At 33.7% G+C, this 103683-nt stretch overlaps 3 protein-coding genes across 8 annotated transcripts; 2 read left to right on the plus strand and 1 right to left on the minus strand.

The window, feature by feature from the left end:
- Window positions 1–1910: 1910 nt before the first annotated feature.
- On the minus strand, window positions 1911–93777 carry LOC149488070 (uncharacterized). 5 transcript variants are annotated; one of them, XM_089696930.1, is made up of 5 exons: window positions 93576–93777; window positions 46094–46149; window positions 21159–21249; window positions 4723–5411; window positions 1911–4140 (listed from the first exon to the last, which is right to left on the minus strand). In XM_089696930.1, the coding sequence occupies exons 3-5, from the start codon at window positions 21214–21216 to the stop codon at window positions 4030–4032; spliced, it is 858 nt and encodes a 285-aa protein (XP_089553056.1). In that variant the 5' UTR covers window positions 21217–21249; window positions 46094–46149; window positions 93576–93777; the 3' UTR covers window positions 1911–4029. The 5 variants fall into 5 exon arrangements, with proteins under 5 accessions (XP_089553056.1, XP_089553055.1, XP_089553054.1 ...); XM_089696929.1 differs by having other exon boundaries at window positions 93572–93777; XM_089696928.1 differs by lacking the exon at window positions 93576–93777 and adding an exon at window positions 63533–63729.
- LOC149488071 (uncharacterized) lies at window positions 59758–61432 on the plus strand. The gene is made up of 2 exons (XM_089695796.1): window positions 59758–60142; window positions 60513–61432. Exons 1-2 carry the CDS (start codon window positions 59758–59760, stop codon window positions 61424–61426), a joined length of 1299 nt encoding a protein of 432 aa, XP_089551922.1. The 3' UTR covers window positions 61427–61432.
- Window positions 93778–94535: 758 nt separating the features above from the next.
- Window positions 94536–102472, plus strand: LOC149488072 (calaxin-like). 2 transcript variants are annotated; one of them, XM_089696825.1, is made up of 6 exons: window positions 94536–94611; window positions 97386–97591; window positions 98814–98916; window positions 100655–100917; window positions 101340–101462; window positions 101866–102472. In XM_089696825.1, the coding sequence occupies exons 2-6, from the start codon at window positions 97389–97391 to the stop codon at window positions 101969–101971; spliced, it is 798 nt and encodes a 265-aa protein (XP_089552951.1). In that variant the 5' UTR covers window positions 94536–94611; window positions 97386–97388; the 3' UTR covers window positions 101972–102472. The 2 variants fall into 2 exon arrangements, with proteins under 2 accessions (XP_089552951.1, XP_089552952.1); XM_089696826.1 differs by lacking the exons at window positions 94536–94611; window positions 97386–97591 and adding an exon at window positions 98157–98268.
- The last annotated feature ends 1211 nt before the right edge of the window (window positions 102473–103683 follow it).

The following is a 103683-nucleotide window of genomic DNA, read 5'->3' on the forward strand; positions in this document are numbered from 1 at the left end:
CCTACTAATAATTATAGCCTTATTTGAAGAAATTACAGAAATTTAAGTTCTTACATTGAATCTTAGTAATTATCAAGATAAAGTCAAGTTTACGGTTTAATTAATAAGGTAAGTAATCATGTACCATTGAAGATATCAATTATCACTAATCATATGAACTACTAGCTTCCGCCCACTTCTTCGCCCGTGTGGTGTTTTGATAAAAGGTAGCCTATGTTCTTTCTCAGGGTCTAAAGATTGTCTGTGCCAAATTTCATCAAAATCGGCTGAGAGGTTAAGGCGGGAAAGCGTAACAGACAGAGTTACTTTCGCATTTATAATATTAGTAGGGATAATGTAGTTTTATGGAATTCTTATAAATAGTTTCTTTTGATATGATTAGAATACAAACAGAAAACCTAAGTAGTTCTCTTTCTACAACCAAAAAGTACTACTCACAACCCGAATTTTCTTAAAGAATCTCATCAATGTTGCAAGTAAAATACCAACTAGGTACAAATAAAAATCATGTTCTTAAAAAAGCAAATTGAACACTTTAATGTTTTAGACATTATCGAATAATAGTGAGATATCTTTTTATTTCTACATTTTAGTAGATTATTACAAATTGTAGTTTAACAAAGACAATAGAACACTCGTCTATATTTTTTTATCTATGAATGTAATAAAGTTGCAAGAGTGTAGTGTTTTACAATAAAGCCAGTGTGCAATAAACATTAATTTTAAGTGCACTAAAAATGAGAACAAATTTCCACACAAAACAATTATAGTGAAGTAAACAATAAAATTCATATAAATATAAAATGAACAATATAAATGCAACAAAGAAAGTCGTGGACGGAAAGCAAAATCACAATAAACTCATAAAATACCAATTATAAATATTTTTAAACAATTTCTTATTTTGTTAATAGACTTTACGCAGTGCATTCAAAGTTAAGTTTAAATTTGTAAATATAAATTTTGAATCGTCATAAAATGAAGAATATTATAGTATATATGTGGCAGCCTGCTAGCTTAGTCAGACGTTCAATTTATAGCCTAGCCTCTTTATTAAACGGTGCCGTTCAAGTAACGACCGAGAAATTACACTGTCATATTCGACACGAAAATTCCTAGTATTTATACAATTAACTTAGATCATTAAGTAATGGATAACACTCGCAGGCGTTTCCCCTTTTGCTGAGGTATAAGATTATTCGAATCGAAAAATCTTATGCTTTCATAAAAACTACTTGCGTAATCGATTACAAACACTCTGCGTATTCGTAAAACATCGAAAGGACGTCTGCGAGTGCTCCGCTAAAAATGCCGTTTTGCACTGTCAAGTCTTGCAGAAGCAATTCAAACATGTCGAATATTAAAAAAGATGGAATAACCTTTAATTTGTGTATATTTTTTTATTTTTTAACGTACATTTCTAATTAAATGCAATTTCTAATAATCGTCGATGTATCGTTTAGCGATATGATCAAGACAAATAATCGAGTCATGTTTCGAGAGAGAAAGAGACGAGACTATCATGGAAAGAAAATATACAAATTTAATCTTTATCTACTAAGAGAGAAAGTTGAATTTAAAACGCGATAATGAACCGCATTCCTTACGAGACTATCTTTTAAAGAAATACAAATTTAATCTTTATGGTCTAAGTTATAAAGTTGAATTTAGAACGCGATATTGAACCACACTCCCCACGAGACAACTTGGAATGAAATACAAATTTAATCTTTATGAACTTAGGGATAGAGTTGAATTTAAAAACTCGTCGCTGAAAAAGGTCGTAAATTTTTACGACTTTCGTGACACAAATTATTTTTGTGAATGTGTGATTGTGTTTCAATAGTGTGAGTTGCCCTCCCCGCACCAAAATCAGCAGAAAGTTTAGTTAGAACATTTGCCAGCGTACTCCATCCATTACTTAATGATCTAAGACAATTAAACATGTAATATTAAAAATATAAGAAAATATCTGGATTGAAGTACAACATATAAAGTGCATTGGGGTATTTGCAAATATATTGTTATTTCGAAAATTGTGAATACCGAAATAACTTCAGAGGAACGTTTGATTGTATGTATTGTATTGGTACAGCATGAAAATATAGTTGTTTGATATGTTACAACAATCATAAACTATGTGTTAATTTTACAATATTAGAGTTACCCCAAAGCACCTTAAAATGAACAGAAATAAAATTATAGCGTTTTTTTTATTTTTCTTATGGAAATGGATTTTTTTCTATTGTAAGTACTATTGCAAAATAGTATAATTTAGTATATTGTTTCAGTGTGAGCCTTCTTTTTGCGCTTAAAAAGAACACACTATAACAAAAAATTGCCGAAGCAGGTTTCAAATTTTTGAGATGTAGTTACTATACAAAAAAATTGGTTGTTTGTAAAGTAGGTTTACGATCGAGATGTTTACGTGATAACGTCTTATTGGTGGCAGCGCTCGAGATGAGACGGGAGATCGGTCCGTCTCTCTCTCGTTATACCTGCGATCGCGCTCGTGAGGTTTTGGTGTGACACAAGTTTCTGAACATGTCACCCGACTAAAACGATTTTAAAAACGTTATCACGTTAAAAATAAATGGCAAGTGAAAAAATAAGGATATGTACATACATATTTTTGTAAATAAACTAATAAGTCATATACATACTCTTATAAAATCGCAAGAATTATCAAATATATTAATAAACAAATTAAAAGTTATATATTTTGGTAAGTTATACAAATTTAAGTAAGTTGAATTAAATTATAATATATTACAGCTAATAGTATTATGAAGCTAAAATATAATTTTACGAACAAAAACTAATTTGAATACTGAGATCATTAGCGTCTATTTCTACATTATGCAAATTAATACATACCGATATTTATTTGGCGTTTAGGAGCCTTTAGAATATAATATATATAGGTCTTACATTTATGTATTTTGTTTTTAAATCATGCATGACCTTGTGTATGACAATTTTAATTTTTTACAGGCGTTTTATCTTCTTTTTGGCGGGAATTGAAGTGTGATTTTTGTTTATGTTACCAGCTATCTACGATTAACAGTTGCAATGAAAAAGTATTTTGTTTAATAAAATAATGCTGTAGGTTTAACATTTATCACAAAATTAAGTACTAAATAATTACTAATTATTTACAATCGCCGTAAAATTAAATAAATAAACTGTTAAGTCAGATTAACAATAATTAAAATTATAGTTATTTCTTAAACCTCATACACCCATTGGCAAATAGGGCCATCGAATATTATATTAAAAAATTCCGACTTATTAGAAACCCACAATTTTTATTTTTTTTACATACAATTTATGTATTTATACCACACTGCTAAAATATATAAAAGCAAAGAAAGCAAAAATTTTAATAAGTTACCATTTTATCTATTCTGTGAAAGTCAACGAAAGAATTCATTTCAATGGATTTTGATGAATCGCCAATAAATTTATTTTAGTAATGAGAATATTATTTAAGCGACATTAAATGCTATTTAAGAATTTTGCTTAATTCCAGTATACCTTACCATCTTTATTCAATAAAGATCGATAAAGGTTACTTTTTAAATATTCACTTAATTGTTATATCAATTACGTTATTGAAAAATTTACCATCACACTATCTTTTTCTAATAAGTGCGTTGTACATAGGTCAGAAAGAGATAAATATAGATTCAAATAAAAATTAGCAGTTGGGGCTTATTCAGGTACTTTACTATGAACGATTTTGGCAATTTCCCATTAAAATTCACTTTGGATTACAGACGACATACATGCGCTTCTTTTACAACGCAATACGCCGCCATTGCAGAAAAAATGTAGGAAAAAGAGCGCGAACTTTCTAGTCCTAAATACAGTCACAATAAGACAACAATTGTAAAAGCTACAATAATTAATGTACTAAATTATTTACACAACACAAAATAACTGAATAACTTTGAAGATAAGTTTTATCTTAATCTTAAGGCTAAATTGTCACAAATGTCACATTACACATAGTGTCTGAGTTTGTTTCTATAACTTGGTGTGTTTCACTGTGTCAGTCCAATAGTTCTGTATGGTCATGGCTTCTAGAGAATTCAGGAACGAGTCGTTGTCCAGGCTGTACATTTCCTCTGAATTGTCCTGGAAAAAAAAATTTAAGTGGTAAATGTTCTGGTTATTAAAGCTTAAAGATATTTAAAAAAAAATAGGGGCATTTGGTATTTATTTAACATTAATAAAATTCCCAGATGAATGGGAATTAGCTAACAGTTTAAAATTGATATTGTTTTCATTTAAGTTAAAAGATTCAAATTAGATTTCTTTAAAAATGATTCTTCAAATATAGATATTAATAAACAAATATAGTGCTGCATAGTATATTATCTAAAGGACTATCTTCTTCTGCCTTCAAACTATTTATTGAGTACACAACTCAAGTGCAGTGCATTCAACCAATAAATCACCAATCCATCTATCACGCTATCAATATATTAATCCATACTAATATTATAAATGCGAAAGTAACTCTGTCTGTCTGTTACTCAATCACGCCTTAACTACTGAACCAATTTGCATGAAATTTGGTATAGAGATATTTTGATACCCGAGAAAGGACATAGGATAGGTTTTATCCTGGAAATCCTACGGGAACGGGTTTTTCCTTGAAAACGCGGGCGAAGCCGCGGGCGGAAAGCTAGTTGGTTTATAAACAAAGTTACTTACTCTTATAGTGCTATCATCTAGATATCCACTCGAGTCAGGGTTAGAACATTTATCGTTCAACGTCTGAGGTTTGTTCAGATACCGTCTCCTGTATAGAATGAACGCAGTGCTCCCAGCCAATGCCGCTAAGACCAGAGCGGCAAACGATATGCCAGCTATCACTCCCGTATCCATCCCACCTTCACCGGGATCTATAACCCTTCTAGAAGATTCTATATTCGGCGGTATCCTCGTCTGCAAGAACGCCGTTTCCAAGGACAACGGCTTTTCAGTCACTATCCGACTCTCCAACAATCCCTCTAAAGCAATACCATCTTTTATGTAGTCTGGTCTCGTCAAATTCCGCTTTTTGGAAGGAAATGTCGCGTTCTGCGCTTCTGTCACGTTCGTGAATGTTCCTGCAGTTGCGTTTACACTGGGATTGATTTCAAACGTTGTGTTGTCTGTGATGTTCACTGGAGTCCACTGTATTTGGACGGCGTCTGTTGTCGAAGACACATTTGGCGCGACAGAACTCTTCGGTATCTCCTTTTGAGTGACGTTCTCTGGCGGTTTTGTAGTAGTTACTAGTGGTGTTTTCGTGAAATACATAGCTCTAGGCTGTCTTTCAGCATAACGTTCAGTTTCGAGGCTCGATACTTGCTCTATTTCTTCTGACTGAGGCGCAGCAAGGGTTCTTCCGGTGCCCGCTGAAATGATAAGATAGACATAATTAGTCATTATAAGCATCAACCTCTTTAAAGTCCCAAGGTAAGATAACATAACTAGCAGTAGATGAGTTGTATTTACTGAACATTTTAACGACATTAATGATCAATTCCATTTATAACGTTAAATTTACCTACAAGAATGTAATTTAAGCTGAGTACCGCCCTTAAAGTGCCTTTGAAAACCCTTCCACACATTTTATAGGGTCAGGGATTACAGTATTTGAATATTCAGAACGTCATAACGACAATATATTAGAAATACAAGTCAAAATGACACGGTTAAAGTTGAAAAGGGTATCATATATTTTATGAAAATGTCCTTGCAAGCCTTTCGAGACAACGGTTCATTGAACAAGTTTTTGCAGTTTCTCTATAGCTGAATAGACTTTTTATACTATTAAGTCATTGAGTAAGCAAAAATATTACAAAGACGTGACGAGGTTTTTTTAACAACGTAGGTAACGTTGTAAAAAAACAAACAACTAAAAAACTGCGCATTCCAAATATCCATGTTTCCAATAGATATAATATGTACCCAGCGACATCATAAGTACGGCGTGCAAAACAAAACTAGCTTAAATTATTTGCATACCACGGTCAATGTACTTTGTATAGGAATTTCATATTCATACCAATATAACATTCAGCTGATGATTCAGCAATTACATTAGTTTCGCAGGAGGCTAGCGAATAAAAATTCACGAAGCGTGCCAAATTAGCGCTCATGCGGGTAGTTCAATGTTTATCGTGTATATCGTTTAATTGTATCTAATCCATACTAATATTATAAATGCGAAAGTAACTCTGTCTGTCTGTCTGTTACTTAATCACGCCTTAACTACTGAACCAATTTGCATGAAATTCGGTATACAGATATTTTGATACCCGAGAAAGGACATAGGATAGGTTTTATCCCGGAAATCCTACGGGAACGGGTTTTTCTTTGAAAACGCGGGCGAAGATCGGGCGGAAAGCTAATATGAAAATAAATTATTATGCGAAAATCGTATGCAGTTATATGAAAACTACAAACGAATACAAATAGACAAATAAATATACTTCATATTATATTATTAAGTAAATATTACATACAATGTACTTATAGAAACGTGTAGGAAGATAAATAAATGAAATCTGACTAAATGTCAGATTTTCCAAAAATTTCCAAAAAAATGGAAAATTGGTTTCACCAGTTCTTCATCGTGCCCGACCATTCGAAAATTATATCATTATGGTTAGGGAGCCAGGTGCAAATTTGGTTCATTATTTCCTCTCAAGAGATAATTCGTCAGACGCATGAGAGTATAGTATTATAAAGCCTCGTGAACGTCAGCTGGCGCTCGGTTGGGGGGGTGAGCGGTTGTAGCCTCCCACGCACATAGGAAAAAAAATACATTCATTCATTCATTTCCTCTCAGCTAAAAATTTGTCAAATTGTAGCTAACCCAATATCTCAACGAAAAAAAATAGTCAGCTGGTTACAACATGGTGTATTATACGTCAGCTGGTGTCTCGAACATGAAAGTTAAATTTAAAGAAAAATTTATTTTCCGTTATTTCCTCTCAAACAAAAATTTACCTGATGATAGCTTATATGTAGGGATGTAACGATACATGATTTTGCCGATACGATACCGATACCGATATTTGTAGTAATGTATCGGCGATACCGATACCGATACCGATATCGATGGCTTGGTAGAAAAATAAATAGTGAATTATGCATAAAAAGTTACCAACATTTAACAGAGACAACTGTTAATCGTATTCTTTTAAATAAAAATGCCAAATCAAAAAACAACAAAACCATTTATTTTAGTATTATTATTTTACGAAGTCAGTTAAACTTTAAGTAATACACATACAATCAGTACCTAATAAAAGTTTACTATTCTGCCGTCCTTTAACTAGAAAACCGTTAAGCCCACGAAGTGAGTTTCGAGTAAATGGCAAAAAACACGGAAATCGTTATTTCTTAAAAATTATGACACTTACAATAATTATTGTGAGATACATCGATCGACATTTAATTATATTATATATAAATATTAGTTTTTACCCAGAAACTGTTATAATTTATTTTTAAATTCACTTTTTCTCGTTTAGTTCAGCATATAATCTGAAAATTTTAACTATTTACTGGACAAGACGGCCGTTCACATACCATAGCGACTTTTTAGCTAAGTAATTTAGTATTTTTATTTTCATTTTGTGATTTTTTTTTATTTAGTAATAAAATGCTTACCTTAAACGTCGTTAAGCTACTATAACTACTTTTAAGCTATGACTTTCGTTTTAATTTAAATTTCAAAAACTTTATAATCAGCGTTTAAGGGCTTTTGGATGCTTTTGTACTATGATTCTATATAGTTGTACTAAATTTTAATCTTACTAATGTTAAAAATTTGCTGCTGTCTGAGGCTTTGCTCTCGGGAATTACATCCTCTAGGTCAACCAATGGAAAGGAAAAGGATCAAAAGCTTTTAGGTTTAAGTATTAAGGATTTAAACACTATCTAAATTAATGGTTTTAGCGTCTTATTGTGAGTAACAAGTATTTTAAACTCTTTTACTAAATGACTCTTTTAAGTTTTCGATAAAATTAACCTTTATTTCTCGTCATGTTCACGTTTATTTCATTACAGTGGCTCATTAAGGGGTTAAGATTGAGATAAATCTTCTCGCTTTTCTTTTTTGGAACCGTATATTCATTTAGTATTGCAATTTTAACGTTATTTTATAAATATTCTTCTGCGAAGCCATCATACGAGTCACGGATATGTGAGTACATATAGAACCACAAACAATGTAAACATAAATCGTTTCCTGAAAAAAAAATTAAGACTTGTGCACAAGGTTTTTGAAAAAATACACCCTGGTTTCAATAGGGCTTCAAGCTCTTACATGTGGGATGCTCTTAATAAATAATGTAGAACCGTTTATCAAATGATTAGAAGACTCTTTCATCCACATTCAGAAAATATAATATACCAGAATATGTGGAAAATAGCAGGAGGTAGAAAACTTTTTATTTGCTACAATGTAAAAAATACAAATCTTAATAATCTAATACATATAAAGATAAGAAAAAATAGCAATAGTTGCAAAATGGACTCCCCGTCAGCGTGTCAAAGGTAGTGTACTCCTAACAATTTTTGTATCACCATCTCTAGTACATTGCTTGACAGTCGATTACTAATTCCACCCAAGGGGTAAATTACATAATTAATAAATAGTTTTAAAAATTAAATAGTACAGACTGTCTTTCTTCTCTTTCTCGGTTACAGAGACAAATCAGAGTCTAAACAGAGAAGTACGATTGAAAGTTCGCAGTGTCGTAACCATTACCTACCAAATTTTCGTAACTTTGACTTGTTATATTTTCCGTAATTTAGCTCCTAGATTGTTTAAAACTTAGTAAACCTGATCAGAAACAATACGTCTTGTAAAAGAAAATCAAAAACAATCGGTACTCTGCTTGGGAGCGACATTATTTCATCATCACTCTCATCCCCAAAACTGATGCATCACCAGAATCGGATAACTGCCTTTTAGCTAAAAAATGAGGGTTAGCTGCTTTGTAGCTAAGCAAAAAAGTGTTATTAGAATTTTTCCTAAATAAAATTACTTAACTAAAAAAGCGTTAAGGGCGAGTAACTGCAAATAAGGTAAGGATTTCCATTGGAATCGTTATATGAAAGCATATCATAAAGCAGTTATAGTCCTTTTGCGTCCCTATAGTCAAGTATAATCTGATAACGTACTTTTAGTCAAGTAAAAAGCTAAAAAATAATTATTAAATCTGGCGGTTAAGGTACTTTAAAGGAAATTTAGCGAAGTAGTGTTAGACGCTTTCAAGTTATGGAATCGCTGAACTATTAATGCTAGAGAAATGATTCTTAGACAGAAAGATAGAGAATTCTGAACTCTATCACCCTACATTTAAAACTGAAAATTGACCATTTGAGGGTTAACGGCTTTTTAGTTAAAGGACGGCAGTATTGGTAGAGTTTTTTCAGAAAACAAAGTGCGCACGCGCGGGCGGCCTCCCGCATCGTTCATTGGGCTCATTCATTGGGTTCATTCATTGGGTTTGAATTATTTGATATCAAAAAAATTGGTTGTTTGTAAAGTAGGTTTACGATCGAGATGTTTACGTGATAACATAATGCAGTGGCAGCGCTCGAGATGAAACGGGAGATCGGTCCGTCTCTCTCTCGTTATACCTGCGATCGCGCTCGTGAAGTTTTGGTGTGACACAAGTTTATGATCATGTCACCCGACCCGAAAATTAAAAAAATTCAAAATTATTTATTTCTTTCCTTTACATAAACAAATTTGTGATTAGAACACTCCTAGTAAGCAAATAAAATGCTTGTGTCAGGAGGTTCCGCTCTTCCTTAACACTATTACAGAAACAGAAATAAAACAATATGAATGAATACAATGCAAAAACATAAAAGAAAAGAAAGAATTTAATAAAAAAATATCGGTATCGGTTGATTTATTATCGGCGATACCGATATATCGGCTTGCCGATATATCGGCCGATATATCGGTATCTGTATCGGTATCGTTACATCCCTACTTATATGTAACTGTGGATAAATATATATGTCAGCTGGCTGTATCTTGGTGGAAAAACCGTCAGCTGATACGGGAGGCTACAACCGCTCTTACCCCCAACCGAGCTCCAGCTGACGTACACGAGGCTTCATAATACTATACTTTGATGCATTTTATTAATTACCGCTTGAGAGGAACTTGGTCATAAAATCTGCTGCTGGCTCCCGGACCATTATACAACAAAAAACTTTGCTAGCGCGATTCAATTCTTCTCAATAGCGTGTAGTAGCGACATCTATTTTCACTGACCGAAGCTACTTGATACTCGACATAGCATTTTTCTCTGAGATGATTTTTATTTTTCTTTAAATAAAAGTGTTCTTAAATGTATATCCAGGTGCGCGTTCGCGAGTTGTACATCGCGATGCAGCGTTGCCCTTACATCCACGAGATGAAGGAGCGGCTGCTTGGCGCGCCAACAGACGGGGTTGAACGCGAACGCGACCAGAGAGAGCAGAGCGAGTCGCCGCCGCCGCCCATAGACCCGCAGGTCGGCACCATCGTCAAAGTGAAGATCATCCATCGTCATTCACTGTTTATTCTATTTTTTAATTTCAAAGTTCTGTGCTATCTGTGTCATGAATTTAATCACAGAATTTAATACATGGTTCAAAGCGAAAAGGAATAATTTAAAAATAAAATTTTATGCATTAATCAATCGATAATAAAAAAAAAAAAAAACAAAGTGATTTTATTTAAAAAAAATATTTTGGTAGGTGTATTGCTTAATTTTTGCCTGCTATAATTGTCCAACATCTATACTTCTATAATCTATACTAATATTATAAAGAGGAAAGGTTTGTAAGTATGTATGTATGTATGTATGTATGGTTTTCACGCATAAACTACTGGACCGATTTCAAAAATTCTTTCACCATTAGAAAGCTGCATCTTTACTGAGCAACATAGGCTATATTGCATTTTCAAAAAAATTAGAGATCCTTACCAAAAATGCAATAATGTAACCCAAGGTGTAAAAAATTCCTTAATAAAAATTCTGTCATCGCGTGCGCTGCGGAATCTATTGAAGATAGAACAAAAAAATGTTCTACGATATTATAGAAAGGATCAATATCTATAAGAAAGTCCGCGATACCATATGTCCATCTTCAGTAGTTATGTTACTACAACAACTTTTTTACGTTTTCAAAGTAAATAGAAGTGCCGACAGTAATCAAACCATGTTATCCAGATACACATATATTAATCCTTATCCCATTAAATGATGTTTTATTATAGACTGTTTCAATACCAGCAAAATACTTTTTAAATGAAAAAAATTGGATATTCCATTCAAAAGATATAACGAATTTTTAAAAGTGTCAATCTACAGAAAATAGTAGGTATACTGTTCAATACAATGAGCAGGCGTAGTGCGGGACGGGGTAAAGGTGATTTTCATGTGATTAGAAATTAAACCTATAGTCCGACCTATAGTAGACTTTTCACTGTCACGATATCGTTACCTATGCGGGTGAAACCGCAGGGTATTGCTAGTCTTATATATAAAAATGAATCGCAAAATGTGTTGGTAAGCGCATAACTCGAGAACGGCTGAACCGATTTCGATAATTCTTTTTTTATTATATTCCTTGAAGTACGAGGATGGTTCTTATGTTGAGAAAACGTAAATATGTACCACGGGCGAAGCCGGGGCGGACCGCTAGTTCATAATAACTATACCCGCGTGAGAAATATTTATATTTGGTCAAATGTTACGCATTAATGGCTATACAACTTCCTGTATTCGTCTAAAGTTGCTTCTTAGAATTACTTTTATCTTCGAATATAATAGAGTTAAATATAATAGATAGCTAGACTCAGTATTTTTTTGTTATCAACGTTTGCATGGCATAAACTTTTGGTACGCACGAAATGATGAATTATTGAAATTGACAGATTGGCACAGGGATCAGTGACCCCGTCTATTGTGTCGTAGGCACGAATTATTATCGGAAATATATTGTGATTTAATAAAGCCTTCCTGTATTTTGTTTATTTATGAAGAGTCGATGGATTATGAAATTTCTGGAAATGGTTTAGTAGTAATATAATTTAGGATAGTAAACTAGGTCCCACCGGATGGTATCAAGTATATATGTATCTAAATTTTATCACTTATTCTTCTAGTCCCAGCGGAAACGAATACAATCAAAAATCATTAAAAGCGGTTCATCCGTTCTTGAATGAATAATGTAACTAACACCACTTTCTCATATATTATGTAGATTGTAGAAGATAATATGGTTACCAACATTTACTTAGATTGTTATATCATAAAATACAATAGCTATTCGGTTACGTATTTCCTTCAAACACGTTGACATAGTAGTTAGTTCATTTTTTAGGCTTTCAACGAAGGATGATATTGAGACAACCTTGTTGACTTCCCGTACCACAATGCTGATACGAATTGTCAATGCGATGCGTTCACTTTAATGCTATTGTTTTTAAACTAGGTCTCTTATGTTTTCTTTAGGAATGCGGGAAAACGGGACAATACTCTATAGCCATTCAATCTGTTTGTTTGTTTTATAATAGCGCTAACAATGACATGAAAAATACCCTTGAAAGTTGTATAACCGATGTTGTGTTGGGTCGATTATACCTAATACCTAGCTGTGCCCCGCTGTTTTACCCGCATTGCTCCGCTCCTGTTGGTCTTAGCGTGATGATATACCTATAGCAGTATAGCCTTCCTCGATAAATGGGCTATCAAACACTGAAATAATTTTTCAAATCGGACCAGAAGTTCTTTAGATTAGCGCGTTCAAACAAACAAACAAACTCTTCAGCTTTATAATATTAGTATAGATTATATTATATTATAAGGATAGATATATGTATAGGTAAGTATATAAATTTGGAATGCATCTTAAAAATAATGTCTGCAGCCTCTATTTACATACTGAATGCTGAATATGTAAAATATATATTGAATACAAATGGTTGTGAACCCGTTATAATTACGTGACTTCGTCGCCTGCTTTTGGTTATTTTACTAAATTCTTGCTAATACAAACACTTTCCAAAAATTTAATTTTGTAGGAAATTTATGACGAATGAATTTATGATGTTATAGTTATGTTATTATGTTATGTTATAGATGTAGAATATTCTTAATACGCTGAAAAGATGAGGATTTAATGCAATTTCACTTACTACATTGAACTATACATATACAAATTGATGTTAAAAAAAGACATAAATTCAACAGAATTTTATATAAAATCTTGAAATATCAACTTTAAAATCATTTTGAGACTAATATCAGTAAATTTTTAATGTCTCAAAAGCTAAAATCTAGAAATCCCCTTTCATCATCAATCGAAGTTCGAACTTCATTACCGTAACCCCACAAAGACAGAAAATCCCTTGAGCATCACGAAAGATTCTTTGACCGAAAGTTCCCGAGCCAGCAATTTATGTGACGGATAATAGGTATTACGTACTATAATCTCTTTCCCTGGCTTCCTTTGATCACTGTCTATCAAATTGTATCGGGAGATATGAGCCCTCTTCACAATGGTGAGTGTTGGCCCAACAAATGATCTTCGATGTTTGCCATTACGGCGATTATGAATAAACATCTACAATGACAGCCGACCGAATAGACATTTTGGCCCTCTACACAGACACTATCGTAATTGCCTCTACTTGGCCAACACTGTCCATTGTGAAGAAGGTCCACTATAGGCAATCTATTTGACGGTACATTTACGATGCCTCATAACATTACAGAAGCTGTCATCAATATGATACATAAACCAACGGATAATCGAGTATGTTATTGATAATTTATATAATAATATTTATATATATATATAGATAATATTTAAGAATAATGGCCAGTATAAGCAAACAAAATGAATCCTTATCCATGAAAACATGCTTGGTTCCCAGTTGAATAGTTTGCCTCTGGTTACTACACAATCTATATAAAGAGCTAGTTCAAATAGCCATTATACCCATAACCTCGTTATACAAATTCCATGAAAGGCACAACATAATGAGATCAGTTTTGCCGCTCAAATAGCCCAGAGGTTATCGAGTGTACAACAATGGCCAATTTATGGTGCCCCTTCATTGTTCTATCCGCCAGAGGAACCATTATGTTGACGAGGGATATATTCAAGTATTCTGCCCAATATCTATAGCATTGTTGTTATTTAAGGACAATCTAAGACCTTGGTTGACAGGTATTGTGCTGAGTCATTGAAATCAAGTAGGTTTTTGTGGATAAGTGGCAAATGAATGAGTATGTATATTTGTGATGCTATTATTATTTTGTTAAAGCGATATAGTCAATTTTGCGAAAACCACAAGGTTATACATTATACAAGCATCAGATTTTATGGAGGCGAATCTTTATTTAACAAAATTGTTTCACATTTTGTCAAAACAAAAACCAATAAAAATCTAACCTTAACCTTAACTTAAGACTCATTAATATTTATTACAATATTTGCTACGCCGAGAAAAAAGACAAACATCTTGACTTTCAAAGGGTCCTCTTAGTATTTGCTTTAGTAAAGTCAAGCGAAGAATATCAGAGAACACTGGCATATTTGACATTCATGATCCACTTTCGTACTGTTTATTTAAGTCTGACCCCGAAGACACGACGAAATATAACTCACATACATCAGACAAACTTTGCTGTCAGCACATACCCTTAAAATCTCTTCCGAACACAGCCTTAAAGTCTTTGGAAATCGGCAGAAAATTATAAAACTGAACCACTTTCGAACTCTGTTAAACTTAAGTCTTCACCACGATATATTAAATTGCTCAAAACTGCACTTCTATCAATTTCAACTTGTTAACTTTAGTCTTCACTCTAGTTGTAACATTGTGGTATATAAAACGTCTTACAAGACACTGTACTTAAGCTGGTGAGAGTTCTCGACTGAAGCCAGTTACTGAGAAACCTTTGGACTTTCCAGTGAAGGTGACATCGAATTAGGGTTTATACAGTTCATACTGTGATTTATATAACTGACAGTCTGTAGTCCTATCACCTTGGCTATGTTATTTCGTAGCAAATTAGGAATATTTGCTGCTTATGGGCTTTAAATATTACGATGTAAATTATGAATTTAATTTGCAAGCTTCTGCGTTAACTCCACTATCCTAATCAACTGACGATATTTATTTGGGACAAGAGTTTTAGTCATAAAGCATTGTGTATTTCCTATATTTTCACAAATTTTTGGAAAGCGAGTCATAATATTTGGCAATTTTCCAGGTTTAACTTCAAACTCAAGTTTTTTTTATGTTTAATTTACAATGTTAGATGCCAAATTACTGCTTAAATTATTAATTTTAATATAACAAGAAAAAAGAATATAAATGCAGATAAAATTACAGGTCAGCGATCTCCAATTTAGGTACTTTTACACAGATAAACTGAACTTTAACAAAACCCCACGAAAATTATGTTTCGTATACAAAAGGCAGGCTCGTTAAGTCAAGGCTAAGATTGTTTGATGTAAAAATAGACGTTGACGGAAAATGTAGTTTATGACGTGTAATTAAGAAAATTGTGCAAACTTTATACGCTTATAAAATAAATATAATGAAAAGTAATATTCTACGCAGTAAGAAAATATAAACGCTTTCAAGTAAAATAATACGAAATAGAAAACAGAATTTTAATATTTCGCATAACAGAGGCGTATTTATGGAATTTTATTTAAAACGAGATTTAAAGTCTCGAATAAATTGAGCTTCTGTTTATTCATTAAGGCTTATGAAATGTAATAATAATAAATATGAATAAGTATTATATAAAATAGAAATGGGTGTAGGTAATGAAACGATCGCTGTACTATCACATAATATTATACCTAATATCAGTTTTCTAACTATGAACTTATGAGATTAAAGAGTAGTGACCTATTCCGTTAGACGGAGCATATTGTTTTTGTCTTGTGGTCATTCATTTCGTTTGTTTTCTAGAAGAAAGTGTCCTAATATTTTAGGGAAATGTGTGTGACGCTACAGACAAATTAACACTAACCAAAGTTATTTTTACAGTAAACTCTTCAGTCATAAAAACACACATCCTTGACTCATTTACTTCAGAAAAGTTAATACAAGAACGACGCGTTTCAACAAAGGCTTTATATTCTTGCGGTTTACGAAATCGTGTAGACTTCATGACATACGGTATGAGTCAAGCACGAAGTACACATCACGATGTTTAGTTTGCGTCATTAGATGATCTCTAAAGGTGAGGCAAAAGGTGACGCTGATCTTTTGGAAAAATAATGGTTTACTAGATTTCGGAATGTGTTGCTGTGTGGCTAAAATTGGTGATACTTTAGTTTTGTTAAATTAACCAAGGGACCGCCGCGCCGCTGCAGTCGTCTTAGATAATAATATTAGATCGCATGCAGATTGCAATAGTTAATTGAGTGGGTACTACATTATGTTCATATGATTCATTATAAGATATTGGAATATATTGTTTAAAAATCAATAATAATCGTGTCTTCGAGAAGTCATAAATCTTGAATAATAACATGTTAGATTAGATTTTTTTAATTGTGGCTGATGATAATAATTGCGGATACACGATTGTGAATATTTTTTATTAGTAGATTTCCTTGTGTTCCGTGCATTTTTCTATTTATAGACTGTTTTGTAATTAAGATGAATTTGAATACTCCGATAAATTTATTTCCTGCATTAAAATTATTTTTCTTTACCTCAGATAGCTCAAAAGAGATCGCTGAAAAGCAATAAGGTCGCCTTTTGTACCTTGTCTCTTTTATTATTTTATATGTTTAAAATAAAGATTTAAATACAATAAATAAATAATTAACAAATAAACCATTTCAACCCACAAATCAAGCCATTCCGTCATGCTATTTAAAATTGAAAAGGACCCTTAAACCTTTTTCCGCTCCCATTTACCGATAACGCACAGCGGGTTAAACCTACCGTGACTGAGTAAAAAGTTAAAACTTAAAACGGGAAATACTGCACTTCAAAATATAAAATGTTCACGATTTCATTTCAATTTTTTCAATCGAAAAGCAAAATTAGACCTTTTTATAATATTGTTAAGTAAGTACTGTTGCACTAACAAAACACTATTCAGAGTCTTTTCTTAGAAATTGTTTTCTTTTAAATCAATTCAAGGAAGATGTCTTTAATAATAAAACGTTGATACTACTATAACTAGGTACATTTTTATATTTGAATTGAAATTGAGGAAGTGGCTTGAAACGTAAAGGCTTTAATTTCTACGAGTTGAAGGTTTCTAATATCTATATCAAGAAGATAGACTATAAGATAGAAGCTAAGTGCTTTGCGAATGCTTGCATGGTATGGAAATTTGAGAAAGTAGACACAGTTTGATAAAATAGAATTATGATAAGTGGCTAAACAAAATGCAAAACATAAGCATATGGGAAAGTATTCAAATTTAATTAAAACAAATGAATATATATGCGGACATTTAACAGTGTCGAATTCTATATCATTTCACAAAGTAAACAAAATTAGATTTACACTTCACAACCAATAGGAAAAGGCCGGTACCACACCACTAAACCAACACTAGCGGAAATACATTGAAATATTTGAAAATAGACATCTTAGCTCCTTTTTTCTTAGAATTCTCTGATACTAAATTAACTTCACATCAACTATTCGTTAAAGAATACCGCCTTCTCAACCACGATATCCTAACATTACTCTTTTCTTTCACATATCACTGATACTGAATCCATACTTCCATACTAATATTATAAATACGAAAGTAACTCTGTCTGTCTGTCTGTTACTTAATCACGCCAAAACCACTGAACCAATTAGCATGAAATTTGGTATGGAGATATTTTGATACCCGAGAAAGGACATAGGCTACCTTTTATTGCGAAATATGTACCACGGGCGAAGCCGGGGCGGACCACTAGTCTCCAATAAAAACGCACTAATTACTGAAATACTACAATACTTCCGTGCGTACACTTGGAATGTAGGTACAATGCACATATTATACAAGGCAAGGAACTAGCATGCTCCAATTTTAACGCATATAAAATGCATTGCGGAATCAAGATATGAACATAATCAAGTTGTATAACCTATTTCTTGTTATCAATGCATAGGCTTGGACACACTTCAGGGTTTCAGCGCTATAGAAGTAAGTAAGTAAGCAAGCAAATAAGTAATGTATATGGATCAAGTATCAGAGTATTTCGTGGATGTGTATTTGCAAATGCTTTAGGGCTTCCCTCCGTGTGTAAGTAGATGTAATAATTATTGAGACCATTCATGACATAATACTATTAATGATATTCTTTTATACTTTGCTAGAGCTAATGTGCCGCAATTGTTTTGATACCGAACAAACATCACATAGGAACTGTATGTTTATGTCCATGCGAATCAATAAAATACTATTGAATTAAACTAATAAAAAAAAAGACGTGTGGCACTCGGGGACTGCCGCGGTAAAGCTATTGCATAGCATGCCTTCAAGCCACACCTCCGAGCCCGTCGGAGTGGGGAGCGTGAGGTTTTTTCGTTACGGAATTTCTCGATTCGGTCCCCGCGCTCAAGGCCCGCGATAGAAGCTATGCAATAGCTTACAATATCCCGCTAATATAATACTAGCTTATGCTTTAATCCATCAGTCCTCGGAATCACAGACACAATAGAAAATCTATTGTGTCGCGCCCCGATCGGGCCTTACGGTGGTCAATGGGTTAAAATGTCTTAAGGTACATATGAATCTAAATGTTTTAAAATTCATACAGTTCCAATTAGCTGATTAGCATAAAACATACGTTAATTTTCACAAACTTTCACGCTTATAATATTAGCGGAATTAAACATAATATTAATTTGCATAATAGATAATAACGGTAATAATATTCGACAACAATATTAAGTAATCCTAAAATCATAATATGCTAATTATTTAAATTCATGCAAATTAAAACATTAGACCAAATATTATATTATATCGAAGGAAACGAAGCGTGTAATATGAAATTATAACACCATTTGTTATTGTTATGGAAAGATTACGCTGATTACGTATTTTACGAAATAAGTGAAAATAAAATTTGAATAAAAAAAAGTTTCTATACATATTTCACCACAATTTAGTAAGTTTTAAGTGTCGTTCTGTATATTTTTTACTTTTATTAAGTAAATTAATAAATAACTTTCGTGTTATGCCAATTTCGCCCCTAGGAGTCATTAGGAACTGAAAGACTTGAGAACAAATCAGACGTTTACTTTTTGTCCTACATTCGTAATCTATTGCACGCCTCATAAGCGAAGCGTTGAGGTGGGTACTACTGTCACTTCGCGCAAAACATCTGATTTTTCAAACTTAAAATGTCTTTATGTATCATACATTGCACTTGTAAGATAATACATACACACACATATTAAGAAAAAACACTATTTTTAACGTTCATGATATTTTTGATGTCATTTTTGTTATTTAAACTAGTTAAAAACAGTTTAAAAAAGTTCTGTCTTGGACGTCCGTGTGTCTGTATGTGCGGATCCTTTGCTTGTTAACACGATAGCGACCGAAATACTTTACAAATCGAGTCTTTTTTTTTCTCTTACGCTTGAGTATGCTCAGGAATAGAACCCTTTCATTTTTCAGGGTCTGATTCGATGTGGTTTAATTGTTATTAAATAAACAAAAATAATAATTAATAAATATTTATTAAAAAAAAATTATGAGGCGGGCACTTTTGGATTTTCCAAATTATTTGTAATATATTTTGACCGCCTCCTTGGTACAGTGGTTGGCGCTTGAGCGTAGAACCGAGGGGTCCTGGGTTCGATTCCCGGTGGAGACGAAGAAAAAAAAAATGTCTCGGTCTGGCAGGACACAGAATGCTGATCACCTACTTGTCCCTAAAGAAAATCGATCAGTGAAACAGATGTATGAATAATGCATCTGCTCCTTACCCCACTACGGGGACACGGGACTTCACACACACGTTATTAAACTACACAATATTCATCGCCGCAGATACATCATTCTTACGCACCTTATAAAAAAGGGGGTTTCTCTGAAGGGTTCCCATTCTAATTTTGTAGTACATACTTCAAGGCTATAAACGAAGGGGGTTTTAGTCTAATATAACAGGATACAAAGACAATGAAGGTTGACCATTATTAGGGATGTCCTCAAGATTTACCTGTCACGAAGGTCATACATAACGACGTTACAAGGAAAACGTCGTGACACACGCAATTTATACACAAGAGTAAATTTAAACAATGTGCTATGCAAAGTACATGAATGAGCAATGATAAGTACCTTAAACATGCACTCGACCACGTAGACCAACCACCACGTTTACAAATTACTAGCTTTCCGCCCGCGGCTTCGCCCGCGTTGTATGTAAAACCGACATGTATGCAACCGACTCTTTTACACTCGATTTTGACCCACTTTAAATGGACAAATTTAATTATATATCACTCTATTTTTATTTTTTTTACTACAAAATTGATTATTTTATTATGATCAAGTTTCAAGTTTTAACATACTGTAAACTTTTAAAGGTCAACTTGCCATAACAACGTGCATCGTTAGCAAGCCCTCGTAAATATGAGACTCACGAAATGTTTCAGTTTGTTCTCAAACTGAATTCCACACAAATATCTTGTTAGCTAGTTGCATATTGGTTATATTGTATGTAATCTGGTGTAGTAAAATCATTATGAGTTTGACATTTTTATAAAAACTGTAATGTATAAATGCGGTTGATAAAATACATACGTTCTAATTCACACTTGATCCTAAAACCCCGTCCGGAATTCAGAATGCACGTCAGATAAATTTTGTCAGATCGATCTAAAATTAGTATCTGAAAATTTTTGACGTGTGGAACACTGAAATTGTATGCATTTATGTGCTTTCTGAATTCAGAGAGGCGATCCGAATGTTTGCTGCCGGCCTATAACTTTAAGTCTTTTTTGTACATCATGAAATGGTCGAACTTTCTCGTACCTGTCGGTATTATCTACCATACCGAGTTTATACTATTTAATTATTTATCACACCATTAACAGCACCCAAAACATGATTGCTTCAACAGATACCTACCAACAATGACCAGCAGCGTCGTCACCCAGAACCAGTGCATCCACCAGTGCAACGTCATGACGGTAGCGTGGTTGGCTCGGATTTTACCAACCTGAAACAAACATTTAAATACTTTAAACAATTGTATTTTAATGCTTTAAAACCAAATATGAACATAACCTGAAACATTTACTCTAAAAACGATAATAATAACCAGATATCAATTTCGTAGCTAATGTCTTAGCATTAACTAAACTAAATGTTGAGATTGACTTGACTTGTATCCTGTACCTAAAATCCATACTAATATTATAAATGCGAAAGTAACTCTGTCTGTCTGTCTGTTACTCAATCACGCCTTAACTACTGAACCAATTTGTATGCAATTTGGTAAGTATAGAGATATTTTGATACTCGAGAAAGGACATAGGATAGGTTTTATCCCGGAAATCCTACGGGAACGGGTTTTTCTTTGAAAACGCGGGCGAAGCCGCGGGCGGAAAGCTAGTTGAAAATAAAAGTATCATCTTTATTTGTTTGTTTTTGTAGAAATTTTAAGATTTAATTCTGATCGAATAGTAATCATTTTTATTTATTTTATTTATTTATTTTATTAAGGCTCATTAGCAGCAGTACATCGATTGTTTTACATAGTTTTTAGAACTATTACACATAGTATTATCTAACCTTTCTAACTCTATAATTGTATTATCTACAAACAAACGTTATTGCTAGTGATATAGTCTAAAACATTACTACGCATTACCTCAAAGACAACACAAAAACCCACCAACTAATTGCGTTAACAATACAAATGTGATTATATGAAATTATCATCAGTTCCCAGACAGCACAGATCAATGATAATTCGCTAATTACATTACGGAGTAATTAATGTAATGCATTTAGCCTTGTGTGGAAGAAAACTTAGCAATGACCTTTCATACGATTACTAATTATATTATTATTTTGCATGAGAATGTTGGAAAAACAAGCAAATTGAGGGAAAATCGTATGAGTAATGACATCTTGGGATAATGATAACAAATGTAATTTGTCTGGGAGAGATGGAATATATGTATTTCGCTTCAATCTATATCGAGAAATATCCTTGAAGGTCGATTTGATATAATTGGTTTTTATGGCATTAAAATCCATACTAATATTATAAATGCGAAAGTAACTCTGTCTGTCTGTCTGTCTGTTACTCAATCACGCCTTAACTACTGAACCAATTTGCATGAAATTTGGTATAGAGATATTTTGATACCCGAGAAAGGACATAGGATAGGTTTTATCCCGGAAATCCTACGGGAACGGGTTTTTCTTTGAAAACGCGGGCGAAGCCGCGGGCGGAAAGCTAGTTCTTTATAAAATATCCTTAAAGTTCGTTTAAAACACTAAGTTTTCACGTTTGTAAAAGATGGAATACTGGTATCGTATATAATATATGAAGGTATCCATCGAAAAATGTCCTTAAAATTAGATTTAAAACAATATATTTTACACACAAAACCCAAAAATTGAATAGTTTCAGAAACAAGAACACCTCTATTCATTTGGATACTACAATGCTTCTACATAAAAATTCGTAGCATTGTAACTGCAAACGTGGATTGAAAATAATCCTGTCTATGTGAGGAACAGGGATTAAAAGATAACACAGAAATCTCTGGAAATATTTCAACAGAACAATAATAGAATTTTCATAACCTTTTTATTGTGTGGCAGAATAGATTCTGTTCTACAGTTTTAGTGAAAAGTTTAGAAAATTGCGTCTATATAATAACACTAGCTTTCCGCCCGCGGCTTCGCCAGCGTTTTCAAAGAAAAACCCGTTCTCGTAGGATTTTCGGGATAAAACCTATCATATGTCCTTTCTCGGGTATCAAAATATCTCTATACCAAATTTCATGCAAATTGGTTCAGTAGTTAAGGCGTGATTGAGTAACAGACAGATAGACAGAGTTACTTTCGCATTTATAATATTAAGTACTAGCTGTTGCCCGCGACTTCGTCCGCGATTCGGTCGTTTTTCGTCATTCGTCGTTTAAAAAAAATACGTGACACTTTATTTTTGAATGTTCTTAATTGTCTCTTATAAAATTTAACTACATTAAAATTGAATACTCTGATAAGAAAATCTTAAAATCATCGAAAATCATAGACATCGAATATCTGAGGAAAACATGAATGAATGTGATTTAAATTCTACATTTCTTAGTAATTAAAATAATAATCTAAATTAAATGTAGATTAACAGTTTGAGCGCACCATTATAGAATATGTACCTAAGTAATAAATTACGTTAGTTTACATAGTAACTTTACTAAAAACACGATGACTTTCTTTCGCGCTCGGTACCACAAACTAAACATGTTTGTGGTACGTGGCCCGCGTCACTTTACCCCCCACGAGTTCCCCTCCGTTGCTATGCGAAAATACATTCGTCGCCCTACTGTAGGAAAAATTGTAATACTGCGGCCTGGGCGTTAGAACACGCTCAGGGAATTCCTGAGTGCTGATAGACTTCCGTCTATCGGCATTTATACCAATTTTATATTAATATCACCATCTTGAGGAAAAGCTTCTAATGTCGATTTAAAACGCATATATACGGATTAACCTGATGAATTAACATGTTCTAAAATTGTGAAATGAGTTCAGTTTTAAATTCGAGAAATATTGATTTCTTGTATTCGATTATTCGTCGTAGTCGAATACAAAATATATTTAAAGAAACTTAGGTTGGCCTTCAGGCAAAAGGGATCCTATCAAATGATAAACTTGACCTTGTATCTTAAAAGTAAGAATGAAAGGAGCATCTAATAATTGTTGAGCACCAAAGGATCATTTAAATCGCAATACTATAAGAGCTAATATTGTCTAAGAACTGTTTAGATTGCACATGTTCCTCTAAAACTTAAAAGTAGTGATTTCAAAGGTTCCGGCGTATCTTCAAACGAAAGCCGACTCCTTACTCCACTTTAAAGCATTACAAAAAGAACATACTACGTTAATATCGCCTATACAGAAGATGATCTGTAATCAATTGTGAGGTTATAAGCAAACCCACTTTTATATTATTTTGTCGGACCACACCACCGAATTTGTAGATTGATCTTCTATGTTTACCTCTAGTCATTAAGACTATGTCGAAATCTGTTTGCAATAAGACGGGCCTCTCGCTATTCGTCCGTTTAAAGAGACCAATAGTTTCAATTCTTAATCTTTCATTAAACAAACTTATTAATCGTTCTTGTCTCAAATAATGGTAATATTCGCGTCCCTACTCTAGTCATTGCTTATGCTCATGTTCATCTTCGAGAGATCGAATAATATTATGGTGCACCCTATTATTTGTCAAACGGTCTTCATGACGATCGTGATCAGCTGTGAGACGTAATTCCCTCTCAGTGAGGGTTTCGGTCTCACGGGATAGTACAATATGCCATTTGCGATCAGCTGTGAGACGTTATATATACCCTCAGTGAAGGTTTCGGTCTCACAGGATAGTACATGCCGTTCGCGGTCAGCTGTGAGCCGCAATTCTCGTTGTGAAGCGGTTTCAGGTTCGGCATAACACATGTTGTTTTCGGTCAATAGTAAGCCTCTTATCTCTAACGATCCTTGAGAACTCTTATTTCTCATTTTCTTAACTTTGCTCGAATTTCGATATATAAAGATTTTTTAGGTGGCACTGATGCGGGTGAATAAAAATTAAAACGGACTAAGAGTGTTATAATCTCAATCATCATCATCAATACATATAATAAAATTGTGGAAAAGTGATGTCTGTACAATTAAAATATGTAGAAAAAAATTAGCAGGTGTTATTATTATCGAGAAATCGAGAGAAACCATTTTTTTCTCTTAAAAGTGGGAGGGGTCCCACTTCCCGAACTCCGATTGACCGTAATTTATTTTTCCTTACATTTTTATCATATCCTTTTCTAATGGGTTTCATCCTACTGCGATTTTTTTTTGTTTCAAAAATTATCTACCCTGGTGTATAGGTAAATTTTCCACATAAAATGTCCTTTAAATTATGTCGTATTATATTTTTAACCCCCGACGCAAAAAGACTGGTGTTATGTGTTTGACCGCTATGTATTTCTGTGTGTGTGTGTGTGTCTGTCTATGGCACCGTAGCTGGCTAACAGGTAAACCGAATTAGATGCGGTTTTTTTTGTTAGGCAGAATATTTTCCGACGCTGGTTCTTAGATAAAGTGTATCAAAATTGGTTCATCCACTTATTATACCTACATAGGGGTAAAAGTGGGAATGAAAAAAATGAAAGTTATAATTTATTTTTAAAGATCGTCGGGAAGTTTATGAAATTATTTATTCCTTTTTCTATGCACTTTTCTTCGTCTAAACGGTTTAGTTACGTGCTCTCTCTCTCTTCAGCCTTTAGTTACGTGCGTGAGACAGGAAAGATCTAATTTGGATTTGTTTCTGGATTTGATAAAAACTGAGTATCGATTAAGCTGATCAGCGGCTACTGGCTACACCATAGATTATTAAAAACATCCGTTTAAGAAAGGAAGGAAATAGAATTTGCTCCTCTCCCCCCCCCCTGGTTCCTAAAAAATAATATGACATAATTTAAAAGAAATTTTACGTAGAATTAGTTAGGCATTTCTTTTTTGATTTTCGATATTATATACTAATCATAATTTTTAATTACGATATGTAGTAACTATTTGGTATAGGTTAGGCATTTCATTTCTTGATTTTCTTTAATAATTTGGTACGTAAGTTTTTTAGCTCAGTTTAGTAAGAAATTTTAATAACAATTCTTTTAATTATTTATGGTAGTACAACAGTACAGTATGGTTGTACGTATTTACTCAATAATTGTATGTTAAGTAGTAATTCAGCATGGGCATAGCCACGGTGGGGCTGGGTGGGGCGCTTACCCTGGCTTTGATCTGGTAGGTACTAATTGTGAAGGGGAGTGGGCGTGGGCGTGGGATTGGGACTGAACGTGGCATATGGCGTGGGAGTGCGAGTGGGCGCGGGAGTGGGAGCATGAAAATAAAAATGATTTTTTATTGTTGCCCCACCCTGAGCCCATGGTCATAGGTCCCATAGTCACTATTCCACGCGAACGAAGTCGCGGGGACAGCTAGTAGACAAATATAATCAGAAAGCTTTGAACTCCTAAGCTCAACCATAAAAGATAGACATTTATGATGTCGGGAGATATTTTTTATATAATATGGAGAACATTTCTTTCATACTTGATTTCTGTGTAGCTTTAACCATTAAGATACACGCATTAAGAACGCACACGCGACGAAAGCTTAAAAATGGAGTTGCTGCTCTGCTCACGAATATGAAAAAAAATTGTACCAAGTTTCGTTTAAATCCGTCGAGTAGTTTTTGTTTCTATAACGGTTATACAGACAGACAGACGGACAAACATTTTTGACGTCGATGTCGATCTCTAATCACCTCGTGATAGTTATTTAGGAAATATATTTCATGTGCAGAATTGACCTCTACAGATTTAATATAAGTAGGTATACATATATTTAGATTCCAATTTCCATGTAACGTTAAATTCGACTATATAATAACTAACAGACAACGCAGGTTACTCTCGTTTCCGTAAGTTGAGGCGGCTACATATTCGGTCCTAATAACATGACTTTTTGTGAACGAAACGACAGCGCGGTTTAATTCGATGGCAACACCATCAGAAAAAAGGAAATATTTTTAACTTTGAAAAAATATTATGATTTACACTATTAATACTATTTTAACATTAACACAAAATATAAGACTGTGAGTGTGTAAAAATAAATCCAGCTAGTTTCACATCACACTTATGTTTATAATTAGGTATACGACATGAAAATATATTAATTACCAAGCAATAATCATACAGATAAATACTGAACAAAAGTATTAACAGTCAAAGTATATTTTTACTAACAACATGTAAATGATGAAGGAATAATAATTATCAACGAACTAACCTTTTTGTATTAGAGTCCCGCCTCGTGATCGAATTATTAAAACACGAAGATTTTTAAAAATGTAACCAATGAACACAATCAATATTAGATTAACTGTAATGGTGTCTAGTTTGACTTAAAATAATAAACATCTACCCTCACTTTTAAAAATGTAGTATATTCACACGAATTATAAGCGCACCTTATAGGGAAGGGAAGATATGGGTTAAAGAGTTAAATAAATAAATAACATAATTTTATTTAAATTATTAATTTTTAACATTGTGTTCAGTAGTGTTAACATGTAAATTGATTTGATTTTTACGAAATCTCATAGATGGCGCTGAATCAAATTTGTCTTTATAGTACTAAGATTCATTAAACAGTTTCTCTGCCCAAATAACGTAAATGACGTAGTTTTTATAGTGTAAAGCTAGATAATAGCATGGCTTACTCAAAAACAACATTTAAACATGAGTCTTTAGATTGTACGCTGTCGTAGTTCACGGAATACGTAAGAAAAGTAAAGGTTCACAGCTCCTCCCCCGGAGGTGATAGCATGATAATATGTTTAAAAAAACCTCACACGACCTGTTAGTAATATTCATGCAAAATTTGAAGTCAATCTATGCAGTACTTTTCGAGATTAGCTCGGACAAACATACAGACAAACAGACAAACAGACAAACAGACAAAAATTCTAAAAACTATATTTTTGGCTTCTATATCGATTATAGATCATGGATTATGTATTCTTTTAAAAAAATATTCAATGTACAGTTTTGACTTTCCTACGATTTTATTATATGTATAGATTGATTTATCGTAATTATTATGATAATGAATTGTATCTTGCTAGTAATACCATGTTAAAACACATCTTTAAACCCACTTTTCCCCCAACTGAATGTGCCCTTTGAGCTTCTTTATGATCTTCAACGTATACGCGATCACAATAATTAAAGTCTAATATGTTTCCATACGTACCTCCACCGGGATCTTCATGAGATAATTATAGTACACTAGGTTTCCGCCCGCGGCTTCGCCCGCGCAGTCAAAGAAAAACCTGCATAGTTCCCGTTCCCGTGGGATTTCCGGGATTACGTCATTTTCCCGAGATGAAAAGTAGCCTATGTCCTTTCTCGGGTATCAAAATATCTCCATACCAAATTTCATACAAATTGGTTCAGTAGTTTAGGCGTGATTGAGTAACAGACAGACAGACAGAGTTACTTTCGCATTTATAATATTAGTATGGATTAATCCTGTATAAAGAGCAGGTTCGCAAATTAATTTGTCTCTAATAAACGCTCAGGTAACATTTCTGAGTTGAATTATATTGACTTACCCGAGTTCAGATAGTTTGTAAGTTAGTTACAGACATAATGAAGTCTGGAATTAGTATCAAATTGAGTTACTCTGAACTTTGTTTTACAATTGTAAGTTCCTTTTAAAATATAAATACCTAGAGGTGTTTTGTTCATTATCATGTTATTGAGATTAGATTTTAGTATGTTTTATAGATCTTCTAACTCTTCCTTGATGCTATGTTTGCAATAAAATTTTCGATGCATCACTGCGTAAATAAAAACTGACTCTGGAATACATGAAACGTATTTCAATATTCATGTTTGTCATATTTCAACATGAGTACGAAGACAAAGTGGAAATATTAGCTTTACATGTTTACACTATTGTATAGAGAATTCATAAAATGGATCTAAATAAATATGTTCATAAATTATTCTGATATCTGCTACTTATAGAAATAATGCTGAAAGCTACTTAACTATTGAGAAATATATTATGCCTTTGACAAACTGATTTTCCGTTTGTATATTGGAAAAGGGCTTTACCGTAGTTGGGTTAATCTTGTTATTTATGAGCTTCTATAAGGTTGAGAATTATATATAAAACTTTACAATATGTATACAATTACTCAAATGTGAATACATAGTTTTCATTTATGATTCTGAAACTGATGCGATTGGCGATTATTCCACAATAATTTATGTAACAGCTAAAACTAAACTAATACAATGTTGTGACGCTATTATTTATGTTCGATGTTCTGATAAATGCTATTATAATATTGATTCAATTAATGTGTTATTTACAAAGTTACTACTATTCGATGTAACAATTAATTCTATTAATGACTAGCTGTTGCCCGCGACTTCGTCCGCGATTCGGTCGTTTTTCGTCATTCGTCGTTTAAAAAAAATACGTGACACTTTATTTTTGAATGTTCTTAATTGTCTCTTATAAAATTTAACTACATTAAAATTGAATACTCTGATAAGAAAATCTTAAAATCATCGAAAATCATAGACATCGAATATCTGAGGAAAACATGAATGAATGTGATTTAAATTCTACATTTCTTAGTAATTAAAATAATAATCTAAATTAAATGTAGATTAACAGTTTGAGCGCACCATTATAGAATATGTACCTAAGTAATAAATTACGTTAGTTTACATAGTAACTTTACTAAAAACACGATGACTTTCTTTCGCGCTCGGTACCACAAACTAAACATGTTTGTGGTACGTGGCCCGCGTCACTTTACCCCCCACGAGTTCCCCTCCGTTGCTATGCGAAAATACATTCGTCGCCCTACTGTAGGAAAAATTGTAATACTGCGGCCTGGGCGTTAGAACACGCTCAGGGAATTCCTGAGTGCTGATAGACTTCCGTCTATCGGCATTTATACCAATTTTATATTAATATCACCATCTTGAGGAAAAGCTTCTAATGTCGATTTAAAACGCATATATACGGATTAACCTGATGAATTAACATGTTCTAAAATTGTGAAATGAGTTCAGTTTTAAATTCGAGAAATATTGATTTCTTGTATTCGATTATTCGTCGTAGTCGAATACAAAATATATTTAAAGAAACTTAGGTTGGCCTTCAGGCAAAAGGGATCCTATCAAATGATAAACTTGACCTTGTATCTTAAAAGTAAGAATGAAAGGAGCATCTAATAATTGTTGAGCACCAAAGGATCATTTAAATCGCAATACTATAAGAGCTAATATTGTCTAAGAACTGTTTAGATTGCACATGTTCCTCTAAAACTTAAAAGTAGTGATTTCAAAGGTTCCGGCGTATCTTCAAACGAAAGCCGACTCCTTACTCCACTTTAAAGCATTACAAAAAGAACATACTACGTTAATATCGCCTATACAGAAGATGATCTGTAATCAATTGTGAGGTTATAAGCAAACCCACTTTTATATTATTTTGTCGGACCACACCACCGAATTTGTAGATTGATCTTCTATGTTTACCTCTAGTCATTAAGACTATGTCGAAATCTGTTTGCAATAAGACGGGCCTCTCGCTATTCGTCCGTTTAAAGAGACCAATAGTTTCAATTCTTAATCTTTCATTAAACAAACTTATTAATCGTTCTTGTCTCAAATAATGGTAATATTCGCGTCCCTACTCTAGTCATTGCTTATGCTCATGTTCATCTTCGAGAGATCGAATAATATTATGGTGCACCCTATTATTTGTCAAACGGTCTTCATGACGATCGTGATCAGCTGTGAGACGTAATTCCCTCTCAGTGAGGGTTTCGGTCTCACGGGATAGTACAATATGCCATTTGCGATCAGCTGTGAGACGTTATATATACCCTCAGTGAAGGTTTCGGTCTCACAGGATAGTACATGCCGTTCGCGGTCAGCTGTGAGCCGCAATTCTCGTTGTGAAGCGGTTTCAGGTTCGGCATAACACATGTTGTTTTCGGTCAATAGTAAGCCTCTTATCTCTAACGATCCTTGAGAACTCTTATTTCTCATTTTCTTAACTTTGCTCGAATTTCGATATATAAAGATTTTTTAGGTGGCACTGATGCGGGTGAATAAAAATTAAAACGGACTAAGAGTGTTATAATCTCAATCATCATCATCAATACATATAATAAAATTGTGGAAAAGTGATGTCTGTACAATTAAAATATGTAGAAAAAAATTAGCAGGTGTTATTATTATCGAGAAATCGAGAGAAACCATTTTTTTCTCTTAAAAGTGGGAGGGGTCCCACTTCCCGAACTCCGATTGACCGTAATTTATTTTTCCTTACATTTTTATCATATCCTTTTCTAATGGGTTTCATCCTACTGCGATTTTTTTTTGTTTCAAAAATTATCTACCCTGGTGTATAGGTAAATTTTCCACATAAAATGTCCTTTAAATTATGTCGTATTATATTTTTAACCCCCGACGCAAAAAGACTGGTGTTATGTGTTTGACCGCTATGTATTTCTGTGTGTGTGTGTGTGTCTGTCTATGGCACCGTAGCTGGCTAACAGGTAAACCGAATTAGATGCGGTTTTTTTTGTTAGGCAGAATATTTTCCGACGCTGGTTCTTAGATAAAGTGTATCAAAATTGGTTCATCCACTTATTATACCTACATAGGGGTAAAAGTGGGAATGAAAAAAATGAAAGTTATAATTTATTTTTAAAGATCGTCGGGAAGTTTATGAAATTATTTATTCCTTTTTCTATGCACTTTTCTTCGTCTAAACGGTTTAGTTACGTGCTCTCTCTCTCTTCAGCCTTTAGTTACGTGCGTGAGACAGGAAAGATCTAATTTGGATTTGTTTCTGGATTTGATAAAAACTGAGTATCGATTAAGCTGATCAGCGGCTACTGGCTACACCATAGATTATTAAAAACATCCGTTTAAGAAAGGAAGGAAATAGAATTTGCTCCTCTCCCCCCCCCCTGGTTCCTAAAAAATAATATGACATAATTTAAAAGAAATTTTACGTAGAATTAGTTAGGCATTTCTTTTTTGATTTTCGATATTATATACTAATCATAATTTTTAATTACGATATGTAGTAACTATTTGGTATAGGTTAGGCATTTCATTTCTTGATTTTCTTTAATAATTTGGTACGTAAGTTTTTTAGCTCAGTTTAGTAAGAAATTTTAATAACAATTCTTTTAATTATTTATGGTAGTACAACAGTACAGTATGGTTGTACGTATTTACTCAATAATTGTATGTTAAGTAGTAATTCAGCATGGGCATAGCCACGGTGGGGCTGGGTGGGGCGCTTACCCTGGCTTTGATCTGGTAGGTACTAATTGTGAAGGGGAGTGGGCGTGGGCGTGGGATTGGGACTGAACGTGGCATATGGCGTGGGAGTGCGAGTGGGCGCGGGAGTGGGAGCATGAAAATAAAAATGATTTTTTATTGTTGCCCCACCCTGAGCCCATGGTCATAGGTCCCATAGTCACTATTCCACGCGAACGAAGTCGCGGGGACAGCTAGTAGACAAATATAATCAGAAAGCTTTGAACTCCTAAGCTCAACCATAAAAGATAGACATTTATGATGTCGGGAGATATTTTTTATATAATATGGAGAACATTTCTTTCATACTTGATTTCTGTGTAGCTTTAACCATTAAGATACACGCATTAAGAACGCACACGCGACGAAAGCTTAAAAATGGAGTTGCTGCTCTGCTCACGAATATGAAAAAAAATTGTACCAAGTTTCGTTTAAATCCGTCGAGTAGTTTTTGTTTCTATAACGGTTATACAGACAGACAGACGGACAAACATTTTTGACGTCGATGTCGATCTCTAATCACCTCGTGATAGTTATTTAGGAAATATATTTCATGTGCAGAATTGACCTCTACAGATTTAATATAAGTAGGTATACATATATTTAGATTCCAATTTCCATGTAACGTTAAATTCGACTATATAATAACTAACAGACAACGCAGGTTACTCTCGTTTCCGTAAGTTGAGGCGGCTACATATTCGGTCCTAATAACATGACTTTTTGTGAACGAAACGACAGCGCGGTTTAATTCGATGGCAACACCATCAGAAAAAAGGAAATATTTTTAACTTTGAAAAAATATTATGATTTACACTATTAATACTATTTTAACATTAACACAAAATATAAGACTGTGAGTGTGTAAAAATAAATCCAGCTAGTTTCACATCACACTTATGTTTATAATTAGGTATACGACATGAAAATATATTAATTACCAAGCAATAATCATACAGATAAATACTGAACAAAAGTATTAACAGTCAAAGTATATTTTTACTAACAACATGTAAATGATGAAGGAATAATAATTATCAACGAACTAACCTTTTTGTATTAGAGTCCCGCCTCGTGATCGAATTATTAAAACACGAAGATTTTTAAAAATGTAACCAATGAACACAATCAATATTAGATTAACTGTAATGGTGTCTAGTTTGACTTAAAATAATAAACATCTACCCTCACTTTTAAAAATGTAGTATATTCACACGAATTATAAGCGCACCTTATAGGGAAGGGAAGATATGGGTTAAAGAGTTAAATAAATAAATAACATAATTTTATTTAAATTATTAATTTTTAACATTGTGTTCAGTAGTGTTAACATGTAAATTGATTTGATTTTTACGAAATCTCATAGATGGCGCTGAATCAAATTTGTCTTTATAGTACTAAGATTCATTAAACAGTTTCTCTGCCCAAATAACGTAAATGACGTAGTTTTTATAGTGTAAAGCTAGATAATAGCATGGCTTACTCAAAAACAACATTTAAACATGAGTCTTTAGATTGTACGCTGTCGTAGTTCACGGAATACGTAAGAAAAGTAAAGGTTCACAGCTCCTCCCCCGGAGGTGATAGCATGATAATATGTTTAAAAAAACCTCACACGACCTGTTAGTAATATTCATGCAAAATTTGAAGTCAATCTATGCAGTACTTTTCGAGATTAGCTCGGACAAACATACAGACAAACAGACAAACAGACAAACAGACAAACAGACAAAAATTCTAAAAACTATATTTTTGGCTTCTATATCGATTATAGATCATGGATTATGTATTCTTTTAAAAAAATATTCAATGTACAGTTTTGACTTTCCTACGATTTTATTATATGTATAGATTGATTTATCGTAATTATTATGATAATGAATTGTATCTTGCTAGTAATACCATGTTAAAACACATCTTTAAACCCACTTTTCCCCCAACTGAATGTGCCCTTTGAGCTTCTTTATGATCTTCAACGTATACGCGATCACAATAATTAAAGTCTAATATGTTTCCATACGTACCTCCACCGGGATCTTCATGAGATAATTATAGTACACTAGGTTTCCGCCCGCGGCTTCGCCCGCGCAGTCAAAGAAAAACCTGCATAGTTCCCGTTCCCGTGGGATTTCCGGGATTACGTCATTTTCCCGAGATGAAAAGTAGCCTATGTCCTTTCTCGGGTATCAAAATATCTCCATACCAAATTTCATACAAATTGGTTCAGTAGTTTAGGCGTGATTGAGTAACAGACAGACAGACAGAGTTACTTTCGCATTTATAATATTAGTATGGATTAATCCTGTATAAAGAGCAGGTTCGCAAATTAATTTGTCTCTAATAAACGCTCAGGTAACATTTCTGAGTTGAATTATATTGACTTACCCGAGTTCAGATAGTTTGTAAGTTAGTTACAGACATAATGAAGTCTGGAATTAGTATCAAATTGAGTTACTCTGAACTTTGTTTTACAATTGTAAGTTCCTTTTAAAATATAAATACCTAGAGGTGTTTTGTTCATTATCATGTTATTGAGATTAGATTTTAGTATGTTTTATAGATCTTCTAACTCTTCCTTGATGCTATGTTTGCAATAAAATTTTCGATGCATCACTGCGTAAATAAAAACTGACTCTGGAATACATGAAACGTATTTCAATATTCATGTTTGTCATATTTCAACATGAGTACGAAGACAAAGTGGAAATATTAGCTTTACATGTTTACACTATTGTATAGAGAATTCATAAAATGGATCTAAATAAATATGTTCATAAATTATTCTGATATCTGCTACTTATAGAAATAATGCTGAAAGCTACTTAACTATTGAGAAATATATTATGCCTTTGACAAACTGATTTTCCGTTTGTATATTGGAAAAGGGCTTTACCGTAGTTGGGTTAATCTTGTTATTTATGAGCTTCTATAAGGTTGAGAATTATATATAAAACTTTACAATATGTATACAATTACTCAAATGTGAATACATAGTTTTCATTTATGATTCTGAAACTGATGCGATTGGCGATTATTCCACAATAATTTATGTAACAGCTAAAACTAAACTAATACAATGTTGTGACGCTATTATTTATGTTCGATGTTCTGATAAATGCTATTATAATATTGATTCAATTAATGTGTTATTTACAAAGTTACTACTATTCGATGTAACAATTAATTCTATTAATGACTAGCTGTTGCCCGCGACTTCGTCCGCGATTCGGTCGTTTTTCGTCATTCGTCGTTTAAAAAAAATACGTGACACTTTATTTTTGAATGTTCTTAATTGTCTCTTATAAAATTTAACTACATTAAAATTGAATACTCTGATAAGAAAATCTTAAAATCATCGAAAATCATAGACATCGAATATCTGAGGAAAACATGAATGAATGTGATTTAAATTCTACATTTCTTAGTAATTAAAATAATAATCTAAATTAAATGTAGATTAACAGTTTGAGCGCACCATTATAGAATATGTACCTAAGTAATAAATTACGTTAGTTTACATAGTAACTTTACTAAAAACACGATGACTTTCTTTCGCGCTCGGTACCACAAACTAAACATGTTTGTGGTACGTGGCCCGCGTCACTTTACCCCCCACGAGTTCCCCTCCGTTGCTATGCGAAAATACATTCGTCGCCCTACTGTAGGAAAAATTGTAATACTGCGGCCTGGGCGTTAGAACACGCTCAGGGAATTCCTGAGTGCTGATAGACTTCCGTCTATCGGCATTTATACCAATTTTATATTAATATCACCATCTTGAGGAAAAGCTTCTAATGTCGATTTAAAACGCATATATACGGATTAACCTGATGAATTAACATGTTCTAAAATTGTGAAATGAGTTCAGTTTTAAATTCGAGAAATATTGATTTCTTGTATTCGATTATTCGTCGTAGTCGAATACAAAATATATTTAAAGAAACTTAGGTTGGCCTTCAGGCAAAAGGGATCCTATCAAATGATAAACTTGACCTTGTATCTTAAAAGTAAGAATGAAAGGAGCATCTAATAATTGTTGAGCACCAAAGGATCATTTAAATCGCAATACTATAAGAGCTAATATTGTCTAAGAACTGTTTAGATTGCACATGTTCCTCTAAAACTTAAAAGTAGTGATTTCAAAGGTTCCGGCGTATCTTCAAACGAAAGCCGACTCCTTACTCCACTTTAAAGCATTACAAAAAGAACATACTACGTTAATATCGCCTATACAGAAGATGATCTGTAATCAATTGTGAGGTTATAAGCAAACCCACTTTTATATTATTTTGTCGGACCACACCACCGAATTTGTAGATTGATCTTCTATGTTTACCTCTAGTCATTAAGACTATGTCGAAATCTGTTTGCAATAAGACGGGCCTCTCGCTATTCGTCCGTTTAAAGAGACCAATAGTTTCAATTCTTAATCTTTCATTAAACAAACTTATTAATCGTTCTTGTCTCAAATAATGGTAATATTCGCGTCCCTACTCTAGTCATTGCTTATGCTCATGTTCATCTTCGAGAGATCGAATAATATTATGGTGCACCCTATTATTTGTCAAACGGTCTTCATGACGATCGTGATCAGCTGTGAGACGTAATTCCCTCTCAGTGAGGGTTTCGGTCTCACGGGATAGTACAATATGCCATTTGCGATCAGCTGTGAGACGTTATATATACCCTCAGTGAAGGTTTCGGTCTCACAGGATAGTACATGCCGTTCGCGGTCAGCTGTGAGCCGCAATTCTCGTTGTGAAGCGGTTTCAGGTTCGGCATAACACATGTTGTTTTCGGTCAATAGTAAGCCTCTTATCTCTAACGATCCTTGAGAACTCTTATTTCTCATTTTCTTAACTTTGCTCGAATTTCGATATATAAAGATTTTTTAGGTGGCACTGATGCGGGTGAATAAAAATTAAAACGGACTAAGAGTGTTATAATCTCAATCATCATCATCAATACATATAATAAAATTGTGGAAAAGTGATGTCTGTACAATTAAAATATGTAGAAAAAAATTAGCAGGTGTTATTATTATCGAGAAATCGAGAGAAACCATTTTTTTCTCTTAAAAGTGGGAGGGGTCCCACTTCCCGAACTCCGATTGACCGTAATTTATTTTTCCTTACATTTTTATCATATCCTTTTCTAATGGGTTTCATCCTACTGCGATTTTTTTTTGTTTCAAAAATTATCTACCCTGGTGTATAGGTAAATTTTCCACATAAAATGTCCTTTAAATTATGTCGTATTATATTTTTAACCCCCGACGCAAAAAGACTGGTGTTATGTGTTTGACCGCTATGTATTTCTGTGTGTGTGTGTGTGTCTGTCTATGGCACCGTAGCTGGCTAACAGGTAAACCGAATTAGATGCGGTTTTTTTTGTTAGGCAGAATATTTTCCGACGCTGGTTCTTAGATAAAGTGTATCAAAATTGGTTCATCCACTTATTATACCTACATAGGGGTAAAAGTGGGAATGAAAAAAATGAAAGTTATAATTTATTTTTAAAGATCGTCGGGAAGTTTATGAAATTATTTATTCCTTTTTCTATGCACTTTTCTTCGTCTAAACGGTTTAGTTACGTGCTCTCTCTCTCTTCAGCCTTTAGTTACGTGCGTGAGACAGGAAAGATCTAATTTGGATTTGTTTCTGGATTTGATAAAAACTGAGTATCGATTAAGCTGATCAGCGGCTACTGGCTACACCATAGATTATTAAAAACATCCGTTTAAGAAAGGAAGGAAATAGAATTTGCTCCTCTCCCCCCCCCCTGGTTCCTAAAAAATAATATGACATAATTTAAAAGAAATTTTACGTAGAATTAGTTAGGCATTTCTTTTTTGATTTTCGATATTATATACTAATCATAATTTTTAATTACGATATGTAGTAACTATTTGGTATAGGTTAGGCATTTCATTTCTTGATTTTCTTTAATAATTTGGTACGTAAGTTTTTTAGCTCAGTTTAGTAAGAAATTTTAATAACAATTCTTTTAATTATTTATGGTAGTACAACAGTACAGTATGGTTGTACGTATTTACTCAATAATTGTATGTTAAGTAGTAATTCAGCATGGGCATAGCCACGGTGGGGCTGGGTGGGGCGCTTACCCTGGCTTTGATCTGGTAGGTACTAATTGTGAAGGGGAGTGGGCGTGGGCGTGGGATTGGGACTGAACGTGGCATATGGCGTGGGAGTGCGAGTGGGCGCGGGAGTGGGAGCATGAAAATAAAAATGATTTTTTATTGTTGCCCCACCCTGAGCCCATGGTCATAGGTCCCATAGTCACTATTCCACGCGAACGAAGTCGCGGGGACAGCTAGTAGACAAATATAATCAGAAAGCTTTGAACTCCTAAGCTCAACCATAAAAGATAGACATTTATGATGTCGGGAGATATTTTTTATATAATATGGAGAACATTTCTTTCATACTTGATTTCTGTGTAGCTTTAACCATTAAGATACACGCATTAAGAACGCACACGCGACGAAAGCTTAAAAATGGAGTTGCTGCTCTGCTCACGAATATGAAAAAAAATTGTACCAAGTTTCGTTTAAATACGTCGAGTAGTTTTTGTTTCTATAACGGTTATACAGACAGACAGACGGACAAACATTTTTGACGTCGATGTCGATCTCTAATCACCTCGTGATAGTTATTTAGGAAATATATTTCATGTGCAGAATTGACCTCTACAGATTTAATATAAGTAGGTATACATATATTTAGATTCCAATTTCCATGTAACGTTAAATTCGACTATATAATAACTAACAGACAACGCAGGTTACTCTCGTTTCCGTAAGTTGAGGCGGCTACATATTCGGTCCTAATAACATGACTTTTTGTGAACGAAACGACAGCGCGGTTTAATTCGATGGCAACACCATCAGAAAAAAGGAAATATTTTTAACTTTGAAAAAATATTATGATTTACACTATTAATACTATTTTAACATTAACACAAAATATAAGACTGTGAGTGTGTAAAAATAAATCCAGCTAGTTTCACATCACACTTATGTTTATAATTAGGTATACGACATGAAAATATATTAATTACCAAGCAATAATCATACAGATAAATACTGAACAAAAGTATTAACAGTCAAAGTATATTTTTACTAACAACATGTAAATGATGAAGGAATAATAATTATCAACGAACTAACCTTTTTGTATTAGAGTCCCGCCTCGTGATCGAATTATTAAAACACGAAGATTTTTAAAAATGTAACCAATGAACACAATCAATATTAGATTAACTGTAATGGTGTCTAGTTTGACTTAAAATAATAAACATCTACCCTCACTTTTAAAAATGTAGTATATTCACACGAATTATAAGCGCACCTTATAGGGAAGGGAAGATATGGGTTAAAGAGTTAAATAAATAAATAACATAATTTTATTTAAATTATTAATTTTTAACATTGTGTTCAGTAGTGTTAACATGTAAATTGATTTGATTTTTACGAAATCTCATAGATGGCGCTGAATCAAATTTGTCTTTATAGTACTAAGATTCATTAAACAGTTTCTCTGCCCAAATAACGTAAATGACGTAGTTTTTATAGTGTAAAGCTAGATAATAGCATGGCTTACTCAAAAACAACATTTAAACATGAGTCTTTAGATTGTACGCTGTCGTAGTTCACGGAATACGTAAGAAAAGTAAAGGTTCACAGCTCCTCCCCCGGAGGTGATAGCATGATAATATGTTTAAAAAAACCTCACACGACCTGTTAGTAATATTCATGCAAAATTTGAAGTCAATCTATGCAGTACTTTTCGAGATTAGCTCGGACAAACATACAGACAAACAGACAAACAGACAAACAGACAAACAGACAAAAATTCTAAAAACTATATTTTTGGCTTCTATATCGATTATAGATCATGGATTATGTATTCTTTTAAAAAAATATTCAATGTACAGTTTTGACTTTCCTACGATTTTATTATATGTATAGATACATTGTTTACATGTTGCACTTCTTATTTTATGGTGAGTTTTACATTCAAGTGTACCTACGAGGGATTCGATATTATGGGATCAATATATTTATCGAATAAACTGACTATTACCAAACAACCAGAGATGGACATACATATTATTGGTCTACAGCTAATTAATTATAGAAGCAATCTACTAATCGAATAAGCTGATTGTTTTTCACCTAACATCCAGATATACAATGTGATACATAGTGCATATAGATGTATAGATAATAATCGATTAAAGAAGCAAACTATCGAATAAATCATCTATTACTAAACAAGCACTTCACTGACAGTGCACATCGAATCGTTTGCCATTCTCGCGTAACGCCTCGGGACATTATACGCTCGTTTGTTACAACCAATTGCTTGTGTTCCAGACTGGCTTCAAGTTGGGCTCAAATGGCGGAAAATTACTCGACAAATACGATTTGTAGGATGCTATGGATACGTATGGTAGATTTTAAGTTCAGTCACATATGCCTGCCCCTCTAGTCAAGTGGCTTTCTGTTAGCGTAGCGTTCAATAGAATAGACTACGAATGTATGAGATTGACGTAGGCTGTAGATAAACGTATCTACAGGTTACGTCAATCTCATACATTCGTAGTCTATTCTATTGAACGCTACGCTAACAGAAAGCCACTTGACTAGGGGGGCTGATCTGTATTGGCTAGGCTGCTAGGATATTAATACCTACGTGAATCAAACGTTACCGGTTACACGCACCCAAGCATGTGACTCATACTTGCATAGATGGTATACTCTTTTCTTTCTGGTTATGGTCGAATATCGACCAATAGTAGGTATAGTGTTAATCAGGCACACACATTGTGTTTTTACCCTAATATCACATTCTTATATTCATGCAACATTAGCTGCTTTTCTACGGGTTTTTACTAATGTACCCAAATTACAGTAAATTACCTTCCCTAAAGTTCAAATATTTTGGGCAAACAGCTATACCTAAGGGTCAATTCATTGTGCCTATTGATCAATTCACAAACCACATCAAAGGATGATAGACTGCAATTATCCTAGGAAATACTGTTTCATCTTCCAGCTATTCTGAAGCATAAATTAGCCAAGCCTTAGTGCTCTTAGCGTTTCTTAGTATGAGGACATTACACGCTTATGGCTGCGTTGATTTCGGTGTAAATAGCGGAAAATTACCCCAGACGCTACTAATGCGTTCCCCACTAAGACCTCATTCGCACGAGAGTTAAAAAAGCGTTGCGTTAAAACCCGGCGTTGGCGCTTTTTAAACGTTCTCTCTGTGGTTGTTCATACTAACGCTTTAAAATCACTCATGTCTCGTCTCTGGCTTCAGTAAGACGTGGAAATGGTTTCTGCTAAAATAATTACGTAATGTCAGTTGCGTAATATCTTTATGATATTTATATTATTATATTTGCTTAGAATTCCTCGGAAAGTTTGTTCTTAATAAACCACTTGTAGGTACCTACTTAGGTATTTGTTCAAACTCGTCATCGATAAACATGTTACTTAAAGGAATATGATAAAAATACCTACTGTTTTAATTTTTATATGTTAGGTATATTTGAAAGAAAGAAAGAAGGAAAGATTGGCACTAGCGATTTGTGTTATTAAAAGACGAAAAAGAAAACAAAAGGCATTCTGGGTACATCCTCTGAATGAACAGAGATACTTAAAAGGGCAGTTTGTGACACTGTACGAAGAGTTAAGGCAATACCCCGGAATTTTTTTAATTATTTTCAAATGTCTATAACGATTTTGAATACAGGAACGGACGAGACTCCACATCTATAATTAATAGTTCGGGATCAACAATCCACGACATCGTATCGATTTTCTGATGATTATAAGCACAACAAACACGTGCTACCGCTGAGCGAGCGTACTGCATACTGAACGCAGCGCCGGCGCTTTTTTAGCGCTCGTCTGAATAATAGTAAGAAGTTTCCTATGGTCTATTTTATTTAACGCCCAACGCCGAGCGTTGAAAATAGAACACTGCTCGATAAAAAAGCGTCGCGCTTTAAAAGCGCTGACGTGTGAACATATACTTGGGAATGCATTTGTTCTATTTGGACGCTTTTTTAACGGACGTTAAAAAAGCTCTCGTGTGAATGAGGTCTTATTTCTTTACAGGATATGAACGAGAATTTACTAGTTGAGACTCGCGTCTTCGCTCCTACAAAATGTGGACTTATTGACGTAAATTATCTGAAGAAGAGATGAAGATCCATCATATAAAATACTCAATTATAAAAGCATTTAAAAAATAAATGTATACTTATTAAAATATTACGTTTTGGATTAATTATTTTTCTTTTGATTACAAAGCATTTTGTACTATATTAATTTTACGTGTTGCTGTTACATTATACAGAGTAATGATTGCTCAGTATGTACATTTTCTACAAATTTTCATGTGAAGGACACTCAGCATTGCCTTTTTGCGACATATTTGTTAAAGTACGGTTTTATTTGGTTTTCACAGTTGCTTTTTGCATAATTTTAATAGCTTATTATAAAAAAATATACTTTAAATATCATTTAATAGCTTCTGGTTTAAATAAAAATAATACTCTTACAATTTTAATAACCAACTCTGAATTTATTATTACGAAATCGCACCAAATATAAACATTGAAATTAAACTGAAACCACATTCAATTAAGATCCGACAAAATCGAGATAATCATGCATTATGTATCGACATAAACTCTTATATAAAGAAAAAAGCAATACAATTAATGAGTATCGATACAAAGAGCATGTGCATCATAATTACATAAACTAAACGGTATCAATCAGTGAAAGTAATATGGAAATCGCGCCACTTTTGTACTTTCCCTCTTATGTTTTAGAAAACAGTAAGACACTGGACGTGGAAACATCACAGCCGTGTCCGATTAAACCGACCAAAACTGCACTTAAATGTACAAGAGATGGTGAACAAAAATCTGTACATATATCTAATATATCTAATAGGAGTTGAACGTTCAAAAGCGCTTCTAAAAGGAGTTGAAGCATAGATTACTAAATAGTTACTACGTAAGTTGATGGTTGAAACGAGCTTCTTAAAGTTTCTATGTACGAATAGTGCCCAATAAGACAGATATGATAAATTTGTACGCAATTGTTAAAACAATGTTACTTTAAAAGCGCTTCTGAAAGAAGTTGAAGCATAGATTACTAAATAGTTACTACATAAGTTGAACGTTTGAAAATGCTTCTAAAAGTTTTTATGTGTACATAGTACCCTGTAAACTTTTAAAACGGGCAACTTCTGGAAAACAATTACGTTTAAGAGCATTTAGAGCATCTACGGCTACTAACCTAACAAAGTCTTTAAGTATTTATTCTTAACTAGCTTTCCGCCCGCGGCTTCGCCCGCGTTTTCAAAGAAAAACCCGTTCCCGTAGGATTTCCGGGATAAAACCTATCCTATGTCCTTTCTCGGGTATCAAAATATCTCTATACCAAATTTCATGCAAATTGGTTCAGTAGTTAAGGCATGATTGAGTAACAGACAGACAGACAGAGTTACTTTCGCATTTATAATATTAGTATGGATTTGATATTTTTGGTTTAATGGCATTCAAATGCTTTATAAATATAAATGTATTAAGAATAGAAAAAATTCGATCACGAGGCGGGACGAATCACGAGGCGATCGAATTTTTTCTATTCTTAATACATTTATATTTATTCTTAGCTACATAACATGAACTTAAAAACATCAAATTTGATGATAATAATAAATAATAACGCATTTAATATAACATTTTAATTTAAATTCCAAACATGCATTCAAATTTCAAAGTTAAGATTTCACATTCCCATGGCATAAAAAATCATTTTCATTTTCATTTAAATAAATAAAATTTACATCTTTAAAATCTCCACCATCTCTTACGCTACAATTGTTACGGTTAGACGCTCACGGTCGCCAAAATGCTCGTTACCAAATGAGAATACACGTTTATATCATTAAATGCGCACAAAAACAGCGAACAATATTGCCGGAGCAACCATTCACTTTTTGCTGGGTAATTATTTTCTTTGATTTGCTTTAGGATATTTATTTATTTATACTTTATTGCTCTAAACCTTTAAAATGAAACATAATCGAATAATTAATGAAAACAATAGGCAGTCTTATCGCTATATAGCGATTTCTTCCAGACAACCAGACGTAAGGAGAGAAATCAGTTAAAGGAGAGGAGTACCCTCAAATTAAAGCCAAAGTATTTAAATTGGTTTTATTCATAAAATACGTAGGATAGGAAAAGGGCTGATTAAGGGTAAATGGGAGAATTACAAGTTTCTTTATGTTCTAAACTGTTCTGGATCTTGCTAATTAGTTTGTTGTATAAAAGTTATTTAGCCCTTTGGGCAAGGTCGATTAATTTGGGTCTCGGTATTATTACAATAAGGGAAACAACTTATTACTATGGGGCTGGAGATATAGATCTTACAATTCTATTTCCTTTCCGAATCTTTCTTATTTTGGCAAAATATTACTTTTACAGAAGATATAGCAGTGATATCTTAGCTCCTTCATTTCTACATCATAAAAAGCGTAACATATCAAGTGCGACTTTAATAAATTCTAAGATAAACAATGTTTAGGCAAAGCGACAAATCTCGATCCGTATAATGGAAAGTTCACCGACCCCACACAAAGAAGACGTCGAAATAGGCGCGTCTTTTGCAGCACTCCGCTATATTGCAAACACATTTCCATTTTCCGTATATTCTGACAGCGGAACCTTCATCCCGCACTCCGTAGCTGATATTCGAGGATTGCCATGAGCACAATATAGTATGTACATAGACATTTTTGGGTAAATATTTGGTTCTATAGGACTGCGTATCTAGCAATTTTAACGAGTATAATATTAGCTTCACTGGTATGTTGTATCTAAATTTTTTACACATAATATTAAGGATCGATGACAACAACAATTTCATGAGGTATTAAAACGTGTTTTTTAGTTCTTTAAACCATATATATTTAGGTATTTTTTTCTATAGTAGTGCAGACAACTACGGCTAATGGCTTCATATAATTAACTCTTAGTTTTGCTTCATTCCGAATTATACTTTGTGCTCGTTAATTAAAATTTAATTTGGCCCGTCGACAAACGGTTCAGCGTTAACACGGTTTTACACTTTATCTCAGTTCCTTCTCAATTAATCCTGTTTCCACATAGTTGTCTTTTGTTTCCATTTCCTTCTCTCGGTAAGGTTTAGTAAATATGTAACTGTGGTATCGTTTTATCTATAAATACCCGTAATACTTAAATAATAATACGTAATACGTAAACTCTAGATCAATTCTTGAGTATAACGTTTTAATAAAATTAATAAACACTAAAAAACTTGTAAAGGAAATCAGTCATACAATGGAAAGCGCTACTAGGGCATCATTTATCGTATGGCCGTTAGCAAGAAATCTACAGTCCGATTTTCATCTAATGAATCCAACTCCATCACCATATTTAATCAAAATCGTCTATACGAACTAAGCCATGAAGAAAGGTATTCCTACTAAATGAGTTTTCAATCCTCTACAAGTGCTGTAATACATAATTGATGTTCGCCCGTCTAACAAATTGAAATAACTTTTTAATTTTTTGGACTTAAAGTAGAATGAAGAAAATTCATTGTCTCTCGTACAATGTGAGTATAATTGAAAAACGGCCACTCTCATAAATGGAAAATTTTAATTTCATACTACTTTAGTTATAACGCAAGATTTATATGAGAAAATATGAAATTATTAGAGATGAAATAGTAGATATTGTCTTTTAGAACAACCTATGAGTATTTACACAAGTTCATCACGATTATTAAAATGTATTAATAACACTTACCTAATATAGGCCGATTGATATCACTCGTAGTTCATAAGGTGACTACATCTGTCTACCTGTAACAAAAATAAAACATTATTAATATATTGTAACTCGTCCAGGATTAAAAGCAATATAAATAAGTTAATAATATATTACAGTAAGAGTTTGGGCTTTTTCTTTATCCATTTCCTAATAAACTGCTTGGATCACCTATTGGTTGAAATTCAACAACGATAGAAGTATTGTACATCACGATTCGTACACGTACGGCACGACACATAAGACTGAAGTATAAAGTGATCTCCCCATACAGAGACTACATTACATTTATGCCGTTAACATCCCCTATTTCTAAAATAGGTAAGTACTTTAAATCAAAACACATCTGTCTAAACCGAACATTAATAACTGTAGCAATTACAGGCTAGAAAGAAACTTCGTATCATCAATTAGTGCTGGAACCAAATCGATTTTGCCCCAATATTTGATTGAATACTTCATTAGTTATCCAGGTCCTGACCTTCAGTCTAGAAAGGCTTTACAAAAACATAACAATTTACGTCAACCTTACCTAATCCAATGCGACTTATAGATTGCTGACGAAATTGCAAAATTGTGATAAAATATGATTATAAGGTAACCCGAGAGCTTAAGAAATTTGGGTCAGTTATAATGTGAGTAATGCTGCCAACATTGAGGATAAAATCAAAGTTAAACTTAAGTACAGTCTCACAATAAAGATCAAACGGATTGAAATACAAAGGCTCATAATAGTGCTATGGCTTATGATGCTTTACCTATACCACGAAGTCGTGATTTATTAGACAAAATAACAATTTTCACAAGCCTTTTGAAGAACTTCAAAGATATCAACTGCCTTTCTTTTTTATATGGATTGCGCTGATAAGATACTTAAACATAAATCGGGGGTAATAAAAATAGTACATATTTATAAAAAAGATAGTTAAACTACGCTAAAATGTTTAAAATTACAGTTAAATATAGCAGAGATACTGCAAACCCGATGCTAACAAAAATAAAATACACCGTAACAACTGGAATAGAATTAGTAACCATTTGACTCTGTATTATAAACAAATAAAATATTATCTCATACATTACACTCCAAGATCAAAGAGAATGTTTCATGTTCAGAAGTCTTACCGTGTTAATACGAGCAAAGAAATTGTTTATCTTACGATGCATATTATTTATCTCCCGTTGACTTGTTGAGTCATCTAAAATATACACAACTCCACAAAGATTATGCCATGCGTGATTAATACCTGTACATCTGACTCATAAGTTAATAGTTATCAAGTATAAGTACCTATATGTCAAGTTAAAGTACGTGTACGTGTATGCGGATCACGTCTATATAAAGGTCGTAGTCTTTATAAGATAATTGGTTTAATTGCTTATAATTCATGTCTCATTAGAAATTAATAATATTAATTGGACTGTTGCGAAGTTTTCAATAGCACTGCAGTTAACGAAGTTATAAATTATATCTACACTTATTTCAATTGATGGAGGAAATGTTTAAGATGATGTATTGCACATTTGTTTCATTGATAAATTAATAAATACTGATCTTTATAGGACGAAGAAAGAACGAAAAAAGAGCATCGAAAGCTGATAGCTTTCGATGCTCTTTTTTATTTGTCTCCATCGAAGATCAAACCCAGAACCCTTGAATTTTACGTAAAACCAAGTTAGTAAACGGTCTCACGCCCAAAACTCAATAGATACTACAAAACAATATTTAACTTCCATTAAAAATTACACGGGTAATGTATTTATAGGCATGATCAAACAAAAAGTTGAACGAAATACACTTTGGAATACGATTTCAGCAAATTTTCCATTCGAGGGCAGATAAATTCGTAAAGGGCCACAGCTCCGGACTTAGCGAACTTATTCAAGTTTAAAAATACTTTTATGGGCGCTTCTTCTTACTTATCGGAGCAACGAACGATTGAATTAGAAGTACGAAGATATATATTTGCGGGGTTTATTTATTTCTTGTGTTTGGTGAACCATTATGGAATTACGTGTTTGTTTTTAAGGCGCTTTTTGGGATTGTAGGAATTATTTTAATTGCTTTATATCTTTTAATCAATTGATTGCAGACTATTTTTAAATCTTATTAACCAGAAAAAGTAGTCCAGCACTATCCAGCTTCTTTTCAGCTAATAAATTGTAGCATTGTGGTTTAAAATATCGATGAAAACGACATATAATATGGTCTGGAAATTGCTAAAATTTTCAAGATATTTATTTAATTAAATGTTAGAGGTGTTGTTATTATTTCAGTAATATTATTGGCTACATAATCCCTTCGGGCAGAACACGTGTAATATTGTGTTTAGTTAGCTCACGAGTAATTTAGCCTTCGAATGGGATTATTCCTATAAATGTATTGAAACTATTAAAATGATAGATACTGTTCAGACAATTTAGTCCAATAGTGAAAACAATTCTGATGATTAACGACACCTCATAAGTCAATATAATCCAGCAGTTTGGGCTGCAGGCCATACAAAGAAATATACATACACTCGAAGAACATAACCCTCCATTTAACACAGCCGGGTAAAAATTCAAATGTATTTGTGATATTTATTAAGTGAAATAGCCAGTAGGTATGTGAGATAGTCTGGTATGTTCAAAACGTGATATCAATACTATAAATCACGACGCAGTTGTTTGAAACTTCGATCGTGGTAACATGCAGATAGTAAATAATGTCTACTAAACTACATAATATATAACATCACATTATTAAGTATACTAAACTTGCTGTTCGCAGCAGCTTCACCAAAGTAGATTCGGGATGAAAAAATATAGCCGTTATTCAATATGAATTGAGCATTTTAAGTAAGATGATAATAAATAATTAAAATCGACCGAGCAGTTTTTGCTTTCAACCGCAACAAACAAACAAAAAATCAATCCTTCATTTCATATGATGAGCTTAGATATAAAAAAAATATTAAGGCAAGAACATAATATTGTTCTAACTACTGATCTGAAGACGTATGTGTAATTCGATAAGTCGATTATAATTGTATAAAATAAATTGTCTATATAATAAATACAATTTGCAGTGGCTTAGCACAGCTCTTGCGACATTAGTATCGTATTGAATTCCATCGTATGTTTGTTCAGCAAATAATGGTCTAGAATATGTGTTTTGTGCCTTCAAAGAGCCTTGAGAATTGAACGTACTTGGTATTAAACCGCTACTAATGTAAATAATATCACTGCTAACGTTGTATTTATTTAAACTACATGGTTTTCGAAATAACTGGTTCAATTTACCTTGCTGAAAACACCTGCTTTAGATAAATTCTTAGTATCAGGTCATTTATATGCTTTATTGAGCTAAGTTTGCGCATTACGTATTCAAAATGTTCAACTAGTTCAAATCCCTATACCATCTCTGAAAGTACTAGGATGTCATATAATCCAGGAGTGTACCATCCACATAAGCTGTATAATCATCTGTAACCGATACCTCTCGTTGTCGTGTGGTCTGAATACTATTACTGGATTCGCTCGACAGCGTTACTACAATACTGGCAACAGTACCTCCAAATAATTCAAAATTGAACTCTATTCCAACTGCATACGGTACTTTGGGCGTGTCACGTTTGTGGCCGTCATTAAGGTGCGGTGTGCATGACATATTAAGGCCGCGTATTGTATGTCGTATAATGACGAGATTAGAAAATTGGATGAAGTTTTGAAACAAGACGAAACAGAATACAAATGCTTATGCTGGTTGAAGGTTCTTTGTTCCATTATAATAATTACATGACATGTATACTGTAAATAAGTAGTTATGTTATATTTATGCAAAGAAACCATGTTCAATTGACATGGTGACACATAATATAAAGTAGATTTGAAAACAACGATAAAATCATCTATTCAGTCTGAGATTGAGGTTAGTTATCGTAACCCTATCTGAAAATAGACAAATAGACTAGTCATTCCACTAAAGGGATAGTCATGTATTTTTCCTACCCAAAGAATATGACTCAAAACAAATTTTCCGTCAATGTCAACTTTCCTGTTGGAAATAACAACACAATGATAAGTAACACGGACAAACTGAACCAAATAAATACACAACCAGTTAAGTTCGCACTGTACGAATCGATGGCAATTAAAAACCAACACCCACACAACAATTATTATAGCAAACATGCTTATGGCAATAACTATAATTAGACGCTAAACATACCTTACAATAGCGATGATAGCGTAAACAAAGATCAGAATAGCAATGCTGACTAACCAGTTAAACAGTGGTTACAATAAAATCCACAAAAGGAAGCGGGCGATGACTCTGCTGAAACGGTGTTAGCTCCACTAATATGGACACAGATGTTTAAGCAAGTAGCTAGTATTGTTTGCATAGCGCTTAGAATTATGAATAGCAACCTTTCTTTTTACCGCATTTACATTTGTACAGTTTTAGATTGTGTTTATGATAAGATGACGTAACACGCTTTTATGAGTTTATAAAATCAACTATGCAAATTCTTTCTGTTCAAAATGTATCCGATTTTAGTTCGGGTTTTTTAAACAAAGTATTTTTTTAAGTTACTATGAAACTAAACTATTATTTTCACATAAGTATTTGATATGTCTAGTTGATAATATCATAGGAAGACATGGACGAAGGGAAGAGAGGCCTTTGCCCAGCAGTGGGAAAGCCATGGCTGAATAATAAATACATAAGTTGATAATAACCAAAGTATTATGCCCTATATTATGACCTGAAGATATTTCTAGTGTTTTGCCTACTGGTGATGGGACGAAACACTACATAACCAATTTATTTATAAATATTTAGGTTTTTTAATTGAGGACAAAACGACCTCAAGCGCTATCTATGTAAATTGAATAAGCTCCAAGCCATAAACAACAATATACAATCTAATTACAAACGTACAGCTAGAAACAATTTACAGAACCAACTGTAACCTATGTATATCTAACCTGGCGAGGAAAAACACGGCTCACCAGTAAAACAGTTTCAGAGATATTATTAATGTTCACCTTGCAGTTATTATCATTAACACCATCCGTAGTTAGGATTCATAGATTATGTTAGTTTTTATTCAAACGGAATTTCTAGTAGTGATGAGTTAATGCACAAGTTTCTAGTTATAACTTATTGGAAACAGTTAATATGTATTTTTTTGAATTTTTAAGAAATGGATTTCATAATAAATTCCTTCATACGCATTCATTGGGGCTAGTAGGTGCGTTGACTGGTCCGTGACTTAAAATATCTTTAAAATTATCCATTTTAATGAAGTAATTAACATTTTAAATTCAGTCAAACAAAATAAATAATAATAATGTTACATAGTCAACGAAATATTGGGCGAAGTCTACGAGACACGCTCATTTAAACTTAATAGATTCAACGGAGGTAAAGTGAATTTGCATTGTTGTCTAGCTCTTAAGGAACGCTTATAAATAGAATAAAAACGATAGCGACATAGAAATAGACGAAATAAGAGGGCAGAATACTATGATCGATAAAATAATCACATTGTCTCCTAAATTGTCTGCTAGACTTCCATTAATAGTTTCGAAACGTATTGTGTTATTGCTATGAATTTCTAGACCAAATAACGCTCATGCGTTATTATGAAAAGATTATATAAATCTTTATAGATTTTAAGCTATGCAAAACACTATTCTAAACATCTCACGTTATAAGGAAATGTGGATGGCATAAATCTATGGCCAGAAGTATTAACAAAAGTTTGGCACTGATACAGGATGTTACATTTCCAACGATATTGATGGCATTCGTATTGCACGACCACAAATGTTGTCACAACTTAGACTACAAATCGGCTAGATTTCACTCAAGTTATTCTTCTTTTAATTTGCCAGTCTTTTCATTATTTAGTTCACATTGCGCATCATAAGATATCAAATTTCAAACAACTAAAATTGTTGTTGCAACTTCTATAGTTACGGCCATATTCCTCTTTCAAAAGTAATTCCTCCTTTCCTTTTCCAGTCTTTACAGTATTTCGTCCAAATTGCGTATCATCAGAGTATCAAATTCACAGCGTTGTATAAATTGGTTGGTCCGATTTCAATATTGAAACAAGCCAAGGCCGTGACTTTTACTTGTGGTACAATAGCCGACATTGATCCAAGGAAGTGCTGGCAGACAACTGACTCAGATATTAACCTTGAAAAGACGCAATGTTGGGTAAATCAATATTTCAACTGTAACACATTACCTCGTGTTTATTTGGGAATTATTTTAAGACCATATTTGCGGATATAATCTGATAATTGCTTTTATATTTGGCGAATTATGAGCGTTGTGGGTATTGGTGAAAAACGTGTTTGCGATTAAATGCTACACAATACATTGATATTTAAAATTATCGAATGTGTGTTGTGATATTACTATATTTGGATTATTTTTATGATCTTTCGTTTATCACGATGTCTATTATTATAATTTATTATTAACATACGCAAGTTAACTGTCTAGTGCAAACATGTTTCTTAAATATATTTCGATCATGTTTTTTAGGTCATAAATCATAATCTATATTTGATTTCCATCAAAGATATTTACAAAAACAAAATTGAATTTGATAATATCCAAATATAACCTATCATCGATCATGGTTTTGTACCGTATAAAAAAAGTAAACCCCACCATTTCCCAAGATAACTTTATACCTCATATTAAATTTCTCCCAGTGTAAAGTTCACAGTGTCGTCATGAACAGCAGAGCGTGATCTAACGGGTTCTCAGTCAGTGACTTTTGGGAGCGAAGCAGTGACATTGTCAGCCATTACGTTTGGCGTGTCGCTATTCTTTTGTTTACGCACTTCTGACACGGACACGGATAGACTGTTATTTACGGGAAATTTAGAAAATAAAGCGTTTTGGGATTTCAAGGTAGGTCAAAATTCATATTCATATCGCATTATTTCCCCTATAAACGGTGTGAAGATTTGTTTTTTTTTGTCTACACAATTTGAAATTTCATAAGTATCAGAAAGCTAAATCTCTTCGGAGCAAAAAATAGTATTCCGGATCAATCTGGCTGGTCAACTATATTTAACTTCGAACGTGACGATTGAAATCGAACTGTTCAATTTAATAGAATGGCCCTTTGAGTATGGCACGAATACATATTTTTTACGAATGTAAATGTTTCAGTGATAAAATAAAATCGCATGTTAATGGCGGGATGTTCTAGAGAAGTTATTTCTCTTTTATATTTGTCAAAAACAGTAAAGGTAATGTGTGTAGGTAAAAATATTACGTGATATAAAAGGCTATTAAACAAAATTGAATACCGTAATGTTTTGCACGCAATCTCATAACAAAATTATGATATTACAATGGCGGCGAATATTCGCGATTATATCCAAACTTGAAAACTATCACCGAGATTTCAAGTTGATTTAAATATATAAATGATATAGCCTAATACAACTATAACTTGATTTCTGAAAATTATCTACCGAAATTGGAAGAATATCGCCTGAATGCCAGAAAATAAGGTCTATAACCTCCCAAAAAGGGATCTATAAAGAACCATTGATAAAAAATGTATGGAAAGTGATTAATGCTTTCAGAACATCACGCTAATGGCTCGTCTCATATTCAGCGGTTCAACGCACCCGACACTGTACTATGAGATACAATTAGCAAGATATACTGCGAAAGTTTGTCTTTCACCACGGCCGCCTTGTCGAATTTACGGGTTCAACGACGCTCTGTTATGGCCTTGTTCCTGTCATCAGTGACATTCTAGAATTATTTGAAAATGGAAGGTAAAATTTATATTTTCATGGTATGACGTCATTACTATGAGATACAATTAGCAAGATATACTGCGAAAGTTTGTCTTTCACAATGGCCGCCTTGTCAAATTTACAGGTTCAACGACGCTGTGTTATGGCCTTGTTCCTGTCATCAGTGACATTCTAGAATAATTCGAAAATGGAAGCACAAAATGTTTATTTTCATGACGTCACTTTTCAATAGATAAAGACAGAGGAGCTACATAAATTCCTAAGGGATTTGAAGAATTATTGGATCACTAAGGTCTAACTTTCAAATTCCGATTCAATTTGCAGAAAATTATCTCATAATTGCCTGTTTGTTTTTGATCGGTAAATCCAATTTTAATACAAAAGAAAATATTTTTTACAAATTGTAAAAAATATTTTCTTTTAATTCGTTAAATTTTCTTATTCCCTTGGCCCTGGTTAACCTAAAATTCCCATTCTATTTTTCTTTCTACCAAATTTCATTTACCCAATACCGCTATAAAACTAGAGTTAAGTAGGCAAACAGACACCTAATTACAAACTGTTGTCCCAGGTGGGTTGAAAGGCTCGTGGACGTTATAAAATGCTAATTAAGCTTTTCGATCGACCTACTTTTCAACAATACCGCATTATCCCAAAGTATTCAATATTAATAGATTAAAAGTTGAAGTTTATTATGAACAAAATATCACGGACGGTCTTGAAATTAATTTGGGTATTGCCTTTTTAATTTCAGAATTTTGTGCGAAATTAAATAGACTATAGAATTCAAGTCATGTATTCATTTTCGAATACATCTTCCTTACCTAGCATCATTTTATCACTATTGAAAAGTTTACTGTTTTATTTAAAAAAAAATGTTGTGTGGTTTTATGAAACCACGGTAAAAGTGAAACTTAGGCACAAAATTATCGTATTTGTACGATAATTATTATCGTACGGTTCGACCGTCACGCGACATGCGCTACACAGACCAAAAAGTTTGAGACGATATAATAAAAGTTTCACTTTAAAAATTTGCATTGCACCAAATACGAATATTACAGTGTAAAATAAAGTTTTATACACAATCATAAACAATAAAACCCATTTTGCTAAACCGATACAGCGATAAACTATTTATCGAATAAACACCAACCGTTCTAATACCACTTTGGAAACATTAAAGAAACACCACAATATTTTTCTACTCCTCCCTAGAGATTACCACGCACGTGTGAAAGTCAAAACGTTTTACACGTTGAATAGAATGTTCCAGAAAGAGGAAAAAGCATATAAAAAATTCCTTTGAGTTAAAACTCGGTAACGATGTTAGGACGGTAGGTGGGTTCTTTGACACTCGAGTAATGAGTACTTTTTTGTTCCACTCCAACTTTTCAATTTTTACAGGAGGCCGGCAAATGTGTCAACAAGCAATGATGGAAAGCTGGGACTAATTTCGGAAGAAACGTTGTGTATTTTATGGACGCGTGTAGAAGTAGGTCAGGTAGTCTAAAAAAAGTAAGGTAAAGTAGGTGAACCAATTTAGCGTTGGCTAAATTACTAAACTATAGGTACATGACGATGATATGAGAAAAGTCAATTTACCTACCATTCCAAAATTACATAATTGTGTGATACTATTTGACTCGGAAACAAATATTTATCTTTTTACCAACAATTAAAAAAAAGCTTTTTACAAAAATCTAATAAGAAGTTATTCAAGTAGCAGACGGTCCGTTAGTTACACTCATATTAATATTAAGTTCGATTAGTTTTATTTTATTCGCAATATTTCCATAAGCACCAATTGGCCCAAATCAGGAAGGATGTTTGATTTACATTTAATAAGGATGAAGTCAAGTGTAAAGGGGAATAATATACATATGTAGATCACTAGGCAAGTGACGAGTCATATCTACTGATGAGATCAGAGCAAAATCTATCGAGAAACATGGTAAGACCGGGAATGTTACTGTACCCGTTATTTATAGCAACTTTATGCCTGTGCTGATTGGTAGCTATAACTTTGTGAAGGAATCTTGTAGCGTGTCTTACAATACATTATACTTCTGCAATCAATTAGTTGATGCTTCGAGTGTTTGTGTCTAAAAATAGCCGACCATAACGGCAAGCCATGAACTACTTTATTATATTTTTAAACGCACCGATCGCTATCTCCTTGCTTTATTTACTTGGAATCAGATGAATTTTGATGTCCACAGTCCGAACATTATATCCTCTCGATAGAGCTTACATGTAACTCATCCACATCTCTGATCGGATTAAAGTCACTATCTTAGTTAACTTTTCCAACATCAGCATTCAAGATTAAATCGATCTCATACAAACCCAACTCAAACCAGGTTACGAGATCCAGCATAACAAAGCCGCACTAATTGGAGTCGCGTTCAAACTTCCAGGCTTCAATATTCAATAACGACCGGAACGTGAGAAGACTTACGTTTTCAGTCCCCCGATTATGGAGTTTTGTACTTGGGGTACTTTCTTAATTACTGACGGATTAACAAGTCAAAGTATTAGAATATTAGTACTCTGACCACTACCCAACTTGGTATCTTCATAAAATTTTGACAGCAATGTTCTGAAATTACTTCATCATCTGTTTCATTATTCATTGACACACTTAGTTGATTCTCCTAAACAACACTAATAATTATGCCATTATTTTTCATTTAAATGAACACTTACGTAAACTGTAACACGATATGGAGTTACTTCAGTGATATGAATGAATGCAAATTTAAACTTAACAAGGTTTTCCATTGGATATTACAGAAAATTTGTAGACACATCATGTGATAACAATTTATACAGCATCTCTACATTTAACGTGTTTTCAATTTTTCTTTCACCAAATCAAATGGAGGACGGGAAGGTTAAGGCTCAGAGATTATGGTCGTAGATTGTCTTGGTTTAACACAATGGCCATAACAATACATGATTCTGTAAGGCTCTAATAACATCTTCCTAAGTTTGATCGTTTAAAAAATTGACTTAGTGCAGCCGTGTATAGCTCAAATTACGAGTATGGTTGAGCTGTACTGTGTATGTGTGTAATGACAGACGAATTAAGAGTACATGTTTTAAGGAAACCATACCTTTAAAAGACAAGTACATGACAATGACTTTTAAAATACATATCTCATTATGTTCCTGTGATAAAAAATATATTCAAGGCGGTTTGATTGCTTATTGATTAGTTGTTTTTGTTATGGTTCTGTTGTCATTCTTGAATTAATGAGCTTCAATATTAATTAAGTGCGATGATACGAATAGTGGTCGATTTTTTGTATACTACTAGTTTTTACTACCTATCATTTTACACCTACGGGTAAATCCAGTACAGTTAAGTTCTGAATGATGAAGCATGTATTAAACATTTTCAAGGAAATAAGGAGTAGGTATCCATACTTAATATTATAAATGCGAAAGTAACTCTGTCTGTCTGTCTGTTACTCAATCACGCCTTAACTACTGAACCAATTTGCATGAAATTCGGTCTAGAGATATTTTGATACCCGAGAAAGGATATAGGATAGGTTTTATCCCGGAAATCCCACGGAAACGGGAACCATGCGGGTTTTTCTTTGACTGCGCGGGCGATGCCGCGGGTGGAAAGCTAGTATTAAATAAATCAGACTTGACGATTTAGACAAGGTATGCTGATCATAAGATCGTATTAAAAAGTACAAAATTCTTGGTACTACACATCTTCATCTCCGCAGAGCATTCCGAGAGGTTAATTGTCTATTGTTTGACTTTTTACTCCTCCCGCGGAATACCTACGTATTGGAAGAATCTTGTTCTAGTCAATCAAGTAGTAAGCCTGTTTTTACCCGACTGCCAAAGAAGGAGGGGTAATGTTTTTCGAGTGTATGTAAGTATGTATGTATGTCTTTTCCTTTGTGACCACCTGTAGCCTAAACGGCTTGATGGATTTTGATGTATGAGGTATCGTTAGATTTGTCTTGATTACGGGAGTGTCATAGGATACATTTTATCCTAAAAGTCCCACGGGATAAAGACATAATAATATTTTTTCTAAATTTCCCTTTAAAAAAATATGTATGCGGTATCATTAGATTCATTTCAATCACTCTTTTTTTAGTGTGCAGTCGGGTATTTTGTTTTTTTAATAATTTACTTGTATACCTTGGAATCCGGAGCTTTGATGTTGAATCAATAGTCCTAGGCTTCCTTTACCTCAGTAGAAGGTCGAAGACATCAGATTGCTATCAATTTTCAGATGAAAACGGTAATTTGGAACTTAATTTCTATAAAGACAATTATTTCTACAAGTTTAAGCATTTCAATGAGGTTATCAGTTAAAATATAAATGTGTTATCATGAAATAAAACATTCCGACTTCTTTTTAATACCCAAAATCCTTTGAATTTTACGAAATTCGGTGTAAAAGAGGAAAGGTTCCCCCTACGAGGTTTGTGAATATAGTCCCAGATTATTACACTTCAAAACCATCGGATATTATGTAACAAATGTAACCTATCGAGATAAGTCTCCTTCAAAGGCATTCGTTATTTTTCACTAACAAAAACTACACACGTACTAATGATCTTCAGTGTCATGAATCATCGAAGAAAGTCGCTTCTTGTACCAAACATTATACTTACTATGATATTGCGAGTTTACTTTGATGCCGTAATAAGCGTAATTAATAGAAATTGCCATTAACATCATATGAAATATTAATAAGAATCACATATAGTAATAAAGACGACGTGGTTACAATTATAGCTCTTTAAATTTATGTTTTTGAGCTTGTAGTTGTTGCTAAATGGCATAAAACTATTGCACCAATTCTTTTGAAACTACATAGTAGTCATAACAATTATTATGTTGTGGTTTACTATTGGTCCGGGAGCCAGCAGCAGATTTTATGACCAAGTTCCTCTCAAGCGGTAATTAGTAAAATGCATCAAAGTATAGTATTATGAAGCCTCGTGAACGTCAGCTGGAGCTCGGTTGGGGGGAAGAGCGGTTGTAGCCTCCCGTATCAGCTGACGGTTTTTCCACCAAGATACAGCCAGCTGACATATATATTTATCCACAGTTACATATAAGCTATCATCAGGTAAATTTTTGTTTGAGAGGAAATAACGGAAAATAAATTTTTCTTTAAATTTAACTTTCATGTTCGAGACACCAGCTGACGGGCTCAGCTTTAGAACTAGTAACACCTCATTTTAAATTGTTATTTTTTTGGTAGATAGGTATGGTTAAGAGGTATCATTTACCAAAATATCAAGGTGCGGAGTGCATTTGTTTTTGAGATATATTTTTTTGAAAAAATGTTATATAACCTCCAACTGTGCAAACAAAACGTGATTACTGTTACTCTTTACCATGAAATGTCAAAATTAGGGATGTCGATCTCAAATCGATTAATCGGAGAATCGATTTTTCGGACCAAATAAATCCATTTTTTAAATCGATATGTTGTACTGAATCGATTCAGTGAATCGATATTTTACCCTTGAAAATCGACTTTCGATTTTTTCTTTTATGGTAAAAAAAATATATTTAGAATTAGCTGAATGTAATCACAATATTACGGATATATACAATATGCTTGATTGGCAAAAACAAACAAACTCTATTTATAACCATGTTCACTTATGAATCGATTTATCAAGTAACGATTCGACACGATTTAAAAATCGATCTTTTTTGTAAAGAATTGACATCCCTAGTCAAAATGTGCTAAAAGACGCCCAGTGACGCCATTTTGTTATTCATTCGCAGCTTGGATTCGCGTAGTGCTGGTGTTCCGTGTTATCGCTTGAGTCCCTGTGAATATTCCTATTGCTTTTGCCATGTCTAGTGACAGTGAGAGTGGTGAAGTGATGTCGGCGTTGGACTCTAATGAGCCGCCGACTCCTTCGAGGAGTGGTGGTGTGAAGCCGGTGTTGGACTCTACTGAGCCGCCGGCTCCATCGTGCAGTGGTGAAGTGATATCGGCGTTGGACTCTCATGAGCCGCCGGGTCCTCCGGGGGGTAGTGTGGTGAAGTCGGTGATGGACTCTAATGAGCCACCGGCTCCATCTTGTAGCAGTGGCGGGATCTTGGCGTCGCCGAACCCTTTGGGGAGTGGTGGGCCGGGTCCTTCAGGGAGCCGTGCTTCGTCAGGTCGTGCTCCAAAGCGCATGCACCTCTACACAGAGGAAGTGCTTAATATGTGGAACATGGAGCGCATTTTAGGTATGTTTAAGCTGTATGACTGTATTGAGATTCAGTCTCCTTTGGGTGGATTTAGGTCACTTTGAGTTACAGATCCGAATCAGTGCACCCCACTTCCACTTGGTCTTGTCTGTCACACAACTAGAGTGTATTTTAAAAGCCGGAGGCGCGGAGGGAGTGCAGCCCTCGCCCGCTGTAATAAAGTGCAGGCACCTGTGTGAGCCGGAGCGGCTGAGGCTGGTCGCCGAAGGCGACCAATAAGCCGAAGCTGCGGAGGCGAGCATGGGTGACTGTGCTTTGTTACGCAAGGGTGAAGGGGCTGCACTTCCCGCAGCGCCGGAGCAGTTTACTACCAATAAATGTTTGTAATATTTTATTTTTATTGTTACAGCTGAGCTGGGAACAGTAGAGCAATGTATTGCATTTTCCGAAGATCGAGGCCTAATATCAGCAACCAAGAACTGCAGATATCATCGCAGCCCAATGACTATTTTGACATCAAAAGGTTCGGTTGGATCATTTGTTTGCAGAACAAAGAGCTGCAAAAAACGAATGGTTGCCAGGTCGATAGGGACCTGGTTTGAAAATATTAAGCTGCCACTCCCAGTGGTTTTCAAACTAATGTACTGCTATGCCCGTGACTATGATTATTATCAAGCCAGAATTGAGTGCAGCTCCAGGTCACGTGGCATAGCAGTCTCCGAAGCAACAATCTGTGATTGGTACAGTTATTGCCGGGAGACAGTAGTGGTCCACCAGCTGGAGAACCAGCAAGAAAGGCCAAAGATTGGTGGACCTGGTAAAGTAGTGCAATTAGATGAAAGCAAATTTGGGAGGAGAAAATATAATAGAGGTCGTCGAGTCGAAGGTCACTGGGTGCTGGGTATGGTCGACGATGAAACAAATGAGTTGAGACTCGAAGTGTGTCCCAACAATGAAAGGTCGGCAGAGGTACTGATCCCTCTGATCAAGAAACATGTCGCAGAGGGATCCATAATTCACACGGACTGTTGGCGTGCATACGATTCCCTGCCGACTCATGGATATATTCATAAGAAAGTGAATCACAGTAATCCAGAAAATCCATTTATTGCTGAGGATGGGACACACACCCAGCACATAGAGAGCCAGTGGCGGAATCTGAAGCGACGGTTTCACAAAGTGAACTATAAAGAAAACTTTGAAGATTGGTTAATAGAATATTTATGGCGTACGGACATTCGAAAAAGTCATTTAGATAGCTTTGAAGAGTTGTTAAAAGTAATAAAATATGTTTATGAAATTTATTTTTTGTTTTTTTATTAATTACTTGCTTCCCTAAACAATAAATAATACACTATTATTTAAACTTAGCAATAAATAATACCCTAATGTTAAAATCCTTATTTACGCAGATCGCAGATTAGCAATACAAATATACTTGCTTATCATAGAGTATAAATGATACATTTTAATGTTTTTTTTATAGCTCACTTGCTTCAGTTTTTAAAAACGATTAACTTTTACTTTTAGTATTCAAATAGGTAGCGAGGAGCGAAGCGACGAGCGTGTTAGGTTAACTGTTGAACTGCCGCACGAGCCGAGCGAGCGAAGCGAGCGTGCCGCGGCAGCGGCCGGCGAGTGCCAGAAGCGACTTTAGGGCGATTCCCACTCAAACAAAAAAAAAAAACTACGTAGGTTTTAACTTTTGAGGTGTAACCTACACTAAATTGGTACTTTAAAGTGTGAAATTAACCTCAAACTAAAAAAATTAATATAAAATAAAGGGGGGGGCTCCGCGCCCCCCCCCATCACAGGGGGGGTTTTACCCCTCCCCCCCTCCCCCTCCCCCTCCCCCCGCCCCGTTTTGAGGTGTTGCCTATTCTAAAGTGCTTCCGACAAATTTTTAGCTGAGAGGAAATGGAAAAAATTTTCCTATGTGCGTGGGAGGCTACAACCGCTCACCCCCCCAACCGAGCGCCAGCTGACGTTCACGAGGCTTTATAATACTATACTCTCATGCGTCTGACGAATTATCTCTTGAGAGGAAATAGTTAACCAAATTTGCACCTGGCTCCCTAACCATATGACATGTTATTACAATTCGACCGCCAACTATTCAATATGAAATCAGATCCTGATAATGTTTTCAAATAAGCATTCTAAGAACCTTGCCTCTTATACCTATGTAGGTACCTAAAACTTATAAATAACTAGCGGTCCGCCCCGGCTTCGCCCGTGGTACATATTTACGTTTTCTCTACATAAAAACCATCCTCGTACTTCAAGGAATATAATAAAAAAAGAATTATCGAAATCGGTTCAGCCGTTCTCGAGTTATGCGCTTACCAACACATTTTGCGATTCATTTTTATATATAAGAAGATAAGTAGATACATTCTAATGTATTGCTGTTGATACTATGTTTTATTAATACAAAAAATTCAATAAAAGCAGTTGTAACTAGCAAGTGTATGCAGAAACGGAAACATTTATTCGTTAGTTATCTTCTAATGGAATGTTTTCTTGAAGCTACTGAGATTAAGGCTATCAATATTAACTAAACTGAGAATTTTAATGTGTTCTTAACTCATTATAAAAATTAAAGGGTGTAATAGGATATGATAAGTCGATACGGGCGCGGCGCAGCCGTAAGTGAACAATTAGTTTTGAAATAAAAGGAAAAATAAATCATCCATTTAATTATACAGCAAAATATAATAACGGTTAGTTACAATGAGGATATAGCTATAACACAGCTATACAAAGGTTATTCCACGAAATAATCCCGGGAACACAATTCGCAGAATTTCATGAGATAGAGGAAAAATGAATCATTCATGTACCTTTGAAAAAGATATTAATTTTCTCGACACAATAAATTGAATTTAATTCTAGCGAATAATTGTATAATCCTGGGATTTCTTGTGTTTTTGACAATTTACTAAATATTCCTCGTATAAAATGTTACCTTCATTTTTTAAAATTAGAAAACATTTTAATCACGTTACTTAAGTTCGTATTTTAATAACGTAAACAATTTATTTCATTAGATCAATTATTATTAAATTAATGTTAATTTTAATACTTACAACAGAATTATCATTATTTTTCGTCCGCGTAAAATTACAAATTTTAGAAGGGTGAGGGTTGAACGTATATTTGAATCTCGGAGAACATTCATAATAACCGATACATCAGCTGTTCCAAACTTGACAATTTATTTATTTTAATATCAATATCCGATACATCAGCTGTTCCAAACTTGACAATTTATTTATTTTAATAACAATATGTAATTTTCATTACAATAGCGCACAAGCGCACCCAACAAAAAGTTACGGTATAAAACATCAAAACAACAATGACCTAACATCCGCAGTTTAACATATATAATGAAACAAAACTAGAAAAGTAAATCAACAAAATTACCTGCAGCCGTAGATTTCACATTTAATTTTAATTTCACTTATCCTTGATCCAGAATGTTCCATAAATAAACAAACACACAAATTCACAAGTTCTTCAAGTTATCCCTTGAAATGTACCAGGATGACATAAACACAAGAATGTATCGACGGCACACTACCAATCGGTTTGCGCGCCAACGCGCTACTACCCGGCTTGTTGATCGAGACCGGCGAAACCAGTTTGCTTAAACATTATAGCTTAGCATTCATTTCACTGCTGATTTTCCCAGCAAAGCCTTCACTCTTCTCTTTACTTACACAGAAATGAAATAACCACATTCAATGATCATCGAATTCAGATTCAATGTAACCAATTCGGTGCAAGATTTTAATTGCTGATTGGCAAATATTTTACTTATAATAGGAAGTAATTTATCATGATACGTTTGTAGTGTAATTCAACTATCGTTTACAAAATATATTACGTTCAGCCTACTTTTTAATATTCATGAATATTATTTAAGACGTGTTATATTTCACCTATTGCATTATGATTTATGAAATTGGTAAAGTTATGGGGACAATTTAAAGAGCAAGAACGAAATCGAAATAACCAGAAACTTAGAATTTCTATGAACGCGTATCTTCACGATGGATCCTATAAGCATTCTTTCAAACCTGTTCTAGGATTTAAAACAAAAATTGAAATGAGCAATAACACAAGGGTTCCCAAGGATGAACTTTAAATATTTACATCCTGCATTTTTTCTTTTCTACAAAATAAAATATAACGGCCTTAGTTTAACAGATGACTGCAATATAATTAATATCATTGACCTACAAATAACTTACACTTGAACTTGAAATTTTACCGTAAATGAATCTTCTGTTTTATTTTTTCGAATTTGAGGTATTGGCAGAAATAACAGAATAATTATTATTGCTTCGGTTCACTAGCTTCAACCTGCAGCTTTGCTGGCAGGGTAGACAGACAAAAAAATATTTAAGCATATGATATATTTTTTATGTATAATTATTTAAATATCAATTAGAATAATTATGATGGAAGGGTAATCGGAGAAGTTGATTCGCCTATCATTTCATTGCTTATTGTCATATATGCCTATTGCCTATATGAAATCTACGCATCATTAGACACTATCAATCCTATACCATCACATCTATATTCCTTTGCTTACCCATCACATAATCTAAACGACCTTATTACCTAGTGCACACAGATGCACGCGGAAGCGTCAACGGAAGTGCCCAATACCTTATAACGCACGGTGGGAAACCTTAGGCGATTTGTAGTTGCACCATATTCGGTACTTGTAAGTTACTGTTATTATAGGGCTGTAGCCGCTGTACAATAAGATAAATAAATGTAGATAAAGTAACCTGATCCATAGTTACAGACAGAAAGGTTAAGTGATGTCACATAGGGTCAGGTGTTTGCTCAATAAGTCACCAAATGAAATGGTTATTGAGAGACTTGATAATGATATACAAAGGCCAAATCTCAACCATATGGACACAAAAAGTAAGTGAAATAATTAGTAAGGGAGATGATAAGAACATAGGAGGCTTGCCCACTACGTCGCTGATGAGATCAGCATGAGTCACTTGGATTGCTATTGGACGCTTTTTTGGGTGCGGATGTGAAACGAAAAAAAATATGATTCATTTTGTAGTTTTGTGTGGACTGACCAAACCAATCCACTTACAGCCCTCAAAAATGGAGAGTACTCTATACGGAATGATTTTTGTAGTGGAATGTGGATAAATAAATCAAGTTAGATGTTATGCAGTATGAATAAACTAGGCGTTATTTTATTAGGACCTAATCTTTGAAAATTTGGACATAACAGAGACAAAAAGATCAAGTAGAACATTGAGAAATGCAATTCAAGACACAATAAATACTTTTAGTTTAAGAAGAGCTTTATCCAAGGATAAAGATCAGTAGAAGCTTAATATCGATTCATTATTAATACTTGCACTTGCAACCGTTATATTTCTGGCAGCCCTAGCAATCACGGTTGGCCCATGTCCGCTATAACCGGTCGCCCTAGGTTAATTCAGGCTACAATTATCTATAACAGTTACACAATTTTATAATGTACATAGATAACAAACGCATTAAGATTTGTGGAACAGCAACGGCCTTGTATATTTTAAGATAATTTATAGTCAATAATTCGATTGCAGTGCGGGAATGGTTTACGACTTATTTGGATTTACATTTGCAAATTTAATTAAACTACCATATAGTTAAAGAACTATAAATGCGATTCAGTGCTGTATTGCTAGTTATTTCTCAAAATGCGGATTTAGAGCAAAAGAAAAAAAAAATAGTCACATACAGATTCAGAATTGAATTCAAGTTTGACAATATTATATCACTTACTGGTTAGTTATGTACGATTATGTGAAGCAATCACAGGAAGCAATCTCTCTGTGTGATTAATTTAATATATTATGTAGGTCTGTAACAAGGTAAATATATTAGATAAGAGAACGCCCGCGTCACTTAATATGTAACGACCCTAATCCTACATCGAGCAATTGATGTTTATTTCACACGTATATTGAATACAACTTCAATTAATTATTAACATCTTGGGCCATAATATCTGGATAATGCAATATAATAGACTACAAGCCCGCATAGGACAAAAATATGGGTCAAATGAACCACCATGGGACATATCTAGAACGATAGCAGAGCAAAAAATAATAAGATTCATCACTATGCCGTCACTTGTAAGCTGTCCAACTGAGTGCAGATGAGAATTGAAAAGTACAGGTAGACTCGGTAAATTTTGGTCATATATTTTTGTACGGCATTCTTAACCATCGATAGATCCATTAAAAATAATAAGAAACCGCTCAGTGCCGTACAAAAATGTTGGTCCACCAAGTCGGAATTTTTATTTAATTTCCGAGAGTTACCGGGGGTAAATTTGGTCATTTGACCATGTACGGCATCTGTGTCATACTATTGCTATACTGCTTTTAATCCATTATTCCGCAACGCCGTACAAAAATCATGGGGACAAGGGGAAAAAATCGAGAGTTGTAATCCCCTCTCTTTCCCCACTCCAGGGGGTCATTTGACACAACACGAAATAAATTTATTTTTAAAGTATTTTATGCATAGATAATATTTTTTCATGTGCCGTACATTTTCGTTGGTTCAAAGGGGAAAAATCTGAAAAAGAAAAAAATCCATATAACGAAATATTTGCTTTATATTTTTATAATAAAATATAAATATACATTAATATTAAGAAGCTCGAGGTGGTTAATTATCACCTTGGAAAGTCGGAGTCAGGTGGAATGGACTCCGTTAAATTGATGAACTAATAAAAAAGCTATGAACGAAAAGATGTGAATTATATGCAATCAGTCCATGAATACAGGTAAAGTCACAAGCAAATGCTAGTAATATATACATATTCAAAATGTACAAGTAAAGCGCTTTCAAATGATACCAAACACTGCATATTTATCTTAACTTTATTTTTTTACTCTGTATGTTTTGTCCGCTAGAGGGCGCCACATTAGATTTTGTGAAACCCCATATAGCCTTTAGCTAGCTGGTCGTTGGTTATCCAGTGAACAATTCAGACGCCTCTAATGATATGTCATTTGTCGAATTCTGATAAGTAGTTTAGAAGTTACGAGGGAATAGATGAACATACATACATGACCTGTAAACAACCATAACCCTCCTTTTGCTTTGCCGTAGTTGGGTAAAAATATGTTAATGCCGTACTGTATCAAATGGCCATAAAGCACTCTTAAAATTGTAGCTTTCGTCGCTTTCATCAGCCTAAAAGATGTGGTCTGCACAAAAATGTACGGCATCGTTTTTTCCTAATTTATCTATGTTAATACTATTTAAAACAACGGATAAAGTGTAGAAAACTATTATATTTCATTAATCTACGATGTTTAAACTTTAACAAAATTTCTGGTTTTGCATTTCTCTATAACTTTTTTTAGAACGGTTTCTTTTGAACGGCAATACCATACAACAATTGAATTTTACAATATCATGTTAAAAAAAAAGTTCCCGTACAGGGTCAAATGACCTTACAGCTCTTTATATCAAGAATTCGATGAAATTAAGATGATTATTGGTATACATTTAAAAGAACAATTATTTTTTGACGGCATTGCTTTTAATAGTACTTTTGAGTGCTAGATAATGTTTTGGAACCGAAGCCGTACTTAGTCAAATGACCCCCTGGAGTGGGGAAAGAGAGGGGATTGCATCTCTCGATTTTTTCCCCTTGTCCCCATGATTTTTGTACGGCGTTGCGGAATAATGGATTAAAAGCAGTATAGCAATAGTATGACACAGATGCCGTACATGGTCAAATGACCAAATTTACCCCCGGTAACTCTCGGAAATTAAATAAAAATTCCGACTTGGTGGACCCACATTTTTGTACGGCACTGAGCGGTTTCTTATTATTTTTAATGGATCTATCGATGGTTAAGAATGCCGTACAAAAATATATGACCAAAATTTACCGAGTCTACCTGTACTTTTCAATTCTCATCTGCACTCAGTTGGACAGCTTACAAGTGACGGCATAGTGATGAATCTTATTATTTTTTGCTCTGCTATCGTTCTAGATATGTCCCATCGTGGTTCATTTGACCCATATTTTTGTCCTATGCGGGCTTGTAGTCTATAATAATAGCAGTCAAGTTATCAATTTGTCTAGTATTCTTCACCGTCACCATGCTGCATTATTATGCCCAAAAATCCAGTAGGAACATGACCTTCTTTTACATAAAACCTATCGATACGCGGAAGAGTAAAAGCTATACCGTATAGATGTTGAAAAACACACTTCTCCCATAACAAGATTCAGTTAACGACTAAAGTTAATCAGGTTTTAAGTCCCTTGCCGCGGTGTCCCTGACCCGACCTAGTATTCAACGCATTATGCTAGCCCGGCGAAATATCCTAATTTTTCAACTTATTAGTTTAATTGAAGTCCAAGGTTAGTTCTGATGGTCGGAAGGCACGGCATTATCAACACAAATTGAATTATGAATATATTATTGCACAGCACGTTGTATCGCAGGTTTAAAATAAATCTCGTAAAATTAGATAACAATTCGAGGAAATGAGAAAATGAATAAACTCGTTACTATGTTCAATTAAATGATTTGGCCAATTTAATTTTAATTTAATTTATTAGAGCTTTCTCGAGATACCTCGTAGTGTTTCAATAGACGATTTCAATTATTATTACTCGTAATTGAAATGTCGTCACCTTAATATAATGGTTCCATGTTATATAAATAAATCTCAAAAAATTTCTTCAATTTAATTAAATACTACGCGTGTGATTGCTACTGTAATTTCCGAACGACGAAGATACACCCCATATTATAAAAGCAAAAAATTTCACCAATAAAAACACATGAACAACATTCAACATCTATCGGCTTTAAAACGATTCTTTTCGCACAATTTATTACGTACGCGGATTTCAGTTATTTTCCTCGCTTTCATTATTTCGCTATACCCATATCGTATTTTGCAAAGAGGAAATTTCAAAACACTATAATCGTTGTGTTATACAATCGTACTGTAAACAGTATCGAATATGTCGAATCGATTATTGAGCTGTATATCGATTCCATAATCCAATTAGGGAATCTGTGGTCACGTGTTATAATCTGTGCTTGGTAATGCGTGGAAATTTTATATTTGCATATTATGTTTTATTTTTAAATTCATGTGTGGGTGGTAAGCATGGTTAGATGAGATATGGAACACGCACATCAGTTTATTTAGTAACTAGCTGTGCTCTCCGGTTCCACCCGCATTATGATTATTTTTCTAGATTTCAAACGTTTTTCGTTGCTGCTCTTACCTATTTGTCGTAGCATTTATACATAACCTTCTTTGATAAACGGACTTTCTTCCACAAAAGTTTAACAATAACCATGTTACCGCATTTTATATTCGTACAATTTATTAAAAACTCACTCTCATTGAAGTTTTGCAACCTTGATACATGCAACTAATTTTTATCGATGCATGTGGGTGATGTTATTTATCTGATTACCTATGTTGATTATCTGAACATATGACGGGTATTATTTTAAAAATAACTAGACCGACGTTACAGGTTACTTGAGCTTAAACCGCAACCGCAATCAAGATAAGGGCTTTAAACTAGTTTTGGGTATCTTAGAGCAGGAAGCTTGTTAGGCTTTTATAGAACAAAGAAACAAACCGTTTTAGTAAGACGCTCGATCTTATTGCAACAAACACATAAACGGAAACCCTTTTTAATTTAATTATGTCAGTTGTCCCTTTTGATTGCTATCCCTTTTCGAAGACTATTTGTTTCAATATTGCCTTGCGGTTCGCTACTGAGACAATTGGTTTTTTGTATCTACATGATTGATGTAACTACCAAAAAAAAAAACTTCATAGGTACATCTACTGACCTAGTTTTGATAATAAAATAAATTCCTCGCAAAACTCAACTCACCTAGATCGAAAAACTTTTATCTACTACCTACATCCATACTGCATCCAATTATAAATCGAACAAAACGAATATCCGAAGCTAACTCGTTAAAATTTTGCACACATGCAAGAGTAAAAGTTGTATTCCGTTCAATATTAAATCGTTATCAATACGGGCAGAAATTCCGATACCAATTATTAGAGATCTCATAGCATTGTTGACGTACAATCGCCCGATTGACCGTTACAAATTAACTTTCTACGTAAGGAAATAACGAAAAAGTGAACACTTGGCATGTATAGCAATCAGAGCGAGCTGAAATTGGTCTGTTTACTTCCTAATTACTTATTTGCATTTATAATGTCGAAGGATCCATAACAATTCTGTTTTGTGAATTTGAGCACATGCCTAATGTGAGAGTTACATCAAGTCTCTTGAGTACCCAAAGTGAAAGGAAATTCTGTTCAACTAAATATGTCTCTGACAAAGTAATTACATATCGGCACAATATGTAAAAAGCAGTACGATCTAGATAATACAATGTGTTAAATTAAATAGTTTAGTACCAAAACATAGCAGACTATATTGTAAACAAAGGTTTTATGATTCTGCACAGAACATTTTTACGCGAGCATAAAATTGATTTGGACCCTTTCAAAAACAGGTAACTACAAAAGAATGCTGTATTAAAATTCCGTCCCAGAGCATAATGGAAGCGCGGGGTTCGCAGTTTAATCACAACAGCCTGCAAATAGTTTCAAAGGCTTGCAATTAAGAGCGAAGTTTCATTTTAGGTTACCAAACTCACGTTTTGGGTATTTCGTTAACAATGTAACCCATTTTGACAACAAATATGTATGTGAAAATTTCGTAAGAGTCAAAATTGCGCTTTATTTTGAACCCAGCAACTTGACTGAATTTTTTTTTCTGAAACTGAAAATAAGTGAATTTAAATTACAACGCAATTACAATGTCTTATTATCTGACGCTAAAAATAGATGACCTTTATGAAAAATGCCTTTAATTTGGAAGAAAATTGTACATCATTAGTGGAATAGAAAAGAATACAATTAAATTTTTTGAGCAGATCATTATCTTGAAAAATAAACTCGTAGGCCCGCGCTCGGAGCAAAATACCCAAAATATTTTATATCTCAAGTATACAATTACTTTAAATTTTCATATACTTTCAGGAATGCAGCGTTCAATAAATAATATTAAACAGAAATGTACGTGGGATGAACCTTTAACCAACCCGAGTACCTTTGACGGTAGTCGTATCATGTTGATCTCAGGTTTTTGAGATAAGCTTCTTTTCTAGTGCCCTTGTTTCGCCCACAGGCATTTTGACATACTTTAGCCAAAGATACGAAGAATGAGATAGTTCTTATGAGCAGAAGCGAAATTTAATCTAGATCAGCAGAAGTGAACGACTAATATTTATAATTCCTTGGGTTTCGTTGGATCGATTACACCTTTATGTAGTAAATAAAATAAACTTCGAATATCTTATTGGTGTTTTGATAATATCCACTGTATGTGTGTATAATCCATGGAGAATTTCGATTATTCTTGTTCAAATTCAACTTGATGAAATAGTAAATGTAAACAAACCGATATATTCAAAACAAACACATCCACGCAATCTATGCATCGAATACTCGTTAGCATATTGCTACTGCCAACTGTACCTACTGGTGCTGTTCTTTTTCTTCCCTGAACCATCGATGTTTTGCAAAGCTGCAGGAGTTATGCCGTCACCACATCGCCTCTGCAGAATTCTTACCACTTTTGAAATCCGCAAATTGTCGCAACATGAGAACAATAATTCCCACGCCGCACTTTCCATTTCATTGCGGCCAGCGGCGGAGACAATCAAGAATACATTAAAGAAAGAAATGTATGCCGAATAAGTGTGCCAATGTGTCGGTACTGAACAGCCCGTATCCTAGTATTGCTTAAGAATATTAATAAGGAAAATCGGAGCTAAGCGCATAACCTTATTTTTGAGTAAACTAGATCCAATTGTTACGCAAACAACCAACAATTATAATTAACATGAAGTACCTGCAATTAGGCTGACGTAAAATTTTCAAGCGTGGATGTTATGTTCGATTTAAATGTGTATTTTGAACAATATGCTTTTTGTAATTGCCTTCACTCAATTTAAAACGAGCGTTTCAACCATTGAAGGCAAACGACCCGGCACATCATAATAACGTATGATGGAACTGGAAGATCATCCACAAATACGAGAATATATTCACAGTGCAATTCAATTGTCATAAAGGTATATTAAGAAGAGCTGGAACGTCAACACATTTACACATTGCACATGTTAGGCCGGGAGATACTGACACAAAATTTCGGGTCATTTGTAACAGGATGGCGGTCTAGAGGGGTCTTAGTATGCAATGACAAAAAGAAAAATGATGGTCAGAACGCTGGTACCGGCGGAAAGTCGCGTGGGCGTTAGTTACACTCGTCGGATAAATAGCGAAAGTCCAACTATTTGTAACACAAAAATTTTAGAATTTACCGATAGCCCTTAAAAAAGATGTAGGCGGTAGTGTCATGCCATACTTTGACGATGTGACTTACAGTCCGCCATACCGACGTGAATGCGTTGATTTAAAAAAAACAATTCAACCATTTGTACCGGGCTAACTTTTGCACAGGTAACCATCGTCGTGCAGCCATTTACTAAAATCGCCATGCCATACTTTTCGGACGATTCCAAATGGTCGCATACCGCGGAAAATCTGCAAATTTTTGAATTTTTTTTTCTCGCCGAACGATTTGTACCACCCTACATTTTTTTTTCAACAACTCCTGAATGATTATAAATAGAAGTGTGATAATGCCATACCTGTGGGAGGTGACGAATGTGTATAAGATTGTATTGTAATTGATTTCTATTTCTTTTTTATTCTTATTGTAAGATTTTATTCGTAGTTTGAACGATTTGTAGCAGTATGGCACTAATTTTTCCCTCTATTAAAAGTATGGCAAATATAATAATGGTCACGTTGCATCATATACTTTCCAAAAATGCCGTACTGGTACAAATCGCCAATTCTTTTCATTTTTTTTTAGAAAGAAAGAAAGAAAGAAAGAAAATACATTTAATTCAGCACACAAAAATACAAGGCAAAAACAACAAAATAACTTACAATGAACAAAAACAATTAAATAAAAATTACAATTTATTAAAGAGGTCTTTTACGTCTTGGCTTAAGTCTTACAATCATCCGCCCCATGTTTGCATTCTGCGATATTTTTTTCTAGGTAGAATTGTATACAAACAAACAGAATATAATGATCCCATACTGTAAAAAAATATTTTACGTATTGTACAGTCGTATTTTTGAAACGTGACGAATAAATTAATTTTTCAAGTATGGCAGCACTTTTTCCCCCTACTAGAAGTATGGCAAATATAATAATGGTCACATTTTATCAAATACTCTCCAAAAATCCAAATGCAATACTGGTACAAATTGTTTGGCGAAAAAAAATTTTTTTTTTGCAGATTTTCGGCGGTATGGTGGCCATTTGGAATCGTCCGAAAAGTATGGCATGGCGATTTTCGTAAATGTCTGCGCGATGATGATTACCTGTGCAAAAGTTAGCCTGGTACAAATGGTTGAATTGTTTTTTTTTTTAAATCAACGCATCGCGTCGGTATGGGGGGCTGTAAGTTACACCGGAAAAGTATGGCATGACACTACCGCCTACATCTTTTTTACGGGCTATCGGTAAATTCTAAAATTTTTGTGTTACAAATCGTTTGACTTTCGCTATTTATCCGACGAGTTCGACTAACGCCCACGTGACTAGTCCGCCGGTACCAGCGTTCTGACCATCATTTTTCTTTTAGTCATTGCGTAATAAGACCTCCGTAGAACCGCCATTCTGTTACAAATGACCCGAAATTTTGTGTCAGTATCTCCCGGCCTATGCATGTGTCATATTTTGCAATTGTTTATAAATACAGGGTGATGTAATTGGTGTAGTACGAATATCTAAAAATCTATGAAGAATTTTGTGATATAGTAACTAAATGGAAGAATTATAGACTATTTTACAGTATTTAATAAAATCATTTAATTTTTTGTTTATTTTCATTAGAAATGTCAATTTTTCTCACCAAGGTGAAAATTTGGATGATAAGGATCTTGTTAGAAAAATATAAATTTTGACTAAAATCGGCATTTTTACCAATAACAGTGTGATAATGAGCTTTTACTAAATCAGGCACACTTCTCGAACTCTATATTTTCTCTTGTATCGGCTTTTCGGTAACATTTCAAAAGAAAAAATTTCATCTGATCAAAGTAACGATACCACAGCTAACATTTGACAGTATGTACTGTATAAACAAAATGATGTCGATAAAAACATTTCAGGTCGTTTGAGAAATTTGCCATTGCCAAAAAAGCTCATTATCACACTGTTTGTATGCATTTTCTGAGTAAATTTACTATGGTAATGTATATTATATTTTAGACCATTAGAAAGTAGATATTTCAACGAACAAAAAGCCCCCAAACTTTTTGTAAAAAGCTGATATTTCGACGTCAGAATTTTCGATTGAAAATTAGGTTGTTTTTTTGGTATTAAGTTGAAATAAGGCGAAAAAATAAATATTTTCAATCAAATAAATTACAGTGTATTTGAGACACAATAAGGTAACTTTTCACCAAATATAGTAGAAAAAAAATTTTTTTTTAAAAAGAAATAAAAAACCAATAACTTGGTTTTTTGAATATTTCACCTAAATTTTGAGGTTATGTGAAAAAATTGTTAATACAAAAGTACAACTTTTGTACTTTTTATTACCTACAACTTTGCCATTGAACTTTTTTCCATAGGACTTGTAGTTTTGTTGGAAATCAAGAGAAACCATTTTTTAGCCTTAAAAGCTCCCCCCCTCCCACTTCCCGAACTCGGATTGTCTGTAATTTATTTTTCCTTTAATTTTTATCACATTCTCCTCCTTTTCTAATGGGTTTCATCCTACTACTATTTTTTTTAGGTTTTTATCATTTTGGAAGGGATTGGCCCTGGTGTATGTTGGGAGTGAGCGCACGTGTTATTTGTATTGTTTTTATGACCTGAAATTTAATTATTATTTGATAATTGAATAATTATTAATACTTTTATCCAATGATTATTATTAGAATAAATAATTAACTTCATCAATTGATTTACTTTTAAATTATAATTTTACAGGTAAATTATGAGAGCTTTCATAATTATATTTGCATATATTTATCTACAACGCACCATTTTACAATTCAAGTCTAAAATGAAACTAGAGTCGAATTTATTAATATTGTTTTAAAGGTATTAAACTATTTGGATAATGTTATTAGCAAACATTGGCTTTGTAAATTAGGCTGTAGGAATAAATGTATGTAATTAATAGATAATTGTAATTTGTAATACTAACACTAGGTTATGATGTTACTAATACTATATGGGCTATGTGGCCTGAAATAAATGAATTTTATTTATTATTATTTTATTTATTTATTTATTTTTGAACATACTGTAACTGAAATTGCATAAGTGTGAGTACTGTGAACATGCCAGCTTTCCTTAATTGACCGATACGAGAATATGGAAACGTGAAAGCATAATCGACATTGAAGCCAATATTCTGTAGACAGTTTTCACCGTTTCATAAAGCATGGACCACTCTTAAAAACAAAACATTTTGACACCTTGATCAACCAGCGAATTAGAGCAGCAGAGATGCATACTATTTTGAAACTATAAAATATTTCATAAGCATAATCGCTTACGTAAAACAAAACCTTGGTTTTTATAAATAAAGAAGTTATAGCTCGATAGGAAAACAATAGATTTTTCTACCATTCACTAGATTGATAAAAATATATCACTCAATTGCATTACTGAAAACGATTTAGAACCATCGAACCGTTACAAACGTGGCTAGTAATAATTGAACGCTTTAATAGTTTTCACTCAGTATGGATAACACGAACTGAAATAGCAAGTTGAATAAAATATTATTATTTTAATGCAAATCATAGTGAATATCCAGATTTGGCCTGACCAAGTGAACACTTAAGTGTCAGAACACTTGGTAACAAAGCCTCAGAGAGAAACTAATTAATGTAAATTGATTCCGATGAAATTGATGAGGAAATAAAACAGAAGCATTTCGTGGACATTCTCAAAAAATTAACGATTTTAATCTTGCTTCTAGGATAGCTTGTTCTGCGAAAAAGTAATATCAAATTTTAAATATAGTACATGGTCATATGTGACAAGAGCGGTAGTGCAAGGACATTAATATCTTAGAGAAAGACTAATTAAACAAAATCTAATAAAGCTTTTCCTCGTTCTTGTACCACTAAGAGGTTTGGCCTCTTTTCCTTAAAGATGGAGGTTGTTATGGAAAAATATTGACGCTGGAGAGCTATTCATAGGAAAAGGGTTCGTACTTCGTAGCCCTTAATTAAGCCTGTACTATATTCCACGAAAACATTTACGTTTTGTGTGCGGAACCCAGCAAATGGCAGAAACGCCTAAGCACCTTTCACACCCTATTCAAGGTGACCTTTTCGTCATGTAGATGCCGCAAGCTATAGGCACTTAATTATCAGCGCTGTTTCTAGCCTTGTTCGCTTCATCGGGCCTGTCATGGACGTACAATGAACGCGGAGATTTATCTAACGTAATATTTTCGTTTGCTTTACTTAGTACTGACCCATTTGTTTCTGGTAATGCTCGAACATTATTGTGAATTCATTTTCACATAAGCCTAAGTCACCAGAGCGTGTATCGGTTCCTATATAAATACCTTTTCCGTATTTCATATCTTTTTTACCCATATCCGTGTTCATTGAATTTGACCCAATTCATGCTGAACACTTCCAGTAGAATTAAATATGAAGTCTATGTGGATAAAGAATTGGGTCATCTTCATAATTACAAGCATTTTCTGAAGCATGTTCGATTTACTTTAAAATAATGAACAGGGACGACTACGTAAATTTTACTGAAGATAACGAATAGTGAAAGATTGGAAGAATACCTAACAAAATTAATAGCCACTTATTCAAAACGCCTTAAAATTTCAGTAAGGATGCAGTCACGAACCATTAACCATCATCAATCATCATAAATACAATACGTATTTTGCAATAAAACTGCTTCTCATTTGAATGAACTCTGAAAATGGCTTTTTAACTACAAACAATACGGTTGATTACTCCCTCGAGATGAACTACTATTGTGGCGGCAGAGACGTTATGTAATAGATAGGTTCAGAGTTCAGACCAACCACAGCACTAATGACAGGGTAATCCAGTGGCGACGCTGAAGTACTTATACCTTTAATGACACTAATCCAGCCGATTGGAGGTCAGTGTACGACGGAGTAACAATCGATTTTAAACCTTATCCAGGAACATAATATAAGGAAAGTACAAAATGAGCCAAGTTCGAAAGAATCTGGGGTTATCGTTGCAATTTAAATAAATTCCTGTGATGCTATACAGATGTGTGTAATCACACAACGCTTAAGTAAAAAAACAATAGCTTAAATTCAAATTATAAATAACCTTAGAGGTTTCTACGATGCGTTAATCTGTTAACCTGTTAAGTTTCCCAATTATTTTATGTTTATAATCTAGTCCGTTTCTTACTTATTCTATCTACCTTCTGAATCTAAAGATCTGTTAGAATGAGTAAAATTAATTTCATAAATATGTAAACTGAATACTATCGCACGTGGCGTTCACACTAACATAATGATTGCTATTAATTGATTACGTAAAGTTATGTACATCGCGTGTGACGAGTCCGTTAGCTGCATCGGCTATCGGTGTGAAATCTTTCTACAAATCATATCAGGTAATTACGATACATTCATTATGCGCCGATTATGATGGTACATTGTTTTTGTCCCTATTTGTTTATTTTTGTGCTCGTTATTATACTTCCTTTAATGCTCGAACTGTATAAAAAGGTATAGAAGTTATTTCTGTATATTTAACCCAAATGTGCGTTTATTGGTGTTTTTACTGAATAACTATACATTTTTCCTGTTGTTCATTTATTCCAGTTCCTATAGTGAGAAAAAACAGCGTAAAACTAAACGGTACCGTAGCTAAGTTTATTGGGTAACTATAGCACTTAGCATGGTAATTAACTTTGGGGACGCTGCTACATGCGAAATTTAATCAAACATATAAGGAACATTTGCAGATATGACACCAGCGAACGACAGTAATTCTGAAGTAACTTCCACGATGAAGAATTAATCTCGAAAACGCAAGAAATATGACATCCGCGGAAAACATTTGATTAAAGTCATTGATGGAAGATTATCCTTCATATATTTCCTCACTTTCTCCACATGGGGTAAAAGGCAGTCTGGTACAAGTGTGACATGAGTTTTATTTTCCGTATTTCATTTCAACACAAAAATATTATTAAATTGAGACTAAGGTTAAATAATATTGCTACAAGAATACGCAATAGATGTGCATTTTCATGTTCTCGTATAAGTATATTGTAATCAATGTTAATTCGTAATTTTTATACATTACCTAATATTATAGTGATGCGAAAGGAACTACGTGTGTGTCTATTGCGTTTTCACACCTGACTGCGGAATGGATAATCTTCTTCTCTTATATATAAAAATGAATCGCAAAATGTGTTGGTAAGCGCATAACTCGAGAACGGCTGAACCGATTTCGATAATTCTTTTTTTATTATATTCCTTGAAGGACGAGGATGGTTTTTATGTAGAGAAAACGTAAACATGTACCACCGGCGAAGCCGGGACGGACCGCTAGTTGTAATATATCTTATATATAAAAATGAATCGCAAAATGTGTTGGTAAGCGCATAACTCGAGAACGGCTGAACCGATTTCGAGAATTCTTTTTTTATTATATTCCTTGAAGTACGAGGATGGTTTTTATGTAGAGAAAACGTAAATATGTACCACGGGCGAAGCCGGGGCGGACCGCTAGTATTATATAGAAAGAGCATAGGCTTCTGAAGAGGATGGTCTCGACTAAAAGATAATCAAACTTGAAAGCCGTAAAAGAGGCGCTGGAATTTCTATTGAGGAATAAATTCAATCACACCTTAAGTGCAAAGTTAACGTAGAAGGGATAAAGGTAGTTTTGTATAAAAGCCTTATTAGTGTGAAAAACTTTATCCGAACATAAGAAGTCGTGACTCGTGACTCGTGAGTGATTCCTACGTATTTGCAAGGCAAGGGTATAAAATTTAGAGGTATTGTTAATTTAAAAAGCGCATTAATAGTTGATTTCTTATCAGGATTAACACTAGTTAACGTTGTCCATTGTACAAAACAAAGACTTAATTAAATGCTATCGAGTCATTAGCAGATAAGTGATAATTTCAATGGAGGCAGATAAAACTGTTCACACGTTATCATGCTTGTGCGAATACTGTAATGCCTGAATTGTGTGGGTTGCAATACTAAATTTTCCTGTACGATGTTGGTAAAATTGTAGTAAATTTTAACAAAATATGTACAGTATATTGATTATTATTTAAAATTTAGGGATATGGACCATGTTATCGGAACTGTGTACCATTCTTTTGAAAAATAAATACATTACCTACGGCTACTTTTCATAATTTAAAATAATATTTCAATACTAGCGGTCCGCCCCGGCTTCGCCCGTGGTACATATTTACGTTTTCTCTACATAAAAACCATCCTCGTACTTCAAGGAATATAATAAAAAAAGAATTATCGAAATCGGTTCAGCCGTTCTCGAGTTATGCGCTTACCAACACATTTTGCGATTCATTTTTATATATATAAGAAAGATAAGAGAGATTAATATGAGCTGAAGGAAATCTAGGCTATAAAAAACTCAATGCTAACCTTTTTAAGTGACATCGTGCAAATACGTCGTCTTTGTGCAAGGGTGTGAAGGTAATCCAATTACTGTTGAAACAGATCTATCCTAATATTACAAAGCTGAAGAGTTTGTTTGTTTGTCTGAATGCCCTAATCTCGGAAACTACTGGTCCGATTTGAAACATTCTTCCCTATAGGCTATATATATAAAATAGCCTTATAGGCTATATATATATATATATCATTTTGCTCAAGACCAACAGGAGCGGAGAACTGCGGTCAAACCGCGGAGTGCAACTAGTATAAAATATAACAAGGTAAAGTCTCTAATAGTGATCGGTTAAATATTAACAAGCTTTCAACACTTTGGTCGCTATATTGAATGAGAAAAAAGCGAAACGGGGCTAAAAGTTTTCGTGCCGTTTAATAAATTATACCTGTAAGACTTTAATTCTTCAGCTCTTAATTTATGAACAATTTTCTGAAGGTTCATAACATGTGATGGTGGACGTTTGAATTTATAAGTCTTTTGAAAGATACTGAGGTGTCTGAAGGAATATTCAGATTCTTCATTTTTTTCTTCTCGTGAAATTTTATGTAGGTACTTATTTTTAATGCGGGTAAAACTAATAGCATGGTAATAGTTGTTAATAGTTGCCTTTTCTACAGACTAAATAAATGTTTACTTTATTTTATTCAATTTACTGATATTAAAGTAAAGGACGAAGACATAGACAACGGCTATAGTTAATACAGTACAGTAAACGTTTATAACACAGTAAAACGTTTAATATGCATAATATAATGTACTTATACTTGATTGTTTTTATTTTTGACTATTAATAGTAATTATAAATTACACTTGATGGCCTCATAAATGTCGTTATACTTTCTATAAGCCCCAGTAAAAACTGATTTACTAGTTCAATACCAATTTACAGTTGACCTTTAAAAATATATTCTTTACCAATAAAAAGTCTTACAATAATCTTCTTTTCCATGAAAAACATGGCATTAATTGAAGCCGGAAAGTCAGTGTCACGCTCAACACGTGCGCGGACAGCGGATAGTAAGGAATTACGCCCATTAATTACTAATAGGCTGGTCCACACAGAGCGAACAGCTGCGCGAACACAGATCTTTGGAAACCGATCGCCTGTGCATATCCGTAAGCATTTGGGATGTTTGCATTTAAGATGTAAAGTATGTATAGTGTTGCAACATTGCGTAATAAGTGACACAGTCGTTTGTTCTAATATGTCATATCTCTTTGCGAAGATCAGAGCTGCGCTGTGCGAAGCAGTTCGGCCAGTGGCCAGTGTGGCTAGACTAAGAAAACCGGCTGCACACGCGCTTTCCGAGGTTGCTCGCTCTGTGTGGATCCGCCTATTTACATTAATAAAATCGATACATTTGCAATTGAAAGTTTTCTTTGTTCAAATTATCTTGCGTGTGCGCATTACTTCCGTTATATGAACGACCCAATTCGTTTATGCAGATCCTGGAGATGGTATTTAATCAAAAAAAATCTCGTTTTGTTGTTTTACATAAAAATTGGAATTGTCAATATTTTGGAAAGAAAAATATAGCGTCTCGTCGATGATAATTAATGTATCTAGTTCATTATCATCATTTTGTAAACATGGAAGCGTAGCTGTATATGTACGAAAAGGTAAAAACGTGTTTGTTAAATTAAGGAACACGCTAATAAACATAACAGACAAAATAAACTATCCAAAACTGGAAATAAAATGTCATATTGTTTACTTTCATTGAACTTGAAGGTCTTAAAGTATTAACAAAATAATACAAACAGGATTACGCTAACGAGCAATTGTAATCTCTACGCTCACGGTCAATCACTTATTTAATTTAAAAGTTACTTTTAATAGGACTACGCAATAAACTTATTACTTACAGTGAACATCCAATTAATACTGAATCGAGGTAAGGTGAAGAAGATAGACTTGTATTGTATAATACCTATATTATAGGTAGGTACATAAGTACGTTTTCTACGTACGATCTTGCTTGGTGGCAAGGTCAGGTGGCAGGTCTCTTCTCTTGAAGACCCCCAGATTTTACTTGTCGGAGATCACAGATTCAGGAAGCATGTTCCAGTCCCTCTCGTTTCGAAAAAGAATAAAGCGTTAGTTCTATTAAATATTCTGCGACATTAGTGGATAGATATACAGGTGTGATTACTTGTTCATCGAGTAACGCGTTCATACGGACAGACAGACAGCCTTAATTTTATATTATGTAGGTACGTGATCGTCAATTAAACTCAAATACCTACATCATTTCAATGCCCCCTATACAGCATTCAAAATATTGATAATACGGCATTAATAATATTTTCTATTCATATATATTTTTATTCCAGAAAACAAGGGTCAATAAGAAGATTCATTCATAACAAGCACCCTATTTAGTCGTGAATCGTGATTAAATACGTTATTGAAATGTGAATGAAAACGTTTTAATATGCAACTCCAATCTTAGAATTTTATATATTCAGTGTTTTCTTGTTTGATTTTAGGCGAGTAGTATTCAGCAATTAAAGACTTTTAACGGATTTTAAACGCGATCTATTCTATACATTACTAGCGACCCGCCCCGGCTTCGCACGGGTGCAATGCTGATACTAAATACACTACTTACAGAAAAATTGTGAACGTTGTATAGGTATAAAAAAATAGCGGCCCGCTCCGGCATCGCAATTCGCACGGGTATAAAATACATAGCCGGGCGGCCGCAAACGCTACGTCCCGCAATTTTGCACGCCTCATAAGCGAAGCGTTGAGGTGGGTACTACTGTCACTTCGCGCAAAACATCTGATTTTTCAAACTTAAAATGTCTTTATGTATCATACATTGCACTTGTAAGATAATACATACACACACATATTAAGAAAAAACACTATTTTTAACGTTCATGATATTTTTGATGTCATTTTTGTTATTTAAACTAGTTAAAAAACACTTTAAAAAAGTTCTGTCTTGGACGTCCGTGTGTCTGTATGTGCGGATCCTTTTTCTTGTTAACACGATAGCGACCGAAATACTTTACTAATCGAGTCTTTTTTTTTCTCTTACGCTTGAGTATGCTCAGGAATAGAACCCTTTCATTTTTCAGGGTCTGATTCGATGTGGTTTAATTGTTATTAAATAAACAAAAATAATAATTAATAAATATTTATTAAAAAAAAATTATGAGGCGTGCACTTTTGGATTTTCCAAATTATTTAAATCTATAATATCTTCGAAAATATTCACTTAAATCATGCGGTGTAAAGGGCCATATAGATCTATATTAAATGAACAATGTATCCATGGTATTTAATTGCTTAAGGATTAATGCTGTATTGGTTAAAATCGCTTCGAAAATTAGCCATTATTTGTCGTAAAAAGTAAATGACAAAAAAAAGTTATTGTGGGTTATCCATAAGAGATAGACATATACCATCGCGGACTTTTCTGTAGACCTTTTCAATGTGTATAATACTTAGTACATTATTTTGATAAAACTCGTAGGGTTCAGCCTGCGTTTGCAATGTAAGCGGAATAAATGTAATTTTTTACAACATCACATTAGAAACCTCAAAAATAACAGTACTTCTCCACTACTTAATGGATCTTATTATACATATAAACCTTCCTCTTGAATCACTCTATCTATTAAAAAAAACCGCATCAAAATCCGTTGCGTAGTTTCAAAGATTTAAGCGTACAAAGGGACATAGGGACATAGGGACAGGGAAAGCGACTTTGTTTTATACTATGTAGTGATGTATGGGACATTTAGAGCATTTAACATCAAACGTGGTCACAGGGGAGTCTAGAGTGTCTGATTCAATGTTTGTGTTAATAAATCAAACCAATTAAACCACTATTAAACTTAAATACTCCGCAAATAGGACACCTGTACAGGCATTTGTACTGCGTTAGAACCTAGGGAACCGGTTAGGGCATGCAGAACCGGATCCGGTTCCAAGTTTCTGAAACCCGGTTCCAAATCGAGCTCAGAACCGGGTAGAACCGGGTTACCCGGTTCTTTTATAATTCTTCGGAAAAAATACGAAATTAAACAAAAGTAACTGTAAAAGTACCTGATAGGCCTTTTATTTTACGCGGCTTGTGTCTTACTTATTTTATTAAATTAATAAAGAAACAAAATTTCAATACTTCTCTTTATTTATCAGTCTTATAAAAGTACCTTGGCCTTAGCCTTATCCCGTATCTTACGGGGTCGGCTGCCTAGAAAGGAGAATATTTTCTCTGTCATTTTTGATAAAAAAAAAATATTTTCGTTTTTGACAGTCAGGTAAGCCAACATAACGGCAGGGGAACTCTTTCGTGAAACCAAGCGTGAAACGCACTCTCGCTAATTATTGACATAAGCTCATGATATTTTGGTAATGGTTCGGTCACACTACCAACGACGATGACGACCACGACCAAAATTCAAATCTTGCCAAAATTTATTCAAAATAAAATATTTAAATCTCCCGTCATTACAGTACTCGGAAAAAATTAATTCGAGGTCAATTAATAAAATAATAGTTTTTTTGCGATTTTCGCCGAGACGGTAAGTTTATCATACAATCACCTGGAACCAAAATTGTACATCATAAAATTATCTATAAAAAAGGTTAAATACATTTTTTCCTAGGAGCTACCGTTTCTACGAAAAACCTTTTTTTTATCCATTGATCTCGAAAAAATTTTTTTAATTGTATTTTGCACAATTTATTTAATTTCGACCGGATGAAAATTTTGTTCGTTCGTCGTCGTTGGTAATGTGACCGAATCCTACGCTTATGTCAATACTCAATTTGTATCGATAGCGTATTCTATTCCTTAGCGTTTTGACGGTTGTCTCGGCGCTCTTGTTATCATAATATCACATAAAAACATGAAAAGTACCCAGCTGTAGGTTATGAGTCTGTTATTTTATATCGACAATATCACTCATATACGAACTATTTAGTAGCGACATGTAGCAAGATGTGTGTTAGGTTTTGATATGTTCGGTTTTTAAAATATAGTTCTAGTTCTTGTCTGTCGATCAAACGTTTTATTTTATTAGAGGTTATGGACCCAGATTTTTTAGTTGAAAATGACGACGAATTATCTTGTTAGTGTGCCTAAATTGAAAGGACGTGAAAACTACAGCGAATGGGCTTTTGCGGCTGAGAATTTTCTGGTGCTGGAGGGATTGTCTGATTGCATCAAGTCGGAGACTGTACCAGCAGAAATAGGAGCAGCAGGTGACGCGAAAACCAGAGCTAAGCTGATCATGACAATAGATTCGTCGCTTTATGTGCATATAAAAAGTGTACAAACGACACATGAGCTGTGGAAGAAATTGAAGAACCTATTTGATGACTCAGGATTCACGAGAAGAATCAGTTTGCTGAGGAGTTTGATTTCAATACGACTCGAAAATAGTGCTTCAATGACTTCGTACGTGACACAAATCATTGAAACAAGCCAAAAATTAAGCGGTACGGGCTTTAATATCAATGATGAGTGGGTCGCATCGCTTTTGTTAGCGGGATTAACAGAAAAATATTCCCCTATGATAATGGCGATTGAACATTGCGGCATACCATTGACATCAGACGCCATTAAAACAAAATTATTGGACATGGAAGAAAGTGGAAATGGCAAAGACAGTAGCGCTTCCAATTCCAGTGGAGCATTTGCGAGTTATAAGATGAAACGGAATGTTGGTAACACTGAACAGATGTCAAACTTGTCAAAGTCAAAACCAAAAGTCATTAGATGCTACAAATGTAAACAAACAGGACATTATCGCAATCAGTGTACATTTTCGGACAAAAATGCGTCGAATACAAATAAAAATGAACGCACAAGAAGTAACGCGTTTAGCGCCGTGTTCCTGAATGGTGAATTTTGTAAAAGTGACTGGTATATTGACTCCGGGGCGAGTGTTCATCTTACCGCGAACGAAGAATGGTTGTCAAATGTGTCGCGAGATGTTATGATCAAAGAAATTGTCGTGGCAAATAAAGATAAAATACCAGTAGTATGTACTGGAGATGTGCAGATTACGACAAAGACGCATGCCTGTGAATACGATATTACAGTGGAAGATGTATTATGCGTGCCGAAGTTGACTACAAATCTGTTGTCTGTTAGTCAACTTATATCAAAAGGAAACAAAGTTTCATTCAACAATAATGGATGTCAGATTTTCAACCAAGCAGGAGTATTAGTGGCTACAGCGAGTCTGTTGAATGGTGTGTATAAACTAAACATGCCTGAGTGTTGTTCATTGGCTGCAGTGATGGTTTCCAGTGAAGTTTGGCATCGACGTCTAGGTCATGTCAAGATGGAGACAGAGAGTGATCTGAAGGTACAGGAAAATTGTTCAGATGAAGTGAATATGGTTCCAGTGGAGGAAAAAGACTTGACACCTCAGGAAGATTCACTTGAACAATCAGAGAGCTCGAACACAGATGACAGCAGTGAACTATATGTACCTTGTGAAGAAGACACATTAGATAGCTCTGAGACTGGTACAACAGACAGTGAAGACTCCATTATATTGAACAATGTCAACATAATATCTGGTCCCCGGCGTAGGCAGCAGCCAGACAGATATGGATTTGCAAGTGCTTGTATAAAAGATGACAACATGTTCATGGATGAGATATCCTTGCAGGAAGCTTTGGAAGGTCCAGAGAAAGAACATTGGTTAGCGGCAGTACAGGATGAGCTACAGTCATTCGAGAATCATAGTGCATGGGAACTCGTAGATGTACCAAAAGATGGTACTATAGTGCAGTGCAAGTGGGTGTTACGAAAAAAGTACGATAGTGAAAACAATGTGCGTTATCGTGCTCGTTTGGTCGCAAAGGGCTTCACCCAAAAATATGGTGTAGATTACACAGAAACTTTTTCGCCTGTAGTGAGACATACAACCCTTCGACTATTATTTGCATTGTCTGTAAAGTTAGGTATGGATGTTCACCATTTAGATGTCAAGACTGCTTTCTTGAATGGTGATTTAGAGGAAACCATTTACATGAAAATGCCAGATTGTTATAATAGTAGTAGTTCAGATCATAAAGTATTGAAACTTAAAAAGGCCATTTATGGACTTAAGCAAGTCTCTAGAGCTTGGAATAAAAAAGTTGATAATTGTTTGATCAGTAATGGTTACAAAAGGTCAAAAATAGAACCATGTATGTATACAAAGAATATTAATAATTGTAAGACCATTGTGACAGTCTATGTCGACGATTTCTTTATATTTTCCAATGATATAATTGAAACTAATAACTTGAAACAGATTTTATCTAATAATTTCAGCATTAAGGACTTAGGTGAAGCTAAATTATGTCTTGGAATGAATGTAACCTTCAATAAAGATAAAGGATATGTAACTTTGAGTCAGGAAGCTTATATTGATCAACTTTTAAGCAGATTTAATTTAAGTGATTGTAAGACTGTTGATACTCCGATGGAGGTCAAATTAAATGTAAATAAAGGTCCAGTAGGGGCAAATAGTCATGTGCCCTATCAACAACTAATTGGTAGTTTGATGTACTTGTCAGTCTTAACTAGGCCAGATATTAGTTACTCTATAAGTTTTTTAAGTCAGTTTAATAATTGTCACACAAAAGAGCATTGGGAATATGCAAAAAGAGTATTAAGGTATTTAAAACGAACTAAATGTTATGGAATAAAATATTGTAAAGAAGGTAATTCAGAAATAACAGGCTATGTAGATGCTGATTGGGCTTCTAACTCTGAAGATAGGAGATCATATACTGGAATGTGTTTTTTGTTATCTGATGGTGTAATATCATGGGAGTGTAGAAAACAGAAATGTGTAGCCCTCTCTAGCACTGAATCAGAGTATATTGGTCTATCTGAAGCATGTAGAGAAGCATTATATCTTAAGGAATTACAATATGAAATAACCAATAAGATGTACACTATTTGCATATTTAATGATAACCAAGGTGCGCAGAAGCTGTGTGCAAATCCAGCATTTCAAAAACGTACAAAGCATATCGATATTAAATATCATTTTTGTTGTGATCTAGTAAGAGATAAAATTGTTAAGGTGCTGTATTTGCCAACAGCTGATATGCCAGCTGATATTCTTACTAAAAGTTTATGTTCAGCAAAACATTATAAATTTATGTTGCTTCTTGGCATAGTTTGTATAGAATAATTTTGTATATGATTGTTTAGTGAATATTGTGATAAGTAGGGGTGTTATTTTATATCGACAATATCACTCATATACGAACTATTTAGTAGCGACATGTAGCAAGATGTGTGTTAGGTTTTGATATGTTCGGTTTTTAAAATATAGTTCTAGTTCTTGTCTGTCGATCAAACGTTTTATTTTATTAGAGAGTCCCATGCGAATGTCGAAATTTGCGAAAATTTTCAGCATTTACGGCTGTATCTTTTGATGCGTTGGAGTTCGACTTTTTCACATAAAAGGGACCGAAGACTTGAGTATTCGATATAAATTTCAGCTTGATACCAAAAACAAAAACATGATTGGATCATTATATGAATCAGTAAAATTAACAGCTTTTCAAATTCACGAGAAATCTAATAAAAATATTTCTGTAGCCTAATTTTTGTCATTTTCGAAGCCTAATTTTTTTTGGTAATACAACCATAGGAAACTTATAGCATCTAAGGTTAGACAACCAATCGGAGCCACGCTTGAGGCGTGGCACAAAAATTATTCGCGATGCACGTGAGTCTGACGTTGCCAGATACAATAAATTTGGTAAAATAATGCAGCAAAATATAAATAATACTTTAAATTCTAATATTTTGGTCGGAACCGGGAGAACCGGGTTTCATACTATTCAGACCCGGTTCTCAAGATCATCAAAAAACCCGGGTTTACCCGGGTTTTTCGGAACCGGGTAAACCCGGGTGCATGCCCTAGAACCGGTACGTCGGAGTCTGGGATCAAGGACCCTAAATGCACTCAACGCGGAGACCTGAATCTAGAGAGGAATGCATTCCTACTTTTCAACCGACTTCAAAAAAGGAGGTGGTTCTCAATTCGACTGTTTTGAAGGTTTGTGCTCTCTTTTGTTTTGTTTAATTCAGATAATTTGAAAGTGGTTAAGTTTTTGTTTAAAAAAGAGTGTGTGTGCCGAGCACACGTGTTCGAAGTGAAACTTCTTTGGCAAGATACAAAATCGTCGTCTTAATCCATGGCGTGACGGTATTGACACGACGCGACCTTGAAAGTACTATCATCGCGCCTAAAGACGTTTCACTTAAAAAAAAACTTATTTTCCTAATCTTTATAACCAAGAATGTATGAAAAAATATTAATTTTACTTACCACACTATTTTCATTACATATTTGTTAAAACTTACTAAAATTGAAAATTTAAACTCTTTACAACACAATCAACTTTTATATCAATGTACCAGCAAGAGCAAATTCCGATTCAACACGAACAAACAAATTAGGCAAGTTAAAAAACATCAGCTAATAAATACGAAAGTTGGATGAGGGTACATTTGTAACAGAAACAAGCCAAAACTTTCAAGTTACGTGTGTAAATTTATCAATTTGTATTTTTTGTGTATTAATTATTTAGTTTAAGCAACAGTAGGCTCAGTCATAAAATGGATGGGTGATCTATTTTTTTTGCAGTTGGTCTTTAGTTTATTTGTGCAGAACCCTTGATATCGATTCTGATTTCTGACCTACACTTGACCAATATTTGAGTTAAATTAACAACCAAAAATTGCAAAACAAACAAAAAGTTTAAATGTACAGTTAAGATACAATCACTACATAGTATAAAACAAAGTCGCATTCTCTGTCCCTATTTCCCTATGTCCCTATGTCCCTATGTCCCTTTGTACGCTTAAATCTTTGAAACTACGCAACGGATTTTGATGCGGTTTTTTTTAATAGATAGAGTGATTCAAGAGGAAGGTTTATATGTATAATAACATCCATTAAATAGTGGAGAAGTACTGTTATTTTTGAGGTTTCTAATGTGATGTCGTAAATAATTACATTTTTTCCGCTTACATTGCAAACGCAGGCTGAACCCTACGAGTTTTATCAAAATAATGTACTAAGTATTGTACACATTGAAAAGGTCTACAGAAAAGTCCGCGATGGCATATGTCTATCTATTATGGATAACCCACAATAACTTTTTTTTGTCATTTACTTTTTACGACAAATAATGGCTAATTTTCGAAGCGATTTTAACCAATACAGCATTAATCCTTAACCAATTAAATACCTTGAATACATTGTTCATTTAATATAGATCTATATGGCCCTTTACACCGTATGTTTTAAGTGAATATTTTCGAAGATATTACAGATTTAAAAATTGCGGGACGTACCGTTTGCGGCGGTACCGGCCGGCCGGGCCGCTATGTTTTTATAGTTTTTCTGTAGTGTATTTAGTATCAGCATTGCACCCGTGCGAAGCCGGGGCAGGTCGCTAGTATTATATATAATATATATATATATATAATAATATAAAAAGTTAAGATATAATATATATATTAATGGTCAGTTGAATTTTAGTAGAATTAAGAGGATGCTATTCTGGAATGATAGATATTATTCAATAAACACATAAATATTTCAGCACTGCACTTAACAAAACTATATTTATTCACAAGGTTAGTTTGAGTATTTGCAAATGTATGCATAGAAACTTCTTCAAAGTATAATTATTATAAGATGGAGGCATACCAAACCAATTTATACAAACTCAACGAAATCAATTATGATATGTACCATGATAATATATAAGACAAAAGATATCTATATATATAAAACTCAAAGGTGACTGATATAGTGATCTATCAACGCACAGCCCAAACCACTGGACGCATCGGGCTGAAATTTGGCAGGTAGATGTTAGGGCGTAGGCATCCGCTAAGAAAGGATTTCCCGAATTTCTTGCGGGACTGGGGAAAAACGGGGATGCACGTACAAAGTCGTGGGCAGAAGCTATTTTCAAATAAGAATCAAATTGGAATCTTCTTAACGTTCAGATATATCTATATATTATTTCATTTATAAAGGCTAAGGCAAATCAATGAATTATTAAAATTACTCAATATTCATGCCTGCCCCTTAAGAATATGAGCACATTTTGTATGTGTGTGCTAGTCCATAATAAATTAACTATCCAACATATTGTTTTTATATTATTATAACAAATACATAAGAAGCAAACCTTATGAAGAGTTTGTTTGTTTGTTTGAACGAGCTAATCTCGGAAACTACTACTACTAAATACTAAATTCTTAGTTTTAGATAGCCCATTTATTGAGGAAGGGTATAGGCTATATATCATCACGCTTGGACAAACAGGAGGGGCCACGAGGGTGAAACCGCGCGGCACAGCTAGTTAATAATACAGCCAAGGGCCGACAACACTATTACTTACTCATATTACTAGTATGTGTATAAGCAGGATAGATATCTGTCATACAATAACTATATATAGGAATTTGGATGCTATGGCAACAGAACTTAGCATCAGAGTGCATTTAAAATTTTTCATACTACCATAATTCATATCTAATGCCATTTATTGCTTTCTGTGAATGAATTTATTTCTGCTGCATTTTAAAATTACTTATTTGTTTTATTTACAGGTTAATAATAAGTAGGGTCCGCCTAAAGCAAAGGGGGCGCAAAGTAAGGACTTAGAAAATTTTTGATCAAAAGTGAAAAAAAATTTTTTTTTGCGCGTCGACGGAGCCCCGCTTCGCGGGGCTCCTGTTTCTGTGTAGTTTTTTTTTAAGAAACCTAACCTAACCTAACCTAATGAAAACCATCAATCTTTGAGGGCGAATATCTCGGCCATTTTTGATTTTAGAGAAAAGTTGTTCCTATAAAACATGCTTATATTAGCGTAATCTTTACGATAAAACAATAATAAATAGGTGTTATAATGACACCAACTACATCAAAAATTTTCTAAGTCCTGCGCCCCCTTTGCTTTAGTCCAACCGGATCTTTAATTAAAATTAAATGTATAGATTTGTCCATAATTCATATTGGACCTTGATTAATTTTAAGGCGAAATCATAAAGTAGGTATGTAGGGTCAACCGGGGCAAATGCAACTATGGGGCTATGGCAACTAGTTATCATAACTAATTTATTAGAGTTGTTGTAATATATCGCCACCTATGATTCAATAACTCAACGACTAATAAATCTTACAAGTAATAGATGGTGCCACTACGATGAAAACTATTTGATTGATAGGCCATTGTGTCAAACCGCTATTTTGAAGTTGGTGTGCGTAAAAACAGGTGTCGAGTTTTACAGACAAAAAAATTGTTTAGGAGTGATTTTTTGCAGGTGTTTTTGATTGGACACGATTATCACAAGCCGTTAAGCATATTTCATTTATATTTTTAATGCGTTAGTTGACTCTATTTTGTGTTATTGATGCAGTTACAATTGCCTCATGAAAATTTCACTGTGGGGTTATTGCAACTGTGAGGTTAGTTACAATAGCCCCTTATATTTTTGTATGAAACTAAAAACACTAGTGATGTGACAGTGTCGATATTTTTATTATGTATCCTTCTTGGTAGTCAAAATATACTTTCTTTATGATTAATTAAAGAAGAACCATCGATTATTTCTTCGATATTATACCCAGAGACGGGTTCATAAGTAAAATTAAAATTAGATAAAGCGTGGTTAAAGACTATAAGTAACTAAAAACGATAGGTAGGATAGTTCTGTGATTGTTCAAGTAATTTTTAGTTAACGGTTGATTAACTAATAAACGTATTTTGTTTGGTTTACGTTTTTAACAATATTTAACATAAAGAATATTATTTGTTCTGACCAAAAACTAAAATTGACTTAGTTGGTAGTACACTGTAATTTTTTTTTTGTTGCGATTTAAAGTGGTAAATCAAAGTAGGTACATGAGATTTTCCTCTAAATAATGCGGCGCCATCTACGATCGCAACGTTATTGTATAGATAACGTTATTGTATATATATATAGAATAATAAAAATATATCGATGAATAAGTTTTTTGCATTCCCCACACTAATTCTCTAACAAATAGTTGCATTTGCCCCACATTTAGAAAAATAAGATTTTTCCTGAAAACTCGTCCTTGCTACACGGTAATCCAGTTCAAAATCCTATGAATAACATGAAATCTCATAAATATATTCTATATTCGTTGTTTTATATGAAATAGAAGAAGAGCTATGGCAGTTAGTTGCATTTACCCCCGACTAGGGGTTAATGTAACTTTTTCTACCAATTTTAGGAAATATTCTCACTACCAGTTATTTATAAGACTACTGTATTGCTTGATTGGTTTAAAATAATCTTGAATAAATACAAAAAACAATAAATGGGTCAAATAAATGACCAAATATAAAAGGAGATAACTGCAACCGATCAAACTTGAGACTTGTTATTTTTTAGTTGCATTTGCCCCGGTTGACCCTATGTTCTTTGTTTTTTACCTCATAGTTCGTCTACGATTACGAGAATTAGTTGATCAAATTGAATCTAAGTTTTGAATAATATTTTTAAAATTTAAATAATAGGAGTATTGATAAGATAAGATTACAATTCAGTATAAAATAAATAAATTTATAAGTACATACCAAAATTACAACTCCCACGCCAGTTTTGACCATTACACTTTTCACTATTTTTATTATAGAATTCACTTTTTACTTGCGATTAAAACAAGGTGGTTTAACACGTATATATTAGCTTTTTTTATTCATTGTTCACCGAATAATATAGAAAATGATACACAAACGGTCATATTCACTGTTGTTTGATTTTTTGACACAAAAGCATTCATATTTCATTCATTGTTGACAGTGACATACTACAAGAAAATATAGTGTGAAGTTGATAACCAAGATCTGTCAATGTCTATAATATAACGTTCAATAACATACACTTTTCATGTTTTAATTGAAAGTAAATAATAACTGTTTTATAGTAAACAAATTTAAAATCATTTTAATGTTTTATATAAGCAAAGCATATAAATTTTTTTTTCAGTAATATTATTTTCTATCCGTAGCGACATCTACTGAAAATGTTGTAAACTATCAAAGTTACATTATTTAGCATTGTGATTAAAGATGGCGCTATTACTAATAGATTACCTAATAATTTAATTTATACTTTAAAAATACGTCTTTAAAGTTTTATCCCTATATCCTATTTAAAAATACTATTATAATGACGTGAAATGCAATAATATATTGTGTAATAACATAATATAATGTTACCGCGTTGTTAACAGAGTCTTCATTGTGTCCGCAGATGGATACAATCATAATAATCTCAAGATCATGAGCTGTGATTAATAAAATAATATTGGTAGCTTAGATTGGCAGTTAATATATTAATGAGGTGTTATGATCTCGATTTATACCTAAGTAAGTAGGTCTGTATGCTAAATAATTTTAAATGAGCATTTAACATTAGATCGATGCATAACGCTATTGATTATTATTCTACTCTGATCTCGGCTTCAAGAATGTTACATTAACAAATAGTTACTAAGCAACGAAAAACTTACGCAAATAGAAATTGTGAATACGCGCCCTTACGCGTCATAAATTACCTCTATAGCTCATATACCTATATATGTTTGAGAAGGAACACTAGCACAATATTGTAAGTAGTTTACATGTGTAATGTGTATTGTGATTTTGCTTTGAATTTGGTTTTATCGATAAAACTTCACACTGCGCGAGTTTGCAGTAATACCATGTACTATTACCTCTCCTACTTACAATCTACCTAGGAGTTATGCCTGTGTCTAAAATAATAACACATCGATATTATGTACTTGAGATATTATTCCCTTTATCAACCATAGATATGAGATTATATTTAAAAAATATAAAAAAAGTACCTAACTAGGCATTTAGTTAGGTAAAATCTTTAAAACAATGTCATAAAAAATAAAATGTGAATGGTAAATACTTACCTACTAAATAAATGATATTGTTATTAAATTGTAAACTAAATTGGCATCATACAGATGTTTTTAGAGGGGTTTTTATGAAAGCCTGTAAAATGCTTCGAGCAATTACGGAGTATATGATTTGAATGTTCTTTATTTGACCCTAGGAGCGTTTATGAACGACTACGAATGATACAAATAGCTCCCATTTTATAAGGTGTTTTTTAAATGATTTACGTTTTAATTATTTTATACATTGCCAAATTTTAAATAATATTTAAATTTTGTTTTTGTGTTCATTGTTTTTTAGAAGGCTATAAAACATCACGCTAAAACTTCTCTTGGTCTTGCAAATGAGAAAATATTGCTTTTGAGAGAAGACTGCTCAGTGCAGACAAAGTTGCGTGCAGTGTTCACAGAACTATAGTTATCGGTTGCGTGGGTCAGCTAGTTTCAAACAATTCTGTAATACCTAGATAAAGGTTTTGGTTTTGTTTATAAGTGGTATTAAATTATATTTTAATTGTTATATTATTGTTTCACTGTCTTTTATTATTATAGTCTAAAATATGAACATACTAATTCGCGTGACTGTCTCTACCGTGTGATGGCGAATATAGCTTTTTATGCATGAGCTTCAGAACTCATAACATGGAAATCATATACGTAAATAGAGGGAAAATATGTATAATCCACAAGAGTCAACGAACTTTTCACGTAGGTATCTAGTTATATGTGTTAAAACCATGTTAAAACAATTACATGTGAATTAAAATCGTAATTATTCTGACATTCTCTATCTTTACTGTAAATGTTACAACTTACATTTACCTATAATAAGTTATTTGTAGGATAGGATAGGACTATACCTATATAATATAGATAAAAAAGACGTGTGGCACTCGGGGACTGCCGCGGTAAAGCTATTGCATGCTATGCCTTCAAGCCACACCTCCGTGCCCGTCGGAGTGGGGAGCGTGAGGTTTTTTCGTTACGGAATTTCTGGATTCGGTCCCCGCGCTGAAGGCCCGCGATAGAAGCTATGCAATAGCTTAATAATACGGTTTGATATTATTTAATAGTTGTTCTAGCAGTTGCGAAATTAGTTTTTAATGATCGTCTAAAAACATTGTTAAATCGCATGTTTCTATTGCGTGTAACGTTTGACAAATGGCATAAATAAATTGTTTTGTTAAACTTTACTAAACGTCTCCAAAATAGTTTCTACAAGGTTTCTACATAAACAATGTTTTAACAGCTAATACTTCTTTGTAGTTTATAAAATGCTTTAAATTCATGAAATAAACTTATACTTTGTAAATAAGTAAAGTTTAAATCAGAATCTGCGGACTGGAAACGTGTTTTTCGGTGCAGTACCTAACGATGTTATTAACCAATCCAATCATACTCCTGAATTTCTATACTTAATCTTTTTATTAATTAAAAATTAAACATCCATCAATTTTGTTTGTTACGATTTAACTCCAAAGCTACTATTATTTTTAAAATTATTTTACCACGAGAAATATCTGCTTTGCCGGGTAAAATAAGCTAAAGCTACCTATACCTATTTTGTGTTTTGCTCTCGGGTTAATCTGGAAAAACCCAATATGAGGTAATCATTTATACATTAACTAGCTTTCCGCCCGCGGCTTCGCCCGCGTTTTCAAAGAAAAACCCGTTCCCGTAGGATTTCCGGGGTAAAACCTATCCTATGTCCTTTCTCGGGTATCAAAATATCTCTATACCAAATTTCATGCAAATTGGTTCAGTAGTTAAGGCGTGATTGAGTAACAGACAGACAGACAGAGTTACTTTCGCATTTATAATATTAGTATGGATTATCTATGAGTTCTTACTATGGCACATCTATAGTTTATCATTAAGTCAATACCCGTCTTACCCCGGTTCACTGATGGTACCTCGCACCACCATCACAGGCGATAACTACCCAGCTTAATTGAACAACGAAATTGTTCTAACTTGCTAGATTGCCTAGGTAATTGCCTGATTAAAGGCCTTGGGAATCTAGAATACAATGTGCACTAAGAATAAACCACATAGGGGATCTTTTTGGTTTCACGCTAAAAAAATACTTGTCTGCAAAATAATTAATAGTTAACTGTTTCTATTATGTTTTGTTTTGTTTGCTTTTAATTGTAATTGAATATTTTTCTTAAAATGTTCAGTTTTAAAAACCTTGAATAGGCAAAAGAATTTACTTTTAACGAAGGTTTAAGACGGATTGGGGCATACGGGCACTCCAAAATGATGACGTTTAGGTAGGCATATTTTGTACGAAAAACTCTACTTTCAGCGATTCTCTTTTATTTATATTTGAGGCATCTATTGTATTATCTATCTAACTTTCTGCATTTATTTCAGTACAAATAATTAATTATAAGTTCACAGGTGCCTAAACTAGGTAAACACTCGCACAAAAATAGAAATTGTGTGTTATTTATTAGATAGATATCCACAGATAATGACAGACAAAAAACAAAAACAAATCAGCATGGCGGCCAGCGCTATCGCCCTCAAGGGAGTTCACATGTTCCTCAAAGCTGGGCGCGCTGCAGTGGACCGGAGCGCGTCTCCAATAAAGAGGAAGACCAAACCCGTGATACCTGTGAACAAGATACCTAAAGCGAGCCTAGATGTACTGTTGCGGACCACGAGATTTAATAGGTAAGATTCTACGTTACCCCCCCCTTTTTTTGAACCGACGCACTAGTCGCAAATTCTACAACAATGACCTTGTTGTAGAATTTGCGTCTATTAGGCATTGGTATTATTTTAAGCGTAGAAATATTACGGATACCTGGTTGCATAGCCTGTCTAAATATGGTTGCAAAAGACACTATTACTTCTGTTAAGAAAAGTGAATTAAGTAGTGATTTAAAGTTTGACTGCAGTAAAGCTGTAATTCAGTCAATTTTAAACTAAGATTTTTGACTGTAGATTAAATGAGTTCCCGTTATAAGAAGACGAAATACCGAACCTGATTAAAAAATAACCTTATTTTAATTCTCTAGAAATAAACCTTCACATCCAGTACCAGCACAAAATAATATAACCATCCTTGTTCATAGTTTCCGCTATCCTATTTACCATATAAATCAGGTCAACTATTGTACCACTATATACGCACGACTTGGTACCAGATCGAAATTTCCTATCGTTATGAATGAACCAGCCTATTCGTAGATTTTCGTTCACTGTTTACCCCATAACAGTTGAATATAGACCCTCCTTAAGAGCGGACGTGTTTCTGTAATAATTTATAATACCTGTAATATAATGCCTCATCGTAAATTGAAAGAAAAAACTCTTGATATGTTGTTTCGAAGCACACATTTTAGCAAGTGAGTTATTTTATTGGAAAATAAAAAATATAGGTTTTGCGTAGACTTAGCGGCAACTTAAATTAAGTAGTTTCAATATGGCAGAAGATAAACTTAATTAAGTAAAGTTTATTTAGGATATTTTAAAATCTCCTATTTTATTTTTATATCCTGTCAAATTCCACATAGAATTGTTTAAAATAATACTTTTAATTAGTCGACTTATATTGGAATAATTTCTAAAAAAATTTATTTTACCAGACATTCAAACTCAAACTCAAACTCAAACTCAAAGGAGGTCTGTTTTAAGCAGGTATTACTGCTTTAATAGACTCGTGTCTCTTTTTAAGTATTTTGAATTTTCGAGTGTAACTAGATATTATAAAATAAAGGTAAGATAAATAATTATGGGGACCAACACTCGAGGTTGCATGAACAAGAGACTTGTGAATGTCTCTGTACCTATCTACAACTGTTTTATTTTAATTAAATAAAGAGGACAGAAAGTAGAACAAGTTATTTCCATGTAGTCTAATATTTATTATAAACAATTAGTAAATGTATAGAAATGAATTGGAAGCCCTCTTCACGATGTACCGCCGGTTGGTGACAGCTGCGCAGGCGGCGGCACCTCCGAGTATCATTGGACAACCTGTCGCTAAAATTGATGTAAGTTTATCTATTTAATGGTTTTCTACTGTTTTTTTTATGAGAACGAAATAATATAGTTGAAATATAGATACGAAGTTTCATTGATTTTTTAATTTAGCATGCATATTAAATTATATAGGCTCCATAATAATACGCGGTCTCGATAAAAATAATAATGGGTAACTGTTAAATATGCGTGGCTAAGTTGTGGTTTACTCTCCATGATAAAACGTATTGTAAGTGATTGTAACGCAACAGAATTGGGAATTATACCTACCTGGTTATCGGTATCAGTAATCACAGAAATGTTTCCTATAATTTAAGAAAGTTATAATTTTATTTCTCGCATTTGCTTGCATTTACGCTCGTATTTATTGTAGATAATAAAAAGTAAAAAAAACTAAAACCCAACTACGACAAAAAACGGCGATGAAAAAGTATAAAACAAGATTTTCAGAATACTGAACTGAACTTAGTTGCAAGTAAATGGACACAGTAGACTCTACCAAGATGCCTTCGTTGTAAATTATTGACAATAATGTCATACAATACTATTCTGAAGTATGCAATATTCCACTATGTAGAGATCATGTAGAGATAAATTTTCATGTTTGGAAAACCGCAGTCACACGTTGTCAAAGTGCTACGGTAGATAGGTAGATAGGGAATCCTTTTGCTTTGCCGTAGTCGGGTAAAAAGATAGTTAAACTATCAAGGCCTTCACAAGTTTTATTTGCCATAACAAAAACCTTTATTAGCAATACAAAACGTCGTACATGTCATATTGTATCACGCGACTGGAATATATCGCCATCGGAACGTTATTTTGGTTATATATTCGTGACCAATTACCGGGAAATGGGACGCATTTCAGACCACAATGTTGGTAAATGACACAGCGTATTGGTAGAAAACTGTGGTTATTATAGACAGCTGCTCTAGTTTAGTGGTTGCTACTTCGAATGTTGATGCGTCTTTTTCAGGCAAAATTTCCCCCTCTATCTTATTATCGCGATAATAACTATTTCCCTCTCGAACATTAACTCTATCTTTAACTGAAATTAGGCATTATTTTCATAGAGCTTTTTAATTATTTTAGCTTAGTTTTGATTGTAATATTTTACAAATTCCATATTTTGTACATCACAGCCACATTTTTTCTTTAAACATACATATTATATTTTCTTTTACTTTCCAACGTTACCTTAATTATTATTAATATAAAAAAAGTTTGGAAAATCCAAAAGTGCACGACTCATAATGCTCATTTAATTATGAAATATAAAAAAAAAACTTATTGTAGTTTTCGTTTTTATTAATTGCAATTAAACGACACTGAATTAATTAATCATTCGCATTCAGTGACCTACAATCGTCGATTAGAATATAAAAAAAAAAAAAATTAACTCAAATGATGGATTTTTTCACAAGTTATAGAGTGTTTTCAGGTTTCACACATGACGGACAGGAAAATTTTTTGACCTATTTCGGTGTTTTTTTCCAATTCTATTGAAGTAGGTAAATCAATTTTTAAAAAGTATGGGATTAATCTCCATTAAATTATCTCGACAATAGTATGCAAAATATCTTGATTCCGTGAACTAACAAGGCTATAATAATAAGAATAGCTGCAAAAATGAGGCGAAAAAAATTTTTCGATCGTAAAGCACTCTCTGATGCTACGCATCATGAGTCGTGCAATAGGTGTTTTAACCTCTTATTACACAGGAGTACCTATCTACTCGATAATTTTCAGGGCATCGATCAAAGCACGTTTCGAGACGTTATGCATAACACATTTGATCTAGTCACAGAAGAAATAGTTCTAGATCGAATCTGGAGTTCCTGGGACCGTGGGGTGAACGGGGGCGAAGGGGCATTGAAGTTTGAAGCGTGGGCCAAGGGGCTAAGCGTGTTATTACGAGGCAATACTGAGGAGAAGAAAGTCTATTGTTTTAACGTGTATGACTTGAACGCTGATGGTTATATCACTAGGGACGAAATGTTTGTACTTTTAAAGTAAGTGTTTGGTGAATTATTAACACTTGAGTTTTGCTATCTTCTTGAATAAAATTCTAATGGGCTAATTAGTTTTTACATGATTCATAAATAAAACTTACGTTACGTTATGTTAATGTATATCAATGTGTGGTTGTTATTACTATGTGATCTATTAAAACAAACGAAAACCACCTATAAATGAGAATTAAGATTCTTAAAAATAAATAGCAACTGATTTACAAAAAATTACAAACTCAGATTAACGTGTGGCACGGTAGTTGCTGACAAAAGGGGTTGACTCCACTAATAGGTAAAGAAATTGCGAGTAGGTATGTTATCCGAAAAATATTTCAGGAGACATATACGCGCGGCTATATTTTCGTAAAGAGCAAGAAACATTCTGTTATTACCAGTACTATTTCAATTATTGGCACTTGCAGAAATTCATTATTGAAGCAACCAGGGGATGAAGATCCGGATGAAGGAGTAAGAGATTTAGTTGAGCTGGTTCTTCGTAAACTGGATATTGACAAAGATGGAAAAGTGTCTTTGGATGATTATAGGTAAGGTTTTCAACGTATTTTTTCATAAAAACGTGAATAAAATAATCTGTAGAGTTTACAAAGTGACTCTACATTGTAGAGAATATAGAGCGCATGCTGGCAAAAATGATTTAACTAAACCTTAGTTACTCCTAATCATCAATATATTATAGAGAAACACATAGAGATACGAAAAAAAATATACATACATAATGTAAATATGTTTAGGAATTAAAATAAATTGTTGATCTTCCTTTTGAATTTCTATTAAAAATCAAACTTCAAAATATTGAGATCTAAACAGTAATTTCTCTTATATACACGTTATTTTTTTATAACAGTAGTAAACGCATAATACTATGAATAAAAATATAGCCAAGTAGGCTTTTTCTAGATATTATTTTTAAAATCTTATAATTTACAGACAAGCAGTTCAACAGGAGCCATTACTTCTAGAAGCGTTTGGTCAGTGCGTCCCTTCGCGGCGACACGCAGCTACATTTCTTAAAACTTTAAGCACTAAGCAATGAGATAATAACTTTAATAATAGTACTTAGTACTATTAGCATCTCTACTCATATTACTTTGGTGTTATTAAGCTGAAGAGTGTGCTTGTTTGTCTGAAAGCGCTAATCTTAGGACCTACGGTCCGATTTGAAAAATTATTTCACTGTCAAATAGTCAATTCATCGAGGACTAGTTATATCACAGTTCACACTAAGGGCTGATTTTTCAATCGTTGGTTAAAACTTATTCATCGAATAACGTATTACCATTTCAAAAATGTATTCTAATCAATTCTGATTGTCCGTATTTGACAGTTTAGAGGTAACATTTTAAAATGTTCGTGTAATACTTTATTGGACGGATAAATTTTAACCAAGGATTGAAAAATCGGCCCTAAGACTATTATGAGCAATGTGGGTAAATTAGAGGTGTCACAGTTAGTATATTATATTAGCCGAGTGTATTTGTTAATTGTATCATATTTTGTATCAATAAGCATTACCTATATTTATTGTAAATTATATCAATAAGTGACATATCACACTAGCGGATTGCGAGCGGTTTCAAAGCGGAGCGGGTGCGCAACGAATACGTTGCGGGCGCGCAACGAACACGCCGCGGTTGCGCAGCGAATTCGTTGCGGACGCGTCATTTTGTATACTCTCGCACAAAAGCCAGCCCTTCCGCCTTGCCTAACTTCCATTCAATATTTCCATCGTTTCTGTAGCACTCAATTTTTTAACCGTACTGTGGAAATGCACTTACTTAACAGTTAACTAAAGATGTAATAACAACTGGAGTTGTTAAAAAAAGGTGCTATAAAATTGAATTACTAGGACTTTTAGAATGTACCATACATTCCAAAAGTATGTAACGACTGACCAGTATAATCTCTCCCATAGCAACGTATGTTATAAAGAGATTTTGTGAACCTAATTATGAGCAAAGTGATAGTGAGTTGCTGGTTGCTTGATAAAATTTTCTATTCACTGCTATTTATCTAATAATAAGATAGCCCTGTTTTAGTTAAGGAGCTTTAACATTTATTTCACTAATGAACTTTCTTAATGAGCAATTAAGTTATCTGATTGCATTTCGACCAAGATTTAATAGATAAAACAATACCCTAAACATTAACATGTTATGAAACTCGTAAAAAATAATGATCTCATAATTATTATACTATCACAAGTTATAAGTAACAACCAGCACGGATTCCATTTTGTTAATGAGTGTACATGACTGCGACGTAAACGTTGCGCATCTGCCACGCGTCCGCAACGAATTCGCTGCGCAACCGCAACGTATTCGTTGCGCACCCGCTCCGCTTTGAAACCGCTCGCAATCCGCTAGTGTGATATGTCACTAACAATAAGCATTACCAATGTAAATGCGTAGATAATTATAATTTAAGTGCAATGTTGAATAGCTCTAAGAAATTAAATGAAATAAAAACATTTGTTATAAAAACACATTTATTTGTACAAAACATATAACCTCTATCATACAATATCACAATAATTGACTTAAATTAAACCAAGTAACGACATTTACCCAAGAGCCTAGAGTAAAACTTAGAACAAAATAAATTTTATTTCTATATTGTTGTTCGTAATTGCTTTTAAATAAATAAATGTTATTTTTTTTGTTTAATGTAATGAAATTTTGTGAATTTTAACAAAGCAGAGATTCAAATGGATACCAAAATTTCACGAAATGTTCCTATTTTTTATTG

Source organism: Colias philodice, chromosome 6, assembly GCF_061535455.1.
Source record: "Colias philodice isolate Cphi_HAF_F1 chromosome 6, ilColPhil1 Martin Lab GWU primary, whole genome shotgun sequence".
NCBI classification, from domain to species: Eukaryota; Metazoa; Arthropoda; class Insecta; order Lepidoptera; family Pieridae; genus Colias; species Colias philodice.

What these genes read in the sequence shown, in the direction of transcription:
- LOC149488070 (XM_089696930.1), bottom strand. Translation starts at nt 21,216, where the DNA reads ATGACGTTGCACTGGTGGATGCACTGGTTCTGGGTGACGACGCTGCTG. An exon ending in GACGCTGCTGGTCATTGTTG is followed by an intron (nt 5,412 to 21,158) that starts GTAGGTATCTGT and finishes TTATCATTTCAG; the next exon opens with CGGGCACCGGAAGAACCCTT. An exon ending in TAGATGATAGCACTATAAGA is followed by an intron (nt 4,141 to 4,722) that starts GTAAGTAACTTT and finishes TTTTTTTTCCAG; the next exon opens with GACAATTCAGAGGAAATGTA.
- LOC149488071 (XM_089695796.1), top strand. Translation starts at nt 59,758, where the DNA reads ATGTCTAGTGACAGTGAGAGTGGTGAAGTGATGTCGGCGTTGGACTCT. An exon ending in GAACATGGAGCGCATTTTAG is followed by an intron (nt 60,143 to 60,512) that starts GTATGTTTAAGC and finishes TTATTGTTACAG; the next exon opens with CTGAGCTGGGAACAGTAGAG.
- LOC149488072 (XM_089696825.1), top strand. Translation starts at nt 97,389, where the DNA reads ATGACAGACAAAAAACAAAAACAAATCAGCATGGCGGCCAGCGCTATC. An exon ending in GAAATGTTTGTACTTTTAAA is followed by an intron (nt 100,918 to 101,339) that starts GTAAGTGTTTGG and finishes TGGCACTTGCAG; the next exon opens with AAATTCATTATTGAAGCAAC. An exon ending in GTGTCTTTGGATGATTATAG is followed by an intron (nt 101,463 to 101,865) that starts GTAAGGTTTTCA and finishes TATAATTTACAG; the next exon opens with ACAAGCAGTTCAACAGGAGC.